Raw genomic sequence first — 144,179 nt, 5'->3', positions numbered from 1 at the left:
AAAGGTAGCAAAAAGTTTATTGAAAATAATACAAACAACAAGAGAATAAAATAGGGATATGACAGAGTACACCAGTGGTGGATGGCTCCACAGAAACCAGACAAGCAGTCAGACATATGTAATAGTAAAAACCAGAGGAAAGACACTCCCAGGCTCTAAGTAGTAGTGCATATACATAATTAATGAGAATATAAGGGAAGGCTGTACACCGCCCCTAAAGATGAAAGCCAACTAGAACCGTTGAGGTCTGAAGTAAATATGGGAATAATACCTGACTGAGTGCTGGAGTTCTGTGATGCCACCGTCCCCAACGCGCGTTTCGGCGCTATATGCCTTCTTCCGGGGGATGGCATCCAGACACTCACGAAATCCTTATATAGAGGGAACTACCCAATAGGATTAAAAACGACGCTGCTATGCACCGTATGCAGCGGCGCATGTAGTCGCCGGCGCGTCCGGAAATGGGCGCCTGCGAGGACGTCATCAGGATGTCCCGCCCGCCCGCAAGGCCCCGCCCACTGTGACGTGAGCGAAACCCAGCGAGCAGGGAGGAAGCCCCGAGAGAGACGCCGTCACAAGCGCCCAGCAACCAGGGGCAGGCGCTCATGCGCACAACGGTGGAAGAACCAGGACACAGACTGGATTAATATGGTAAAGTGCAGTGCAAAAATAATAGAATTAATAAATATATACAGGTGTTAAAATAATCATGCATAACGCACGATAATAGGGGGAAAGATCACTAACCCAACTGGTACAGTAAGGTGCAGTGCAAGAAAACGACCTGTTCTCGTCGGATCATGGTTCATCAATGGAGCGGGTCGTTTTTTTTTTGGACCCGCTACATTGATGACATTTTCATGATCTGGCGGGGTTCTTCATGTGAATTACAGAGTTTTGTTTCAGGTTTAAATTCTAATGCATTAAACATCCATTTGACTTATCAATTTGATTTTTTTTCGATCAATTTTTTAGATGTTACAGTCAAAAGAGGCATTGATGGTGTTTTGCTTGCCGATGCCTTCCGCAAGGACACTGCGGTTAACTCTGTTCTTCATGCCGCTTCTTCCCACCCCCCCCATGTGATCAATTCTGTTCCTGTAGGCCAATTCCTCCGGATAAAGAGGATTTGTACGAGTAAAGAGGACTTTGAGGTACGGGCTGTTGAAATGATGGATCGTTTTCGTGAAAGAGGGTACAGTAATAGGTGCCTCAAGAGAGCTTATAATAGAGCTCGAAACACCGATAGACACCATCTTCTCTATTCCTCTGGTATAAAAAAAGAAGACACACAGGTGAGATTGGTTACACAATACCACTCCCAATGGAAGAATATGTCTAATGTAATTTCTAAGTACTGGCCGATTCTCCTGGTGGACCCTGTCCTCAAACAATACCTTCCTTCTAAACCCTCCATTACGGCACGTAGATCTTATAATTTGGGAGATCACCTTGTAAGAAGTTATTTGGTGCCCCCCCCTCCACCTCCCATTTTTCCGGGTTTTTCTTCCCGGACTAACAATTGGGGGTGTAAACCGTGTGGTAGGTGCGTGGCGTGCCCTAACATTCTCTCAGCCCAGGATTTCTCTTCCTCAGATGGCCGCATTTTCACCATTACTCAGGAAATTACGTGTACGACTACAATGGTGATATACCATGCCTCTTGCCCGTGTGGGAAAATATATGTGGGCCTCACCACACGGGCTCTTAAAATTAGAACAAGAGAGCATGTTCGTGACATTCAGGCGGCTGCTGAGGAGGACAATATTGAAATATTAAAAACTATTCCACGCCACTTTAAGAAATTCCACTCTTGTGATGCTTCTGGCTTTAAGGTTAAAGGTATTGATCGTATAGTTCTTGGTCTACGGGGGGGTAATTTTGGTCGTTTGTTGTCACAAAAAGAATCCTTTTGGATTTGGAAGCTTCGTACTCTCCAGCCTCTTGGTTTGAACGAAGTTCTAAGCTTCGTTCCTTACCTGAAAAACCCTTGATTCCCTGTTGTATCCTGTTTTTAATGGCATCTTATCGTATGTTTTTAACATTTTTCCTTTTTACATTCTTTTAGTTGTTTGTGACTGCTTGCCCATATCCAGCTTTGGAGGTGAAAATATTCGACTTACTCATCATCTTCTTATGGACTTTCGTGGATTTTTTATAATAATAAATTAATGTGTTTCCACTTGTGTATTTAGTTTAGGTGCACGTATTGAGGTTTAATTATGTTATCTATATTATTGTTGTTCATTAACCTATTTATATTAATTATTTTTTAAAACACATAAATATAATGCTTATCGTTTTCTTGCACTGCACCTTACTGTACCAGTTGGGTTAGTGATCTTTCCCCCTATTATCGTGCGTTATGCATGATTATTTTAACACCTGTATATATTTATTAATTCTATTATTTTTGCACTGCACTTTACCATATTAATCCAGTCTGTGTCCTGGTTCTTCCACCGTTGTGCGCATGAGCGCCTGCCCCTGGTTGCTGGGCGCTTGTGACGGCGTCTCTCTCGGGGCTTCCTCCCTGCTCGCTGGGTTTCGCTCACGTCACAGTGGGCGGGGCCTTGCGGGCGGGCGGGACATCCTGATGACGTCCTCGCAGGCGCCCATTTCCGGACGCGCCGGCGACTACATGCGCCGCTGCATACGGTGCATAGCAGCGTCGTTTTTAATCCTATTGGGTAGTTCCCTCTATATAAGGATTTCGTGAGTGTCTGGATGCCATCCCCCGGAAGAAGGCATATAGCGCCGAAACGCGCGTTGGGGACGGTGGCATCACAGAACTCCAGCACTCAGTCAGGTATTATTCCCATATTTACTTCAGACCTCAACGGTTCTAGTTGGCTTTCATCTTTAGGGGCGGTGTACAGCCTTCCCTTATATTCTCATTAATTATGTATATGCACTACTACTTAGAGCCTGGGAGTGTCTTTCCTCTGGTTTTTACTATTACATATGTCTGACTGCTTGTCTGGTTTCTGTGGAGCCATCCACCACTGGTGTACTCTGTCATATCCCTATTTTATTCTCTTGTTGTTTGTATTATTTTCAATAAACTTTTTGCTACCTTTAGTATATTTCGTGGTGTTTAGTTTGTATATGATTTTCTATTATATCCTGGCACCGTCAGTGACTCTTTCTGCACTACCCTTTCATACTGTTTTGGGGTGCAGGCCTTGTATTTTTTGATTGATATTAATACTGTGTATTTCTCACAGATTTCATTTAGGTCTCATGGACTATAAATCTAGGGATACAGCCTGGCAATCACAAGTTGCGCAGGTGTTTGACAATGGTCCCAGTGGTGCAACCTCAGGTGAACAAGGGAATATTACGGCCTTACAAGTCCAAATTAAAAAACTCCTACACAAACGGACTAAAATCTGGTGGAATAGGGCGTTTTTAGAGAATTACATTAAGAAGGGGTTAATACCACGCGGTCTGCGTATCCAGGTATTCCCCTCTTTCCCAGTGTCTGATGACTCGTTTACTTCCAAATGGGAGGATGTCTGTTCCAAAGCATCGGTGCAATTTATGGAACTTCTGGTCGAATTTAACAAAAAATCTATTTTATTATTGGAAACGGAGATTGATGGCCTTTTTGTGGATTTTAAAAAAATGGCCACACAAGAATGTATTACGGCTTTTAATGCCTGCCTGGAGAAAAATTCAGTGGATTGGGAAACCCAGATTAGGACCACACAAGCAAAAAAACTTCTCCGTGATAGCACTGACTTCCAGCGCCTAACAGTATATAGGTGGAGAAAAACAGTACCTTATGGAAGGGGCGAAAGATCGACCTCAGTGTCATCTGTCTCCTCTTCTGGGGAGGCCTCGGATTCGTCCCAAAGGTCTATGCAGACCCGATTTGGGAATTCAGGGAAACGTAAATGGGAACAGAAACCTAATAGCAATAAACGTGGCCCTGAGCGCCCTAATGGGCAGAAGGACACTTTAAAGGTAATTAACCTATCTGAACATATTTTCAGTCCAGATGAGATAGGTTTACTTACTAAAGGTTTTACTTTTTCTCCTAGCATGCGGTTTGATCCCTTCATAGCCCTCAAAGACTTGCATATGTTTGCCAGGTCTCTTATTTTTAAAAAATGGCATCACAGTGAGGAAATTCAGCAGGCATTTCCATTACCAGAGGAACAAGTGGCTCTGAGGGTTTTGGAGGAACTCGCACAGGAACACGTTGGTCCGAACTTGGGTAGGTTGCCGACGTCTCTTCGTCCTAGGTCCACGAGGTTCCCGCCCTTGTCACTCTGTCCAAATGTTGAGATTTTTGTCAGGCTCGTATCTAATGAGTTTGAGAGGATTCCCTCGTTTATTTATTGTAATAACTTGACACGGACAGAGAAATTGGGCTTAGATCGACTCAAAAAGCTTGATGACGTAGTTTTTAAACCGGCGGACAAGGGCGGGAACGTTGTGGTGTGGCCTAAAAAGATGTATTTAGCAGAGGCGTTTCGCATGTTGAGGGATGCCTCATGCTATAAGAAATTAACTTTTAATCCTCTTATTTCTTATAAGGGAGAATTATCCAAAATCTTACAAAGGGCGACTGACGTTGGCACGATTACTACTCAAGTGCGGGATGTCTTATCGGTTAAAGACCCACGTATTGCTACCTTGTACCTTTTACCAAAGGTGCACAAAAATGCCCGCAATCCTCCAGGTAGGCCAATCATCTCTGGGGTGGGTGGGCTTACGGAGGGCATCGGCAGGTACATTGACTCGTTCCTCAAACCCCTGGTGGAGACCATTCCTTCGTATTTAAAAGACACTTCTGATTTTCTAAAGAAAATTGACTCCGTACACATTGATGAGGATATGCTCCTTGTCACTTGTGACGTTGAGTCATTATACACGAGTATTCGCCATCAGGATGGTTTGAGGGCGGTCAAGTATTATCTATCAATGACTAATTTTTCCTCTAATGATAATGAATTTTTGCTTGAGTTGTTATATTTTCTTTTAACCAAAAATTTTTTTCTGTTCAACGGGTCCTTCTACCTGCAGCTCCAGGGCACTGCGATGGGCGCGGCCTGTGCGCCGGCTTATGCAAATCTGTTCCTGGGGCTGTGGGAGAGGGACCTGTTCTCGTCGGATCATGGTTCATCAATGGAGCGGGTCGTTTTTTGGACCCGCTACATTGATGACATTTTCATGATCTGGCGGGGTTCTTCATGTGAATTACAGAGTTTTGTTTCAGGTTTAAATTCTAATGCATTAAACATCCATTTGACTTATCAATTTGATTTTTTTTCGATCAATTTTTTAGATGTTACAGTCAAAAGAGGCATTGATGGTGTTTTGCTTGCCGATGCCTTCCGCAAGGACACTGCGGTTAACTCTGTTCTTCATGCCGCTTCTTCCCACCCCCCCCATGTGATCAATTCTGTTCCTGTAGGCCAATTCCTCCGGATAAAGAGGATTTGTACGAGTAAAGAGGACTTTGAGGTACGGGCTGTTGAAATGATGGATCGTTTTCGTGAAAGAGGGTACAGTAATAGGTGCCTCAAGAGAGCTTATAATAGAGCTCGAAACACCGATAGACACCATCTTCTCTATTCCTCTGGTATAAAAAAAAAAAAAAAAAAAAAAAAAAAAAAAAAGAGGACACACAGGTGAGATTGGTTACACAATACCACTCCCAATGGAAGAATATGTCTAATGTAATTTCTAAGTACTGGCCGATTCTCCTGGTGGACCCTGTCCTCAAACAATACCTTCCTTCTAAACCCTCCATTACGGCACGTAGATCTTATAATTTGGGAGATCACCTTGTAAGAAGTTATTTGGTGCCCCCCCCTCCACCTCCCATTTTTCCGGGTTTTTCTTCCCGGACTAACAATTGGGGGTGTAAACCGTGTGGTAGGTGCGTGGCGTGCCCTAACATTCTCTCAGCCCAGGATTTCTCTTCCTCAGATGGCCGCATTTTCACCATTACTCAGGAAATTACGTGTACGACTACAATGGTGATATACCATGCCTCTTGCCCGTGTGGGAAAATATATGTGGGCCTCACCACACGGGCTCTTAAAATTAGAACAAGAGAGCATGTTCGTGACATTCAGGCGGCTGCTGAGGAGGACAATATTGAAATATTAAAAACTATTCCACGCCACTTTAAGAAATTCCACTCTTGTGATGCTTCTGGCTTTAAGGTTAAAGGTATTGATCGTATAGTTCTTGGTCTACGGGGGGGTAATTTTGGTCGTTTGTTGTCACAAAAAGAATCCTTTTGGATTTGGAAGCTTCGTACTCTCCAGCCTCTTGGTTTGAACGAAGTTCTAAGCTTCGTTCCTTACCTGAAAAACCCTTGATTCCCTGTTGTATCCTGTTTTTAATGGCATCTTATCGTATGTTTTTAACATTTTTCCTTTTTACATTCTTTTAGTTGTTTGTGACTGCTTGCCCATATCCAGCTTTGGAGGTGAAAATATTCGACTTACTCATCATCTTCTTATGGACTTTCGTGGATTTTTTATAATAATAAATTAATGTGTTTCCACTTGTGTATTTAGTTTAGGTGCACATATTGAGGTTTAATTATGTTATCTATATTATTGTTGTTCATTAACCTATTTATATTAATTATTTTTTAAAACACATAAATATAATGCTTATCGTTTTCTTGCACTGCACCTTACTGTACCAGTTGGGTTAGTGATCTTTCCCCCTATTATCGTGCGTTATGCATGATTATTTTAACACCTGTATATATTTATTAATTCTATTATTTTTGCACTGCACTTTACCATATTAATCCAGTCTGTGTCCTGGTTCTTCCACCGTTGTGCGCATGAGCGCCTGCCCCTGGTTGCTGGGCGCTTGTGACGGCGTCTCTCTCGGGGCTTCCTCCCTGCTCGCTGGGTTTCGCTCACGTCACAGTGGGCGGGGCCTTGCGGGCGGGCGGGACATCCTGATGACGTCCTCGCAGGCGCCCATTTCCGGACGCGCCGGCGACTACATGCGCCGCTGCATACGGTGCATAGCAGCGTCGTTTTTAATCCTATTGGGTAGTTCCCTCTATATAAGGATTTCGTGAGTGTCTGGATGCCATCCCCCGGAAGAAGGCATATAGCGCCGAAACGCGCGTTGGGGACGGTGGCATCACAGAACTCCAGCACTCAGTCAGGTATTATTCCCATATTTACTTCAGACCTCAACGGTTCTAGTTGGCTTTCATCTTTAGGGGCGGTGTACAGCCTTCCCTTATATTCTCATTAATTATGTATATGCACTACTACTTAGAGCCTGGGAGTGTCTTTCCTCTGGTTTTTACTATTACATATGTCTGACTGCTTGTCTGGTTTCTGTGGAGCCATCCACCACTGGTGTACTCTGTCATATCCCTATTTTATTCTCTTGTTGTTTGTATTATTTTCAATAAACTTTTAATTACTGTAACTAGGGAGGTGACAAAAAAAATTCTGGTGGTGTTTTTTTTTCTCTTTATCATACAGGTTTATTATTTTATATTTTCATAGGTCAGGTGTGGCAGTGCCAAACGTAATTTTTTAAAAAATTTTGTTGCTTTTAGCCACTTCATCTCCACGGGATTTTGTTTTTTTTTCCCCTCCCTGTTATGTCTTCTTACACGTTCTCACAGTGTGCAATCTGACATACAGCATAAACCTTCTGTGTCTGCCAAAATAAGCAGATTATTATCTGTAGTCTAACTTGTTTATTAGACTCTCCTCAGTGCAGCGGTCCCTCTGCAGACATCGGGGGACCCAGTCAGTGCGGCGCCGGTGCTCTGTGATGAGGGAAGGGGAAGCAGAGCGTGCCGCTTACTGCTCTGCACGCTACTCTGCGCTCGCGCCCAACTGACCTGTTTCCAGCGCTTTTCTCTTTTATCCCCCCACTGCTGCGCGCACTTTTCTCCTCTCACTCCCTGCCCTCCTGGGAGAGCAGGAAGGTCCGCCTGGTTAGCGCTTTCCCCAGGCAATGGGGGAAGGTCCGGCTTACTCAAGCTTCCTCCCGGTAACAGGGGATGCAGCCTCTTCAGTTCCAGACCCGGCATGCAGATACCTGCGGTCCGGTTATCCCCTTTACATTATGTCTTCTTACACATTCTCACAGTGTGCAATCTGACAAACAGCATAAACCTTCTGTGTCTGCCAAAATAAGCAGATCATTCTTTGTAGTCTAACTTGTTTATTAGATACAGTATAAAGAAGTTTGGTCAGAAATTATGGCATAAAATCAAAGCACACCAAATACACGAAATGATAGTAAAATGCCAAGCAAAAAATAGGGTTCAGCACAATATAAGATCAGAAAAAGAAAAAATGCACACAAGAACCAATCATAATAAAAAATATGAAATTTTTATTGACAAAATAGGACCAAAAAGACAGACTAACTTTTTTATTAGTCAACAGATGGATGTATAGAATCAGAATGTATGAATGTAGTTAAACTACAAGAATACAAATAACAGGTGTAAGTATTGAGCTTTGAAAGTCACATAACTATGACATTTACAATTAACAGCTAAAGCACACTGCAAGATGGAGCTTGTAACAATTACGTCTGATTTAATAACACTTCTGAATACACTATACCACAGAAAAGAGAGAGTTCCCTTCCCAGATATATGTTATTCAGGATGCCGGAGTTTTAGCAACATATTGCAGGAGAAAGTTTTACACAACTGTTCAGAAAAACTGCCTCTTACAAAATGACTGCTTCACCAGGACCTTCTTACCCAAAATGCACTGAATTCTCCCAAAATGCAATGACTGCTTTATAGAAAAACAACATGTAGTACAATGGAATGCCATCAGATACACTGTGTGCAGAATTATTAGGCAAGTTGTATTTTGATCACTGATCATTTGATACTTTTTATTCATGTTGTCCTTTTCCAAGCTGTTAAGACTTGAAAGCCAACTGCCAATTAAGTAAATCAGGTGATGTGCATCTCTGTAATGAGGGGGGGGGGGGGGGTGTTGTCTAATGACATCAATACCCTATATAAGGTGTGCTTAGTTATTAGGCAATTTCCTTTCCTTTGGCAAAATGGGTCAGAAGAGAGATTTGACGGGCTCTGAAAAGTCCAAAATTGTGAGATGTCTTGCAGAGGGATGCAGCAGTCTTGAAAGTGCCAAACTCTCGAAGCGTGATCACTGAACAATCAAGCGTTTCATGGCAAATAGCCAATAGGGTCGCAAGAAGCGTGTTGGGCAAAAAAAGGTGCAAAACAACTGCCCATGAATTGAGGAAAATCAAGCGTGAAGCTGCCAAGATGCCATTTGCCACCAGTTTTGCAATATTTCAGAGCTGCTACATTACTGGAGTAACAAAAAGCACAAGGTGTGCGATACTCAGGGACATGGCCAAGGTAAGGAAAGCTGAAAAACGACCACCTTTGAGCAAGAAACATACGATAAAATGTCAAGACTAGGCCAATAAATATCTTAAGAGTGACTTTTCAAAGGTTTTATGGACTGATGAAATGAGAGTGACTCTTGATGGGCCAGAGGCTGGATCAGTAAAGGGCAGAGAGCTCCACTCCGACTGAGATGCCAGCAAGGTGGAGGTGGGGTACTGGTTTGGGCTGGTATCATCAAAGATGAACTTGTGGGACCTTTTCCGGCTGAGGATGGAGTGAAGCTCAACTCCCAGACCTACTGCCAGTTTCTGGAAGACAAGTTCTTCAAGCAGTGGTACAGGAAAAAGTTGGTATCGTTCAAGAAAAACATGATTTTCATGCAGGACAATGCTCCATCACATGCCTCCAACTACTCCACAGCGTGGCTGGCCAGTAAAGGCCTCAAAGAAGAACAAATAACGACATGACCCCCTTGTTTACCTGATCTGAACCCCATAGAGAACCTCTGGTCCCTCATAAAATGTGAGATCTACAGGGAGGGAAAACAGTACACCTCTCGGAACAGTGTCTGGGAGGCTGTGGTGGCTGCTGCACGCAATGCTGATCGTAAACAGATCAAGCAACTGACAGAATCTATGGATGGAAGGCTGCTGAGTGTCATCATAAAGAAAGGTGGCTATATTTCATTCATTTTTTGGGGTTTTGTTTTTGCATGTCAGAAATGTTTATTTCTAAATTTTCTTCAGTTATATTGGTTTACCTGGTGAAAATAAGCAAGTGAGATGGGAATATATTTGTTACCATGTTACTGTTTGGATTCGGCACCCCGAATGCCGGGTGTTTTTGCGCTGTTATGTGCATAACATTCAGTGGGATGGGCGTTTGGTGAGTATAACTGAGTCTATTAAATAAAAAAGTAAAAGTGTGTTTTTTATTTCAAATAATGGACTTTATTATTGTTGTGTGTTTATTTATAATATAAGATTAGTAATCGATTGGTATCGAGCTTGATGTCACCGTACAATACAAAGATGGCATGAACTCTACAAATATAAACCCCACTTGCCACTGCCAAGGGCAAGTGGGAAGAGCTAGGCAAAGTACCAGAATTGGCACATCCAATAGATGTGCCTTTTCTGGGCAGCTGCAGGCTGCTATTTTTAGGATGGGGAAGACAATGTCCATGGCCCCTTATCAGTCTGAGAATACCAGCCCATAGCTGTCTGCTTTAGCTTGACAGGTTGTCAAAAATAGCGGAGACCAAAAGCAGTTTTTTTACATTTTTTTTAACTAATTTAAAAAAATGGCGTAGTGACCCCTTTATTCTTGATAACAAGCCTTCGTAATGCTGGCAGCTGAGGTTTGCAGCCCGTAGCTATCAGTTTTGCCTGGATTGTTATAAAAAATACATGGGAACCCACATCGGTATTTTTTTTCAATGATAGTTATTTTTTACTTATTTAGAGCGCAGGTGGCGGCTGATGAATACTCCCATCAGCTGCGCCTGCTCTCACTGTTATTAGCGGCACCAGGCGTAGGCTGATGGGAGTAGTAGTTCCATCAGATGACTCCAGTGACTGGAGGTGAACATTTTACCTCTGATTACAGCTGCGGGCTCACGCTGTCAGAACCGTGGCTCTCTGATCTGGCGGTAATGATTTAACTGCCGATCAGAGGCAGTGTTTGACGCTCTGTCATGCACATGACAGCCTGGCAAACACTGGATGTTTGAGTACCCCATTCAAGTGAGGGGGGTTCAGGTAGTGTTCTGGTATCTGAACCAAACTTTTTTAAACTGTTTGGCCGAATCTGCTGGACCCAAACATCCAGGCGTTCCCCCTCATCTCTAGTATTACAGCTTACTAAAGTGACCAGAGTAATTTTGCCTTGTGTTTTTCCCTAATGCGCAGAACACTTCCCTTCTTCTAAGAGCCATAACTTCTATATTTTTCCAGCCATATAGCCGTACAAAGGCTTATTTTTTGCGGGACGAGTTGAACTTTTGAATGACGACATTCATTCTGCCACATAGTGTACTGAAAGGGGGAAAAAACGCAGCTTTTCCAGTATACTATGTGGCAGTGGAGTGGAGAAATTGCAAAATTGCAATTCCACAATGTTTTTTGGGGGGTTTATTTACCATGTTCACTGCATAGTAAATCCTGGCAATATGAATCCCTAAGTCAGTATGAGTACGCAGATACCAAACGTGTATAGTTTTTTTTTTTTTATTTATGTGGTAAAAAAAAAATCAGAAATATGTAAAGAAAAAACAAAACAAAAACAAATTTGCTTTTGTCGCCATTTCCCGAGACCCTTAAACTTCTCATGTTTCAGGATCTGGGGATGCGTGAGGGCTTATTTTTTGCACTCTGAGCTGATGTTTTTACTGATACCATTTTGAGATACAGTAGATTTGACGTCTTGATTGCCTTTTATTGCATTTTATTGCAATGTTGCATAAACAAAAAAAAAACATAATTATGGTGTTTATTTTTTTTCATTATGCCTCTAATCAATCAATTTTTTTTAATTGTTTAAATTTTAATGGGGCAAAGGGGGGGGGGTGTGATTTGATCTTTTGTGCTTTTCTTAAAACTTCTTTATTTTTATTGTGTTTAATAGTCTCTTTAGGAGACTTGAAGCTTCATCCATCTGGACTATTAGAGGCACTTGATCAAGTTCGAAGAAAGATGTGGGCTCACTGTGTGACACGGCCTATGACCTAAATATACGTCATCGATCATAAAGGGGTTAATGAAGAAAGAGAGGGGTGATTTGAATTTTCATTTCTTTATATTTTTTTACAAAATGTTTCAGGTACTTGAACCTGCAATCATCTGATCTATAGTCTATACAGTGGGGGAAATAAGTATTTGATCCCTGGCTGATTTTGTAAGTTTTTCCACTGACAGACATTTGCAAAATGCAAATAAATTTATATAATTTATGCAATGTGATTTTCTGGATTTTATTTCTATATTCTATCTCTCAATGTTAAAATTAAACTACCCTTAAAATTATAGACTGTTCATGTCTTTGTCAGTGGGCAAACTTACAAAATCAGCAAGGGATCAAATACTTATTTCCCCCCACTGCATATTGTTATACTACAGTATTGAACTAAACTAAATCACGATCACCTATCAAGCTCAGCTTGTGGAACAGGAGAGCCATGAGGGGGGCAATCAGAGCCTTTAACACAGACACATATTAATCCTTAAAACCTTCATGACCTTGGGATTTTCCATTTTTCCGTGTTCGTTTTTCACTCCCCTCATTCCCAGAGCCATAACTTTTTATTTTTCCATCAATTTGGCCATGTGAGGGCTTATTTTTTGTGGGACAAGTTGTACTTTTGAACAACATCATTGGTTTTACCATGTCGTGTACTAGAAAACGGGAAAAAAAGTCCAAGTGCGGTGAAATTGCAAAAAAAGTGCAGTCCCACACTTGTTTTTTGTTTGGCTTTTTTGCTAGGTTCATTAAATGCTAAAACTGACCTGCCATTATGATTCTCCAGGTCAGTACGAGTTCATAGACGCCCAACATGACTAGGTTATTTTTTATCTAAGTGGTGAAAAAAAATTCCAAACTTTGCTAAAAAAAAAAATAAATAAAAAAAAATTGCGCCATTTTCCGATACTCGTAGCGTCTCCATTTTTCAAGATCTGGGGTCAGTTGAGGGCATATTTTTTGTGTGCCGAGCTGGCGTTTTTAATAATACTACCATTTAGGTGCAGATACGTTCTTTTGATCGCCCGTTATTGCATTTTAATGCAATGTCTCGGCGACCCAAAAATTTAATTCTGGCGTTTCGAATTTTTTTCTCGCTACGCTGTTTAGCGATCAGGTTAATGCTTTTTTTATTGATAGATTGGGCGATTCTGAACGCGGCGATACCAAATATGTGTAGGTTTGATTTTTTTTTTTTTTATTGATTTATTTTGATTGGGGCGAAAGGGGGGTGATTTAAACTTTTATATTTTTTTATTTTTTTCACATTTTTTTAACTTTTTTTTTTTTTTAAACTTTTGCCATGCATCAATAGCCTCCATGGGAGGCTAGAAGCTGGCACAACGCGATCGGCTCTGCTACATAGCAGTGATCATAAGATCGCTGTTATGCAGCAGAAATGCAGGTGTGCTATGAACGCCGACCACATGGTGGCGCTCACAGCTGCTGGCGATCAGTAACTATAGAGGTCTCAAGGATCTCTATGGTTACAATGCAGAAGCGTCGCTGACCCCCGATCATGTGACGGGGGTCAGCGATGCGCTCATTTCCGGCCACCCGGCCAGAAGCGCCGGTTAAATGCCGCTGTCTGTGTTTGACAGCGGCATTTAACTAGTTAATAGCGGCGGTTGAATCGCGATTTCACCCGCCGCTATTGCGGGCACATGTCAGCTGTTCAAAACAGCTGACATGTCCCGGCTTTGATGCGGGCTCACCGCCGGAGCCCTGCATCAAAGCGCGGTATCTGACCTCGGACGTACTATCCCTATCAGGAAGAGGTTAAATTGTCAGATGGCACTCTAACATATTAATAGAGCCATGCGGCATGTCATCTAATAAGTTATGGATTGCTACATAAGTACAGAATCAGAACCACAATCAGTACATGAATACATCAACACAACCATTATCACTACATGAAGAGCAACAAAGCTACCATCAGTACATGAATACAACATCATAATTACCATCTGTCATGAACCGGGGGTGTTTGGTTGCTCCCAGTTCTTTCTTCAGGGATTTATTTATATCCCACTTCTGGCTTGGAACTTGCAGCTCTCTGGTGCACCCTTACCAGAAAGACTGCCTGCTATGTACTGGCTATTGGACACGCTGCCGTGAGGGTGATATAATTATTCCCAGCCGCAGCCGAGCAATACACTTATAAACCCCGTTACGTTACACCCAACAACTCCATTATGATCTGATGCCACCAGCTCTTATTCCTATGACTAATAGCAGGTCAGGAGCCAACCCAATCAGTAGCTTAATTTACTTCAGAGGATGCTGGAGGTACGTTTTAGAGGAAGGAGGACGAGACTAGTAAATATTATAACCTTTACTCCAAAAAGATTAGGCAGTGTTTACAAAAGTATATAAAAAGATATTACCAAAATGAGACAATCATGTATGTACAAGAACAATCACAAAATAAAAGGGATTAAAGATGAAAGTAAACTTACATTTGTCTTATATCATGGCTGACAATGCGGCGTAGGAGAGGGGTGACATCAAAATGCATCAGAGTCTCTCTTTAGCTGGCTCCCTGGGCAAAAACCTAGTGCAAAATGAGCTCCCACTATCTTATACCCCCTGGCTGTGACATCACTGAGTGGGCCGAGTTATGAAAGCACTCCTCTTTTCTAAGCAACCAAAACTTCCTTAATTTCATAACTCGGTGGGGCAAGCTCGTGGCACAACGACATGACCACCAATGATCTTGGTTCAAGAGTAGCGTTCTGTTAAGTCTAAACATGACTTAGCTATGTATCTCGGGTAAGCAGTAATGCGTTTCTCAGTTTCTGCTGGTACGGGACATTAGAAAAACACTGTGCCCTACCCTGGCACATCCCAATTATGTAACTTTCACACCTATCTCCCTACCTGGGGTTAAACTATTCCCTCCTGAATAACTCTCATACACAACAGAACGCACATGGCTGGAAACAAAGAACTGGTTTCTGCTAAACCCGGCACTCTTGAGGGAGGGGGAATGGAGTCACACACTGGAGTTTCACGTTACAGCTGTATAGTCAGCAGGGAGAAGGAGCTGGGAGGAAGGGGGGTCAAAAGCCCACAGCGTGTGTCTGTACCCAGACCTAATGGATGAAGCAGAGCTCAGTGTGTGTGATAATAGAGAAACAAATACATCATATTCCTGACACCATAAGTACATGAATATAGCACCAGAGCTGCCATAAGTACGTGAATACAGCACCAGAACCATCATCAGTACATTAATACATAACCAAAACCACCATCAGTCCTGAATATACCAGAACTGCCATCAGTACATTAAAATATTACCAGAACCACCATGAATTTATAAATACAGAACAAATCTTGCAATATTATCAGGGAGGCATCTGATTTGTGGCAAATGACCCTAAACATACAATTAAATTAAATTAACTATTTTCATCATAAAGAAGAGCAAGGAATCCTGGAAGTGATGATATGGTCCTAATAAAGTCCTGCTCTCAACCTCAATGAGTCTGTGTGGGATTACATGAACAAAACAGAAGATGTGCAAGTCTAGATCCACATCCCGCAAAAAAAATGTGGTTAGTTCTCTAAAATGTGCTTAATAGGCTTAAAAAGGAATAGTCTTCTTTGCTGACATTGATAATTGGGTTTTCCCGGCTGCACCCTCCTGCTATAGACCTGTTATGTACTGCATTGCTCTAGACTGTTATATGGGCATTTAAATAAGAGACAGTGAAACAGGAGTTACTGACTTCTGAAAGACCAGAAAGATTTTAAGATGTATTAAATGTTTCATATACTAACTTCTGAGGTACAGTGGATACGGAAAGTATTCAGACCCCTTTTCACGGTGTTTCATTGCAGCCATTTGGTAAATTAAAAAAAGTTCATTTTTTTTTCTCATTAATGTACACTCTGCACCCCATCTTAACTGAAAAAAAAAACAGAAATGTAGTCATTTGTGCAAATTTATTAACAAAGAAAAACTGAAATATCACATGGACATAAGTATTCAGACCCTTTGCTCAGACACTCATATTTAAGTCACATGCTGTCCATTTCCCTGTGATCCTCTTTGAGATTGTTCTACTCCTTCATTGGAGTCCAGCTGTGTTTAACTGATAGGATTTGATTTGGAAAGGCACACACCTGTCTATATAAGACCTCACAGCTCACAGTGCATGTCAGACCAAATGAGAATCATGAGGTCAAAGGAACTGGCCAAGTAGCTCAGAGACAGAATTGTGGCAAGGCACAGATCTGGCCAAGGTTACAACAGAATTTCTGCAATACTCAAGGTTCCTAAGAGCACAGTGGCCTCCATAATCCTTAAATGGAATTAGTTTGGGACCACCAAACTTCCTAGACCTGGCCGTCCAGCCAAACTGCGCAATCGTGGGAGAAGAGCCTTGGTGAGAGAGATAAAGAAGAACCCCAAGATCACTGTTATAGAAACTTGATTCCAGCTCACCCAGTAGCTCTATGCTCATCCACCCTTGGGCTCAGACTCCGGCCCCGCCCTGGCCTCACATCAAGAAAACTAAAAAAAATTGGAGTCCGGCTCAACAGGATTGGATTTCCTTTTCTTTTTAAATAAAACTCTGACTCATGAGTAAGACTGCCTTGTGCAGTCGAAACGCGTCGACTTGGTCATGTCAACCATGTAAATTTTTCTTTTGTATGCACTATAATTTCTTTTGAAAAATAAAAAGAAAAGAAAATCCAGTCCTGTTGAGCCGGACTCCAACTTTTTTTCAAAGATCACTGTGGCTGAGCTCCAGAAATGCAGTAGGGAGATGGGAGAAAGTTCCACAAAGGCAACTATCACTGCAGCCCTTCACCAGTCGGGTCTTTATGGCAGAGTGGCCAGACGGAAGCCTCTCCGCAGTGCAAGACATATGAAAGCCCGCAAAGAGTTTGCTAAAAAACACATGAAGGACTCCCAGACTATGAGAAATAAGATTCTCTGGTCTGATAAGACAAAGATAGACCTTTTTATGTGTGGAGAAAACCAGGCACTGCTCATCTCCTGCCCAATACAATCCCAACAGTGAAACATGGTGGTGGCAGCATCATGCTATGGGGCTGTTTTTCAGCTGCAGGGACAGCATGACTGGTTGTCATTGAAGGAAACATGAATGTGTCCAAGTACAGAGATAACCTGGATGAAAACATCTTCCAGAGTGCTCTGGACCCCAGACTTGGCCGAAGGTTCACTTTCCAACAAGACAATGATGCTAAGCACACAGCTAAAACAATAAAGGAGTGGCTTCAAAACAACTCTGTTACCATTCTTGACTGGCCCAGCCAGAGCCCTGACCTAAACCCAATTGAGCATCTCTGGAGAGACCTGAAAATGGATGTCTACCAACGTTCACCATCCAACCTGAGTGATCTGGAGAGGATCTGCAAGTTAGTATGGCAGAGTATCCCCAAATCCAGGTGTGAAAAACTTGTTGCATCATTCCCAAGAAGACTCATGGCTGTACTAGCTCAAAAGGGTGCTTCTACCCAATACTGAGCAAGGGTCTGAATACTTATGACCATGTGATATTTCAGTTTTTCTTTTTTAATACATTTGCAAAAATTTCAACATTTCTTTCTTTTTTCAGTCAAGATGGGGTGCAGAGTGTACATTAATGAGAAAAAAATGAACTTTTTTGAATTTACCAAATGGCTGCAATGAAACAAAGAGTGAAAAATGTAAAGGGGCCTGAATACTTTACGTACCCACTGTAGGCAAATACAATGACATGACAAATGTGTTGCTTTCTGCTGATCAGTTAGCTTAGTCCATGTGGACGCTGTGGATTAGACACAATGGCTTTAAAAGAAGGATTAGTTCCTATGATTTATGACGGAGTCTAAAAACGCGTTAGAGATTTTATAAGCATACATATTGCAGATACCATGAATGTAAAAAGATGAAATAAACAAGCAGTTTTAAAGTCAAACGAACCTTGGTGATGGATATTTATTTTTCTTCAAATATGGGATTTGAAAATACTCCATGCAGAACATTGACACTGGTATTGATAAGCTGACAACTTTGCTTTTTTGTTTCCAAAAATAAAATGAGATGTACACGTTAATAAATACACGAACTTAAAATGTTTTTAAATATACATGTAATTGCTATTTTTCTGATGTCAATGGGAAAAATAAAAAGCATCGACAACACACACAGTGATATTTAATTTGCACTCTATGAAGAAAGATGAAATAAATATTTCCAACTAAACTAAATAGGTGGCGGGGTAACAGATCAAATAAAAAATTACTTTAACATTTCACACATTTATTTTTCCAGAATGCTTTTTCCCCTATTATTTTAGTGGGCACTACCTACTTTAAAACTCTTCTATTACTCAAGGAGTTTTGCTCCGTTTTGAACCTATGCGAATCATGAGGGGAAAACTAGGTTGGATCTAAGGCTGTACTCAGAATTCAAGGTGCACCAGATACTGTAAATAAATACATCATAAATTACTAATGATACATCACACATGGTCATGCCACTCTGACCAACACCTGCTCCTTCATTACTTTTAATGAGAAACATAGGTGTTTGGTAAGGCCTGGGTACCCATCAGTCCATCAATTTACATCAAACTGATCAGTAAGTGAAAAAAAATATGCTGTACTCCTGTAGTCATCCCGACAAAAGAGTGCAAGTTTCTCTGTAATAAATACCAATAGAAATAGTTATATGAAACTGCTGATGTGTAAGAAAATTAAAGGGAATCTGTCAGTAGGACCAACCTTCCTAAGTTGTTGATATGGGCATGTAGGTCATAGGAAGCTGAATAAAGTGATACCTTTAATATCTGTGATCTGATGTCTTATTCCAGAGAAATCCACATTTTTCTTATATGTACATGAGCTGCTCAGGACTATGGGCCGCACATTGATCTGCATGAGAATCTGCCTCAAAAGATTATTATAAATAAAACTGGACATTACCGGTGTGAGACATAGGAGAGCATATTGTCAGTAGTGTTGAGCATTCCGATACCGGAAGTATCGGGTATCGGCCGATATTTGCTGTATCGGAATTCCGATACCGAGATCCGATACTTTTGTGGTATCGGGTATCGGTATCGAAACAACATTAATGTGTAAAATAAAGAATTAAAATAAAAAATATTGCTATACTCACCTCTCCGACGCAGCCTGCACCTTACCGAGGGAACCGGCAGCGTTGTTTGCTTAAAATTCGCGCTTTAACTTCCTTACGCGAAGTCCCGGCTTGTGATTGGTCGCGCGCCGCCCATGTGGCCGGGACGCAACCAATCACAGCAAGCCGTGACGTAATTTCAGGTCCTTCAGGATTTTAAAATTACGTTCCGGCGTTGTGATTGGTTGCGTCGCGGTCACATGGGCGACGCGACCAATCACAAGCCGTGACGTCACGGGAGGCAGGAGACGCGCGCATTTTAAAATGTGACCGCGACGCAACCAATCACAACGCCGGAACGTAATTTTAAAATCCTGAAGGACCTGAAATTACGTCACGGCTTGCTGTGATTGGTTGCGTCCCGGCCACATGGGCGGCGCGCGACCAATCACAAGCCGGGACTTCGCGTAAGGAAGTTAAAGCGCGAATTTTAAGCAAACAACGCTGCCGGTTCCCTCGGTAAGGTGCAGGCTGCGTCGGAGAGGTGAGTATAGCAATATTTTTTATTTTAATTCTTTATTTTACACATTAATATGGTTCCCAGGGCCTGAAGGAGAGTTTCCTCTCCTTCAGACCCTGGGAACCATCAGGAATACCGTCTGATACATGAGTCCCATTGACTTGTATTGGTATCGGGTATCGGTATCGGATTAGATCCGATACTTTGCCGGTATCGGCCGATACTTTCCGATACCGATACTTTCAAGTATCGGACGGTATCGCTCAACACTAATTGTCAGTCATAACATGTCTCAGACTAGTAACACCAAATTTAACTGAAACTAAGCTTTGGAGGCAGATTCTCAGATAAATCTATGTCATAGATGGATCTAAACAGCTCATTTACATATAATAAAAACCTGGATTTCTCTGGAACAAGACATCACATCGCAGATATCAAGGTATCATTTTATTCAGCTGCCTATGATCTGTGTGTGCATATAGACGGCTTAGGAGGGTGGATCTTACTGTCAGATTCTCTTTAATACCTAGACATTTTGCTTCCTGATCCCCACAATCTCTAGGATCACATGATAACAGGAGATTGTGTGAGGGAATACACAAATTGCTACAAGCAAATGATTTGTGGGTGATTGTTTCTCTGTTGCAACATGGCTGCTATCTGCAATTATTGGCCTACAAAGTTCTGTTCCATGGCAATATGGAGATCGCTGTCACAAAACTGATATACCAATTTCCAAGTGATTTTGTAGCATGATTTTAATGACATTTCCTGAGTTTGCCTTGACATGAAGTGAGTGCCTTATAAACAAACATTCTGTCTGTAACTTCAGTCCGCCGGCATCCACACACCCTAGGAACCTTTACTTTTTTAGCCTAGTGCTCATTATCAGTGATTTCCCATCAGCAATGTATAACCGTATCTTAAAGAGTCTTTTTCAGCACAGAATGACTGCTCAAGCCAAGTCCAGAAGCTAGGTGCATCATGGCGGGGCCAATCATTTACATACACCTTCCCACCTGCTTGTTGTCCCTCTATCTCCACCACATCCCTCTTCTTTGACTGACAGCTCTTCCTTAGTAGTGCCAGAGAAGGGTGGAGATAAAAGGAAAACAAGTGGGTGAGAAGGTGCCCTGAAATGTTTGGCCCCGCCACGGAGCGCCTGTACTTGGTTTGAACAGTGATTCTGTGCTGCTAGAGTACCTTCAAGAGGTTTAGATGGGTATGCTGTATGCGAGATCCCAACAATTTCTAGGATAGAGTGTCTTGGTTACAAGCGCTGTTCCATGGATTTTAACTTGAAGATTTTGAAATGCTGATGGTGCTGACAAGCATGTCATTGCTGATCTATTCAATCCTAATGGGTATGCCATTATTATTGGCTTTAATCTGGACGCAAATGGGCACAACACTTAAAATATTTTAGCGACTGGTATAAAAATCTCTAATGTAAAATTCTGATATGACTGTATGGGTATGTACACACATTAAGTGTTTGGTGCAGAAAATTGTGCACCATTTCTGCATCTCTTAGCAGAAAAAAAGCTGTGTGAAATAGGCGCGTTTTTTACATTTATTTCTGGTGCAGATTTTTCCCCACTCATTAATGAGTGAAATCTGCAGCAAAAACACTGAAAGAATTGACATGTTACAGATACATAGCTTCAGCAAATCTGCAAGACACAAATAAACAATGTGGCGAGATGATATTAATCAGCCATGAAAAATGCGGTTTGTTCTCTTGTTTTATGATGTATCTTTATGTTGTATAATCTTCAATAAAACGCGCTAAAAAAATAAGCAATGTGTGCTTGAGATTTCAGGATTCTCACTCACTTTGCTGGCATCAGGAAACCCTTCAGGTTTTCTGACAAATCTGCAAGGTGTGTACAGGCCCTATGACTTGATCCAAGGGTTTGGAAGTACTGTAGTCACGCTTGGATTTTTACAACTGTATTTATTGAAGTATAAGCACAATATGGCAATACTCTTGCCTGTTACCCTTCACAGGGGCAATGAAACAAATTTACAAAATAACATGAATGAACGAAGGAATACGAATGACCATGTTTAATCTTAGATCAGAAAGATCATGATGTCTATAATTATACTTTTAATGTTTTTTCACGCACTAGAACATCCAGAGGATCCATATCTTCTCAAATTGGGCAACCTTATCCAAGCGTATTGCTAATAATTTTTCACATATCATGACTTTATTCACATGAGCTATCACTATATCCAACAAAAGGGGAAGGCTGTTTCCACCACTTAGCTACATGAGTACGAAAAACAAATTTAAAGGCGGTGTTTGTAAGTTCGGGAGGTTTATGCCCCAGTAACAGGCTAGAAGGACAAAGGTTGGTTGGACTGTATGTGACTGTCAAAATTAGTTGGGATATGTCTTTCCACAATCTCTGGTCTATAGGGCAGATCCACCATAGGAGGAGGTTAGTAACATAGTAAAACAGTTATTAAGGTTGAAGGAAGACTTTAAGTCCATCTAGTTCAACCCATAGCCTAACCTAACATGCCCTAACATGTTGATCCAGAGGAAGGCAAAAAAAAACCCATGTGGCAAACAGTAAGCTCCACATTGGGGAAAAAAGTGCCAATATCAATAGAGCCATGGCAACAAAGGTCTGATACCCTGTGCTAAGTCCTGCTGATCTGATCCTGGCAGGGACCATATATACACGGTGTAATATTTTTAGCAAAGTTTTATGTACGTAGCGTGGTGCCAGGATTCAGGTGACAGAGAGGTGCAAGATCAGCTTCCCAATAGAGAATGAAAGGACGTTTACCATCACCTCCTCTTGTAAACTATTCTTTATTCTATAGAAGCCAGATTAACTTCCAGGGGACGTTGGGGGGAATTTGCAAATAGATTCCATAGCGTCGAGTTCAATTTTATTGCACTGGCTAATAAAGGGAGGATAACAAGTGAAAAATCTGTAGTTTTCACCAACACTCCCCTGGAGGAGGTTGATAAATGTTATTAAAGTAGGAGATGGACATCAATGTACCATGCAATAAGTCATCTAGTGAGTACATACCAATAGATTGCCCACATGGATAATCTTAAATGTAATGCCAGATTTAGAAATAATGGAGTCAATAAAGATCGATTAGACAGCATATTGTATTTAAATCTCACCTGAGGCCATAAAAGAATTGCATGAAAAATACAGTGTGAGTTTTGATTCAATTGAGGAGGCAGAGGGTTCGAGGTTCAGGCCAAGTACTAGAGGACTAGAAAGAGGCATCCATACTGGGATGCTATTACCAGCTTGCATGGAGGCCAAGTCTAGCTGCCGAATTGTATTTAAAAGCATAGGGCACTGAAAGACGACCAACTCTTTTATGGAAATACATATTTCTTGCAATTCTAGGGCGTTTATTGGCCAATATAAATGAAAAGGTTTGTTTTTGCAGGGATAGTAATTTTAGGGACTGAAATTAAAAGGGTTCTGAACAAGTATATAATCCAGGAAAGCAGTACCATATCTTCACCAAATTAATTTTACTTATTCATGATAGAAAAGGGCATTCCCATTTAAGCAAGTCAGCTTTTAGTTGCTTAAAAATAGGATCACAGTTACATTTGTAAAAGTTTATTATTCAGTTAGTGAATTTAGTTTCTGCAGTCATATCCAAAAGTTTTGAGACAGAAAAAATTTTGGTTTGCATAAAGTTTGCTGCTTTGGTGTTTTTAGGTATTTTTTGCTATTTAAGATCCGGGTATTACATCAATATTACTCCTGAGACAAATTTAGCATTGGGTATTAATATGGGCATCTAAGAGCGTTCTATATTATTTTCCCCACAGTTTTGACATCTTTGACATTGTTCCTTGAGGTACTTTGGGGTTCTTTTCCCATACGGATATTCACTATTGGCATTGTCCACTGAGCCTATCAATTTTGCACGTAAGTGATTTCTACATAATCTGAAGCCCCATTTTTGATATTTACATAATATGAAGCCACAGGAGACTTTTTTTTTTACTTTTCAGTGAAGTCTATAGTCACTTCCGTTGCGCGAGTAGGTATCTGGTTGTGGAGTGTATTTGCGCTCCACATCTACTGCCTATGTAACTTTAGGTGTGCAGGCATTTGGAGAGCAGAGTGTATTCCACACGCCACTAGTGTTTCAAACCTCACCAGGGAATCGAAAATTACTAGATTTGACCTCTATAAATGGCGGCGCCTATATGTGAGGTGCTGCACACAGCATCCTTGTGGCCTTTTGTAAGAAATATTCTAATCCCCCATCGGTCCCCTGACAAACCCTGAGACTAACAGGGGAAACGCGTCGGGCTGAGGGAATAACACTGGTGAATCATCGTTGCTGATAAGTGTCATACTTTTGAATCTTTTCCACACTGATGGTTTTATCTGATATGTGTTCCCGATTGTGGGACATGACTGTTCTTTATAATTCCTGACTGCGGTACATGACTAGCTCCTTATATGTTTATATGTTGGTATTTGCAAAGGGAGTTTAGAATTATATGCAGTTGCGAGCAAAACATATGACTTTGACTTTTAAAATTGCGTATAAAATTGGGCTTATTGTGGCTTTCCAGCTATACCAGTGGCTGGAGAATTCTATTTTGTGACATTATGTAGCTATGGGCATTATCCAGCACCGAAAAGAAATAGATTCAGTGGAATACCGTAATAGGCCCATATATTGAATAGATTATATTTCGAGCAGAGATGTTGTATTTGCCTATTACTATAAATATACTGATATTGTCCCAAAAAAAATTTTTGTGGCTATACATCTATCTCGAATAGATGAGAATACTAAGCGAGCTTATTTTCTACCTTTTTCCAGTATTTTTGTATATATACACCTTTTTTGCCTTTGGTTTATCCCCTTTTTGTAGTATAGGGATTGGTAGGATGTCCAGGGACAACAATGTGCAGCGGGGGCGCCATATCGCACATACTAGGGTATCAACCTCTGCTGTCAGGTAGGGTGATGGACAGGGAAAGTTTATGGTATTTATCCTTCCAACAAATACAAGTGCTTCTCACTAAGTCAGAATATAATTAAAAAGTTAATTTATTTCAGTTCTTCAATACAAAAAGTGAAACTCATATTATATAGAGTTATTACCAACAGAATGATCTATTTCAAGTGTTTATTTCAGCTAATGTTGATGATTATTGGTGTATCTGAACCCTGGACAGCCCTGTCTATTTGTACTTTTAATATATTAATAAAATTTAAATGTAAACCAATTTGCTTTTTTGGCTTGAAATCATGTAACCTCAATAATGTCAACACGACAGCCTCAGTGGATTAGTAAGGAGAGAATTACTAGGTTTCTTATTTTATACCATTGTAATCTGTTTGTAAAATATTTCATGGGGATGGAAAACCTCTTTAATTCAGTTTGGAATGGTTGTTATAGTGTGCCTGGTGTTCGGTAAATATTCTGACTCACAAATTTATTGAAAAACAATATACACAGTATGTCAGTTAAATAAAGCAAGTCCTCACAATGTTTTATTGACTTTTATGGAGAATCCCGACGTCTTTTACTTACACAAAAAAAAGAAATACATATTTCATCTAGTCCAATTAAGTTTACCACTTTTGCGGTTTTTAATTATTAGCCTGGCATTGGCACATGCTGAGTTTTGGATTGTTAGATCCTCACCCTCAAATTGAACAGCAAACCCCTCACAAAATGTCTGACACTCTAGATGTCCTACATGTTCTCAGAGCTTTCTGTAAAGGGAGCTGAGCTGTTGTCCCATCTCGGAGATAAAAATCCAAATTATAATTGGTTAGTTAGAATTGTAGACAGCATGCCTCTGGTTCATGGGATTTTCAGGAGATTTCATCCATTCCTTTTTCAAAAGTTGCTTTAACTGAGAAAGCCTCATGTTTGGATTCTCCTGTTTCAGGCGTGGCAGGTTTAGTTCTTCATATGCTGTAAAGGCGGCTTTCATTCGACGTTCAGGATGGCGGTCAAGTTCCTTGCTGACACTGGGCAGGAAAAAGAAAATAATAAGTCATTGAATTTCAAAGAAAGGAATAACTTCCAAATGTGGGACAATCCATTTAAACAGGTTTTTCAAAATGTATTTTTACTTGCCAACAGAAATGCAGAAAATAAGCCAATAATGACAATCCTGAAGTCCAATGCCGCCTCTCAGACAATAGGACAGGAAAAGTGATACTGTGCAGTAAATATTCAGAATAAAGCCACGTTCAGACACTCAGTATTTGTTTTTCCAATAATCTTTATTGGTTTTACAACTTTTTGAGGAGGAAGGGTAAAAGGGTAAGGGAAAAAGGGTAAAGGGAAGAAAGGAAAGACCCCCATATAATGGGGAAAGGAAAAGAAAAAGACAGGTATACATATACACAGACATTTTCATAGGTTTACACAAAATAACTGTTGCTTAATATCAGCTCCTGAAATAAAAACTCAAACAGTACACGTATACAATTGCGTATGCTCAATATCAGCGTCTGAAAACAAAAGTCAGTAAACTTAAACAGTACATGTATACATTTGCACAACACCAAGATAGATGATGTTAAATATCGGTTTCTGAAAATAAAAATCAGTATATAGACCTGTCAAGTCTGGGAACACCTTAAGGTGACCCTAAGACTGGTTGGAGGGCAATGTCCGGTTCTTCATACTAAGATGACAAGTGGAATAAGGAACTTATCAAGGATGTACTTTTGATGTAGAGGAGGTGTCGGAGGAAATTGCAGAAGATGTCAATCCTGTTCTTTTCAGAAAGTTAATTACTTCCTCCGGAGATGAGAGAATTAACAGTTTTGAAGCGAATTTCACTGGGTGAAGAAAGATTTTTGTTTTTGCAGGGTATCTTTAGACAAGTCCTTGAAAAAAGATAGGTTATTGTACGGAGATGGAAGGTGTTTTGAGTCTCTTGTCAGCATAAGGAGATAGTTCTTAACCCCTGTAGGATAGAGGGACACAATGACGTCACAAGCAATGTTTGTAGGGAGAGAGAGTGGCCTTTGGATTCTGAAACCCTTTTGATCAGATTTTTTCCTTTGTTGTGGGGTAATAAGTGAGAGATCATTGAAGAAATAGATTTTTTTAATTGTGAAGGTTGGACCGACTCCGGTATTCCTCTAATTTTTATAATTATTTTTTATTTTGAAGTCTTCATAGTTAGCCAAGTAGTCTCTAAAAAAGATGATGTCTTTTTGTATTCTCTCCAGGGAGTCTGAGAGTACATGTGGATCATGAGCATGGATGAAAGGTGAAATCTGGTAGTTTTTTTCTAGAGAGTCCCTTATTTTTGGGTCTTGAAGAGGGGCGTCAGGGACCTTGGTAGAATTTAAATTAGAGTATTTAATTATGAAATGTAATGTATCTTTGAAAAGCTTCTTGATAAAGGACTCAGAGGCTTTTACTGTATTTGATTGTTGAAGAACGGGTATTTTAGGTTTATATCCAAGTAGATTATTACCCTTTTCCAAGATGTTTGCTGATGTTAAAAGAGCTCTGCAGACATTGATCATAAAGCTTTCAGATGGGTAGTCATCAGAAGCTGGTATGTTATCTATTAAAGAAACATTGGGGATATGGTCCTCAGGACCCACATCAAATTTCTCTTGACCTAAATTAATTTTATTTGCCTGAGGTAAGGATTTTTCTGTGAGCTCATGAGTCTCATAATCAGTAGAACTCCCTGAGAAGGAATTTTGGGATAAGGTTTCATCAGACTCCGTAAAATTAGTAAAGTCACTGTCTCTTTAATCAGACGTGTCTGTGATTTTAGTAAATTCTTCTGAGTGGACACTTTCCAGCCCCTCTGATGAATTAGAAGAATTATCTGTATCATAGTTTATATCCAGCTGTTCTTTTTGATCTATTGTGTCGCTATTGTTTTTAATGGCTGGGTCCATAAAAGAGGTCAAATTAAGAGATATTTTTTGGACTATTTCTTCAAAGCTTTTAAAACATAAAAGCCTGGTTTCTTTTAGTATGGAATTTTGTTGTGACCGTATTTTTTTTTAAAAAGGTTATTTTCTGGTCACAGCCATTCCAATTTGTTGATAAAAACCTTTTAACAGATGGGCTTCTGCAAAGTTGCCCCTTATTGTCAGGGTTTTCATGGGTTTCTCCTATGGTTTTTGGGGAGTCAGAAGAAGGTTTAAGTGTGGCCCATCTCGGGAATGTAGGAAGAGGTTGTATGGCGCTATATAATCGTAGTGGTGTTCTAATCACCATTCCACCACATCTTATTGGCAGGACTCCCTCTTCCCTAACTGCTGCCTCATCATCCTCTTCGCCTTCTGTGGCGTAGCTCCTGCACGACTGCCCCTTTTTATTGGGGTCATTATTAGCTTCGCCTGTCATTTGTAGGCAGCTATGTGGAGGTTTAGGGACAGCACAGGTCTCAAAAGCAAAGAGAGACTGTGCGGCGCTATATAGCAGTGGCGATGTTCTAATTGCTGCTTCACAGCACATCTGAACATCCTGCAGCAGCAGGACTCCCCCACCCCCTGCCGCTGTCACACCAGCCACCTTGCTCTCCGCTATGCAGCAAGCGGCCAGCGGAGGAATCACCTGGCCACCCGGGCCTCACCTCCCAGCTCCCGCCGGACCGAATCAGCCACATAGACCTGTCCTGCGATCCTTCCTCTTGCAGCATCGCGGGTCCCGGTCTTATCGCCTCTTAGTCAGCATGTGTTGGTGTCACGGTGAGTGCGGACCTCCTCAACGGTGGCAGAGCTGACATCACCTGGGATCCCGCCTCAGCTTCAGCCAGCAATGAATCAGCAAGGCCATTGTTCTTCTTCCGACCTGAGTCTGTGTTGTCTCGGGGAGCATGTGAGACCCTCCCCGACACCGGAGTAAAAGAGACCTTTTTCACAACAGTTTGTTTGGCATTTACCATGAAATTCTGAGCTCCAGCTCTCTCTGTTTCTTGTGTGGCATGGGCCTTGAGGAACTTTCTCCTCATATCTACCTGTGTGGCGGCCATCTTGTTTGTAGGTCTTGCTGCAGGCCGAGAAGCTGTAGTAGTAATATTCTTTGTAATGTCCATTGTCATCTTCATTTTGGTGGTTGTAGATAAGGACCAAAGGATTCTCAAGCCTATAGGTCTGAAAGTTCCACTTTTAATAAGCCAGAAGTAGCTCAACATAGGGGATTGTTCAGGTGCTATGTGAAGGCATGTCTGCTCCTGTCCCCTGCAAACTACGTCCCCCCCCCCCCCCACACTCAGTATTTGTAAGCCAAAACCAGGAGTGGAACAATCAGAGGAAAAGTATAATAGAAACATGTCACCACTTCTGTATTTATCACCCATTCCTGGTTTTGGCTTACACATACTGATGTATACTCAGGACAAAAGAAGTAGTACTGTGCAGTACATATATACAAGACAGGAGGAGTGGTACTGTGCAGTGTATACATACAGGACAAGAGGAGTGGCACTGTGCAGTGTGTAAATATACAGGACAGAAGGAGTGGTACTGTGCAGTGTATACATACAGGACAGGAAGAGTGGCACTGTGTAGTGTATATATACAGAACAGGAGAAGTGGTACTGTGCAGTGTATATATACAGGACAGGAGGAGTGGTGCTGTGCAGTGTATATATACAGGACAGGAGGAGTGGTACTGTGCAGTGTATATATACAGGACAGGAGGAGTGGTACTGTGCAGTGTATATATACAGGACAGGAGGAGTGGTACTGTGCAGTGTATATATACAGGACAGGAGGAGTGGTACTGTGCAGTGTATATATTGTTGTGAATTTGGATTCTGGGCTCCCCCGGTGGCCGCTTGTGGAATTGGACTTGTCATCCTCTTTCCTGTTTCACCTGGTTCCATCTGTAGTGGGTGTCGCTATTTAAGCTCATTTCTCTGGTGGTTTCTTGCCGGTCAACAATGTTATCTGATGCCTCTCAGTGCTTGTTCCTGCTTCTAGACTACTACTAGATAAGTTGGACTTTTGTCCATGTTTTGTTTTGCCTATTTGTTCCAGTTCACAGCTGAAGTTTTGTTACTGTGTCTGGAAAGCTCTCGTTGATCAGGGATTGCTACTCTGGCGTTATGAGTTAATGCCAGAGTTTAAGGTAATCTCTGGATGGTGTTTTGTTAGTGTTTTTCTGCTGACCATGAAAGTATACTATCTGTCTTCTGCTATCTAGTAAGCGGACCTCAAATTTGCTAAGACTATTTTCCTGCTGCGTTTGTTGTTTCATCTGAACTCACCGTCATTATATGTGGGGGGCTACTGTCTTCTTTGGAATATTTCTCTAGAGGTGAGCCAGGTCTTATATTTCCCTCTGCTAGCTATTTAGGTCTTAGGCCAGAGCTGGGCATCTAGCGATAAATAGGAAATGCTACCTGGCTATTTCTAGTTGCGCGGCAGGCTTAGTTCATGGTCAGTATAGTTCCATCTTCCGAGAGCTTGTCCCTCTATAGGCTTGCTATGATCTCTGCCTGCAGAGATCATGACAGTTTGACCGGCCCCTAAAGTGTTAAAGACCCAGGTTGAGAAAGGAGAGTTATAAGAAGTCTGCTGGAATTTTTTTTTTTTTTTTTTTTTCCTCCAGTCTGCCTTGCTGCAGTTTTTTTTTTCTCTCTCTCCTCCTAATCTCTGTATGGCTCTGTGTGCACCTGACAATAATGGATCTCCAGAGTGTAACTGCGGGTTTGAATAATCTCATCACGAAAGTACAAAATTTACAAGATTTTGTGGTACATGCTCCGGTATCTGAGCCGAGAATTCCTTTGCCGGAGTTCTTCACAGGGAATAGAGCTAGCTTCCAGAATTTCCGAAATAATTGTAAGCTTTATTTGTCCCTGAAGTCTCGTTCAGCTGGAGACCCTGCTCAGCAGGTTAGGATTGTGATTTCCTTGCTCAGGGGTGACCCTCAAGATTGGGCCTTCTCATTGCCAGCAGGGAATCCTGCGTTACGCGATGTGGATGCGTTTTTTCTGGCCTTGGGCTTGCTTCATGAGGAACCTCATTTGGAACTTCAGGCAGAAAAAACTTTGATGGCACTATCTCAGGGGCAAGACGAAGCTGAAGTTTTCTGCCAAAAATTCCGTAAATGGTCTGTGCTTACTCAGTGGAATGAGTGCGCCTTGGCGGCAACTTTCAGAGAAGGTCTCTCTGATGCCGTTAAGGATGTTATGGTGGGGTTCCCTGTGCCTGCAGGTCTGAATGAGTCCATGACAATGGCTATTCAGATTGATAGGCGTCTGCGGGAGCGCAAACCGGTGCACCATCTGGCGGTGTCTATGGAAAAGACGCCAGAAAGTATGCAGTGTGATAGAATTCTGTCCAGGAGCGAGCGACAGAATTTTAGACGGAAGAATGGATTGTGTTTCTATTGTGGGGATTCTACTCATGTTATATCAGCATGCTCTAGGCGTACAAAGAAGCTTGATAAGTCTGTTTCCATTGGCACCATTCAGTCTAAGTTTATTTTGTCTGTAACCCTGATTTGCTCTTTGTCATCCATTGCTACGGACGCCTATGTTGACTCTGGCGCCGCTCTGAGTCTTATGGATTGGTCCTTTGCCAATCGTTGTGGTTTTGATTTAGAGCCTTTGGAGACTCTTATTCCTCTGAAGGGGATTGACTCCACCCCATTGGCTAATAATAAACCACAATACTGGACACAAGTAACCATGCGTATCAATCCGGATCACCAGGAGATTATTCGTTTCCTGGTGCTGTATAATTTACATGACGATTTGGTACTGGGATTGCCATGGTTGCAGTCTCACAACCCAGTCTTGGACTGGAGAGCAATGTCTGTGTTGAGCTGGGGATGTAAGGGTATTCATGGGGACTTACCTTTGGTTTCTATTTCGTCGTCCATTCCCTCTGAAGTCCCTGAGTTCCTCTCTGATTATCAAGACGTCTTTGACGAACCCAAGCTTGGGTCGTTACCTCCGCACCGTGAGTGCGATTGTGCCATAGATTTGATACCGGGTTGTAAATATCCCAAGGGTCGTTTGTTTAATCTGTCTGTGCCGGAACATGCTGCTATGCGGGAATATATAAAGGAGTCTTTGGAAAAGGGACATATTCGTCCATCTTCTTCTCCCTTGGGAGCTGGGTTTTTCTTTGTCTCAAAAAAAGACGGCTCTTTGAGACCATGTATTGATTATCGGCTTCTGAATAAGATCACTGTTAAGTATCAATACCCATTGCCATTGCTTACTGATTTGTTTGCTCGTATAGAGGGTGCTAAGTGGTTCTCTAAAATTGATCTTCGTGGGGCGTATAATTTGGTGCGGATCAGGCAGGGGGATGAGTGGAAGACCGCATTTAATACGCCCGAGGGCCACTTTGAGTATTTGGTCATGCCTTTTGGTCTTTCTAATGCCCCTTCAGTTTTCCAGTCTTTTATGCATGATATTTTCCGCGATTTTCTGGATAAATTTATGATAATATATCTGGATGATATTCTGATTTTTTCTGATGACTGGGACTCTCATGTCCAGCAGGTCAGGAGAGTTTTTCAGGTTCTGCGGTCTAATTCTTTATGTGTGAAGGGGTCTAAGTGCGTTTTTGGGGTCCAGAAAATTTCCTTTTTGGGGTATATTTTTTCTCCCTCTTCCATTGAGATGGATCCCGTCAAGGTGCAAGCTATTTGTGACTGGACTCAGCCCTCCTCTCTTAAGGGTCTTCAGAGATTTTTGGGCTTTGCCAACTTTTACCGCCGATTTATTGCTGGTTTTTCGGATGTCGTTAAACCACTGACTGATTTGACCAGACAGGGCGCTGATGTTGCTAATTGGTCCCCTCATGCTGTAGAGGCCTTTCAGGAGCTTAAGCGCCGTTTTGCCTCTGCCCCTGTGTTGCTTCAGCCTGATGTGAATCTGCCTTTTCAGGTTGAGGTTGACGCTTCGGAGATCGGAGCTGGGGCAGTGTTGTCGCAGAAAGGTTCCGACTGCTCCGTCATTAGGCCTTGTGCCTTCTTTTCTCGCAAATTTTCGCCCGCAGAGCGGAATTATGATGTTGGGAATCGGGAGCTTTTGGCCATGAAGTGGGCGTTTGAGGAGTGGCGCCATTGGCTCGAGGGGGCTAGGCATCAGGTGGTGGTATTGACTGACCACAAAAATTTGATTTATCTTGAGACTGCCAGACGCCTGAATCCTAGACAGGCGCGCTGGTCTTTATTTTTTTCTCGCTTTAATTTTGTGGTGTCATACCTACCGGGTTCTAAGAATGTTAAGGCAGATGCCCTTTCTAGGAGTTTTGACCCGGACTCTCCTGGTAATTCTGAACCCACAGGTATCCTTAGGGAGGGAGTAATTTTGTCGGCCGTTTCTCCTGATCTGCGGCGGTCCTTGCAAGAGTTTCAGGCGGATAGACCGGATCGTTGTCCGCCTGATAGACTGTTTGTTCCGGATGATTGGACCAGCAGAGTCATCTCTGAGGTACATTCTTCTGCATTGGCAGGTCATCCCGGAATTTTTGGTACCAGGGATTTGGTGGCAAGATCCTTCTGGTGGCCTTCCCTGTCACGAGATGTGCGAGTCTTTGTGCAGTCATGTGACGTTTGTGCTCGGGCCAAGTCTTGTAGTTCTCGGGCTAGCGGACTGCTGTTGCCCTTGCCTATTCCTAAGAGGCCTTGGACACACATCTCGATGGATTTTATTTCAGATCTGCCTGTTTCCCAGAAGATGTCTGTCATCTGGGTGGTCTGTGACCGTTTCTCTAAAATGGTCCATTTGGTTCCTCTGCCCAAGTTGCCTTCTTCTTCTGAGTTGGTTCCTCTGTTTTTTCAGAATGTTGTCCGATTGCACGGTATTCCTGAGAATATTGTTTCTGACAGAGGTACCCAATTTGTGTCTAGATTTTGGCGGGCATTCTGTGCTAGGATGGGCATAGATTTGTCTTTTTCATCTGCTTTTCACCCTCAGACTAATGGCCAGACCGAGCGGACTAATCAGACCCTGGAGACATATCTGAGGTGTTTTGTCTCTGCTGACCAGGATGATTGGGTTGCTTTTTTGCCATTGGCAGAGTTCGCCCTCAATAATCGGGCCAGCTCTTCCACCTTGGTGTCCCCGTTTTTCTGTAATTCGGGGTTTCACCCTCGATTTTCCTCCGGTCAGGTGGAATCCTCGGATTGTCCTGGAGTGGATGCGGTGGTGGAGAGATTGCATCACATCTGGGGGCAGGTTATGGACAATTTGAAGTTGTCCCAGGAGAAGACTCAGCGTTTTGCCAACCGTCATCGTCGTGTTGGTTCTCGGCTTTGTGTTGGAGATTTGGTGTGGTTGTCTTCTCGTTTTGTCCCTATGAGGGTCTCTTCTCCTAAGTTTAAACCTCGGTTCATCGGCCCTTATAGAATATTGGAGATTCTTAATCCTGTTTCTTTCCGTTTGGACCTCCCTGCGTCCTTTTCCATTCATAACGTTTTTCATCGGTCGTTATTGCGCAGGTATGAGGTACCTGTGGTACCTTCAGTTGAGCCTCCTGCTCCGGTGTTGGTTGAGGGTGAGTTGGAGTACGTTGTGGAGAAAATTTTGGACTCTCGTGTTTCCAGACGGAGACTCCAGTATCTGGTCAACTGGAAGGGTTACGGCCAGGAGGATAATTCGTGGGTCAATGCATCTGATGTTCATGCTTCTGATCTTGTTCGTGCCTTCCATAGGGCTCATCCTGGTCGCCCTGGTGGATCTGGTGAGGGTTCGGTGCCCCCTCCTTGAGGGGGGGGTACTGTTGTGAATTTGGATTCTGGGCTCCCCCGGTGGCCGCTTGTGGAATTGGACTTGTCATCCTCTTTCCTGTTTCACCTGGTTCCATCTGTAGTGGGTGTCGCTATTTAAGCTCATTTCTCTGGTGGTTTCTTGCCGGTCAACAATGTTATCTGATGCCTCTCAGTGCTTGTTCCTGCTTCTAGACTACTACTAGATAAGTTGGACTTTTGTCCATGTTTTGTTTTGCCTATTTGTTCCAGTTCACAGCTGAAGTTTTGTTACTGTGTCTGGAAAGCTCTCGTTGATCAGGGATTGCTACTCTGGCGTTATGAGTTAATGCCAGAGTTTAAGGTAATCTCTGGATGGTGTTTTGTTAGTGTTTTTCTGCTGACCATGAAAGTATACTATCTGTCTTCTGCTATCTAGTAAGCGGACCTCAAATTTGCTAAGACTATTTTCCTGCTGCGTTTGTTGTTTCATCTGAACTCACCGTCATTATATGTGGGGGGCTACTGTCTTCTTTGGAATATTTCTCTAGAGGTGAGCCAGGTCTTATATTTCCCTCTGCTAGCTATTTAGGTCTTAGGCCAGAGCTGGGCATCTAGCGATAAATAGGAAATGCTACCTGGCTATTTCTAGTTGCGCGGCAGGCTTAGTTCATGGTCAGTATAGTTCCATCTTCCGAGAGCTTGTCCCTCTATAGGCTTGCTATGATCTCTGCCTGCAGAGATCATGACAATATATACAGGACAGGAGGAGTGGTACTGTGCAGTGTATATATACAGGACAGGAGGAGTGGTACTGTGCAGTGTATATATACAGGACAGAAGAAGTGGTACTGTCCAGTGGACACTACTGTTCAAAAGTTTAGGATCACTTAGAAATTTCCTTATGTTAGGACTATGTTATGTTAGAACACCACTAACCGCCCTAACTAGGGACAGGTAAGCGCACTGGTTACGCACGGTGCCGCACTGGCTAACGCTAATGATTGATGTTATAGATTGTGCCTGGTGCTGGATGGCACTAACTGGCGCTAGACAGCTCCAACATTCGCGAGCATTCATCAACACTAGGGATGCGAATGATTCGGAGCTTTCACCAGAACAGGCATACATCCACACACACACAATAATTGATTTATACTAGCGCATGGCAGTGCAAACCTTTTATAGCTGTAGCTCTCCAGGACCTTCCTAGTGGTCTAATAGGAGCCGCTACAGGACCTGAGCATGTGACCCCCGACCTCCAATGAGAGGTCGACCTGTGGGCATGCTCAGTAGAGGAAAAGCAGGACAGTCCTTGGAACGTCTGCTCGCCACTAGGGTTGAGCGAAACGGGTCGTGCATTTTCATAAGTCGCCGACTTTTGACAAAGTCGGCGTCTCATGAAACCCGACCCGATCCCTGTGCGTGGTCGGCCATGCGGTACGCGATCTTGGCGCTAAAGTCGCGTTTCGTATGACGCGTTTAGCGCCATTTTTTCAGCCAATGAATGAGCGTGGGCAGAGTGATGACATAGGTCTTAGGGGAGTGAACGCCTATCGTCATGTTATCGCTTGTGCGCAGTAGGGATTTGGAATGTGAAATTTTCTGTGCTGGGACGGAGGGGGAGGGGGGGGGGGGAGAGAGAGAGAGAGAGAGAGAAAAAAAAAAATATAAAATAAATTCCTTCATTGGGTTTCGTGTTTCGGCCGAAACCCGACTTTTCACGGTGGTCGGCCGATTTCACTCGACTCGACTTTTAAGACAGTCTGGTTTCACAAAACCCGACTCGACCCTAAAAAACTAAAGGTCGCTCAACCCTACTCGCCACTTATAAGTGCTGGCTACAAGGGCTGAGACTGGAAAGGCAGCAGTAACCAAGAGCACAGTATCAGCTTGAGCCACACACTGGGATCTCTGCTGAGCAGGTTCCACTGCGGCTGGAGGAGAATGGGAGTCCGCAGCGGACATGGTTCGAGATTCCCCCTGTGTTTCTTCTAATAACTTTCTGGGCAGCTGCTATTTTTAGGCTGGGGAATGGGGGGGGAGGAATATCCATGGCCCCTTACCAGCCTGAGAATACCAGCCCCCAGCTGTCTGCTTTAGCCATGCTGGTTGTCTTAATAGCCAGACTTGCTGAAGCACACAACTGAGGGTTGCAGCCCACAGCTGTGAATTTTGCCTGGCTGGTTATCAAAAATACAGGGGAACCCATGCCATTTTTTAAATTTATTTACAGAGCAAGCGCCGGCTAATGAATACTCCCGATCAGCCGCTCCTGATCTCTCTGTTGTTAGCGGCAGCAGGCCATAGTCCCATCAGTCGACACCAATGACTGGAGGTAAACATTATACCTTGCTTAACAGCGTGGGAACCACGGCTGTCTTATCAGCAGGGATAATTTTACTGCCGATCAGAAGCGGTGTTTGCCGCACTGGACAAGCACCCAATGTTCGTGGGGCCTAACCCGAACAGTAACACGGACTTCCCGGTGATGTCCGTGTCTGTGCTCAGTGTCCGTGCCTGAACAGTAGGTATTCGGTATGGATGCCGAACTTTACTGTTCGGGTTCGTCCATCTCTACTCAGAACAAACCAGAAATCCATTCACTGTCTCCCAATTTCCCAGTGTATCCAGTTTAAACTACTAACACTGACCTACAAAGCCATCCATAAACTTTCTCCTCTGGATATTTCAGAACTAATCTCCCAATATTTTCCCTCACGTAATCTCTGGTCCTCCCAAAACCTCCTTCTCTCCTCTCCACTTATTCGCTCCTCACCCAATCGCCTCCAAGACTTCTCCTGAATATCCCCATCCTCTGGAATTCTGTGCCGCAACACGTCCGATTATCCACCACATTTGGATCCTTCAGACAGAACCTGAAAACCCATCTCCTCAAAAAAAAGATTACAACCTGCAATGACCACGCTGCCACCTCAACACCATCAGAGCTACTGCAACCCTGACCTACTGACTCCTCCCCCATAATCCTGTAGAATGCAAGCCCGCAAGGGCAGGGTCCTCTTCCTTCTGTACCAGTCTGTCATTGTTAGTTTGCTTACTGTAAGTGATATTTGTATTTTGCTGCAACCCCTTCTCATGTACAGCACTATGGAATTGATGGTGCTATATAAACAAATAATAAGAATAATAAAAATGAAAGACTAAACTCATGTGTAGGGAAAATACTGTTTATTTAAACCAACACATGGGTTCAGTCCTGCACTGGTGGTTTGTCTGAGGAAAAAGTCTGTTATATTCTGAAATGTGTCGATACAGAATAGCAAATTTGATTTTAACCAAAAAAAATAAAAAACCAAGTGATCCCTCAAAGTGATAAGAGAGATTTAAGCAAAAGTAGGAATTTAAAACTTAGCATTTAATAAACCATTAAAGGGTACTAAGACACAATAAAACATACATAATTAGAGCCTAAAAATGATCTGCCAAACAAACTATCAGGTTCAGATAAGACACCAATTGTCTATAACTAACTACCGTATTTTTCCGACCATAAGACGCACTTTTTTTCCTCCAAATTTGGGAGGAAAGTGTGGGTGCGTCTTATGGTACGGATGTAATGTGGGGAGGGGGCAGCGGCTAGTGGGATCGCACTGTGATCCCACTTGCAGGAGACAGAAAAATGTCCCCGCTGCCTGGAATCCAGTGCTGGGGAAACCACATGGTCCCGATGATTAAAGTGCAGTGAATATTCATTAGCCGCTTCCCCGCCCACCTGTCAGCTGAGCAGTGAGCAGCACATGAATAGTCCCTCACTGAAACACACATGGTTTCCTCAGCGCTGGATTCCTGCAGCAGCTGGGGAGATCTGTGTGTCCGGTGGAGGAGGGGGCAGCAGCAGGGGCCAGAGGGGACAAGATCGCCGCACACCTGCCTGGCTGTGCTGGATGCTGAGTGCTGGGCATAAAGACCTGTGTGATGTCATGAAGTGGGCGGGCTGGAGCATCACATGACAGCACATGACTCCCTCTTCTGATGTCATCACTAGTGTTGAGCGATACCGTCCGATACTTGAAAGTATCGGTATCGGAAAGTATCGGCCGATACCGGCAAAGTATCGGATCCAATCCGATACCGATGCCCGATACCAATACAAGTCAATGGGACTCAAGTATCGGACGGTATCCCTGATGGTTCCCAGGGTCTGAAGGAGAGGAAACTCTCCTTCAGGCCCTGGGATCCATATTAATGTGTAAAAGAAAGAATTAAAATAAAAAATATTGCTATACTCACCTCTCCGAGGGAACCGGCAGCGTTCTTTGCTTAAAATTCGCGCGTTTACTTCCTTACGTGAAGTCCCGGCTTGTGATTGGTCGCGTGCCGCCCATGTGGCCGCGACGCGACCAATCACAGCAAGCCGTGACGCAATTTCATTTCCTTCAGGATTTTAAAATTACGTTCTGGCTTGTGATTGGTCGCGTCGCCCATGTGACCGCGACGCGACCAATCACAAGCCAGAACGTAATTTTAAAATCCTGAAGGACCTGAAATTACGTCACGGCTTGCTGTGATTGGTTGCGTCGCGGCCACATGGGCGACGCGACCAATCACAAGCCGTGACGTAATTTTAAAAATGCGCGCGTTTCCTGCCTCCTGTGACGTCACGGCTTGTGATTGGTCGCGTCGCCCATGTGACCGCGACGCGACCAATCACAAAGCCGGAACGTAATTTTAAAATACTGAATGCCTAGAAGGACCTGAAAATTACGTCACGGCTTGCTGTGATTGGTCGCGTCGCGGCCACATGGGCGGCACGCGACCAATCACAAGCCGTGACGTCACGGAAGGAAGGAAACGCGCGCATTTTAAGCAAAGAACGCTGCCGGTTCCCTCGGTGAGGTCCAGGCTGCGTCGGAGAGGTGAGTATAGCAATATTTTTTATTTTAATTCTTTCTTTTACACATTAATGTTGTTTCGATACCGATACCCGATACCACAAAAGTATCGGATCTCGGTATCGGAATTCCGATACAGCAAATATCGGCCGATACCCGATACTTGCGGTATCGGAATGCTCAACACTAGTCATCACAGGTGCTTCAGACTCCCCACTAGAATCTGCAAGCTTCCTCTTATGACCTGTGCTGTGGAGAGGCAACAAGAGGGAGGGCTCTGTGTGCAGTCATGGGATGCTCCAGCTTTTTACCTCACCACAGCGGCTGGCTGCCACAATTAAAAGGTTAGTCTTTACAACACACAATAAAACACTCTGCCACTCCTGTGGTGAACTATAACTCCCAGCATGCCATAGGCTCTGCAGGACAAGCTGGGAGTTATAGTTCTTCCAACGGGATCTTAAAGCAGCACTCCAGTGTTATTTTTCAGTTCTGGAGCGGTGCTTTAAATATAAGCCCTGTGTCTCCATTCTTATACTCACCCTCCAGCGTCTTCATAGAATACTTTACAGACACCACACTGGTCCCGCAGCACCATCTTCTACCAGCAGCTTCCAATATAATAACATACTATTATATATAATAACACCACAGATAATGGTATGTTATTCAATTTTACCACTTTTTTTTTTTTTGCTTCAAATATTTTTTTCACCTCTAAAACCTGGGTACGTCTTATAGTCCGGTGCATCTTATAGTCCGAAAAATACGGTATCTATGCCAGTACAACTGACATGTAGTGAATAAACCAAGTAGGGCGTTTATAGATCCATATTACATTAATACAATGAAATTATCTCACCCAATTCAGGTTAACGTTAGGATCTCTGGCAAAGGTTTTCAGACACTCATGTGGAGCTGTGGGCATCAAGACGCTGTACAGTCATCCATATCATGCTAAGAAAGTGCAAGTAAAAAATTAACCACCTCCTGATGTGTTTGATCCCAACTGGGACTCATCAGGGGATATGGCAGCCAGGATGGAGGACTCTGCCATATCAAGCAACAAAGAGCCTCATATGGGGAAGATGTCTTAAAAGGATCAATTTATATAGAGATTTAAATATCTTTGAAACGCATTGACAATAAACCGCATTCCTTTATTCTGGATACTGATTCTTTCTCCGGAGTGTCCATTGGTATTCGTGGCAGCACAGAAATTCAATCCCTTGCTATTGTATCGCAATTTTATGTTATAGCAGAGATGTACTTTTATTTCAGGTTCTGAAGTCGATATTTCAACAAGAATATGGAAACTTACTGCCTAAATACTGTAAAGGAACATTATTTCTACTACCAACCTGAGAGCAGCTATAGCTTCTTCTACAGAACGTGCTTCTATCTCTCCTTCCTCTACCACACGACGATTCACGTTTTCTTCCAGTGGCAGCTCTAGATGTGTCTTCGAGCTTTCAACAACAGCTAGGAAGACAATATCACATAGTTAAATGCATTGTTTGCATGATTAAGTGGTACACATGACCTGCCCTGCTTACCTTTCTCATCATCTTCTTTCTGCAGAGTTTCTTCTATCTGTGCTCGTGTCACTTTTGTCGGTGCAGGTTTTGCTTGTTTGCTCTTCAACTTGGAATCCTCTTCTTCTAGCAAGCGATGGCTTTCCTTCTTTCTCTCTAACAGCTCCAGGCGACGTTTTTCCTTTTCTTCCTAACAAAATGGATGACATACAGCATGAAGTTGTCTCAAAAACTACTGATGGTTAAGGCTACGTTCACATTTGCGCTTTTGGGCGCAGCGTCGTCGACGCATACCGACGCATGCGTCATGCGCCCCTATCTTTAACATGGGGGACGCATGGACATGCGCCGGTATGCGTTGTACTGCGTTTTACGACGCATGCGTCATAAAGACGCACAAGACAGGGCGCAGGGGACGCAACATGTTGCAGTTTTCCTGCGTCCTAATTTTTTTTTAAAACGCATGCATCGCACTTGCGTCGTAAATGCGCCAAAAAAAACCATTAGGGTCTATGGAAAACGCATAGGGCACAAGTGCCTGCGTCGTCCTGCGTTGTTCAACGCATGCGTTTTTTGATAAAAAAAAAAGTGAAGTGTCAATTTCATGTAACGTTGGACGCATGCGTCGCCGGAAAGGTCAGAGAGGCCCGACGCCTGCGCACTGCAGTACTTTGCTCTGCCCTCAACAGGGCAGACAAAGTACGCCTGCGCCGGAGCCGCGGCGTAAAGACCCGAAGAGGACGTCATGGAATGAAGATGGGAGGCGCCGGAGCGGACCGGAGACACCCATTTGACCAGACCGCACCGGGACCGCCCCTGGGTGAGTATAATCTAACGTCTTTTTCTCCTCTTTCAGGTAACATCGGGGGCTTATCTACAGCATTACAGAATGCTGTAGATAAGCCCCTGATGCCGGTGAGCTTACCTCACCAGCCATTTTGGGGGTGACAGGTTCCCTTTAAATTCCAGGCAAAATAAAAAGAACAATGGAGGCCCCAGATCAATAAGAATGGTATTTTGTACGCCAGTCTTTGTGAAGGCAGTGCTGGAGTAAGATGCACTAAATTCCACATACCGCTTAATAAATTTGGTGCATCTTAAAACTAATGTGCACCTCCCCAAAAAATTTGATCTTTTGCCAACACCGCCAGAGCTTGGGGTGGCACATACACAGTTCAATACACTGAGTCTTGCAATGTCATGACTAGATGTGCATACTACGCCACAGGCACTGACAGCACTGGTTAGAGATCTCAGTAGGGAAAGTATATCACTTAAAGAAGAGTGAACTATCAGCCAGACACAGAAGGCGGGCACTAAGGGGTGAACATAGGAAGTGAGGGCAGGAGAGCATCAAGTGCAATGCCCCACCCCGAAGCACTCCCAGCTCATTTGCATACAATTTGGATGCTGGATTTCTGAGAAACTGCTAAACGGATTTCTGCAATCAAGGTGGATTTATTCAGCAAGGAAGCCCCTGTACATGCGTGCCCCATTAGTTTGAGGTACCAAAATCCTCATATTCCCTTTAGTCAACCTTTTTCGAGTTCTTATAAGAGAAGTGGTTTTGGACTGTTATTACTAATGTTTATACTTAAAAACACCGTAGTATGGGAGATATTTACTAAGCTAAATGCACCCTGCTCCACATTTATTATGCGTTTTAAACACTTTTTGTGCACGAATGACAAGCAGCTGTGACCCTGTGGGAAATAGGGGTAGCTTCACACACAAGAGAGGTATGGCTTGGGATCTGACACTGTGTGACAAAACTTGGGCTTATATTTTAACAAAGTAAGCCAGCCAATGGTGGTGTAAACTTAAATAAAGTTAAAATTCTCAGTGTCATAAATTTGGCTTTTTCGTTTATTAAATTAGTGAATTATCTCCCCACAGTTCAAGTCATATATCATTGACCACCACAACATGGCACAATACATGGGACCTATATAAAATAAAAGAAAATTGTCATGTAGTTTTCCTTCATGAAAAAAGTTTACATGATCATATGATGTGTAAAACAAAATGTAATTTAACATATTAGGAGGTTATGTGCAGATGATCAGTCAATGCGGCGGGTTGGACGCTGTGTATTTGTGCAGCGTCAAACACTCAGCATCCAGATGTTATAGCATAGTGGATGGGATTTTAAGAAATCCTATGTCCAATATGCATCCAGAGACACCCTCGGAGTCAGACATGCGGTGCGTCTTTCCAGACCTCATGTCAATTTCTCTTGCGCAGACGCTAGTCGTACAATATATTGGACGCGGTGAATCCACACGGCTCAGTTAACACATGCGGATTCACCTGTGATCAATAGATAGCATAACTTTGGATGCAGCGAACATGCGCTGCGTCCAAAGTGCTACCTGTTCCGGATCGTCTGCCAATAACCTAAAAATGAGAGTGGAACCAGATGCATTATTCAAGGGAAATGTAAATAACCTTGAGTGATATACATTTATAGTAGCATTAACGATTGTTAGTAAAATGCAGAGGAGGAAAAGAAGTGCAGGCAAAGCAGTTTTAGCAAGGCCAGATGTTTATTCTCAGGGAATCATAAAGGCCAAGGACGATTCAAGGAGGAGATACAACTGGAAGCAAGTTGTGAGGTTTGCCATCAGAGAGATAAGATATTCAATGTAACAACTATTTCTAATTATTATACTATGAATAGGAAAAGCAGAAACACATACAGCAGCTAACATGACAGGATGAACACGGTAAATCGTCCCCATCACTTTTATTATCTATTTGTGTAGATTTCTTTACTTCCAAGTAGACCGGGAATATCTTACCATCTATTTTCATTTCATAATTTCAAGTTGTACAGTAGACAAGTAAAGTATACAGCTATTTTTAAGAACATGCCTGGAAATAAGCAAAATAATTTGACCCACCCAAGTGAGAAGCGTTTATGGAAAATGGCAACCTACAGTTGGATTTTCCCAAACCATGACAGCACCGTACGGAGAGAGAGTATGCACCTCCCAGGAACCCTACAGAATAAATAGTGGGTGCCTCTCCATGCACCTCAGTGTGGTTACAGAGCATAAGAGGGAGTCGCGCTGTTAGAAACACCAAAAAACATATTTGGAACTTAGTGCCATATATATACCCCTTTTATCCCATCTTTTTTCACAAAGTGAATAAGGGGAAGACCTTCCGCCACCAGATAAAATAAAGTGCTGTGCAGTGCTGTCATGGTTTGGGAAAATCCAATTACGGGTAAGTAATTATCTATTCCCTACACCCTGACAGCACTGTACAGAGGCTAAAATAGAAGAAATCCCTAGGGAGGAACCACTGCAGAAAGAACCTTTCTTCCAAAGGAAAGATCAGAGGTCTAACCTGTAGTGTTTAAAGATAGTAGCTCTCTCTGCCCAAGAGATAGCCATGGTAGCCATCTTATAGAATGAGCCTTAATATCCAGAGGAAGATTCTAACCTGATGTGAGTAAACTAAGGTTATGACTATTCTAAAGGTACCGTCACACTAAACGATATCGCTAGCGATCCGTGACGTTGCAGCGTCCTGGCTAGCGATATCGTTTAGTTTGACACGCAGCAGCGATCAGGATCCTGCTGTGATGTCGCTGGTCGCTGAATAAAGTTCAGAACTTTATTTGGTCGTCCGATCGCTGTGTATCGTTGTGTTTGACAGCAAAAGCAACGATACCAGCGATGTTTTACACTGGTAACCAGGGTAAACATCGGGTTACTAAGCGCAGGGCCGCGCTTAGTAACCCGATGTTTACCCTGGTTACCAGCGTAAAATGTAAAAAAAACAAACACTACATACTTACATGCGTCCCCCGGCGTCCGCTTCCCACACTGACTGAGCGCCGCAAAGTGAAAGTGAAACCACAGCACAGCGGTGACGTCACCGCTGTGCCCTGCTACTGCCGGCGCTCAGTCATTGCAGGAAGCGGACGCCGGGGGACGCATGTAAGTATGTACTGTTTGTTTTTTTTTACATTTTACTCTGGTAACCAGGGTAAACATCGGGTTACTAAGCGCAGCCCTGCGCTTAGCAACCCGATGTTTACCCTGGTTACCCAGGGACCTCGGCATCGTTGGTCGCTGGAGAGCGGTCTGTGTGACAGCTCTCCAGCGATCAAACAGCGACGCTGCAGCGATCGGCATCGTTGTCGCTATCGCTGCAGCATCGCTTAGTGTGACGGTACCTTTACCCACCTAGCTATGGTGGATTTAGTAGCCCCCTTACCTTTGTTGGGACCATGAAACAATACAAACATTGACAAGGACTTACCCCAGGGACACGTGTCAAGTTATTTAAGCAGGCACCTCAAGATATCAAAAGAAAATAAAAACTAACTCACCCTGAGAGTATAGATTCTCACAGAAAGACAGCAGAGATATTTCCTGCTATCTATGAAAACTGGAAATGGTTTTGTGATCACTCTGTCTTCCAGGAAGGTTGTGAAAGGTGCATTAATGGAGATAGCCTGTAATTCACCCACCCGACTAGCTTAGGTTAGGGCCTCCAAAAGAACTGTTTTCAGGGTGAGTACCCTAACAGTGGCAGATAAAACTGGCTCAAAGGGATCCCGCATAAGGGCATTTAATACTAGATTCAAGCCCTAATGAGCTACTCGAAGGCCCCTCGCTGATCTGAACGGAAAGGAAGCTTTGATAAATCTATGCACCCACAGGTGGCCAGCTATTTTTTGGTCAAATAGAGCTTCTAAAGGTACCTTCACACGAAATGACTTTACAACGAGAACGACAACGATCCGTGACGTTGCAGCGTCCTGGATAGCGATATCGTTGTGTTTGACACGCAGCAGCGATCTGGATCCCGCTGTGATATCGCTGGTCGTTGATTAAAGTTCAGAACTTTATTTGGTCGTCAGATCGGCGTGTATCGTCGTGTTTGAAAGCAAAAGCAACGATGCCAGCAATGTTAAACATGGAGCTAACGACCTGTGAGAACGATAAGTGCGTCACCGCTACGTCACCGGATCGCTCCTGCGTCGTTCTGGAGCTGCTGTGTTTGACATCTCTACAGCGATGTAAACAGCGACGCTGCAGCGATCGGATCGTTGTCGTTCTCGTTGTAAAGTCGTTTCGTGTGAAGGTACCTTAAGGCAGCGACATGAACTTTTAGTGTACTGGTTGAAAGGCCCTTCTCTAGACCCTTTTGAAATAACTAATACCTCTCTAAGGGGAACCTGCTGTTGCATTGCTAGACTACAGTACAGACCAAAAGTTTGGACACACCTTCTCATTTAAAGATTTTTCTGTATTTTCATGACTATGAAAATTGTAAATTCACACTGAAGTTATCAAAACTATGAATTAACACATGTGGAATTATATACTTAACAAAAAAGTGTGAAACAACTGAAATTATGTCTTATAGTCTAGGTTCTTCAAACTAGCCACCTTTTGCTTTGATGACTGCTTTACACACTTTTTGCATTCTCTTGATGAGCTTCAAGAGGTAGTCACCGGAAATGGTTTTCACTTCACAGGTGTGCCCTGACAGGTTGAATAAGTGGGATTTCTTGCCTTATAAATGGGGTTGGGACGATCAGTTGTGTTGAGCAGAAGTTTGGTGGATACACAGCTGATAGTCTTACTGAATAGACTGTTAGAATTTGCATTATGGCAAGAAAAAAGCAGCTAAGTAAAGAAAAACGAGTGGCCATCATTTACTTTATGAAATCAAGGTCAGTCAGTCTGAAAAATTGGGAAAAATTTGAAAGTGTCCCCAAGTGCAGTGGCAAAAACCATCAAGCGCTACAAAGAAACTGGCTCACATGAGGACCGCCCCAGGAAGGGAAGACCAAGAGTCACCTCTGCTTCTGAGGATAAGTTTATCCGAGTCACCAGCCTCAGAAATCGCAGGTTAACAGCAGCTCAGATTAGAGACCAGGTCAATGCCACACAGAGTTCTAGCAGAAGACACATCTTTACAACAACTGTTAAGAGGAGACTTTGTGCAGCAGGACTTCATGGTAAAATAGCTACTAGGAAACCACTGCTAAGGACAGGCAACAAGCAGAAGAGACTTGTTTGGGCTAAAGAACACAAGGAATGGACATTAGACCAGTGGAAATATGTGCCTTGGTCTGATGAGTCCAAATTTGAGATCTTTGGCTCCAACCACCGTGTCTTTGTGCGACGCAGAGAAGGTGAACGGATGGACTCTACATGCCTGGTTCCCACCGTGAAGCATGGAGGAGAAGGTGTGATGGTGCTTTGCTGGTGACACTGTCGGGGATTTATTCAAAATTGAAGGCATACTGAACCAGCATGGCTACCACAGCATCTTGCAGCGGCATGCTATTCCATCCAGTTTGCGTTTAGTTGGATCATCATTTATTTTTCAATAGGACAATGACCCCAAACACACCTCCAGGCTGTGTAAGGGCTATTTGACCAAGAAGGAGAGTGATGGGGTGCTACATCAGATGACCTGGCCTCCACAGTCACCAGACCTGAACCCAATCAAGATGGTTTGGGGTGAGCTGGACCACAGAGTGAAGGCAAAAGGGCCAACAAGTCCTAAGAATCTCTGGGAACGCCTTCAAGATTGTTGGAAGACCATTTCCGGTGACTACCTCTTGAAGCTCATCAAGAGAATGCCAAAAATGTGCAAAGCAGTAGAGTAGCAGCAATAAAAAGGACGCTACTTTGAAGAACCTAGAATATAAGACATAATTTCAGTTGTTTCACACTTTTTTTGTTAAGTATATAATTCCACATGTGTTAATTCATAGTTTTGATAACTTCAGTGTGAATTTACAATTTTCATAGTCATGAAAATACAGCAAAATCTTTAAATGAGGTGTCTCCTAACTTTTGATCTGTACTCTCTCTCTCTCTCTCTATAGATACATACGTACACACACACCACAGCAGTGATTCCAGTCACCATTTTCTATGCAGAACACTCGCCATCTTCTGACATTTGTGAGAACTATGAAGCATAAACAGCTCTTTATACTAGCAGGGCATGATCACTGTGCATGAAATTCTGGGAAAGGGTCCAGTTTTGAGACAGGCAGCAGCTCAGCTGATCATGGCTATTCCTAATCAGATGGTCACAGAAATTCTGCACTCTCCAGCAACATTTTTTTTTATCCTGGAACTTGATTTGTTTGTATGGCTTTATGCTTGCCATTTCCTTCAGTTCCATATACACTATTACAATAAAGGGTTCTTAATGCCAGTGGTTCATGACATCTACTAGTTGCTTATATAAAAAACTTAGTCAAAGTCATTCATATTTTTTTAAACTCCTGAATCAACATATTAAACTCTGGGGTGGGAAGTCTTAACCCCTTCTCGCCGCAGCCCATTTTCGTTTATGCATTTCTGTTTTTTGCTCCCCTTCTTCTCAGAGCCATAACTTTTTTATTTTTCCGTTAAAGGGAACCTGTCACCCCGTTTTTTGAAGATGAGCTAAAAATACCGTTAAATAGGGGCAGAGCTGGGCGTTACATTAGTGTCTTTGTGTGCCTTTATAACCTACCTAAGCTGCCGAAATACCTTTGTAAAGTCGCCGTTTTCTGCTGTCACTCACGCTGGTCTGGTCATATGGGTGTGGTGACAGCGCTGTTTCTCCCCCAGAAACCTGCTCATCATTACGTTGGTGGCGTAGTGGTGTGCGCATGTCCAAAGCGAAGATCCACTGCCCAGGAGATTCAAAACAGCGCGGTCTTCGCTATTCGCAGTTTACCGGTGCGCAGATGGAGCGCTCTGCTGCCCGGGGCTTCAGGAAAATGGCCGCGGGATTCCGCGCGTGCGCAGATGGAGATCGCGGCGGCCATTTTCCTGAAGCCCCGGGCAGCAGAGCGCTCCATCTGCGCACGCGCGGCCACAGGAAAGATGGCCGCGCCCACCGGTAAACGGCGAATAGCGAAGACCGCGCTGTTTTGAATCTCCTGGGCAGTGGATCTTCGCTTTGGACATGCGCACACCACTACACCACCAACGTAATGATGAGCAGGTTTCTGGGGGAGAAACAGCGCTGTGACCACGCCCATATGACCAGACCAGCGTGAGTGACAGCAGAAAACGGCGACTTTACAAAGGTATTTCGGCAGCTTAGGTAGGTTATAAAGGCACACAAAAGACACTAATGTAACGCCCAGCTCTGCCCCTATTTAACGGTATTTTTAGCTCATCTTCAAAAAACGGGGTGACAGGTTCCCTTTAATATGGCCACGTGAGGGCTTGTTTTTTGCAGGACAAGTTGTACTTTTGAACGACACCATTGGTTTCACTATATCGTGAACTTAAAAACGGGAAAAAAATTCCAAGTGCGGTGAAATTGCAAACTGACCTGCCATTATGATTCTCCAGGTCATTACGAGTTGATAGACACCAAACATGTCTAGGTTCTTTTTTTATCTAAGTGTTGAAAAAAAATTCCAAACTTTGCTAAAAAAAAAAAATAATTGCGCCAGTTTCCGAGAACCGTAGCGTCTCCACTTTTCGTGATCTCGGGTTGGGTAAGGGCTTAGTTTTTGCGTGCCGAGCTGACGTTTTTCTTTATACCATTTCGGTGCAGATACGATCATTTAATCGCCCGTTATTGCATTTTAATGCAATGTCTTTGCGACCAAAACAATGTAATTCTGGTGTTTTGACTTTCTCACTACGCCACTAAGTGATCAGGTTAACCTTTTTTTATTGATAGATCGGGCGATTCTAAACGCAGCGATACCAAATATGTGTATGTGTGATTTTTTTTATTGTTTTATTTTGAATGAGGTAAAAGGGAGGTGATTTAAACTTTTATATATATATATTTTTTTTTACATTTCTAGACTTTTTTTTTTTTTACTTTTGGCATGCTTCAATAGTCTTCATGGGAGACTAGAAGCTGCCAGAACCCCATCGGCTCTGCTACATATAAGCGATGATCAGATCGCCTCTATGTAGCAGAATACCTCACTTGCTATAAGAGCCGACCACTGGGCGGCACTCACAGCAAGCCGGAAGTGACAACCATAGAGGTCTCCAGGGGACCTCTGGTTGTCATGCCAACCCACCGGTGATCCGTGATCACGTGACGGGGTCACCGGTGGACAGATTTCTGGCCCAATGGCTGGAAGTGTGCGTTAAATGCCGCTGTCAGAGTTTGACAGTGGCATTTAACAGGTTAATAGTCGCGGGTAGATCGCGATTCCACCCGTGGCTGTTACGGGCACATGTGAGCTGTTCAAAACAGCTGACATGTCCTGGGAAAGATGTGGGCTCACCGTCGGAGCAGACATCAAAGGGAGAGTAGCGACATGCGCAGTACTAGAACAGCGCATGTCGCAAAGTTGTTAAAATAAGACAAAATGTATAGTTATGGATGGATGTTAAATTTGGTAAATTGTTAAAACACGTAACTTCTCAATAACTACTGGCTAATTCCATGCCGAGATGTTGAGGCAATCTTGAATCTCAAACTATGTCCCGTTTTGCACAAAGCTGTACCACTGGCATAAACTATGCCAAAATTCCGATGTTTAGCTTGGAAAATCTCCACACACGCATGCACACACACTCACTTTGTTTACTAGGCAGAAACTGAATGGCAGTTCCCTATAGCTCCAGTAGTGTCTCCAGCAAGTCACACTGCTCAGGGAATTTCACTGAACACTACAACACAAGTGCTAGTAAGACATATATTGCATAAGCCTCCTGATCAGAGACCTATTAAATGATTTGTTTAAAACTAAAACCAATAAAAATAATATCTGGATTTTGTAACTGCCTTTGTATGAAATAAATATACTAAAGGGGTATAACAATGTGATCTTACAATAATATGCACATATACACATATTTATTCGTATTCAATATAACCATTTTATAAATCTGCCCCGTTTTGCACATATAATCCATAAGGACCTTGAGGATTTCCCTCCAAGCCTCCAATCACCTTCAGTTGCCATTGGAACAGCCCATGTAGTCCAGGTTTTTCAAGGACAGGGCAGCATCTCAGCTGGCATCCTGCTAGTATAAATATGCGGTGTCTAAAACTGAGCTTCTAATGAGAGCGATGTCACAAAAGGGGACAGAACCTCCTATATTACAGTTGCAGAGCTCATACCAAACAGCAGCAGTGCTTATGAACTGGTATCTAAAAATAGTGTTGTTCTGCTGGATGGCCTGTATATACAGGCAGGGCTGTGGAGTTGTGAGTCGGAGTCCATTTTGGTGCTGTTATAAAATTAATCAACTCCTAAAATATATTATAAATTATGTACAGTAGTTCATGCAGTTTGTGCTGAAAAAATTTTCCATAATAATTTGGGAAAGGTATTAACCCCTTCACCCCCAAGGGTGGTTTGCACGTTAATGACCGGGCCAATTTTTACAATTCTGACCACTGTCCCTTTATGAGGTTATAACTCTGGAACGCTTCAACGGATCTTGGCGATTCTGACATTGTTTTCTCGTGACATATTGTACTTCATGATAGTGGTAAAATTTCTTTGATATTACCTGCGTTTATTTGCAGAAAAAATGGAAATTTGGCGAAAATTTTGAAAATTTTGCAATTTTCCAACTTTGAATTTTTATGCCCTTAAATCACAGAGATATGTCATGCAAAATACTTAATAAGTAACATTTCCCACATGCCTACTTTACATCAGCACAATTTTGGAACCAAAATTTTTTTTTGTTAGGGAGTTATAAGGGTTAAAAGTTGACCAGCAATTTCTCATTTTTACAACACCATTTTTTTTTAGGGACCACATCTCATTTGAAGTCATTTTGAGGGGTCTATATGATAGAAAATACCCAAGTGTGACACCATTCTAAAAACTGCACCCCTCAAGGTGCTCAAAACCATATTTAAGAAGTTTATTAACCCTTCTGGTGCTTCACAGGAATTTTTGGAATGTTTAAATAAAAATGAACATTTAACTTTTTTTCACAAAAAATTTACTTCAGCTCCAATTTGTTTTATTTTACCAAGGGTAACAGGAGAAAATGGACCCCAAAATTTGTTGTACAATTTGTCCTGAGTACGCCGATACCCCATATGTGGGGGTAAACCACTGTTTGGGCGCATGACAGAGCTCGGAAGCGAAGGAGCGCCATTTGACTTTTCAATGCAAAATTGACTGGAATTGAGATGGGACGCCATGTTGCGTTTGGGGAGCCCCTGATGTGCCTAAACATTGAAACCCCCCACAAGTGATACCATTTTGGAAAGTAGACCCCATAAGGAACTTATCTAGAGGTGTGGTGAGCACTTTGACCCACCAAGTACTTCACAGAAGTTTATAATGCAGAACCGTAAAAATAAAAAATCATATTTTTCACAAAAATTATTTTTCGCCCCCAATTTTTTATTTTCCCAAGGGTAAGAGAAGAAATTGGACCCCAAAAGTTGTTGTACAATTTGTCCTGAGTACGCTGATACCCCATATGTGGCGATAAACCACTGTTTGGGCGCATGGGAGAGCTCGGAAGGGAAGTAGCACCGTTTGACTTTTCAATGCAAAATTGACTGGAATTGAGATGGGACGCCATGTTGCGTTTGGGGAGCCCCTGATGTGCCTAAACATTGAAACCCCCCACAAGTGACACCATTTTGGAAAGTAGACCCCCTAAGGAACTTATCTAGAGGTGTGGTGAGCACTTTGACCCACCAAGTACTTCACAGAAGTTTATAATGCAGAACCGTAAAAATAAAAAATCATATTTTTTCACAAAAATTATTTTTCGCCCCCAATTTTTTATTTTCCCAAGGGTAAGAGAAGAAATTGGACCCCAACAGTTGTTGCACAATTTGTCCTGAGTACGCTGATACCCCATATGTGGTGATAAACCACTGTTTGGGCGCATGGGAGAGCTCGGAAGGGAAGTAGCACCGTTTGACTTTTCAATGCAAAATTGACAGGAATTGAGATGTGACGCCATGTTGCGTTTGGAGAGCCACTGATGTGCCTAAACATTGAAACCCCCCACAAGTGACACCATTTTGGAAAGTAGACCCCCTAAGGAACTTATCTAGATGTGTTTTGAGCGCTTTGACCCACCAAGGGCTTCACAGAAGTTAATAATGCAGAGCCGTAAAAATAAAACAAAAATTTTTTCCCACAAAAATTATTTTTCAGCCCCCAGTTTTGTATTTTCCCGAGGGTAACAGGAGAAATTGGACCCCAAAAGTTGTTGTCCAATTTGTCCTGAGTGCGCTGATACCCCATATGTGGGGGGAAACCACCGTTTGGACGCATGGAAGGGCTCGGAAGTGAAGGAGCGCCATTTGGAATGCAGACTTAGATGGAATGGTCTGCAGGCGTCACATTGCGTTTGCAGAGCCCCTAATGTACCTAAACAGTAGAAACCCCCCACAAGTGACACCATGTTGGAAAGTAGACCCCCTAAGGAACTTATCTAGATGTGTGGTGAGCGCTTTGACCCACCAAGGGCTTCACAGAAGTTTATAATGCAGAGCCGTAAAAATAAAACAAAAATTTTTTCCCACAAAAATTATTTTTCAGCCCCCAGTTTTGTATTTTCCCGAGGGTAACAGGAGAAATTGGACCCTAAAAGTTGTTGTCCAATTTGTCCTGAGTGCGCTGATACCCCATATGTGGGGGGAACCACCGTTTGGATGCATGGGAGGGCTCGGAAGGGAAGGAGCGCCATTTGGAATGCAGACTTAGATGGAATGGTCTGCAGGCGTCACATTGCGTTTGCAGAGCCCCTAATGTACCTAAACAGTAGAAGCCCCGCACAAGTGACCCCATTTTGGAAACTAGACCCCCCAAGGAACTTATCTAGATGTGTTGTAAGAACTTTGAACCCCCAAGTGTTTCACTACAGTTTATAACGCAGAGCCGTGAAAATAAAAAATCCTTTTTTTTCCCACAAAAATTATTTTTTAGCCCCCAGTTTTGTATTTTCCTAGGGGTAACAGGAGAAATTGGACCCCAAAGGTTGTTGTTCTATTTGTCCTGAGTACGCTGATACCCCATATGTTGGGGTAAACCCCTGTTTGGGCACACGGGAGAGCTCGGAAGGGAAGGAGCACTGTTTTACTTTTTCAACGCAGAATTGGCTGGAATTGAGATCGGACGCCATGTCGCGTTTGGAGAGCCCCTGATGTGCCGAAACAGTGGAAACCCCCCAATTATAACTGAAACCCTAATCCAAACACACCCCTAACCCTTATCCCAACAGTAACCCTAACCACACCCCTAACCCTGACACACCCCTAACCCTAATCCCAACCCTATTCCCAACCGTAAATGTAATCTAAACCCTAACCCTAACTTTAGCCCCAACCCTAACCCTAACTTTAGCCCCAACCCTAACTGTAGCCTTAACCCTAGCCCCAACCCTAGCCCTAACCCTAGCCCTAATGGGAAAATGGAAATAAATACTTTTTTTTTATTTTTCCCTAACTAAGGGGGTGATGAAGGGGGGTTTGATTTACTTTTATAGCGGGTTTTTTAGCGGATTTTTATGATTGGCAGCCGTCACACACTGAAAGACGCTTTTTATTGCAAAAAATATTTTTTGCGTTACCACATTTTGAGAGCTATAAATTTTCCATATTTTGGTCCACAGAGTCATGTGAGGTCTTGTTTTTTGCGGGACGAGTTGACGTTTTTATTGGTCACATTTTTGGGCACGTCACATTTTTTGATCGCTTTTTATTCCGATTTTTGTGAGGCAGAATGACCAAAAACCAGCTATTCATGAATTTCTTTTGGGGGAGGCGTTTATACCGTTCCGCGTTTGGTAAAATTGATAAAGCAGTTTTATTCTTCGGGTCAGTACGATTACAGCGATATCTCATTTATATTATTTTTTTTATGTTTTGGCGCTTTTATACGATAAAAACTATTTTATGGAAAAAATAATTATTTTTGCATCGCTTTATTCTCAGGACTATAACTTTTTTATTTTTCTGCTGATGATGCTGTATGGTGGCTCGTTATTTGCGGGACAAGATGACGCTTTCAGCGGTACCATGGTTATTTATATCTGTCTTTTTGATCGCGTGTTATTCCACTTTTTGTTCGGCGGTATGATAATAAAGCGTTGTTTTTTGCCTCGTTTTTTTTTTTTTTTTCTTACGGTGTTTACTGAAGGGGTTAACGAGTGGGCCAGTTTTATAGGTCGGGTCGTTACGGACGCGGCGATACTAAATATGTGTACTTTTATTGTTTTGTTTTTTTTATATTTAGGTAAAGAAATGTATTTATGGGAATAATATTTTTATTTTTTTTCATTATTTTGGAATATTTTTTTTTATTTTTTTTTACACATTTGGAATTTTTTTTTTTTACTTTTTTACTTTGCCCCAGGGGGGGACAATACAGATCGGTGATCTGCCAGTTTGCATAGCACTCTGACAGATCACCGATCTGATTGAAGTGCAGGCTGCTTCACAGTGCCTGCTCTGAGCAGGCTTCTGTGAAGCCACCTCCCTCCCTGCAGGACCCGGATCCGCGGCCATCTTGGATCCGGGTCTGGAGCAGGCAGGGAGGGAGGTAAGACCCTCGCAGCAACGCGATCACATCGCGTTGCTGCGGGGGGCTCAGGGAAGCCCGCAGGGAGCCCTCTCCCTGCGCGATGCTTCCCTGCATCGCCGGCACATCGCGATCATGTTTGATCGCGGTGTGCCGGGGGTTAATGTGCCGGGGGCGGTCCGTGACCGCTCCTGGCACATAGTGCCGGATGTCAGCTGCGATATGCAGCCGACACCCGGCCGCGATCGGCCGCGCTCCCCCCGTGAGCGCGGCCGATCGGCTATGACGTACTATCCCGTCAAGGGTCAGATAGGCCCAGGTCACCTCGACGGGATAGTACGTCAAAGGTCACAGAGGGGTTAAATGTCCTATAAATGTCTGTTCTGTTTCTGATGTAATGATTTTGGCTTTTGGTTGAGATTAATCTGTGCTGCACTTTATGTACATGCTCAGTAGTAAAATTCCTCCTCTACAGATCAGAGCAAGACACTGATAATGAATGCCCACAGCCCTGCACTCATCTCAAGATCTTCCTTCCAGTGAGAACAGGAAAACAGGATTAAGGCAAGTACTTCTTGAAGCATATCTAAACTTTAAATAAACTGTGCATAAATCAATAGTCCAGAGTATGTTTTCTCTGTATGCTTTATATTTTTGTTTGCTTTTCCGCTGAGCTCATGTTTGTTGAGATTAGTAGCTCTGATGCTCTTCATTCATTCATTCATTCATTCATTCATTCATGCTAGCAGTTTCAGTTTCTTTGTGGGGTATGATTCAGCACACACTTGCTCCTTTCCTTCTCCCCGTTCCTAGAATGTGAAGCATCATGATGTGAAACATTTACTGAGCTGTACCTTGGGAATCAGCTGAGATTGAAAGTTCTGAGTAAAGCCATCTAATCACACATATTACAAACTTTTTATCTGTCATCATCTGTACTATTGGTTTATGCAAAGTTTGCTTTATTTCAATCCCAAATTATACAGGATTCCCTATTCTTTTAGGAATTACAAGTTACATTATTTTTTCTATAGGACAAAATTATTTTGAGAGCGAATTTATGATTACAAAATGCCTAAGAAGCTTCCTATGAAGTCAGCCGTATTTGAGCATTTCTCATTAACTCAATATAAAAAAATATTGTGTGTCAGTGTATGACAGATTAAAACAAATGATGTGAGCTCAAATCAGTACATATTCAGGTAGTTATAAAAATGTTCCTACAAGAACTCCCAATCTAAAAAGGCATTTACAACGCTTACACTCAGCGTTCAAAGCTGTGACTGTGAAAGATCAGTGACACCAAGAAACCAGAGCACAGCATTTCTCGCCATGCAAAGGAGAAGGAAAGCGTCTCAAACATCAGTTACAAGATATTTGTAAGTGACAAAGTTACTGTAACAATGACAGCAGATATGTTTAAAAGACAGTTCATCGAGCTTGTTGTGAAGACAGTGTACCATTATCATTATTTGAACGACCAGCTTTGACATCTCTTAATGGAGAAATGGCCCACAAACTTGGTTTGTAAGGAAAGAGAAAGTATTAGAAAATTTGTGATTGAAGAAGCCCTTAACCAAAGGATTCTTAAAAAGACTCAAGAGATGCTTTACATATTTCTTAAAATGGATGCTTGCACACGTCACAAAGTGAACTATTTGGCCATCATTGTTCGATTTGTTTGTGACAACAAGAAAATTGTTATCAAGACACTGGCAGTAAAAGATACTAAAGCTCATCACACCAGTCAGTTTCTCCAGACCTTAGTGGAAAAAGTTTTGCAAGATTATGAACTCAAAAAAGAACACATCCTTGTTATTGTAACTGACAATGCTTCAGACACGATAAGTACAATTAAACGGATGAGTGAGAATAATGAAGGTGAACAGAAGCTAGAAAAAAACTTCAGATTCAGTATGTTTGAGATGGAAGGCCACAGTTCTATAACTAAGGAACAAACAGATATTACTACAGAAGAACAGAAAAATGATACTTTACAATTAGATGATCTTGTTGAAGCTGCTTCAAGCTTTCTCACATGCGCTGTGTTGTGCAAATGCTGCAGCTAGCAATAAGAGATAGTCTGCAAGAGGGACATACTTTAACTCTGATTGTCAAAGTGAGGAAATTGGTAATTGCTGTCAAAACTCCTAAAATGGATTCTATCTTGAAGAGACGTGCTGGAATAGGGGCAAATGTGGCTCAAGCCAATTGGTGAGACAGCATCTATTGAATGATCGAGTGATTGCTTGAGCTGAAACGCTTTCTTGTAGACATGGTCAATCCTGAGGTAACACTAAATGAAGGTCCATGAATACAGGTGACTGAATTGAAGGAATTGCTTCATCACCCATAAACAGTGACTAAAAAATTACAAACGGAGTATTTAACTCAGGGCATTTTCATAAAGAAGTGGAAGAACTTGCTGTTTTGCTTGTCCATAGAGGATGTTTAATTGCAGATGGCATTGCTGCTTCAATGAAACAGAGAGAGACCCTGCTATTAGAAAATAAATTTTTTCTGGCATCTGTTTATGTGGACCCGAGTCATCATATATTGCTGGATGATCAACAGCTTACTAAAGGAAAAGAAGCTCTGACTGAAGTAGCAGTTAGGATGAGTGGGCTACATTTCTGCCAAGAACAAGAGAACTTGGGTCTTGTCGGTGCTACTGAAGGGAAGTAGATTCCACTCCTAAATCACACACATATTGGCCATATTTCAGCAAAATTTTTCACTTGCTCTCAAAGAAGTAGAAGAGTTCAACCTTTCATCAAAACTGACTGTGCACGAGGCAATTCCTTTACACTCTGAAATTGTTAGAAATATTGCCGGTGTGGTTACCGCTTTGCCACCAACCCAAGTTAGTGTAGAGAGGTTGTTCTCTAACCTTAAAATAATTAGATCAGATTTGAGGTAATCTATGAAGGAGGATCTGATGGCGGTGATACTATTTATCAGAACAAATTCATAGACTGCACAAATGTTATTCAGTACGTTTTTGTTAAAAACTGTTTTTACCCTTACTGCATAGTGTATTTACAATATTTACAATTTATTAAAGTTTTTTGTGTTCTAAAGTTGTATTCCAATAAATATATTTTATGTTGTATCTAAATAGCTTGATTATTGTATCACTAGATGGTGGCCCGATTCGAACGCATCGGGTATTCTAGAATATGTATGTCCACGTAGTATATTGCCCAGCCACGTAGTATATTGCCCAGTTACATTGTATATTGCCCAGTGACGTAGTATACAGCACAGAGCCACATAGTATATTGCCCAGTGACATAGTATATTGCCCAGTGACATAGTATATTGCTCAGCCACGTAGTATATTGCCCAGCCACGTAGTATATTGCCCAGCCACGCAGTATATTGCCCAGCCACGTAGTATATTGCCCAGCCACGTAGTATATTGCCCAGCCACGTAGTATATTGCCCAGCCACGTAGTATATTGCCCAGCCACGTAGTATATTGCCCAGCCACGTAGTATATTGCCCAGCCACGTAGTATATTGCCCAGCCACGTAGTATATTGCCCAGCCACGTAGTATATTGCCCAGCCACGTAGTATATTGCCCAGCCACGTAGTATATTGCCCAGCCACGTAGTATATTGCCCAGTGACGTAGTATATTGCCCAGTGACGTAGTATACTGCCCAGTGACGTAGTATACAGCACAGAGCCACGTAGTATATTGCCCAGTGACGTAGTATACAGCACAGAGCCACGTAGTATATTGCACAGCCCATGTAGTATATTGCCCAGCCACATATGACACAGGTTAAAAAAATAAAAAATAAACATATACTCACCTTCCGCAGGCGCGTTGTAGCTCTGTCGCCTGTGTGGGGTGCAGACGGCAGCTTCCGGTCCCAGGGTGTGATGACGTCGCGGTCACGTGACCATGTCGCGGTCACATGACCGTGACGTCACGGCAGGTCCTTTCCGCGCAGGACTTGTGATGACGTCGCGGTCCCATGACCATGACGTCATGGCAGGTCCTTCTGCCAGACCATCCTTGCCACCAATAGACCCAATAGACCCGTAGAAGCGCAGGACTAGCGCGAAACGGCCGTAGTCGTTCTCCCCTGCTCACACGAGCTTTCTTTCCCCCGGCCATAACCCTTTTCTGGATGTATCGTTTGTAATAAAGGAATCAATTTTTTACTGAAGACCGGTGAGTGCTCTCGTCATTTTTTCTTTTGCAAGTTTTATATGGATTAAGGACTTTATTTCTGGCAAGGAGCACCCGAGGGTGACGCAGTACGTTGCAGCATAGAGGTCTTCTGTTACCTCCGCAAAGAGCTTCGGCTGAAATCGGATTGCGGGTCAGTGCCGCCTGTCTTTTTTGTTCAATATATTGAACTACCTTCCTGGTCAAGTGCCTATGTTCATTTGGGCCTATTTGGAACAAAACCTCTATTATTATCAGCATCTGAGTAGGTACATATAATCATTCCATTTGTTGCACAAGCACTTTTTCATGATTTAAGTATGTCTTAGGCTGTATATAATATACCTTTTTCTCATTTTCCTATGTATTTATACCAGATGTAATTAAATTTTTTTCTATAGATTGGACCACAGGGATATTTACATATTTTTATATTGTTAAATAAATTGAATTTTGCGTTCATATTACGCACATCAGTAAACTTTCCTTGCGTTATTTTTATGTTTTTTCTTTTCCTGACTCCCCCCCAAACTTTAAGTGTATGATGGAGGAGGACAGAGGAGGATGGGGGAGGATGGAGGAGCCCAGCCATGCATACAAGGATGGGAGGGAGGGAGGCGAGCCATGCATACAAGATGGGACAGGGGAGCCATGTATACCAGGATGGGAGGGGGGGAGCCGAACCATGCATACAAGATGGGATAGGGGAGCCAAGCATACAAGGATGGTAGGAAGGGGGAGAGCTGAGCCATGCATACAAGATGAGACCACACACACCGGGATAGGAATGAGGGGACAATACATACCCGGCTTATACTCCAGTCAATAAGCTTACCCAGTTTTCCGTAGCTAAATTAGGTGGCTTTGCTTATACTCGAGTCAGCGAGTCAGCTTATACTCGGGAATATACGGTATATATACAGCTCTGGCAAAAATTAAGAGACCACTGTAAAAATTTCAGTTTGTCTGATTTTTCTCTTTATAGGTATATTTTGGAGTAAAATGTAAATTGTTCTTTTATGCGATAAACTACTGACAACATGTCTCCAAATTTCCAAGCAATACATTTTGCATTTATTTTCTGAAGATGAGAAAGTGTCAAAATAACAAAAAATGCATTACTTGCAGACATCAAATAATGCAAGAAAAAAAACAAGTTCATAATCATTTAGAAACAAGTTATTTATGTTAGTTATGTTTTAACTCAGGAAGAGTTCAGAAATCAATATTTTGTGGAATAACCATGATTTTTTTCACAGCTTTCACGCGTCTTGGCGTGCTTTCCACCAGTCTTTCACTTTGCTTTTGGGTGACCTTATGCCACTCCTGGTACAAAAATGTAATCAGTTCTTCTTTGTTTGATGGCTTGTAACTATCCATCTTCTTCCTCTTGATTACATTCCAGAGGTTTTCAATGTGGATCAGGTCTGGAGATTGGGCTGCTCATGACAGGGATTTAATGTGGTGATCCTTCATCCACACCTTGATTGATCTAGCTCTGTGGCATGGCGCATTGTCCTGCTGGAAAAACCAGTCCTCAGAGATGGGGAACATTGCCTGAGCAGAAGGATTCAACAGTTTTTTCAGGGTAACCTTGTATGCGGCTTGATTCATACGTATTGATTTCTGAACTCTTCCCGAGTTAAAACATTAGTATTGTTGTTTCTAAATGATTATGAACTTCTTTTTTTTTTTATGCATTATTTGATGCCCAGGAGCGTGATGGAGAACACAATTATGATAACATAGGATGAGTCCACACAAAGCAAGAAGGAGGACGGCAATCGCAAGAAGAGAGGAGGCGCCTGATCAAAACCGCACCGTAGGCGAGTAGAATAAAAAGGTATTTTTTTGTATTATGCACAGTGCATTAGGGAAATACATACACCATTCTAAAATGCATATATGAGGGCTTACTCTTGCTGGTCCTACTTTATATGGGAAAACCTAGTGATAGGTTGCCTTTAGTGTGTTTGTGCAGCATACAATTGTATAATGTGGACACAGTATCATTTACCACCTGACGGATGGGCTTTATTCTGGCCACATAATCCTAGAAGCAGAAGGCAAGAAATGAGCTTAATGACCATGATGTCAAACAGAAGTGACATGGGAATAAGGAAAAAAGTGTGGAGGATTGTACTATGTATATTTTAAATTGAAGATCTTATTTTGAGGATTACAAAAATGAAAAAGACAGATGAGACCATCTTTTTCATAAACTCTAAACATCAAGAAATCCATACAGGTTATTTACTACCTGTAAAGCATGCTGTGCTTGGAAGACCAAAAGTGATTTAACTTCCCTCTGTATCCTGGTGTCACATTGCTATGCACACTTAATGATGTGTCCTTTGAATTATTAATGCCAGTTCTATAGCTGATCAAGTGTTTAATAAACGCTCCACTCCTAAAGAAGACAAAGGAAGCGATGACATGACTAATCTGGTAAGCAATGTTCAATACTGGAAAAAATCTGCCCAAGCAGAAGAGAACATATCATGCAAAAAATGGCAAATGGCAGGAGCAAGTGTCTTGACAAACATGATACCAAGAGTTTGCCACAAACACCAGTCATTACGGCAGAAAAACACATCCTTTACTCGTCCAGACTCCAGAGTTGTCGGAAGTGCTTTTTCATGCTAAGTCATGTGAACGTTCTGATTTGTCTTTTAGGAGCTCGGCTGGAGTTCATCCTCCAGCCATTTTATTAATTGCCATGTATAATGAGATAGTGGAAAGAAGAGACCCCAGTGAGTGCACAATTTCCATGTCTCAAGTATCACCTGGAGTGAAACATTACAATGAGAGCAGGTTAAAGTTTTCCCTCTTAACCATCCTGCAGAGGGCATCAATAATAGTAACTTACATCTGATTAATAAATGTATTTTATCATCTGTATAATTTACTAGTCCACAGCCAGTGAGCAAATCTAAAAAAAACAAAAAGCAATGGAAGTTCTGTACAGGAAACACCTCAAGCAATATGCAGTTAAGATTACGAAAACTTGTCATTTCATTGCCGTCTGTTATACCTAGATAGCCATATGAACTGTTGGAGTCAGAGCCATACATTTAGTGCCAGGGGTGTGACGTCTAAAACTAAGAGCAGATCTTTGCAGTCAGCTAGACTTTTTCAGAGTATAAGACGCACTTTCTTCCTCCAAAAATGTGGAGGAAAATGGGTTGGGGAGGCGGCATTGGCGAAGCTGCGGGTCACAGGAGGCTGGAGCTGGCGGCTGCAGCTAACTCCTGTGCCCGCTGCTAAAGAGAAATGAATATTCACTGCATTTCAAGCCAATGGGTGTGGACTGTAATGAATATTAATTGGCCCCCAACCCCGGTCCTGGTATGCATGGCCCCATCCTTATAATTGTCCCCCACCTTCATCCTGGTATGCATGACCCCATCTGAAAACATAAAAAAAAAAGAAAAAAAAATTCCACTTACCTTCCCGGTTTCAATGCAAGCAGCTGCTTTATGCTTGTAAGCAGCACATGGCAGGGATGTCATGTGCTGCTTCCAAGCCGAAGGGCAGCTGCCGCAATACTCACTGCTCCCCAAGCCGGGACTGTGCGCACAGAGAGGAGCGAGTATTCATTGCTCTTCAGTAGTGAGCAGAAGGTCATCAGCCGCCTCCATGCTGATGCCGGCGGTCATTTGTGCCGCTACTTAAGAGAAATGAATATTCACCACTCTCCACATACAGAGAGGTGAATATTCCTTTCTCTTAAGTAGCGGCACACGTGACCGCCGGCAGCTGCAGGAAGGCTCTGGCTGACATTGTGCTCGCTACTGAAGAGCAATGAATACTCACTGCTATCTGCACGCACATAGTCCCGATATGGGGAGCAGTGAGTATTCCAGAAGCTGTCCTCTGCTTGTGAGCAGCGCATGACCTCCCTACCATGCGCTGCTTACAACCATAAAGCAGCTGCTGGTACCGGAACAAGATGCTGCGAGGGAATACCGGGAAGGTAAGTGCAATGCGTTTTTTTTTTTTTTATGTTTTCTGATGGGGTTATGCATACCAGGAAGAAGGTAGAGGGCAATTATAAGGACGGGGCCATGCATACCAGGACCAGGATGGGGGCCAATCATACCAGAATAGGGATGAGGCCATGCATACTGAGGCGAGATAGGGGCCCTGCATACTGGGATAGGGATGGGGCCATGCATACTAGGATAGGGATGAGGGCATTCATTCCTGTCAGGATAGGGATGAAAGGGCCTGCGCATCAGGATAGGGATGAGGGGGCCATGCAAAACAGGATAGGGTTGAGGGGGCTTTGCGCATCAGGATGGTGATTTGGGGACCATATATACCATGATAGGGGATATTAAGTACAGAACTGACCACTTTTTTTAATTCGATTTTTTTCCCTAATTTCCTCCTCTAAAACCTGGGTGCGTCTTATGGTCATTTGCGTCTTATAGTCCAAAAAATACGGTAAATCCTAGACAACTATTGCAATATTTACCCATCCATTATAAGGATATGTGTACACAATGGCTTTGATTAATCAAAGGGATTACAATAGAATTAAGCGTAAATCACTTTTGAAAGGTCGCAAAATTTGCATGCAATGCAGGGTTGGGCAAAAATTTCGCAACTTCTGTCATTTTCACACCGGAGTTTCCACCAGCTTTGCCAAAATGGAAGAAACTGGGGTTGGACAGGAGTGAGATGACTCGTCATGGATTAGACAGCTGTGGCATGCCAGAAATCTTAAATCACTGCCTAACTGGAGACAGATTTGTAGCGAGGCCCACATCATTTTAAGTCTTGTCTAATTCTTTAAGAGTTGTGTGCAATCCACATCGCCCCCTTATCAAAACCGGCGTGAAAAAGCTGGGGCTTGATGAATTGGGGCCAATATCTTTCAAGGTGGATTCTGCCCGGAGACCACATGAAAAACCAATTAACAGAACGCATATAAGCAAAGCAAGGTAAAAACAACTTGTTCTGCATACAGTCCGGAAAGCAACTACAAGAAGTGACCTTACCATTCTTCTCTTGGCTTCTGCTTGGAAGATACTCACTATTCAGACACACAATTTCAAAAAAAAAGCAAAGATGTTCCGAAAGACATCAGAAAGGATGTCGAAGAGGACTGCTCAACACCACAAAAAATATAAAATATAGAAAAGAGGGTCATACATGTACAAAACCAGAGAAAAAGAGACCCTAAAAAAATAACCTTTGTTAATAAATTTAAAAGAACAAAAACTCCTCACAAAAAATAATATATATACATATATATATATATATATATATATATATATATATATATATATATATATATATATATATATATATATATATACACACACATATACATACAGGGGTTGGACAAAATAATGTAAACACCTGGAAACATCAACAAAAGTTAGTTTAATATGGTGTATGTCACGATATGGTATGAAATATCATATAAGTTTAGTTCTCTTGCTGGCCTGCTGTGGGCTAAGCCCCACTTCTTGGAGTGATTCTGCGGCAGCTTGTGGCTGCAAATACCTGACTTTCAGCTCACAAGCCCTCATCCCCCCGCACCAAGGTATTTACGATCGGCATTTCCTGTAGTGGAAAGTGCCCAGCTTTAACTGGATTAGAAACTTCTAGAATCTTGAAAGTCTTTTGTTCTGTTTTTGGAAGATATTAGGCAAATCGTTTAAGTTAAGACCACGAAAACCTATATTTGTAATCTCCATCGAAGGATCTACCCATCACTCTAAACATGAGCTTTTAACTCCATCAGGTGAAGAAGTAGGGATTTCTCAGTAAATATGTATCCCAGATAGGACATATTTGATCTCATTAGAATGCTCACGTTAATCCGAGATGAATGCTGGGTTTGATATGACTATGACATGTTCTGGAGCGAAGTTATGGGCATCAGATATATTTAATGCACAGTGAGTAACACTGACGAGGTAGGAGGGGTTGGAAAAGCCAGCCCTTTCTGTGAGGTCACAGACTGTAGGTTTTAAGTTGCTGGCAGACTTTCAGGAGGCAGATTTGAGTTTTTACCTGAAGAGCCCAGAGTGCACGCCCTGATGCACTGGGATAGATGGAAAGTTCCCCTAAGCCTGTTGCCTGCAATGCTTTGAACAACTGTAAGTGTTATTTCTCATGTTATTCCCTGTTTTTTTTTATAATTACCTTGTACATATTTGCAATTGTCTCTTTTGTAACATCTTTGTAAAATATTTTGATAAAGCACTGCCTACATTTTGTGGGGTATATTATTTCATGCCAGTTCTTTCTCCATGCTCTAAAAACATACCCCAAGTCTCTGAAGGGAATTACGCTACTGTTTTGGGTTAGCTTCGGACCCGTGTAATCGAAGCTGGTGGCGGCACTAACCGTGTGCAGGCCTTTGGGTGTTGTAGCGATTGCGGCTTGATAATTATTGTTCCTGCCTGAGCGGGAGTAGTTTATCGCGTCGCTGCAGCGAGCCCAATAGCCAGTACATAGCAGGCAGCCTTTCTGGCGACTAATTACCCTAGGTGCAGTACCTAACCTGACCTGATAGAAAGGGGGGTGCCAGAGAGCTGCAAGGTTTAAGTGGAACTGTAAGCGGGATACACAAAAATCCCTGAGGTTCGTGGGATATTGAAGAGCAGTGGGATACCTAAAATAAGCCCCTGCTGTAAACTAAGAGGTCCCTAGCCTTGTGTGTGTTTTTTCATCACATTGTGGCAGTGGAGGGATAACTAGGATAAGCCCCCCCTGCACATGTGATAGCCGTCTGTTGGTCTAAAGTCACCCCAATCCGTGACATATTGGTGACAGTGGTCAGGAATCCCTGTGGATTTCGTGACCAATTGGTGGCAGCGGCTAAGGGATCGTGACAACTGGTGACAGTCACGGTGTGAGTCGTGACAGTGTAGGTCCACCTTTTGCGGTGATTACAGCCTCAATTCTCCGAGGTATGGATTTCATACAAGGTGTGAATTGTTTCCAAAGGAATTTTAGCCCATTCTGCAGTTAAAACACCCTCCAGTTCTTTGAGCGATGATGGCGGTGGAAATCAACGTCTAACTTGAATCTCTAAAATCGACCATAAATGCTCAATAATGTTGAGGTCTGGGGATTGTGGGGGCCAGATGAGATGCTCAACTTCATTAGAATGTTCCTCGTGCCATGCTTTAACGATTCTAGCTGTATGAATTGGTGCATTATCATCCTGAAAGATGGCGTTCCCCTCCGGGAACAGTGCTTGAACCATTGGATGCACTTGGTCACCCAAAATGCCTAAATAATCTCGGCTGTTAATTCTTCCATGAAGGGGTATCATTGGCCCAGCGGATCTCCATGAAATAGCACCCCAGATCATTACAGAACGTCCACATGTGTTACGGTTGGGAGTAGGCAGTCTGGATGGAATACTTCTTTCGGCTGTCTCTAAACGTACACTCGGCCGGAGGTCGGAAATAGGGTAAATGATAATTCGTCTGAGAATATCACGTTTCCACTGCTCGAGGGACCAATTCTGGAGGTTTCTACACCACTCTAAATGCTTGAAAACATTTGTCATTGAGAGCAGAGGTTTTCTAATTGCAGCTCTTCCGTGGAATCCAGATTTGTGCAGCTCCCGACGAACAGTTTTCGTGGAAACTGGGTTCTGTAGGTGTTCATTGAGCTCAGCAGTGATTTTTGGAGCCGTGGTCTTGCGATCCTCTCTCACAATTCTCTTTAGAGTCCGACGGTCTCTCTCAGTCGACTTCGACTTTCGGCCGGACCTATGCTTTTCTGCGGACGTTTTTCCTTCTCTTTCAAACGCAGTCATTACTTTGGAGACAGTACCTCTTGACACGCCTGTATCTGACAACTCAGTGTGGCAGGCGCGATGACATCATTATAACGCACCTGCTGCAGAGATGTGCAGATCATCTGAAGACACTGAAGAGACCGGAGCAGCAGGGGAAGGGGCAGAGGTGAGTAGTTTTTTTGATGTGCGGCCACTATATTGTATGGAGCACTGCATGGTGCCCATTATACTGTATGGAGCACTGTGTGGCCATTATACAGTGTGGTGCCCATTATACCACATGGAGCACTGTGTGGTGCCCATTATACTGTATGGAGCACTGTGTGGCCATTATACTGTATGGAGCACTATGCGGAGCCATTATACTATATGGAGCACTGTGTGGTGCTCATTATACTGTACGGAGCACTGTGTGATGCCCATTATAATTTATGGAGAACAGTGTGATGCCCACTATACTGTATGGAGCACTATGTGGGGCCATTATACTGTGTGAAGCACTAGGTAGGCCATTATACTGTATGGAGAGACAATGTAGGGCCCTGTTATAGTGTATGGAGGACTACATGGAGGCCACTATACAGTATCAGAGCACTTTTTGTGGCCATTATATTGTATGGAGGGCTGAATGGGACCACTATACTGTATGGAGGACTGAATGGGGATTACAGATGGAAAATCATACTGTGATGGGGTCGCCATACACTGCGTGTCGAGGGTACTGTGGAGGAATCATACGATGTTTGGGGGCAGTTTTTCTTGCATTATACTTTATTATTTTTATTATTCAAGGTTTTTTATCCTTTGTTATAGCATATTTAAATCAGGCCATTGGGACATATGCTTTTTACTGCTCTTACATAACATATTATTCCAATACTTTATTCTAAGATCTATTAATTAAAATGTACTTTGTTCATGGGACAGCCCCTTTAAGCGTGTTTCTATACGAAAATATTCATTGTTATATTTGATAAGGAAATACTTCAATTGTAGACATTTTTTCTTATAAATATCAAGGTTAGTCTGCGACTTTGTCCAAGCTTTTAATTTTGGCCCCCTGAGTATTTGAGTTTGACATCCTTGCATTAAAGGCTTGTACATCACGTACAGAAGCTGAAAAAATGCTAACTTGTTTAAAAATGGTGGGGGATAAAATATTTAGCTATAGGCAATGTCCTTTCTTTAAGGGTCTTACACATCTGCAACATCTAAAAACTACAAGGCAATGGGGAAATCCTGAAAGCTTTCTCCATGCAGAAAATTAAACTATATGGATTAAAACTGAACACCCCAAGGGGGGTTAGAGATAAAACATCTCTTAAATTATGTCCCCTTGAATGGCCAGAGTATATGCTTATTCATTAGCCTCTAGTCCAGAAAGTCTTAGAACACAAGTCTGACAAAACAATATACCAATTTGTCTGCTATAATGGTGCCCTGCAGCAGATGACAGTGTCCCAGTTAAACCTTCAATTTTTTGAGCTGTGAAATGTCCTAAATTCTATTAACTCTTGAGTGCTAGGAAGAAAGCTATGGAGTAATCAATCCTGGTTCCACAATTCAGCTTCGTAAGCCAGCAACAGCACAACTTGAAGCCGACAATGTATCCTGTGACTCTTACCTCAATCAGAGGTCTGTTTTTTACATGCGTGATCTACGGATGGAACACGTACCCATTATAGATAGAGATGGGCAAACCCGAACAGTAAAGCTCATTCACCAGTGGTTCTCAGCCAGGACAGTTGCATCCTGGCACCGTCCAGGTTGAAAACTGTTTATCCTCCAGACATGGATTACGGCGTGGGACAGAAAGATGGACAGGTGAGGGATATTGTTTTTTTTTTCAAATAAAGGACTTTATTCTGGCTGTATCTTTATTTACCATATAAATATAGATTAGTAATGGATAGGTGTCTTATAGACGCCTCTCCATCACTAATCTGTGGGCTTGATGTCACCAGACAATACAAAGGTGACATCAACCCCACTTGCCACCGCTACAGGGCAAGTGGGAAGAGCCAGGCAAAGTGCCAGAACTGGCGCTTCTAATAGATTTGCCTTGTCGGGGCGGCTGCGGGCTGCTAATTTTAGGCTAATTAAGAAAAAAAATCTAAGTGAGGACGCCTCTATTCTTCATAACCAACCCTGCTGAAGCTGACAGCTGAGGGTTGCAGCCCCCATTTGTGAGTTTTGAATGGCTGGTTATCAAAAATACAGGGGAATCAAAGCCAGTTTTTTTAAATTAATTTATTTATTTACAGAGCAGGCGCCGGCTGATGAATACTCCCATTAGCCACTCCTGCTTCCGCTATTATGAGCGGCAGGAGGCATAGACTGATGGGAGCAGTAGTCCCTTCAGCTGTCACCAGTGACAGGAGGTAAATGTTATACCTCTGATCAAAGCTGCGGGCTCATGTTGTCTTTTGACAGCATGGGAACCGCAGCTGTCCGACCGGCGGTGATGATTTTACTGCCGTTCAGAAGCGGTATTTGCCGCGTTGTCGTGCACATGACAGCGTGGCAAACACTCTATGTTCTGGCCCCCCATTCAAATGAATGGGGTCCGAGTTTGGATACTGTTCTGGTACCCAAACTTTTTGTAACTGTTAGGCCGAACCCGGACATCCAGGGGTCTGCTCATCTCTAATTACAGGATAGAACACACATTAGTATAAGTGTAATATATAGGTGCATATTCACACTGTGGCCATTAACAGACAAATATAACCTAGAATAAAATCAATGCATAGAAACCCTACTGTAAGTAAATAGTAATACATGTTAAAAATGTTACCCAAGTACCCTATGTTTTTTTTAAGTGTTACTATTTACTTATTGTTTTTATTCTAGGTTACAGTTGTCTGTTAATGGCCACAGAGTACATGTGTACCTACGTATTATACTTGTACTAACAGGTGCGCTGGCCATGTCTTTGGTTTTGCTTCAATTTCTTGTACTCAGCACATTTTGCCGTGTGACTGCCCCTTAGGCTGTGCACTTTATATATCCAGATTTCCATATGCAGACCAGGTCCAACTCTGTCTCCGTCTATTTTGGGGCCTACTGGCATATAGCATGGTGAATTAGTAGAGTACCGTATTTTCTGGTGTATAAGACGACTGGGCATATAAGACGACCCCCAACTTTTCCATATAAAATATGGAGTTTGGGATATACTCGCCGTATAAGACGGGGGTCATCTTATATGCCCAGTCATCTTATACGGCGTGTGCGGTGCGGATGGTTCCCAGGGTCTGGAGGAGAGGAGACTCTCCTTCAGGCCCTGGGATCCATATTCATGTAAAAAAAAAAAATATGGGGTATACTTACCCCCCAACGGCCTGCGGCTCTCGGCGGTGCAAGCGGCGGCCTCCGTTCCTAAGAATGCATTGAGCGAAGGACCTTCGATGACATCGCAGTAGCGTGACCGGTCGCGTGACCGTGACGTCATTGAAGGTTCTTCGCTCAATGCATCCTTAGGAATGGAGGCCACCGCTTGCACCGCTGAGAGCCGCGGGCCGTTGGAGGGTAAGTATATCCCATGTTTTTTATTTTTATTCTTTTTTTTACATGAATATGGATCCCAGGGACTGAAGGAGAGTCTCCTCTCCTCCAGATCCTGGGAACCATACAGGACCGCTCCCTGCACACACTGTACCCGGCGTACAAGACGACCCCCGACTTTTGAGATGATTTTCAGGGGTTAAAAAGTCGTCTTATACGCCAGAAAATACGGTAGGTACCTTCCTAACTGAGCACAACTTGTTGCTGTGAAATGGTTGGTTTTTATGTTTTTTTTGAAAATAAATAAATAAATAAAGTAATCTAAGTACCTTATATTTTTCCCATGTGTTACTATTTACTTACTATAGAGTTTCTATGCATTCTAGATTATATACGGATCCATTATAGTCTATGGGGATGTTCAGACATCTGTTCTTTTTTTTGTGGACTAAGGGGCCGAATCATTAAGACCGGTATAACAAATGTTGGTCTTAATGTAGGAATTCACTGGAGAAAGATGCACCAAATTCATTAGGTGATGCATGTCGCTTAATGACTTAGGAGCATCTGCTACCCGGCGTGCACCCCAGTCAGAAATGTGCTCCATTCAGGGAATGGAATACATTTCTGATGTTACACCTCTAATATGGCATAACTTTACAACAATTTTAGATGAGCATAGCCACACCCCACCCATACTGGTGTAGCTGGCCGAGACTGGCATGTAAACACCAAACATCGCAATATTTTTGCACAATTTTAGAATTGTGAATAAACATTGCTACCTAGGTGTTTCACGCAACAATTCAGGCATAAACACCTTACTGAATCAGGCGCCAAGGGTCTGCAAATGATGGAGCCATGTCTGATTTCAATCCATGTCATGGATAAAACACACCTATGGCTCCATTATTTACTATTTAATAGGTATAAAAGGTAAGAAGAGACGCATATGAGATGCAACACTCTCCATTTCATCTATTTTTGGTCTGAGTGTTTATTTTTACAAACAAACCAAAAATGAGTGAAAATATGATCAAGCACAGTGATAGAATGGTAGTTTCTTTTTTTAATGTATGAGAGAAAAAAATGGAAGTTTGAGTCAGGTCTTCGATTCAGAAGTGTTTTTCAAATCCAATTATCAGTATAACTACGCAGATACCAAACATGTATATGTATTTTTTTTATTTACCGTAAGTGAAAAAAAATTGGAAATTTGAAAGAAAAAAATATTTTACTCCTGTCGCCATTTTCCCACACCAGTAGCATTTTCATTTTTCGGGACATGGAGCTGGGAGTTGGCTTATTTTTGAACCCTGAGTTGATGTTTTTATTGATACCCTTTTGGGGTAGATACAATGTTTTGATCGCCTCTTATTGCAATGTTGCGGCGGACAAAAAAACAAGACTCTGGATCAATTAATCTGGCCACCACTGTGTGTGCGCCGCCCTCTGCCTGAACAGTCAGTGCAGAGGACGGGGAACGCAGCGGCAGCTGGCGGCGGTGGAACGGGGAGCATGTGAATATAGCAAGTACCAGGGGCCTGAGCGACGAGAGGCGAGTATGTCTTTTTTTTTTTTTTTTTATCGCAGCAACAGCAAATGGGGCAAATGTCTAAATGGAGCATCTTATGGGGCCATAAGCAACGTTTGTGGAGCAATACATGGGGCAAATGTCTGTATGGAGCATCTTATGGGCCCATAAGCCACGTTTGTGGAGCATTATATGGGGCAAGTATCTTTATGGAGCATCTTATGGGGCCATAATCCGCATTTGTGCAGCATTATATGGGGCATATTTTAATATAGAGCATCTTATGGGGCCCATCATAAACTTTATAGAGCATTATATGGGGCTCCTGATTCGATATGGATATTCAAAAACACTTAACCTACTGATGTCTCAATTAATTTTACTTTTATTGGTATCTATTTGTATTTTTGACATTTACCGGTAGCTGCTGCATTTCCCACCCTAGGCTTATACTCAAGTTATTAAGTTTTCCCATTTTTTTGTGGCAAAATTAGGGGTCTCGGCTTATACTCGGGTCGGCTTATACTCGAGTATATACGGTAAGTCTACCATAAAAGAGAAGACTTCATGAGAGCAAATGCAGAGGGTTCACCACAAGATGCAAACCATTAATGAGCCTTAAAAATAGAAAAGCCAGATTAGAACAGCTGAAGAAGCCAGCCCAGTTCTGGTAAAGCATTAAACTAAGATAGAGATGAAGAAGAAGAAAAGATGACGACAGTATTGAGAAGGCTTGGAACGTCTCATGATAGACACCACATGTCCTGCAATACATGGTGGAGGTAGAATGACGGCATGGGTATGCATGGCTTCCAATTGCACCGGCTCACTAGAGTTTATTGATAACATGACTGAAGACAGAAGCAGCCGGATTAATTCTAAAGTGTACAGGGCTATACTTTCTACTCAGATTCAACCAAATGCAGCAAGGTTAATTGGACAGCACTTCACAGAATAGTTGGGCAATGAACCAAAACATACTGCGAAAGCAACCCAGGAGTTTTTTAAGATACAGAAGTGGAATGGCCAAATTAATCTCCAGATCTCAACTAGAGTTGAGTGAATATGTTTGGAATTGGTCGCCGAATCTGAATTCGCCATATTAGTGGCATATTGTTACCCTATTCTTGCAGAATTTATGCTTAATGGTCGGTTCCAAACATTCGGTCATTTCTACTCCTATTGACTCCAATGACATTCGACTGTGTTCAGCAGATATTGCAAAAACAATATTCGCCACCGATCATAACCGGAACCGAATTTTGAAACATTTGCGCAACTCTAATCTCAACCCCATCGAGCTGCATTTCAAATGCGTAAGGCAGAAAGAAGCAACCGGACAGCTGCAGTAAAGGCCTGGCAAAGCATCACAAAGGAGAAACCCAGCGTTTGGTGATGGCCATGGCTTCCAGACTGCAGGCAGTCATTGGCTGCAAAGGAGTCTCTACAAAGTATTAAAATGAACATTTTATTTATGGTAACAATATTTGTCCAATTACTTTTGAGCTTCAGAAATTAGGAGGCTTTGTAGAAAAATGGTTGCAATTCCTATACGTTTAGCAGTATAATTTGTTCAACCACTTTAACCCCTTCATGACCTTGCAATTTTCTGTTTTTTTGTGCTTTTGTTTTTCCTCCCCTTATTCCAAGAGTCATAACTTGTTTTATTTTTCCGCCCCCATAGCCATATGAGGACTTGTTTTGTTTTTTTGGGGATGAGTTGTACTTTTCAATGACCTCATTCATTTTATCATGCAATGCACTGGAAAGCAGGAAAACGATTCCAAGTGTTTTGAAATTGCAAATAAAAGTGCAATCCCACAATTTTTTTTTTACTATGTTAAAACTATCCTGGCAAAACGATTCTCCAGATCAGTATAAGTACGCAGATACCAAACATGTATATGTATTTTTTTTTATTTACGTGAAAAAAATTGGAAATTTGAAAGAAAAAAATATTTTACTCCTGTCGCCATTTTCCCACACCAGTAGCGTTCTCATTTTTCGGGACATGGAGATGGGAGTTGGCTTATTTTTATTGATACCCTTTTGGGGTAGATACAATGTTTTGATCGCCTCTTATTGCAATGTTGCAGGGGACAAAAAAACAAGACTCTGGATCAATTAATCTGGACCGATCAGATTAATTTTGTATTTTGATAGACCGGACATTTGTGAACGCAACGATACCAAATGTGTGGGTTTGTTTTTAACGTGGCAAACGGGGGTGATTTGAACTTGTCGTTTTTTTAAGATTTAAAAAAAAAAAAAATTTCCTCACCCTTTACTAACTTCAATAGTCCCCCCTAGGAGACTTGAAGCTGTGACCATCTGATCGCCTGAGCTACACATTTAGCACTGCTAATGTATAGCAGAAATCACGATCTCCTATGAACGCCAGCCACATGCCGTTTACAGTAGGATCCAATGACAGGCACGGGGGGGCTGTCGTGATAGTTTATCAGTGCCCCGTGATCACGTCACAGGGGTGCTGATGGGCGGAACGGGCTTCTGGCCAGTACGTGATAAATCCCTCTGTCTGTGATTAACACAGGGATTTAATTAACAGCCACAGTCATCATGTGCAGGGAAAGAAGTGGGCTCCGCCTGCGAGCCCACATCAAAGGCAGGGGACACGACCTTCGACATACATATAGATCAATGGTTGTGAAGAGGGTAATTAAACCTGAAAGTCTACACTTAAATTGCATCTCAGTTGTATCATTTTTAATAAAAAATACTGTAGTGGATGCAAGGCCCAAATCACGAAGATTCGGTCACTGTCCATAATATTTCTAGACCTAACTATATACGATCAATGCCGCCTCAGAAATTGCCAACATTTCCTTTCCTTGGTCTTCAGATATTCAAGATCACCAGGGTCAGAATAAATGCAAAAAGGAAAGTCAACAGGGCCGTGCTCCTAGATCAAGAAGAATAACCGGTTGATAAAATTCTTTTTTTTTATTTAATCATAGCCTTTCGGGTGTGTAGCCCTTCAGATTAAAGGGAACCTGTCAGCAGGATTGTGCAGAGTAACCTACAGACAGTGTCAGGTCGGCGCCGTTATACTGAAGAAGTAGCAGCTTTCGGATCACTGATAGCTGCTACTGCGCAGGAACGGCCGTCTGTCTGTCACAGAATCCCGCGTCGCTGATTAGTCGGCCGCAACCAATCAGCGACGGGCACAGTCCGGCCGCGAATTCGCCCCTTCCTACTCTCTGTCAGTGCCCCCTCCATACTCCCATCCAGTCAGCGCTCACAAAGGGTTAATAGCTGCTTTACACCGCGTTATGCCGCAGTGTAACGCAGTCCGTTAACGCTGCTATTAAATCTGTGTGAGCAACTTTTTACTATTGATGCAGCCTATACAGCATCAATAGTAACAAGATCTAATGTTAAAAATTAGAAAAAAAAAATAAATAAATAAAAATCATGATATACTCACGTTCCGACACCTTTCCCGCTTATCGCGACGCTCCGGGCCATGCATTGCGGTCTCGCGAGATGATGACGTAGCGGTCTCGCAAGACCGCTAAGTCATCTGGGTAATTTCGCAATGCATCGCTGGGAATGGAAGCTGGCGGCCGCATCGCGCGCAAAGGGACAGCTTAGCTGGACGCCGGATGGTGAGTATATAACTATTTTCTATTCTTTTTTTTTTATAACAGGCATATGGTGCCCATAGTGCTATATAGTACTTGGGCTGTGTTATATACTGCGAGGCTGCTATATACTACGTGGGCAGTGTTATATACTGTGTGGCCTGTGTTATATACTGCGTGGGCAGTGTTATATACTACGTGGGCTGTGTTATATACTACGTGGGCAGTGCTATATACTACGTGGGCTGTGTTATATACTACGTGGCAGTGTTATATACTACGTGGGCAGTGTTATATACACCATGTTCCAAATTATTATGCAAATTATATTTTTCTAGGATTTTCCTAAATGGTTGGTGCAAATGACAAATGACAATCGGTCTAATAAAAGTCATCACCCATTAGAGTATACATCAAATGCTATTGAAGAAACCACCCAATGATAACAGTATAATCTCCAAAATGAACAAAAACTCAAAATGCACTGTTCCAAATTATTAGGTACAGTAGAATTTCTAAACATTTGATATGTTTTAAAGAACTGAAAATGCTCATTTGTGGAATTTGCAGCATTAGGAAGTCACATTCACTGAACAAAAAAGCTATTTAACTCCAAAACATCCTAACAGGCCAAGTTACATGTTAACATAAGAACCCTTCTTTGATATCACCTTCACAATTCTTGCTTCCATTGAACTTGTGAGTTCTTCTATACCCCCGGAAGAAGGCACGTAGCCGAAACGCGGCGTTGGGGTGGGTGGCATCGCAGTCCCACAGGTAAAACTCTCCTTACTTTGACTTATGTGCATCTTCATACGTCCTTTGTGGACATAGTCACTCCTTATTGGTGCCTTACATTATTGGTACTTGCCCTAGCATATTTATATATCTGCATGTTTGCCCTACTTGGGTGCATATGAATAAGGTTTTTTGTGATGCTCATTTACTAATATATTGTGGTTTGCCTGTCGGTTTCCGTGGTGCCACCTTCATGGTGTGTTCCCTGTCATCTGTCCTGTGGTTTTCTGTTTTGTTATGTTATATATTGTCTTGGATATAATAAAGTTTGTTACTTCCTTTTAATATTTGGTTCTCATGGTGCCTTTTGTTTCTTTCTTGGTTTACAGTGTTATATACTACGTGGGCAGTGTTATATACTACGTGCGCAGCGTTATATACTACGTGTGCAGCGCTATATACTACGTGTGCAGTGCTATATACTACGTGGGCAGTGTTATATACTACGTAAGCAGTGTTATATACTACGTAAGCAGTGTTATATACTACGTGGGCAGTGTTATATACTACGTCGGCAGTGCTATATACTACGTGGGCAGTGCTATATACTACGTGGGCAGTGCTATATACTACGTGGCTGTCTGTTACATGGCCTCACAGGGCTGTGGAGTCGGAGTCGTGGAGTTAGTTTTGGTTGGAGTCGTGGAGTCGGTAGAAATGTACCGACTCCAGCTTTAAAAAAAATGTATTAATATTTCATAATTGAACTTTCATATGAATTTTATAAATGTTACTCAAATACATTTGTTCTATCAAACTATGAACAACAGTGATAAGCAGTTCTGCTGGAGATAGAGACATTTCTTACTTTTGTGTGTCACTGTTCTCCACTGCCCTTATCTAATCTTATACTTGGTTAAAGGTACCTTCACACTAAACGATATCGCTAGCGATCCGTGACGTTGCAGCGTCCTGGATAGCGATATCGTTTAGTTTGACACGCAGCAGTGATCAGGATCCTGCTGTGATATCGCTGGTCGTTGAACAAAGTTCAGAACTTTATTTGGTCGTCAGACCGGTGTGTATCGTCGTGTTTGACACCAAAAGCAACGATACCAGCGATGTTTTACACTGGTAACCAGGGTAAACATCGGGTTACTAAGCGCAGGGCCGCGCTTAGTAACCTGATGTTTACCCTGGTTACCAGCGTAAAATGTAAAAAAACAAACACTACATACTCACCTTCGCGTCCCCCGGCGTCCGCTTCCCACACTGGCTGAGCGTCGTAAAGTGAAAGTGAAAGTACAGCACAGCGGTGACGTCTGCTGTTAGGGCCGGCGCTCAGTCAATGCAGGAAGTGGACGCCGGGGGACGCGAATGTAAGTATGTACTGTTTGTTTTTTTTACATTTTACGCTGGTAACCAGGGTAAACATCGGGTTACTAAGCGCGGCCCTGCGCTTAGTAACCCGATGTTTACCCTGGTTACCCGGGGACCTCGGCATCGTTGGTCGCTGGAGAGCTGTCTGTGTGACAGCTCTCCAGCGATCAAACAGCGACGCTGCAGCGATCGGCATCGTTGTCGCTATCGCTGCGGCGTCGCTTAATGTGAAGGTACCTTAACCTCATGCTGCCCCAACCCCCCTACTTACAATGTATGAAACTGAAAGTGAAAATGTGTTGCAAATTCTTAGTAGTAAAGCTCCTCCTCTAGACTAGATGTTTACTAGGTGTGTGTCTTCCAAGCATCTCACATCTGCTACTCAGAAGAGGAAGACTGTAAGTAGTATTATCCTTTCAACAAACTTTGCATCAGTTAACTGTGAGTACATGAGGAATAACAGTATTACTGACCACTATATCAGTTGTACGATCTGGCAATAATTTTGTACAATTGTTTTTAGGAAAAACAATTGTCATTTGGATTGTGAATGCAGAATTAAAAACCTGAGAATGTCAAAGAAGCGTCACATTAAATCAGCTGTATTTGAACATTTCACCATCACTCAAGATAGAAAACATTATGTCTGTCAGTGTACGACAAATGATCCAGACGAAAACAAATGCTGTGAAGCCAAGACCAGTGCATATTCAGGCAAAGATAAAAATGCTCCTACCAGAGCTTCTAATCTAAAGAGACATTTACAGTGCTTTCATCCAGACGTACTGAAAGCAGTGGATGAGAAAGACTGCATCCAAACCAATGAACCAGTGCCCAGCTCTTCCAGCCAAACAAAGGAGTAGAGAACTTTGCAGCCATCAGTTGCAAGATATTTTGTCAGTGACAAAATTACAGTGACAATGACAGTAGATACATTTAAAAAACAGATCATAGAGCTTGTTGTAAAGGATAGTGTGCCTATTTCATTATTTTCACGACCAGCTTTTATGTGTCTGAATGGGGAAATGGCCCGCAAGCTTGGTGTTTCTCTGGAGAGAGAGAGAGAGTATTAGAAAATTAGTAATCGAAGAAGCTTTTAAACAAAAGGAAGAACTTAAAAAAACTCTCAAGGGACGCTTTCTGTTTCTTAAAATGGATGCCTGCACACGTCACAGAGTAAACTATTTTGCCATCAATGTCCGATTTGTTTGTGACAAAAATGAAATAGTTGCCAAGACATTGGCAGTAAAAGACACCAAAGCTCATCACACCAGTGAGTTTCTCCAGGTCTTGGTGGAAAAGGTTCTGCAAGACTATGAGCTTAAAAAAGAGCAAGTTCTTTCTGTCGTAACTGACAATGCTTCAAATATGCTAAGTACTATTAAGCTAATGAATGAGAGTAATGATGGTGACCAGCAGCTAGAAGAACATTCTGGGTCCACAGACACAGAAATGTTTGAAATAGAGGAACACAGTATTGTAACTGAGGAGCAAACTGAAGTTGCTTCAGATGAACAGCAACATGATAGTTTAGATGATCTTGTTGAAACTGTGTCAATACGTTCTTTCATTCATCACATGCGCTGTGTTGTGCATACGCTACAGCTGGCTATAAGAGACAGTCTGCAAGAAGGACATGCTGCTGCACTGATTGGCAAGGTGAGAAAATTGGCTACTGTTGCCAGAACCCCTAAAGTTGACGCAATTTTGAAGAGACGTGCTGGAAAAGGGGCAATTATTGATCAAGCCACACGAGGGGGCAGTACTTACTTAATGATTCAGCGCTTGGTTGAACTGAAAACCTTTCTTGTAGACATGGCTAACCCTCAACTGACACTAAATGAAAGTCAATGGAATCAGGTGACTGAGCTGGAAAAATTGCTAGAGCACCCATTTAGTGTGACTAAAAAATTACAAGCAGAGGACTTAACTCCAGGTATTTTCTTAAAGGAGTGGAAGAACCTGTTTCGCCTGTCCCAAAGAGGAGGGTTAATTGCAAGTGGCATTGCTACATCAATGAAACGGAGAGAGGAGCTACTATTACAAAATAACATTCTTTTGGCAGCTGTTTATGTAGACCCAATGCATCTGATTCTTCTAGATGATCAACAGCTAACTAAAGGAAAAGAAGCTCTGTTTGAAATAGCAGTAAGGATGAAAGGGTTGCAGAACAGTCAGGAGGAACAAGAAGAATTTGGTCGTCCTGCCACATCTTCACCCTCATCAACTGATGAAGAATTTAATTTCTAAAAATATTCTGATCACTAGGACCGTGCAAAGCGTTCCCGCATAGAAGAAGAGTCATCCCCATCAAAGAACACAGCCAGTACATTTCAGCAGAATTTTTCATGTGCACTAAAAGAAATTGAGAAATTTGACCGTTCATCAAAAATAACAGTGCAACAAGCGATTCCTCTGTATCCTGACATTGTCAGAGATGTTGCCCGAGTGGTTACTGCTTTGCCACCAATCCAAGTTAGTGTAGAGAGGTTGTTCTCTGCTCTCAAAATAATTAGATCAGATTTGAGGGCATCCATGAAGGAGGATCTGACAGAGGCAATACTTTTTCTGAAGACAAATTTATCGATTTCTTCTTATTAACTGCATAACAGTGTTTATTGCATTTTTACTTACAGGAGTTTAGAAAAGTTTATAAAAGTTATTTGCTATATTCTAATTGTATTCTAATAAATATAGTTTTTGCTCTAAGTGGTCTGATTACTTATATGATGGTGAGAAACTGAATAAGCACGATGTTAATATTTTACAACAGTAAATCTATTGTTACGAATTGGCCATTTATGAAGGAGTCGGAGCCGGTATCGGAACCTGATAAAATCCAGGAGTCGGAGTCGCAACTGTGGCTTACCGACTCCACAGCCCTGCTCTGCTATATGCTATGTGGCTGATATATATATATATATATATATATATATACACACACATATATATATGCACATATATACATATTCTAGAATACCCGATGCGTTAGAATCGGGCCACCATCTAGTATTCTAGTATGTATGCATGCATGCGTGCGTGCGTGCGTGCGTGCGTATATATATATATATATATATATATATATATATATATATATATATATATATATATATATATATATATACACTAGCTGTTCCCAGCCAGCTAGTGGCTGCTAGTGATTAAACTAAAGTAAATAATGACAACATTCAATAGCACTTACGCAGGTGGTAAATTAACTTAAAATGAAGTTACTAACAATAATAATAATTAAAAATCAGAATAATACTAATACATTTTATTAACAGTGTAAAAATCAAAAGCAAACTGGATTTGTGTGGTAATGTGTGGGGACAGAGCATTGTGTGGTAATGTGTGGGGACGCAGCCTCATGTGGTAATGTGTGAGGACAGAGCCTCGTGTGGTAATGTGTGGGGACGGAGCCTCGTGTGGTAATGTGGAGGGACAGAGCCTCGTATGGTAATGCGTGGGGACAGAGCCTCGTGTGGTAATGTGTGGGGACAGAGCCTCGTGTGGTAATGTGTGGGGGCAGAGCCTCGTGTGGTAATGTGTGGGGACGCAGCCTCGTGTGGTAATGTGTGAGGACGGAGCTTCGTGTGGTAATGTGTGGGGACGGAGCCTCGTGTGGTAATGTGTGGGGACAGAGCCTCGTGTGGTAATGTGTGAGGACAGAGCCTCGTATGGTAATGTGTGGGGACAGAGCCTCGTGTGGTAATGTGTGAGGACGGAGCCTCGTGTGGTAATGTGTGAGGATGGAGCCTCGTGTGGTAATGTGTGAGGACGGAGCCTCGTGTGGTAATGTGTGAGGACGGAGCCTCGTATGGTAATGTGTGGGGACGGAGCCTCGTGTGGTAATGTGTGAGGACGGAGCCTCGTGTGGTAATGTGTGAGGACGGAGCCTCGTGTGGTAATGCGTGGGTACAGAGTCTCGTGTGGTAATGTGGGGGGAAGGAGCCTTGCGTGGTAATGTGTGGGGACGGAGCCTCGTGTGGTAATATGGTGGGGGGCGGGATTATGTGTGGTAATGTGGTGGGGGGGCGGGATTGTGTGTGGTAATGTGGTGGGGGGCGGGATTGTGTGTGGCAATGTGGTGGGGGGCGGGATTGTGTGTGGCAATGTGGTGGGGGGCGGGATTATGTGTGGTAATGTGGGGGGGGCGGGATTATGTGTGGTAATGTGGTGGGGGGGCGGGATTGTGTGTGGTAATGTGGTGAGGGCAGGATTGTGTGTGGTAATGGGGTGGGGGCGGGATTATGTGTGGTGACGTGTGGGGGCAGAGCTACTGTGCAGGGGGCGGGATTAGCGAGTAATCACGATGCTATATATATATATATATATATATATATATATATATATATATATATATATATATATATATATATATATATGTATGTGTATATATATATATATATGTATATATATATATACACACACACATATACACACATATACACACACACACACACACACCACACATATATATATATATACACTCACCGGCCACTTTATTAGGTACACCATGCTAGTAACGGGTTGGACCCCCTTTTGCCTTCAGAACTGCCTCAATTCTTCGTGGCATAGATTCAACAAGGTGCTGGAAGCATTCCTCAGAGATTTTGGTCCATATTGACATGATGGCATCACACAGTTGCCGCAGATTTGTCGGCTGCACATCCCAAAGATGCTCCATACAAGGCAGGATGGATCCATGCTTTCATGTTGTTTACGCCAAATTCTGACCCTACCATCCGAATGTCGCAGCAGAAATCGAGACTCATCAGACCAAGCAACGTTTTTCCAATCTTCTACTGTCCAATTTCGATGAGCTTGTACAAATTGTAGCCTCAGTTTCCTGTTCTTAGCTGAAAGGAGTGGTACCCGGTGTGGTCTTCTGCTGCTGTAGCCCATCTGCCTCAAAGTTCGACGCACTGTGCGTTCAGAGATGCTCTTAGGCCTACCTTGGTTGTAACGGGTGGCGATTTGAGTCACTGTTGCCTTTCTATCAGCTCGAACCAGTCTGCCCATTCTCCTCTGACCTCTGGCATCAACAAGGCATTTCCGCCCACAGAACTGCCGCTCACTGGATTTTTTTTCTTTTTCGGACCATTCTCTGTAAACCCTAGAGATGGTTGTGCGTGAAAATCCCAGTAGATCAGCAGTTTCTGAAATACTCAGACCAGCCCTTCTGGCACCAACAACCATGCCACGTTCAAAGGCACTCAAATCACCTTTCTTCCCCATACTGATGCTCGGTTTTAACTGCAGGAGATTGTCTTGACCATGTCTACATGCCTAAATGCACTGAGTTGCCGCCATGTGATTGGCTGATTAGAAATTAAGTGTTAACAAGAAGTTGGACAGGTGTACCTAATAAAGTGGCCGGTGAGTGTATATACACAGTGCCTACAAGTAGTATTCAACCCCCTGCAGATTTAGCAGGTTTACACATTTGGAATTAACTTGGCATTGTGACATTTGGACTGTAGATCAGTCTGAAAGTGTGAAATGCACTGCAGCAAAAAAGAATGTTATTTCTCTGTTTATTTTTTTTTTAAATTGGGAAAAGTTTTTTCAGAGGGTCATTTATTATTCAACCCCTCAACCCACCAGAATTCTGTTTGGTTCCCCTAAAGTATTAAGTAGTTCAGGCACAAAGAACAATGAGCTTCACATGTTTGGATTAATTATCTCTTTTTCCAGCCTTTTCTGACTATTTAAGACCCTCCCCAAACTTGTGAACAGCACTCAAACATGGTCAACATGGGAAAGACAAAGGAGCATTCCAAGGCCATCAGAGACAAGATCGTGGAGGGTCACAAGGCTGGCAAGGGGTACAAAACCCTTTTCAAGGAGTTGGGCCTACCTGTCTCCACTGTTGGGAGCATCATCCGGAAGTGGAAAGCTTATGGAACTACTGTTAGCCTTCCATGGCCTGGACAGCCTTTGAAAGTTTCCTCCCGTGCCGAGGCCAGGCTTGTCCGAAGAGTCAAGGCTAACCCAAGGACAACAAGGAAGGAGCTCCAGGAAGATCTCATGGCAGTGGGGACATTGGTTTCAGTCAATACCATAAGTAACGTACTCCACCGCAATGGTCTCCGTTCCAGACGAGCCCGTAAGGTACCTTTACTTTCAAAGCGTCATGTCAAGGCTCGTCTACAGTTTGCTCATGATCACTTGGAGGACTCTGAGACTGACTGGTTCAAGGTTCTCTGGTCTGATGAGACCAAGATCGAGATCTTTGGTGCCAACCACACACGTGACGTTTGGAGACTGGATGGCACTGCATACGACCCCAAGAATACCATCCCTACAGTCAAGCATGGTGGTGGCAGCATCATGCTGTGGGGCTGTTTCTCAGCCAAGGGGCCTGGCCATCTGGTCCGCATCCATGGGAAGATGGATAGCACGGCCTACCTGGAGATTTTGGCCAAGAACCTCCGCTCCTCCATCAAGGATCTTAAGATGGGTCGTCATTTCATCTTCCAACAAGACAACGATCCAAAGCACACAGCCAAGAAAACCAAGGCCTGGTTCAAGAGGCAAAAAATCAAGGTGTTGCAGTGGCCTAGTCAGTCTCCTGACCTTAACCCAATTGAAAACTTGTGGAAGGAGCTCAAGATTAAAGTCCACATGAGGCAACCAAGGAACCTAGATAACTTGGAAAAGATCTGCATGGAGGAGTGGGCCAAGATAACTCCAGAGACCTGTGCCGGCCTGATCAGGTCTTATAAAAGACGATCATTAGCTGTAATTGCAAACAAAGGTTATTCCACAAAATATTAAACCTAGGGGTTGAATAATAATTGACCCACACTTTTATGTTTAAAATTTATAAAAATTTAACTGAGCAACAAAACTTTTTGGTTTGTAAGATTTATGCATCTGTTAATAAATCCTGCTCTTGTTTGAAGTTTGAAGGCTCTAACTTATTTGCATCTTATTAAACCTGCTAAATCTGCAGGGGGTTGAATACTACTTTTAGGCACTGTATATATATACACATATACATACACACACACACACACACATACACACACACACTGTGTGCGGAATTATTAGGCAAGTTGTATTTTGATCACATGATAATTTTTATACATGTTGTCCTACTCCAAGCTGTACAGGCTTGAGAGACAACTACCAATTAAGTAAATCAGGTGATGTGCATCTCTGTAATGAGGAGGGGTGTTGCCTAATGACATCAAAACCCTATATAAGGTGTGTTTAATTATTAGGCAACTTCCTTTCCTTTGGCAAAATGGCTCAGAAGAGAGATTTGACAGACTCTGAAAAGTCCAAAATTGTGAGATGTCTTGCAGAGGGATGCAGCAGTCTTGAAATTGCCAAACTTTTGAGGCGTGATCACCGAACAATCAAGCGTTTCATGGCAAATAGCCAACAGAGTCGCAAGAAGCGTGTTGGGCAAAAATGGCACAAAATAACTGCCCACGAATTGAGGAAAATCAAGCGTGAAGCTGCCAAGATGCCATTTGCCACCAGTTTTGCCATATTTCAGAGCTTACTGGAGTAACAAAAAGCTCAAAGTGTGCGATACTCAGGGACATGGTCAAGGTAAGGAAGGCTGAAAAACGACCACCTTTGAACAAGAAACATAAGATAAAACGTCAAGACTGGGCCAAGAAATATCTTAAGACTGACTTTTCAAAGGTTTTATGGACTGATGAAATGAGAGTGACTCTTGATGGGCCAGATAGATGGGCCAGGGGCTGGATCAGTAAAGGACAGAGAGCTCCACTCCGACTCAGACGCCAGCAAGGTGGAGGTGGGGTACTGGTATGGGCTGGTATCATCAAAGATGAACTTGTGGGACCTTTTCCGGTTGAGGATGGAGTGAAGCTGAAGTCCCAGACCTACTGCCAGTTTCTGGAAGACAACTTCTTCAAGCAGTGGTACAGGAAGAAGTCGACATCGTTTAAGAAAAACATGATTTTCATGTAGGACAATGCTCCATCACATGCCTCCAACTACTCCACAGCGTGGCTGGCCAGTAAAGGTCTCAAAGAAGAAAAAATAATGACATGGCCCCCTTGTTCACCTGATCTGAACCCCATAGAGAACCTCTGGTCCCTCATAAAATGTGAGATCTACAGGGAGGGAAAACAGTCCACCTCTCGGAACAGTCTGGGAGGCTGTGGTGGCTGCTGCACGCAATGTTGATTGTAAACAGATCAAGCAACTGACAGAATCTATGGATGGAAGGCTGTTGAGTGTCATCATAAAGAAAGGTGGCTATATTGGTCACTCATTTTTGGGGGTTTTGTTTTTGCATGTCAGAAATGTTTATTTCTAAATTTTATGCAGTTATATTGGTTTACCTGGTGAAAAATAAACAAGTGAGATAGGAATATATTTGGCTTTTATCAAGTTGCCTAATAATTCTGCACAGTAATCGTTACCTGCACAAACAGATATCCTCCTAAGATAGCCAAATCTAAAAAAAAACCACTCCAACTTCCAAAAATATTAAGCTTTGATATTTATGAGTCCTTTGGGTGGATTGAGAGCATAGTTGTTGATCAATAATAAAAATAGTCCTCTAAAATACAACTTGCCTAATAATTCTGCACACAATGTACAGTATATTTATCTACACACACCTATATATATATATATATATATATATATATATATATATATATATATATATATATATATACACACACACACACACACACAGTACAGACCAAAAGTTTGGACTAACCCTCTAATTTAAAGATTTTTCTGTATTTTCATAAATAATGAAAATAAATTGTACATTCACACTGAAGGCATCAAAATTATGAATTAACACATGTGGTATTATATACTTAACAAAAAGTGTGAAACAACTGAAATTATGTCTTATATTCTAGTTTCTTCAAAGTAGCCACCTTTTGCTTTGATGACTGCTTTGCATACTCTTGGCATTCTCTTGATGAGCTTCAAGAGGTAGTCACCGGAAAAGGTTTTCACTTCACAGGTGTGCCCTGTCAGGTTTAATAAGTGGGATTTCTTGCCTTATAAATGGGGTTGGGACCATCAGTTGTGTTGTGCAGAAGTCTGGTGGATACACAGCTGATAGTCCTACTGAATAGACTGTTAGAATTTGTATTATGACAAGAAAAAAGCAGCTAAGTAAAGAAAAACGAGTGGCCATCATTACTTTAAGAAATGAAGGTCAGTCAGTCCGAAAAATTGGGCAAACTTTGAAAGTGTCCCCAAGTGCAGTGGCAAAAACAATCAAGCGCTACAAAGAAACTGGCTCACATGAGGACCGCCCCAGGAAAGGAAGACCAAGAGTCACCTCTGCTTCTGAGGATAAGTTTATCCGAGTCACCAGCCTCAGAAATCACAGGTTAACAGCAGCTCAGATTAGAGACCAGGTCAATGCCACACAGAGTTCTAGCAGAGAACACATCTCTACAACAACTGTTAGGCTGGAGTCACACTACAGCGAGATACGGCAGAGTCTCGCAGGTGAAAACCAAGCCCTGGCGCCGTCACTCCGGAGCGGAGTGTGCGGCTCCATGTATTGCTGTGCGGCTGCACGCTCCGCTCCGGAGTGACGGCGCCAGAGCTGGGCTTTCACCTGCGAGACTCGGTCGTATCTCGCATATGTGTGATCCCGGCCTTAAAGGAAACCTGTCACCCCGTTTTTTTCAGTATGAGATAAAAATATCATTAAATAGGGCCTGAGCTGTGCTGGACAATAGTGTATTTTGTGTACCCCGATTCCCCACATGCTGCCGAAATACCTTACCAAAGTCGCCGTTTTCGCCTGTCAATCAAGGTGGTCTGGTGAAATGGGCGTGGTGAAATTGCTTCTTCTCCCCCAGATCTTGCTTATCTTTCCGTTGGTGGCGTAGTGGTTTGCGCATGCCCAACAGCGGAATGCACTTCGCAGCTGAAGAAAAAGAGCGCGATCTGCGCTAGTCACCGCTTTATCGCTGACGGCGGCTATCTTCCTGAGGCCGCGCGTGCGCAGATGGAGCGTTCTGCTGTCCGGGGCTTCAGGAAAATGGCCGCGGGATGCCGCGCGTGAGCAGATGGAGATCGCGGCGGCCATTTTCCTGAAGCCGATATGCGAATTTTGCATTTAGTGGGACCATCATTTATTTTTCAACAGGACAATGACCCCAAACACACCTCCAGGGTGTGTAAGGGCTATTTGACCAAGAAGGAGAGTGATGGGGTGCTACGCCAGATGACCTGGCCTCCACAGTCACCAGACCTGAACCCAATCGAGATGGTTGGGGTGAGCTGGACCGCAGAGTGAAGACAAAAGGGCCAACAAGTGCTAAACATCTCTGGGAACTCCTTCAAGATTGTTGGAAGATCATTCCCCGTGACTACCTCTTGAAGCTCATCAAGAGAATGCCAAGAGTGTGCAAATCAGTCATCAAAGCAAAAGGTGGCTACTTTGAAGAACCTAGAATATAAGACATAATTTCAGTTGTTTCACACTTTTTGTTAAGTATATAATTCCACACGTGTTAATTCATAGTTTTGATGCCTTCAGCGGGAATGTACAATATTCATAGTCAAGAAAATACAGCAAAATCTTTAAATGAGAAGGTGTGTCCAAACTTTTGGTCTGTACTGTCTGTGTGTGTGTATATATATATATATATATATATATATATATATATATATATATATATATATATATATATATATATATATATACACATATATATATATATATATATATATATATATATATATATATATATATATATATATATATATATATAGCATTCATTATGTAAACTGGGGGCAGATCACTAAGATCAGTGACCTGTCAGAAGACATACTGATGAATACCTAATCAGACCACCGCATGAAGGCCCCCCACACAGGCCGCCCTCGAAGCCCGAGCATATCATTAACAGAAAATAAAGATTAAACAACAACCACAAGATGGATTTCATCAACCAAGGTATCATTGTAATCAGTATAACGGCACCGACCTGACACTGTCCGCAGGTTACTGTACATAATCCTGCTGACAGGTTCACTTTAACTAATAATTTCAATTGATCAGTTGGCCTGAAAAAGGGATACATACTCCAAAATGCTTTTATGCATGAGTAAATAAAAAAAATAATTTTATCCTCTTCATCCAGTGTCTACGACCCTGTTCATGGTATTTAGTATTGAGTGTTCGATTGCTTGGTAGGAGACTACTAGGTCAGGCACAGAGCAGTGCTCGCTCATTAACCCTAAATTAATTCCATGCCTGATAGCAATGAGATGATTGGGTGGACAGACCAAGCACCTGGTTCACCTGTTATTCCTGGGGAATCTGCTTTCCATGTGATCATTTTCCAAGCAGCGACACTGCAGCAGAACTAAGCCATCACTTGGCATCCTCTCAGAAAAGTAGGTGTCTTTGTATTTCATCACTGGCAACAGTCTTCAAGGGCAAAAGCTGCGCTATGCACAGAATTTTTGTGTTGTCAGTGTAACTGCATGCATGGCATACGGTTATGGATTATAAACTATGAAATGTTAACATGCAGTACTCTCTAGTGGACAACTACCGCACTACAAGTCTGTCTTGTACTTCTCTTTATCATGCTAACCACATTTTATTCCAAGAGATGGTCACAAACTACATTCTATGCAAAGAAATTGTAGTAATAGCCCCCTGTGTGCTCCTTTATCTATATAATCGTCTAAGGGGTTCTTCCGTCTGCTTGTCTGTTTGTCTGTCTGTAACGGAAATCCTGCGTCGCTGATCAGCGACAGGCACAGTGCGGCCGCAAATTCGCCCCTTCCTACTCTGTCAGTGCCCCCTTCCTACTCCCCTCCAGTCAGCACTCACACATGGTTAATGGCTGCGCGACACCACAGTGTAACGCAGTAAGTTAACGCTGCTATTAACCCTGTGTGACCAGCTTTTTGCTATTGGTGCTGCCTATGCAGCATCAATAGTAAAAAGATCTAATGTTAAAAATAATAAAAAAAATAAAAAATCATGATATACCGTATATACTCGAGTATAAGCCGAGATTTTCAGCCCACTTTTTTGGGCTGAAAGTCCCCCTCTCGGCTTATACTCGAGTCATACCTAGAGGTCGGCAGGGAAGGGGGAGCTGTCTAAAAATACTCACCTAGTCCAGGCGCGGTCCCTGCAGGTCCCTGGCTTCCCCGGCACCGGCAGCAGCAGCTTCAACTTCTTCCTGTACTGAGCAGTCACATGGTACCGCTTATTACAGTAAATGAATATGCGGCTCCACCTCCCATAGGGGTGGAGCCGCATATTCATTACTGTATTGAGCGGTAACAGTGACCGCTCAGTACAGTTAGAAGCTGCGGCGTCGGGGAAGCAGGGACTGCACCGCGCCAGGACCAGGTGAGTATATGGGGAGGGGAGCGCAGAGCTGCGCGATAGTCACCTTGTCTCGTTCCAGGCGCCGATCTGTCGTCAGCAGTGACGCTCAGGTCAGAGGGCACGGTGACGTAGTTAGTGTGCGCCCTCTGCTGAACGTCGGTGCTTAACATGGAGTGGTGCCGGAACGAGGTGTGGGTGACTATTGAAAGTGCCGGGGGCCTGACCGACGGAGAGGTGAGTATGTGATTTTTTTTTTTTTTATTGCAGCAAATGGGGCAAATATCTGTATGGGGCATCTATGGGGCCATAATGTTTGTGCAGCACTATATGGGGGCCATAATGTTTGTGCAGCACTATATGGGGGCCATAATGTTTGTGCAGCACTATATGGGGGCCATAATGTTTGTGCAGCACTATATGGGGGCCATAATGTTTGTGCAGCACTATATGGGGGCCATAATGTTTGTGCAGCACTATATGGGGGCCATAATGTTTGTGCAGCACTATATGGGGGCCATAATGTTTGTTCAGCACTATATGGGGGCCATAATGTTTGTGCAGCACTATATGGGGGCCATAATGTTTGTGCAGCACTATATGGGGGCCATAATGTTTGTGCAGCACTATATGGGGGCCATAACGTTTGTGCAGCACTATATGGGGGCCATAACGTTTGTGCAGCACTATATGGGGGCCATAATGTTTGTGCAGCACTATATGGGGCAAGTGTCTGTATTGGGCCATAATTAACGTTTGTAGGGCACTACAGTATATGGGGCAAGTGTCAGTATGGAGCATCTTATAGGGCCATAATCAAGGTTTGTGCAGCACTATATGGGGCAAATATCTTTATAGAGCATCTTATGGGGCCATAATCAGCATTTGTGCAGCATTATATTGGGCAAATGTGTCTATTGAGCACCTTATGGGGCCTTTATTAACCTTTATGCAGGATTATATGGGGTATATTTTAATATGGAGCATCTTATGGGGCCATCATAAACTGCATGGAGCATTATATGGGGCTCCTGATTCAATATGGATATTCAAAAACACTTAACCTACTGATGTCTCAATTAATTTTACTTTTATTGGTATCTATTTTTACTTTTGACATTTACCGGTAGCTGCTGCATTTTCCTCCCTAGGCTTATACTCGAGTCATTAAGTTTTCCGTTTTTTTGTGGCAAAAATAGGGGGGTCGGCTTATACTCGGGTCGGCTTATACTCGAGTATATACGGTACTCACCTTCCGGCGCCTTTCCCGCTTATCGCGACGCTCCGAGCCATGCATTGCGGTCTCGCGAGATGATGACGTAGCGGACTCGCGAGACCGCTACGTCATCATCTCACGAGACCGCAATGCATTCTTGGGACCGGAGCGTTGCGAGGAGCATCGCTAAACGCCTGGGCTGGATCCGGGGCCGCCAGAAGGTGAGTATATAACTATTTTTTATTTTAATTCTTTTTTTTAACAGGGATATGGTGTCCACATTGCCATATACTGCATGGGCTGTTATATACTACGTGGGCTGTGCTATATACTATGTGGGCTATGCTATATACTACGTGGGCTATGCTATATACTACGTGGGCTGTGCTATATACTACATGGGCTGTGCTATATACTACGTGGGCTGTGCTATATACTGCATGGTCTGTGCTATATGCTACGTGGGCTGTATGCTAATTGGCTGTAGTATATTTCTCTGCTGTATGTGTGCATCATGAATTGTGGTATGTGTTAAAGAGGGGGGCCCACTGAGACTCTTTCTCCCTGGGCCCTTAAAAACCTGGAGCCGGCCCTGGCTTCACTGATTGGTCACGCCCGGCCGGCCACGAACAATCAGCGACAGGCGCAGTCCGGCCGAGAATTGGCGCGGAACTTGAACCACGCTTCGCTAATTGGTCGCGCTCGGCCGGACGAATCCTGTGTATTAATTGCATTATTCTGAAAACTTCATAAATAAACTACATACATATTCTAGTATACCCGATGCGTTAGAATCGGGCCACCATATAGTGTATATATATATAAGTGTCTAATATCTATATCTGTGCTATATACTACGTGGCTGTGCAATATACTATGTCGCTGTGCTATATACTACATGGCTGTGTTATATACTACGTGGGCTGTGTTATATACTGTGTGACCTGTTATATACTACGCAGCTGTGCAATATATCACGTGGCTGGGCAATATACTACGTGGCAGTGTTCTATACTACGTGGGCTGTGTTCTATACTACGTGGGCTGTGTTCTATACTACGTGGGCTGTGTTCTATACTACGTGGGCTGTGTTCTATACTACGTGGGCTGTGTTCTATACTACGTGGGCTGTGTTCTATACTACGTGGGCTGTGTTCTATACTACGTGGGCTGTGTTCTATACTACGTGGGCTGTGTTCTATACTACGTGGGCTGTGTTCTATACTACGTGGGCTGTGTTCTATACTACGTGGGCTGTGTTCTATACTACGTGGGCTGTGTTCTATACTACGTGGGCTGTGTTCTATACTACGTGGGCTGTGTTCTATACTACGTGGGCTGTGTTCTATACTACGTGGTCTGTGTTATATACTACGTGGGCTGTGTTATATACTACGTGGGCTGTGCTATATACTGCATGGTCTGTGCTATATGCTACGTGGGCTGTATGCTAATTGGCTGTAGTATATTTCTCTGCTGTATCTGTGCATCATGAATTGTGGTATGTGTTAAAGAGGGGGGCCCACTGAGACTCTTTCTCCCTGGGCCCTTAAGAACCTGGAGCTGGCCCTGGCTTCACTGATTGTTCACGGCCGGCCGGGCGTGACCAATCAGCAACAGGCACAGTCCGGCCGAGAATTGGCGCGGAACTTGAACCACGCTTCGCTAATTGGTCGCGCTCGGCCGGCCGAATCCTGTGTATTAATTGCTTTATTCTGAAAACTTCATAAATAAACTACATACATATTCTAGTATACCCGATGCGTTAGAATCTGTCTAAGGTCCACTTCTGTCTGTGTTTGTCTGTAAAGGAAATCCCGCGTCGCTGATTGGTCGCGGCTGGCCGGCCTCAACCAATCAGCGACGCGGGATTTCCGGGAAGGAAGGAGGAGCGGGAGAGTGTACCGACCAGGAGGGAACGTGGAGGCTTCTGGACAGTGTGTGTACCGGCTCTGGCGAGCGAGGGAGGCGGGGAGGAAGCCGGGGACCGAAAGAGGGCAAAGAGTGGAGGGCAGAGGGGGCTGCGAGAACCCCCACTCACAGCGCGACGTACATACATACATATTCTAGAATACCCGATGCGTTAGAATCGGGCCACCATCTAGTAAAGTAATAATAGTCACGTTGCCTCCTAATAAAGTAGTAATGCTCAAAGTGCTCTCTCATGAAGTGAACATACCACAAGTGGCCCTTATAAAGTAATAATATCCCTTCAGTGCCCCCTTACATACTACTAATCTGCCAAGTGTAACTTATGTAACATTATCCGGAGTGCCCCTTGTAAAGTAATATTGCCCTATGTGAACAATAAAGCAGTTGACAATGGCACTCGCCTCGGGAACAGCTGCGAGCCACACAATAGGTACCCACGCGCTACAAATGGCTCACAAGTGACTGATTGGAGGCCCATGGTGTTCAGCATTTTCCCTTTGTCATGTCGGACGCTGTTCAGACCAGGTCGTTCGACAGACAGCGGTAATTCCGCTTTTGACCACTATGCGCTCATTGGCGTCGGCTAGATTTTATCTAGCTGGTCCGGGGTTAATTTAGGCTACGTTCACATTTGCGTTGTGCGCCGCAGCGTCGGCGCCGCAGCGCACAACGCAAACAAAAACGCGGCAAAACGCATGCACAACGCTGCGTTTTGCGCCGCATGCGTCCTTTTTTTCATTGATTTCGGACGCAGCAAAAATGCAACTTGCTGCGTCCTCTGCGCCCCGACGCGGGCGCCGCAGGGACGCATGCGGCGCCAAACGCAAGTGCACCGCATATACATGCGCCCCCATGTTAAATATAGGGGCGCATGATGCATGCGGCGCCCGACGCTGCAGCGAGGACCGCAAATGTGAACGTAGCCTTACCTGGTGCTCGGATTGGAAGCTGGGCCATGCCCACTGCCTTTAAATAGTTCTCCTGAACATTGGGCGTCGCCGATTATAGCTTCTGTTTTGTGCATGGTTATCTCGGTCTGCAGTGGTGAGCTAGTAGTTGGGAGTATCGTTGCTGGTGGTGTATTTCCCTTTGTCTTATTTGCTCCTTCCTATATTTGTATTTGTTTTGCCCTTTGCATTTATAGTGTATTCCTGAGTTACTGCGGCGTGGTGCTTATTTTTCCGTTATCCTTGTCTGTGCTAACTGTGGGTATTGGAGTGTGGACTCTTCACTGGGTGGTGGGTTGTGGTTTAAGCCTAGGGTTGAAACAGGAGACAGGGTGAGGGTGGAGGCCCAGACATGCACACTATCAGTGTAAACTCTGGGAGAGGGTCAGTCAGGGTTTCCCTAGTCTGAGGGAAATCGCAGGGGCCCGGGTTATTAGCTCTTTCCTGCCTAGGTCTCCCGTGACATTATAATCGGCCAACATTATTTCCATGCATCCTATGATTTCCATAAGCCACCAGTTGGAGGCGCTGTCCCTACAGGTCACTGAGTTAAGGGGGGCAGTGCAGCAACAGGGACTAGCAGTGTCTAATGTGCAAGCCGGAGTTACAGGTAAAGTTGCTGAGCTTAAGTTTCCTTTGCCTGAAAAATTTGCTGGGGAACGCAGTAAATTTGTTTCTTTTCGTGAAGCTTGCAAACTGTATTTCCGTATGCGCCCGATCTCCTCCGGTAATGAGGCTCAGCGTGTGGGCCTGGTGTTGTCATTACTAAATGGGGATCCCCAAGCATGGGCGTTTTCTTTGTCGTCTGATTCTGCAACATTTAACTCTGTTAAAAAGTATTTATGTGATTAAATACTTTTAAATACTATTATCTATTTGCACTTTTGCACGTTTACACTTTCTTTAGTTGCACTTATGGTTATGGCCAGGGTCATTTCTGGCCATATATCTCTAGTATATTTTTGCAATAATTTTTGCACTCTCCTGTTCGTGTTTTTGGTTCACTTTGTCCGGTTACCTTTTATTCTTGGTACGGTCATTTATTGTTTTGGCCAAGTTATATTTGGTCATACCACCATGCACTTGGGTCATATTGACCTTTATCATTTTTTTATATTTTTATCGGTCATTGTCTTGACCTATCAGTTAGTCTCTTTATTGAGACACTGTTTTTATTGTGTACTAGTCACACTATTTTATCACCTACCTAAGTTTGCACTTGTCACTTTATTAGGTTTTGTCCTTTCACTGTATTCACTGGCACAGTGCCCTTATTCTTACCGCGCACATTCCCCCTGTGCACTAAACTAATGTGGTATTTTATAACATGTTATTCTACAAAAGTGTGGATGCTATACTATTTACACATTCTAGTTCTTGTATTTCTTTGTTAAGTTTAGTAACATCATCTTGTTGTATATATTATAGGGGTTCTCTTTGAGGTGATTGTTGCCGGTGCGCATGCGCACTACTACCTTGGGGAGGCGGCTGGCTTCGATGTTCGTCACCGGCGGTGGGCGGTCTGTTGGGCTGGGCTTCCGTCCATGTACGACCGCATGGTGGGTTGCCTAAGTCCGGCGCGTCACCGACCACTGCGAGCACGCCTGTTCATCCTATCCTCCTGATGAGTATTGGTGTCATGTGCGCAGGGACACAATTGTACTTACGGTGATCGCAGAGACTACAAGTCCCGGCATTCTCACCGATACCATGTGATTGTTTTTGCGGGTGTTACCGCCACATCATTGGTCTCCCTTAGTTTAAAAGGGGTTTTCTGGAACATGATGCCACTCCCCCTGACGAAGGCACGTTGCCGAAACGCGCGTAGGGGTCGTGGCACCATCTTCTGAGTGTAAGTACGTACTACACATCATTTTCCTTATAGTGTACTAACGGTCTATCATGTTGCTATCAAGTCTGGTCACAAAATTTTGTGCATCTGTGCCTGGCGCACACCATAGTGGTTCAGTGTAACGGTAACATTATTTTTGTACTGATCGTGTGCCTGGATCTCTGTATGTATATTTATTTGTATCTAGTGCCATCTGACAGTGTTGACAACATGACCAATCAATTCTTTTATACTCTGTTATAGTACTCACTCAGCAGTGGTGCCATATATTTTCTTTGGCTCATCATTTTGATACACCTGTGGCTACCAATTTTAAAATATTGTCTGCCTTTTAGGGATTATATCCCTTGTATATAATTTCTTTTCGTTTTCTAATAAAGATTATTATTGTTCTATATACGCAATTTTTCATCTGATAACATTTAACTCTGTGGAGTTTTTTTTTCTGCTCTAGGACACATTTACGACGATCCGGACAGAACGGCTCTAGCAGAATCTAAGATACGCACTATTTACCAGGGGGAGCGTGTTGCAGAGAATTACTGTTCTGAATTTCGCCACTGGGCAACCAACACACAGTGGAATGAGCTCGCGCTGCGGAGTCACTTTATTCATGGAGTTTCTAATAGGGTTAAAATAGCCCTCCTGATGTACGAGACTCCTGCTTCACTAGATTCCGCTATGAGTCTTGTTGTCCGCATTGATCGCCGTTTGCGTCAGGGGGATCATGAGACGCCGCCTGTGGGTGAAGGTGTAGGTTCACGTGAGGTTGCTGCAGATGAGCCCACGGAACCTATGCAAATCGCAGGGGTATCACATGTTAAGAATCGAGCCCCTGTACTCAGGAAGCAGGGAGCCTGTTTTTACTGCGGTAAAACTGGTCATTTTATTAATATCTGTCCTCTGCTGTCAAAGAAAAACGCAACGGCGGAAAAACTTCTAAGCTCAGAGGGTGTGGAGGAGTCCAATCTGAGCTTATGTATATCCTCCATTATGGTTTCTTAATGCATGCTCCCTGCCAAAGTTGTTGTCGCTGGCAGAGAGCTGCCAATCACTATTTTTGTGGATAGTGGTTCTGCCACAAATCTCATTGATGAGGAGTTTGAGTGCACTGCTGGTTTTAGGATCGAAAAACTGACTCATCCGCGTGGTCACCATCAATTCTGCTCCTCTCCCACAGGGGGAGATTACTGAGTTTGTGGCTGAGGTTAAACTCCACATTGGGGTTCTTCATTTCGAGCAGGTTACATGTAAGGTGCTCAAGTCATCCGGCACAATTGGTTCTGGGTTTTCCATGGTTGTCTACACACAACCCGGTTATTGACTGGAAAACTCAGGACATAATTCAGTGGAGTGATTTCTGTCAGGAGAATTGCTTGGCCACGTGTGTTTCTGCTGTGACTCCAAGCGTTCCTGAGTCACTTCTGGATTTTGTGGATGTGTTCTCTGAGAAGGGTTGTTCAGAGTTGCCACCACATCGCTCCTATGACTGTTCTATCAGGTTTAAACCAGGGGCCAAGTTGCCTAAAGCAAGGATGTTTAACATCTCCGGTCCGGAGAGACAAGCGCTAAAGGATTACATTGCTGAAAGTTTGAGCAAAGGGCACATCAGGCCTTCGTCCTCACCAGTGGCAGCAGGGTTCTTCTTCGTTAAGAAGAAAGATGGTGGACTACGGCCGTGTCTGGATTTCAGGGAGTTAAACCAGATTACGGTTCGTGATCCATACCCTATGCCATTGATACCGGATTTGTTCAACCAGGTGGCAGGTGCTAAGTGGTTTACCAAGCTTGACCTCAGGGGGGCGTACAACCTCATAAGAGTCCGTCAAGGTGATGAGTGGAAGACGGCTTTTAATACCCCTGAGGGTCATTTTGAAAATTTTGTGATGCCATTTGGGTTGACAAACGCACCTGCAGTGTTTCAACATTTCATAAATGATGTGTTCTCGCATGTTTTGGGGAAATTCGTTATTGTGTACCTAGATGACATCCACATATATTCTTGCGACCGTGATACTCATTTAGATCATGTCAGGCAGGTGTTACAGCTTCTCAGAGAGAATAAGCTATATGCAAAACTGGAGAAATGTGTATTTTCGGTACAGGAGTTGCCTTTCTTGGGCTATATTGTCTGCTTCTGGTTTTAAAATGGACGCCGCTAATGTGCAAGCGGTGTTGCATTGGGAACAGGCTGATAACCTAAAAGCACTTCAGCGGTTCCTTGGGTTTTCTAACTACTATAGGAAGTTTATCAAGGATTTTTCTATCATTGCTAAACCGCTAACTGACATGACTAAAAAGGGTACCAATTTCTCCGTTTGGCCTGAGGCTGCTGTGAGCGCATTTGAGTCTCTTAAAAACAAGTTTGTTTCGGCTCCCATTCTGGTGCAGCCAGATGTATCGAAACCTTTTGTTGTAGAAGTCGATGCGTCTGAGGTTGGTGTGGGGGCGGTGTTGTCACAAGGATCATCCTTGAGCGGTTTGCGTCCATGCGCCTATTTTTCCAAGAAACTGTCGCCCGCCGAACGTAACTACGATATCGGCAACAGAGTTCTTGGCAATCAAGTTGGCCTTTGAGGAATGGCGACACTTCTTGGAGGGGTCGGTTCATCAGGTTACTGTTATTACCGACCATAAGAATTTGCTTTATTTGGAGTCTGCCAAGCGTCTGTCTCCCAGGCAGGCTCGCTGGGCATTGTTTTTCACGCGGTTCAACTTTGTTGTCACTTACAGACCTGGTTCTAAAAACACTAAGGCGGATGCTTTGTCCAGGTGTTTTCCGGGGGGAGAGCCTCGGGAAGATCCAGTACCCATCCTCCAAAAGGGTGTTGTGGTTTCGGCTCTCAGGAGCCCAGGAGGAGGTACCATCTGAGCTTCCAGTCAACAAAACGTTTGTACCGCTTCATCTCCGCTTAAAGGTTTTGGCGGAGCATCATGATGCTGTCCTGGCTGGCCATCCAGGGGTTAGGGGTACCTTGGAGTTGGTGTCACGTCGGTTTTGGTGGCCCAAGATCTGACAGGACGTGGTCTCATACGTGTCAGCTTGCACCACGTACGCTAGGACTAAGACGCCCCGCTCCCGTCCTGTTGGCACACTACTTCCTCTCGAGGTACCTAGTAAACCATGGACGGAAATCTCCATGGATTTTATCACTAACTTGCCCTCCTCAGCTGGGAACACGGTCATCTTGGTGATTGTTGATCGGTTCTCAAAAATGTCGCACTTTGTGCCTTTGATTTCGTTGCCTAACGCTAAGACTCTGGCTCAGGTATTTGTGCAGGAAGTGGTCAGACTTCATGGGGTTCCGTCTGACATCGTTTCTGATAGGGGGTCTCAGTTTGTGGCAAAATTTTGGAAAGCATTTGGTTCACGGCTGGGGATCAAGTTGTCTCATTCTTCGGCGTTTCATCCTCAGTCAAATGGTCAGACCGAGCGTATGAACCAAAATTTGGAACAGTACTTACGCTGCTTTGTTTCAGATAACCAGGAGGAGTGGTCGAAGTTTCTTCCTTTGGCTGAGTTTGCCATCAATAATCACCGCCAGGAGTCGTCTGGGGAGTCTCCGTTTTTTTGTGTTTACGGGCTTCATCCTCAATTTTGTACTTTGAGTAAGGGGGGCTCTTCCGGCGTCCCGGAGGAAGACCAGTTAGGAGCACAACTGTCATCAGTCTGGAGGAGAGATAAACAGCGCCTGTTGAGTGTGGGTGCTAGGTACAAACGTGTGGCTGACAGTAGGCGTGTGCCAGGTCCGGACCTGAGTGTGGATGACTGGGTGTGGTTATCCACAAAAAACATAAGACTCAAAATACCATCCCTTAAATTGGGTCCACGGTTTATTGGTCCATTTAGGGTCACCGCCATCATTAACCCAGTAGCGTACCGGTTGGAGCTTCCTACGGTGTATAAGATACACAACGTGTTCCACAGGTCTCTTTTAAAGAAGGTGGTGGGTTCTGTGGACGCGGCGCCTATGCCACCTCCAGTCTTGGTGGATGGTAATTTGGAATTTGAAGTCTCCAAGGTGGTTGACTCTCGTGTAGTGCGCCGCACTTTACAGTACTTGGTACACTGGCGTGGTTATGGGCCTGAGGAGAGGTCCTGGGTACCAGCCTCGGACGTTCATGCGGATCGGCTGGTTAGGTTTTTTCACCGCCGCCATCCGGACAAGCCGGGTCCTATAAGCCGTGAGGGTCCTGGGGTCCCTCGTAGAAGGCGGGGTACTGTCATGTCGGACATACCACAAGTGGCCCTTATAAAGTAATAATATCCCTTCAGTGCCCCCTTACATACTACTAATCTGCCAAGTGTAACTTATGTAACATTATCCGGAGTGCCAGTTTGTAAAGTAATATTGCCCTATGTGAACAATAAAGCAGTTGACAATGGCACTCGCCTCGGGAACAGCTGCGAGCCACACAATAGGTACCCACGCGCTACAAATGGCTCACAAGTGACTGATTGGAGGCCCATGGTGTTCAGCATTTTCCCTTTGTCATGTCGGACGCTGTTCAGACCAGGTCGTTCGACAGACAGCGGTAATTCCGCTTTTGACCACTATGCGCTCATTGGCGTCGGCTAGATTTTATCTAGCTGGTCCGGGGTTAATTTACCTGGTGCTCGGATTGGAAGCTGGGCCATGCCCACTGCCTTTAAATAGTTCTCCTGAACATTGAGCGTCGCCGATTATAGCTTCTGTTTTGTGCATGGTTATCTCGGTCTGGAGTGGTGAGCTAGTAGTTGGAGTATCGTTGCTGGCGGTGTATTTCCCTTTGTCTTATTTGCTCCTTCCTATATTTGTATTTGTTTTGCCCTTTGCATTTATAGTGTATTCCTGAGTGACTGCGGCTTGGTGCTTATTTTTCCGTTATCCTTGTCTGTGCTAACTGTGGGTATTGGAGTGTGGACTCTTCACTGGGTGGTGGGTTGTGGTTTCAGCCTAGGGTTGAAACAGGAGATAGGGCGAGGGTGGAGGCCCAGACATGCACACCATCAGTGTAAATGCTGGGAGAGGGTCAGTCAGGGTTTCCCTAGTCTGAGGGAAATCGCAGGGGCCCGGGTTATTAGCTCTTTCCTGCCTAGGTCTCCCGTGACACCCTTTGACCAAAGGGAAAATGTAGCCTGAAATTTTAAGGTCTTTGAATTCAGGGTCTGCTACAAGAATGGGACTGCAAACTTCTTTTGGGGGGAATGAAACGCGTATGACACAAGTAAGTTTTAAAAGGTCAGTGGAGATCTCGTTCCAAAATGGCCGCTGTAGATGCATAAGGAGCGCTGCAGCATGTCAGAACCAAGCCTTCTCTTGCCTTTCCATTGGTTTGGAATCAGTTCAGCAAGCACCAAACAACAGTCCATTGTCCATCCGGGGAGCGAGAAAGGCAGGTAAGGCATAGTTCAGACTCTATAGAGACTATTTTGGATATGAAGAAAAAGGGACTCCGATCTATGATGTTGTGCATAGGGACTACCTGGCTCTCATGGCCTTTGGGTTATCACACAAATTATAGTTATCAGGGACCTAGAACATCGCAATCTATAGAAGGAAGAGTTTGGAGAATTATACTGAGCAGGGTTTCCTCCTTATAGCCAGACAACTGCCGATGCCATGAAATTACAATCGGTACAGTCAAATTAATTATATGATTTTAATTAACTTTATTAGTTTGGGACAAACCAGTCTTTTCGCCATTTGTACTAAAAGTGGAGATCTTTGCAATATTTGTGTGTGGAAACCAGATATTTTTCCATTAGGGCATACTAAGAGTTCAGCATATACCGGTTCTCATCAGGTGACTTGTTGCCACTGTCCGTTCTCCCCACTCCGCAGCAGAGACCAGTGACAAGTTACAGCATTCAGGAGGACCACACATTTAGCCGGAGTTATAAACACCCACATGCATCAAGTACATGGAAATAAATCACGGCACAGCAGCTGATTGTAAGTTTTTTGTCCCTATGACTAGGATTGGCCCATCACTGCCTTAGACAGGTGTTTTTATGAGTAATTTGCAGTGGCAGCTATTCAATTTCACAGTAATAACTACTCTCATAAAAATATATGACTGGGTGTCACACATCCATTCCGGTTACTAAAACCAATAAATTATAGGTCCTGTTGCAATGAAAGTATAATTGCACCCAATGCAATTTTTAGAACACGTTTCAAGTTCACATCCACAGAGCTGTATCAGAGCACAGGGAAGTAAGTAAAGAGGTGAGTAATATTGGGGTGTAGTCATTCCACTACACCCAGATCTAGTTTTATTCATGGATGGAGACAGCTTTTACTTTAGCTGTGAATGCAGGTCTGTTACATATCTTACAGGAAAACTAAAGAAAATAAACGTGCAATGACAAAACAGGAATGAACTGGGTACGTGGAAGCCGACAGGAGGGCAGGAAGGGAGCAAATGACACACCCTAAAGTGACAGCCACTTGATGTGTATCTATTCCATCAGGAAAAGAATAATGTAAAGTATTCCATTTAATGATGAAAGACTTTGTAGCCAAAATTCAAATTTGCATTCTTGCATCAATGACTTTCCAACAAGGCATTACATGGCAGTATTACATAGAAACCACATGTGTATTTTCGTAGGAGACCCTCCTCTATGTTTATTATCTGTGATGGCTAGGCAATGAGTATATTTAACTCTTAAATGCATGGGGATATGAATAAATGTCCTTGGCAGGGGTCTGCAAGTATTATGGAAACACAGGGGAAGAGCTCCCTCCACGTGTGGTAGATGCCATCCACACCTGCACAGGCGACATCTGTGCAACAGACGCGACCAGAGCAGTGGCTGGGTAGCAATGGGTTACATCCTGACAGGGCCTATATTCTGTAATATTTAAGGTAAAATGTACACCTTTTTTAAAAAAAAAGATAAAAAATATATATAGAGAGAGAAAAATCCAAATCACCTACCTTTACCCCCATGAAAAATATAAAAAATTTTGCTATTGACATATCCGTAAAAGTCTGATCTATTAGAATATAAAATTAATCAACCTGTATGTTTAACACTGCATTGAGAAAGATTTAAACCCTAGGTTTGTAGGTTATTTGTTTCACCTCATCTCTTTTGAGTGATCAAAATATCAGATGTATCCCATATTGGTATCAATAAAACCTCCAGCTCACCATGGAAAAACATGCAATCACTCAGCTCCACCAATGGAAAAATAAAAATGTTATATTGGCTATGCAAACAAAAAAAAAATCAATCTGACTGGTTTGGCAGGAAACTGTTAAACTGTTATTGTAGCACATCATAAGCCCAGAAGTAAGCTGGAAGGATTGTACATTGTGGCTTTTCTTACCTTTCTTCTTGATGAACAGTGCACTTCTATAGGATGCGCCATATTTATTAAGATGCATATGCTTCCTATTTAATTTGGCGCTTCTTTCAGCTGCCGTGCGCCACCACAAAAAAACGTGCTCCAGTCACGGGCTCAGAAGCAGAGCTTGCTCCACACGGGGACACATGGATGAAGTCAGCTATGAGATATACCATCTGCCTTTAACAGCCTAACGATCGCTGCTGTTAACCACTTAAATCCCACTTTAATTGCTGACATTTAACGCCACACATTGGTTTGGGCAGTCATTTGCTTCCCTGGGACGCAATCTCACTGATCTGATGGGGTGCTATGACAGCCGAGGGTCGGCTAAACGCCACTGTGCCTGTCATGTGATCTCTTATGTGACGTCCAGCCTGCAGTATTGCTGCATATGATACAAGTGAGGCCACTTAAATAAAATAAAAAAAATGTTTTTTTAAAAAGTAAGAAAATAAAATAAGATCTAAAATGGGTTCACAACTAACAAACAAATGTAAAGTAAAAAAAAAACAACATTTGGTATCAATGCGTCCAGAAAAGTCCAATTTATCTTATTATAGTATTAATGAACCTGATCTGTAAAAACTGTAAAGAGAAAAAAAAAATGAAATGCCAATTAACTTGACAATTTTTGGTTGCCGCAAGGACACAAAAAATGCAATAAGAAGTAATCAAGGCATAATTTCTACTCCGAAAACAGTGCCAATAAAAACATCAGGCTACAGTGCATAAAAGAAAACATGCTTTCATATAGTTCAACTGACCAAAAAATAAAAATGTTCCCAATTTTGGAAAATAGCAGCTTGTGCTAAAGTCTTTTTTGGGTTATACAAATTTCTAATTTTTTTTTCACAACTTAAAAAAAACATGCATGTTTGGTATCATCATAACCATACTGGCCTGAAGAGTCACAGTTCCAGGTCATTTTTACTGCAGAATGAACACTGAAAAAAGAAAGCCTTAAAAACAATCGTGGAATTGTGTTTCACTTCACTTGGAGTTTTTTGCCCATTTTTCAGTGCACCGTATGATAAAATGGATGGTGCTATTGAAAAGTACAACTGGTCCTACAAAAGATGAGCCTTCATTCGGCTTTGTCAGAGGGAAAAAAGGCTCCTGGAAGAGGGGGATGAAATATACAAGATGACTGGTAAATGAAACAGTTCTATCAAAAATAAAAAAAACAATGCTCCATAATTTAGTGAAAAAAGCTTTGGTCCTTTAAGAATGAGACTGATGCTGGGCTGTTATCGTTCTTGAAGCCGGATTGGTTTACTTTGCTATGCCTACATAGGAATCAGCCATTTATTCCACTAGGCTTCTATTGCTCATGACGACAATAGAGACCTAATAGAACCATTACAGCTCAAAAGGGCAGCATTAAGGGACTCACAGAAGGGAAGTAATAGGGTGCAGTAGCCCGCTCATACAAACCTTTCAACTAATTGCTGACTACTATAGATGAATGACGAGAGGAGAAACCTAATTATCTGCTTTGCCCTTATTAGCACTCACCTTCCTTTGCTCTTTCCGCTGGACATGTTTGTCGTCATCCTGCCAGTATGCATCCTCCAGTGCCTGCTGACGCTTTGCATCGGCTACAGCCTTTGCCTCAGCCTTTCTGGCACGGGCAGCAGCAGACTTGGTATTTTCACTCTGGAACTTTTTGGGCATCCCTTAGCTGCAATAAAGTTATTCCAGTGATTAATATGAGTAGCTACAGGGAGCATATGGGCATGAGCGCTGACTTTGCTAGTAATAATGTTAATCATTCAATAATTCAATCTATGGGGTCTAATTCCAGAGGCTATGGAGATATACATAGGAACCTGAAGACCTACCTCTTCTGACAAGCCTACAACCTGCAGTAACCCTCATTCCACTATACTGCTGCACGACCAGCTCTATCCTCACCTACTGTATCCTCACCCATCCCTTGTAGATTGTGAGCCCTCGCGGGCAGGGTCCTCTCTCCTCCTGTACAGTTGTGACTTGTGTTGTTAAAGATTATTGGACTAGTTTTTATTATATATACCCCTCCTCACATGTAAAGCGCCATGGAATAAATGGTGCTATAATAATACATATTTTTCAGGCTAGGTTTACAGAGTTAACCATTTCCATGTATCCACATAATACAGAATATGCATGCATGTACAGCTTGGTTCACATCTGTAGTGGTTTGCAGAAGGCCAAGCTCAGATGGCCACGATTCATATATGGACCGTGAAGCTGGACTGACCATGGGTCTCTCTCCACTCTCCCACCCTAAGGCTATGTGCACACATTGTGGATTCGTGTGCGGATTTTTCCACACTGTTTTTGCAAAATCCGCAGGTAAAAAGCAAATTCCCTGCGGATTTACCGCGCATTTATCACGGTTTTTGTGCGGATTCCACCTGTGGATTCCTATTGAGGAGCAGGTGTAAACTGCTGCGGAATCCGCACAAAAAATTGACATGCTGCGGAAAAAACACAGCTGCGTTTGGCCGGCCTCACACTAGCGAGTTTTACGGACGTATGAGCGCATAAACTACATCCGTAAAATACGCATAACACACGGCCCAATGAATCTCTATGGCCCAGCTCCTATCTGCCGTATATTACGCATCCGTAATATACGGTCTTGTACGGCCGTAGAAAATCGCAGCATGCTGCGTTTGTCACCGTATTGCGCAAAAAAATCGCCAATGAAAGTCTATGGGGGCGAGAAAAATACGGATTCCACACGGACCAGCAGTGTGACTTGCAAGAAATACGCAGCGGTGTTAGTGAAAAGCCGGTAATTCAATTGCCGGCTTTTCATTTCTCCTTCACAAACCCGACAGGATATGAGACATGGTTTACATACAGTAAACTATCTCATATCACTTTTTTTTTTTTTTTTTGCATATTCCACACTACTAACGTTAGTAGTGTGTATGTGCAAAATTTGGGAGCTGTAGCTTGTAAAATAAAGGGTTAAATCGCGGAAAAAATTGGCGTGGGCTCCCGCGCAATTTTCTCCGCCAGAGTGGTAAAGCCAGTGACTGAGGGCAGATATTAATAGCCTAGAGAGGGTCCATGGTTATTGGCCCCCCTGGCTACAAACATCTGCCCCCAGCCACCCCAGAAAAGGCACATCTGGAAGAGGCGCCTATTCTGGCACTTGGCCACTCTCTTCCCACTCCCGTGTAGCGGTGGGATATGGGGTAATGAAGGGTTAATGTCACCTTGCTATTGTAAGGTGACATTAAGCCAGATTAATAATGGAGAGGCGTCAATTATGACACCTATCCATTATTAATACAATAGTACGAAATGGTTAATAAAACACACAAATTATTACAAAGTATTTTAATGAAATAAAGACACAGGTTGTTGTAATATTTTATTAGAGTCTTAATCCACCTCAAGACCCTCGTTCTGTAACAAAGTTAAAAAAACAAACAACAATATTCCATACCTTCCGTCGTTATGTCCCACGATGTAAATCCATCTGAAGGGGTTAAATCATTTTACAGCCAGGAGCTGTGCTAATGCACTCGCTCGTGCCTGTGAACCCCGGGTACTGAATGGAAAGCTGGGTGATCTGTAGTTACCTTGAGTTGTGGTGATGCACCCTCTGCTGGATGTCCTCATGAACTGGAGCCTTGGAAAAGTTCCCACGCTCGAGTTCATATGAGGACATCCAGCAGAGGGCGCATCACCGCAACTCAAGGTAACTACAGATCACCCAGCTTTCCTTTCAGTACCCGGGGTTTACAGGCACGAGCGAGTGCATTAGCACAGCTCCTGGCTGTAAAATGATTTAACCCCTTCAGATGGATTTACATCGTGGGACATAACAACGGAAGGTATGGAATATTGTAGTTTGTTTTTTTAACTTTGTTACAGAACGATGGTCTTCAGGTGGATTAAGAGTCTAATAAAATATTACAACACCCTGTGTCTTTATTTCATTAAAATACTTTGTAATCATGTGTGTGTGTTTTATTAACCATTTAGTACTATTGGATTAATAATGGATAGGTGTCATAATTGACGCCTCTCCATTATTAATATGGCTTAATGTCACCTTACAATAGCAAGGTGACATTAACCCTTCATTACCCCATATCCCACAGCTACACGGGAGTGGGAAGAGAGTGGCCAAGTGCCAGAATAGGCACATCTTCCAGATGTGCCTTTTCTGGGGTGGCTGGGGGCAGATGTTTGTAGCCAGGGGGGGCCAATAACTATGGACCCTCTCTAGGCTATTAATATCTGCCCTCAGTCACTGGCTTTACCATTCTGGCGGAAAAAATTGCGCGGGAGCCCACGCCAATTTTTCCGCCATTTAACCCTTTATTTTACAAGCTACAGCGCCCAAATTTTGCACATACACACTACTAGCATTAGTAGTGTGGAATATGCCAAAAAAAGGGATATGAGATGGTTTACTGTATGTAAACCATGTCTCATATCATGTCGGGTTTAGGAAGGAGAAATGAAAAGCCGGCAATTGAATTACCGGCTTTTCACATATATCACACTGAATTAAATATAAATACAGAACATATATATATATGTGTCTCAATGATATATATATATATATATATATATATATATATATATATATATATATATATATATATATATATATACTGTATATATGTTTTAACGAACATTTGAGCACATAAATCCATTAGATGTCGGTTTTGCAAGCCTGTGAGAAAATATCGCAGTACGGATGCCATACGGATTACATACGGAGGATGCCATGCGCAAAATACGCTGACACACCCTGCCTACGGATGACATACGGATCACTATTTTGGGGACTTTTCTGCGTATTACGGCCGTAAAAAACGGACCGTATTTACATACGCTGAGTGTGAGGCCGGCCTTTCCGCGTGTTTTTTCTGCAGCATGTGCACTGCGGATTTTGTTTTCCATACGTTTACATGGTACTGTACAACGCATGGAAAACAGCTGCAGATCCGCAGCAAAATCCGCAATGTGTGCACATAGCCTAATACATGCATATGAAGTCTTATGGGTTAGGAGACCTGCACATGGATCACAGAATCCTGCTCTCTGCGCGCGGCTCACAGAATCCTGCTCTCTGCGCGCGGCTCACAGAATCCTGCCCTCTGCGCGCGGCTCACAGAATCCTGCCCTCTGCGAGGATCACAGAATACTGCTCTCTGCGCGCCGACCACAGAATACTGCTCTCTGCGCGCCGACCACAGAATACTGTCCTCTGCGCGCCGACCACAGAATACTGCCCTCTGCGCGCCGACCACAGAATACTGCCCTCTGCGCGCCGACCACAGAATACTGCCCTCTGCGCGCGGATCACAGAATACTGCTCTCTGCGCGCGGATCACAGAATACTGCCCTCTGCGCGCGGGTCACAGAATACTGCCCTCTGCGCGCGGGACCACAGAATACTGCCCTCTGCGCGCGGGACCACAGAATACTGCCCTCTGCGCGCGGACCACAGAATACTGCCCTCTGCGCGCGGACCACAGAATACTGCTCACTGCTCGCGGATCACGGAATACTGCCCTCTGCGCGCGGATCACGGAATACTGCCCTCTGCGCGCGGATCACGGAATACTGCCCTCTGCGCGCGGATCACGGAATACTGCCCTCTGCGCGCGGATCACGGAATACTGCCCTCTGCGCGCGGATCACGGAATACTGCCCTCTGCGCGCGGATCACGGAATACTGCCCTCTGCGCGCGGATCACGGAATACTGCCCTCTGCGCGCGGATCACAGAATACTGCCCTCTGCGCGCGGATCACAGAATACTGCCCTCTGCGCGCGGATCACAGAATACTGCCCTCTGCGCGCGGATCACAGAATACTGCCCTCTGCGCGCGGATCACAGAATACTGCCCTCTGCGCGCGGATCACAGAATACTGCCCTCTGCGCGCGGATCACAGAATACTGCCCTCTGCGCGCGGATCACAGAATACTGCCCTCTGCGCGCGGATCACAGAATACTGCCCTCTGCGCGCGGATCACAGAATACTGCCCTCTGCGCGCGGATCACAGAATACTGCCCTCTGCGCGCGGATCACAGAATACTGCCCTCTGCGCGCGGATCACAGAATACTGCCCTCTGCGCGCGGATCACAGAATACTGCCCTCTGCGCGCGGATCACAGAATACTGCCCTCTGCGCGCGGATCACAGAATACTGCCCTCTGCGCGCGGATCACAGAATACTGCCCTCTGCGCGCGGATCACAGAATACTGCCCTCTGCGCGCGGATCACAGAATACTGCCCTCTGCGCGCGGATCACAGAATACTGCCCTCTGCGCGCGGATCACAGAATACTGCCCTCTGCGCGCGGATCACAGAATACTGCCCTCTGCGCGCGGATCACAGAATACTGCCCTCTGCGCGCGGATCACAGAATACTGCCCTCTGCGCGCGGATCACAGAATACTGCCCTCTGCGCGCGGATCACAGAATACTGCCCTCTGCGCGCGGATCACAGAATACTGCCCTCTGCGCGCGGATCACAGAATACTGCCCTCTGCGCGCGGATCACAGAATACTGCCCTCTGCGCGCGGATCACAGAATACTGCCCTCTGCGCGCGGATCACAGAATACTGCCCTCTGCGCGCGGATCACAGAATACTGCCCTCTGCGCGCGGATCACAGAATACTGCCCTCTGCGCGCGGATCACAGAATACTGCCCTCTGCGCGCGGATCACAGAATACTGCCCTCTGCGCGCGGATCACAGAATACTGCCCTCTGCGCGCGGATCACAGAATACTGCCCTCTGCGCGCGGATCACAGAATACTGCCCTCTGCGCGCGGATCACAGAATACTGCCCTCTGCGCGCGGATCACAGAATACTGCCCTCTGCGCGCGGATCACAGAATACTGCCCTCTGCGCGCGGATCACAGAATACTGCCCTCTGCGCGCGGATCACAGAATACTGCCCTCTGCGCGCGGATCACAGAATACTGCCCTCTGCGCGCGGATCACAGAATACTGCCCTCTGCGCGCGGATCACAGAATACTGCCCTCTGCGCGCGGATCACAGAATACTGCCCTCTGCGCGCGGATCACAGAATACTGCCCTCTGCGCGCGGATCACAGAATACTGCCCTCTGCGCGCGGATCACAGAATACTGCCCTCTGCGCGCGGATCACAGAATACTGCCCTCTGCGCGCGGATCACAGAATACTGCCCTCTGCGCGCGGATCACAGAATACTGCCCTCTGCGCGCGGATCACAGAATACTGCCCTCTGCGCGCGGATCACAGAATACTGCCCTCTGCGCGCGGATCACAGAATACTGCCCTCTGCGCGCGGATCACAGAATACTGCCCTCTGCGCGCGGATCACAGAATACTGCCCTCTGCGCGCGGATCACAGAATACTGCCCTCTGCGCGCGGATCACAGAATACTGCCCTCTGCGCGCGGATCACAGAATACTGCCCTCTGCGCGCGGATCACAGAATACTGCCCTCTGATTCTGGCCTGCTGCAAACCACAAGATGCGAACAGAGCCGAAACAAGCAATCGGCATCGTGGCCCCTGGGCACCCATTATGGGGCAGAAATCACACTGTGCACACAGAGCATTCAGGCACTTGGGGCCACACACGGTGACTTCTTATCTATAGCTTGCCATAGGACTACAGTATGCTACAGACACCGCACATCCAGCCTTCTGCACCTCTGGCCCCTGTGCATCCTGCACACACTGTGCGCTGCCATCACATTCCTGTGACACACTGTGCCTGGTATCTGCAGCATGGGGAGATGAACACCCCAAGTCGCCGCACAAGAGGCAGCAGCCGTAACCCCCTAAGCTCACACTACACGTCCTACCCCGCAGCATGCCACCATTATTACTCCGCTCCAAGCTAGCTTCACAGTCACCCATTCCCTGCAAGCCAGTTACACACCCGGGACTCCAACTTCCGCCCGCACCTCAGGTCTCGATGTGACGTCACTGCTCCGCGACCAAGCGTACGCTACTTCCGGTGTTCCTAGAGTGCCGCGCGCCGCATTGATGTGAGAGGCCCGTCACGTGGGATGGATGGCTAGTTCCCTAACTTCCCTGGTCCGGACCGAGGCAGGCACAGTAGTCACTGGCACAGACATTTGTGGAGCTCCTTGTAGCCGGCCTCATTCTAGTAGTGCCCTCCTGACGGCGGCCTGAGCTAGGCAGTTATCACAAGTGGCAGCTTTCTTCCAGGGCATCCTGTGAGGGTTGCGTCTAGTTTGGAGTTGATTTTTTGGGGTCCTCATTTTATCAACTCCACTCTAGACGGCTCACTACTGAAGTGACTAGATCGGAGTGGATAGTTTGTGGTCCTCCTTCCAACAACTCCACTGTACACGGTTCACTGGTGAGGTGACTAGATCGGAGTGGATTTTTTTATGATCTCTCTGCAGCTTCTCCATTCTAGACAGTTCAGTTTCTACAGTGACGTTCCTCAAAAAATCAACTCCAATGTTCAGAATGGAGCTGATTCCAGGAGCCTCATAGACTGCAATGTAGTGGAATTGGAATGTATACACACATTATATCTAATATATAAAGCTGAATGTGTGTATGTATGTATGTATGTATGTCCGGGATTGGCATCTGCACCGTCGCAGCTACAGCCACAAAATTTTGCACAGTCACACGTCTGGACCCTGAGAGCGTCATAGGCTATGTTGTGAGGCGAAATTTTAACCCCGTGCGTTCCAATTCACCAAACAATTTTGCCCTTATCTACATAATGGGGAAAAAATGAAAGGAAAAGTGTTGGAGGCAAATTAACAGCTGCCAGATGTGAACAATGGGGACTTAAAGAATGACAGCGATGGCGCCAAAGAGTATATACTGTACAGTTGCTAAGGTGGGGCCCCAACATGGGATAATCACCACACCACCACGGGGATATGAACACACACACAAAATCGCCACACACTACCACGTGCTTGAACACATATACCACCCTCAGCACACATTTCACCACACATACACCAACCTCGCCACATGAAAGTCGAAACACAAAAGTCACCACTCAAGACTCGCAACGCGCAAAACTCGCTACATGCAAAACTCGCCATATGCAAAACTAGGCTCACGCAAAACTCGCCACGTGCAAAACTCGCCACATGCAAAACTAGGCTCACACAAAACTCACCACACGTGCAAAACTCACCTCATGGAAAACTTGCCACACGTAAAACTTGCACACGCGGAAAAATTGCCACATGCACAAAAGTTGCAACACATGCAAAAGTTGCCTCACACAAAACTTGCACATACTCAAAACGCACCACACATAAAACTCGCCACGCGCAAAACTCGCCATGCGCAAAACTTGCTGCACACAACTTGCTACACTAACCTGTCACATGAAACTCGACACACAAAAAGTTGCTACACTCATGTCGCCACACAAAACTCATCTCACAAAAGTCGCTACATGCATGTCGCCACACGCAACTCAACACACCCAACTTGACACATGAAACTCGCCCTAAAACACACACAAGTCTGGTATTATCCTTCAAAAATTAAAATCTGATTAATAAGCAGACAAACTACAAGAGCAACAAATGTACCATATAGGAAATACGGCAGCTGTCAGTCACATGATCTGTCTATTATGTGTATGTGTGAGCTAATATATACTGCCAGGGGGAGGGCTTCCTGTTGGCTGGGGATTTATCAGGCTGCCAATTTAGCTTACAAATACTGAGGTAAAAATACTGAGCAAATAACGTGTGAACGCGGTCTAATACAGGAGGAGATGACATACAGAAATATACTATATACAGGAGGAGATGACACACATGTATATACTATATACAAGGGAGATGACACAGGTATATACTATATACAGGAGGAGATGACATACAGATATATACTATACAGGAGGAGATGACACAGGTATATACTATATACAGGAGATGACATACAGGTATATACTATATACAGGAGGAGATGAGACACACTTATATACTATATACAGGGGAGATGACGCACAGGTATATACTATATACAGGGGAGATGACACACAGGTATATACTATATACAGGAGGAGATGACACACATATATACTATATACAGGGGAGATGACACACAGGTATATACTATATTCAGGAGGAGATGACACACTGGTATATACTATATACAGGGGAGATGACACAGGTATATACTATATACAGGAGGAGATGACACAGGTATATACAGGAGGAGATGACACACAGGTATATACAGGGGAGATGACACACATATATACAGGGGAGATGACAGGTATATCCTATATACAGGGGAGATGACACACGGGTATATCCTATATACAAGGGAGATGACACACAGGTATATACTATATACAGGGGAGATGACACACAGGTATATACTATATACGGGGAGATGACACACAGGTATATACTATATACAGGAGGAGATGACATACAGGTACGTACTATATATAGGAGAAGATGACATACAGGTACATACTATATACAGGGGAGATGACATACATGTATATACTATATACAGGAGATGACATACAGGTATATACTATATATAGGAGGAGATGACATACAGGTATACACTATATACAGGAGGAGATGACACATAGGTATATACAATATACAGGAGGAGCTGCTATACAGCAGGTAAATACCATATACAGGAGATGACATACAGGTGTATACTATATATAAGGGAGATGACAAATATGTATATACTGAGGGGAAAATGAGAGGTGTGAGGTGAAAATGGGGTGTGAGGTGAAAATGAAAAGGTGTGAGTGCAAAATGAGAGGAGTGAGGGAAAATAGTGGAGTGATCGGAAAATGACATGTGAGGTCAAAATGACAAGAGTTAGGGGGGGAATGAGAGGAGTGAGGGGGAAAATAAGGAGTGAGGGGGAGAATGAGAGGTGTAAGGGAGAAAATGAGAGATGTGAGGGGGAAAATGAGAGGCGTGATGGGAAAATAAGAGAAGTGAGGTGCTATAACTAACCACAGATATTTACTATGCCCAGGCAACGCCGGGCTCTTCAGCTAGTGTATATATATATATATATATATATATATATATATATATATATATATATATATATATACACTCACCGGCCACTTTATTAGGTACACCATGCTAGTAACGGGTTGGACCCCCTTTTGCCTTCAGAACTGCCTCAATTCTTCGTGGCATAGATTCAACAAGGTGCTGGAAGCATTCCTCAGAGATTTTGGTCCATATTGACATGATGGCATCACACAGTTGCCGCAGATTTGTCGGCTGCACATCCCAAAGATGCTCCATACAAGGCAGGATGGATCCATGCTTTCATGTTGTTTACGCCAAATTCTGACCCTACCATCCGAATGTCGCAGCAGAAATCGAGACTCATCAGACCAAGCAACGTTTTTCCAATCTTCTACTGTCCAATTTCGATGAGCTTGTACAAATTGTAGCCTCAGTTTCCTGTTCTTAGCTGAAAGGAGTGGTACCCGGTGTGGTCTTCTGCTGCTGTAGCCCATCTGTCTCAAAGTTCGACGCACTGTGCGTTCAGAGATGCTCTTAGGCCTACCTTGGTTGTAACGGGTGGCGATTTGAGTCACTGTTGCCTTTCTATCAGCTCGAACCAGTCTGCCCATTCTCCTCTGACCTCTGGCATCAACAAGGCATTTCCGCCCACAGAACTGCCGCTCACTGGATTTTTTTTCTTTTTCGGACCATTCTCTGTAAACCCTAGAGATGGTTGTGCGTGAAAATCCCAGTAGATCAGCAGTTTCTGAAATACTCAGACCAGCCCTTCTGGCACCAACAACCATGCCACGTTCAAAGGCATTCAAATCACCTTTCTTCCCCATACTAATGCTCGGTTTGAACTGCAGGAGATTGTCTTGACCATGTCTACATGCCTAAATGCACTGAGTTGCCGCCATGTGATTGGCTGATTAGAAATTAAGTGTTAACAAGAAGTTGGACAGGTGTACCTAATAAAGTGGCCGGTGAGTGTATATATATATATATATATATATATATATATATATATATATATACATATATACAGTCATGGCCAAAAGTATTCACACCCCTGCAATTCTGTCAGATAATACTCAGTTTCTTCCTGAAAATGATTGAAAATACAAATTCTTTGGTATTATTATCTTCATTTAATTTGTCTTAAATGAAAAACACAAAAGAGAATGAAGCAAAAAGTAAAACATTGATCATTTCACACAAAACTCCAAAAATGGGCCAGACAAAAGTATTGGCACCCTCAGCCTAATACTTGGTTTCACAACCTTTAGCCAAAATAACTGCGACCAACTGCTTCCGGTAACCATCAATGAGTTTCTTACAATGCTCTGCTGGAATTTTACACCATTCTTCTTTGGCAAACTGCTCCAGGTCCCTGATATTTGAAGGGTGCCTTCTCCAAACTGCCACTTTTAGATCTCTCCACAGGTGTTCTATGGGATTCAGATCTGAACTCATTGCTGGCCACCTTAGAAGTCTCCAGTGCTTTCTCTCAAACTATTTTCTAGTGCTTTTTGAAGTGTGTTTTGGGTCATTGTCCTGCTGGAAGACCCATGACCTCTGAGGGAGAAACAACTTTCTCACACTGGGCCCTACATTATGCTGCAAAATTTGTTGGTAGTTTTCAGACTTCATAATGCCATGCACACAGTCAAGCAGTCCAGTGACAGAGGCAGCAAAACAACCCCAAAACATCAGGGAACCTCCACCATGTTTGACTGTAGGGACCGTGTTCTTTTCTTTGAATGCCTCTTTTTTTCTCCTATAAACTCAATGTTGATGCCTTTGCCCAAAAAGCTCTACTTTTGTCTCATCTGACCAGAGAACATTCTTCCAAAACGTTTTAGGCTCTTTCAGGTAAGTTGTGGCAAACTCCAGCCTGGCTTTTTTATGTCTCGGGGTAAGAAGTGGGGTCTTCCTGGGTCTCCTACCATACAGTCCCTTTTCATTCAGATGCCGACGGATAGTACGGGTTGACACTGTTGTACTCTCGGACTGTAGGGCAACTTGAACTTGTTTGGATGTTAGTTGAGGTTCTTTATCCAACATCCGCACAATCTTGCGTTGAAATCTCTTGTCAATTTTTCTTTTCCGTCAACATCTAGGGAGGTTAGCCACAGTGCCATGGGTTTTAAACTTCTTGATGACACTGCGCACGGTAGACACAGGAACATTCAGGTCTTTGGAGATGGACTTGTAACCTTGAGATTGCTCATGCTTCCTCACAATTTGGCTTCTCAAGTCCTCAGACAGTTCTTTGGTCTTCTTTCTTTTCTCCATGCTCAATGTGGTACACACAATGACACAGGACAGAGGTTGAGTCAACTTTAATCCATGTCAACTGGCTGCAAGTGTGATTTAGTTATTGCCAACACCTGTTAGGTGCCAAAGATAAGTTACAGGTGTTAATTACACAAATTAGAGAAGCATCACATGATTTTCCGAACAGTGCCAATACTTTTGTCCACCCCCTTTTTTATGTTTGGTGTGGAATTATATCCAATTTGGCTTTAGGACAATTCTTTTGTGTTTTTTCATTTAAGACAAATTAAATGAAGATAATAATACCAAAGAATTTGTGTTTGCAATCATTTTCAGGAAGAAACTGTGTATTATCTGACAGAATTGCAGGGGTGTGAATACTTTTGGCCATGACTGTATATACACTCACCGGCCACTTTATTAGGTACACCTGTCCAACTTCTTGTTAACACTTAATTTCTAATCAGCCAATCACATGGCGGCAACTCAGTGCATTTAGGCATGTAGACATGGTCAAGACAATCTCCTGCAGTTCAAACCGAGCATCAGTATGGGGAAGAAAGGTGATTTGAGTGCCTTTGAATGTGGCATGGTTGTTGGTGCCAGAAGGGCTGGTCTGAGTATTTCAGAAACTGCTGATCTACTGGGATTTTCACGCACAACCATCTCTAGGGTTTACAGAGAATGGTCCGAAAAAGAAAAAAAATCCAGTGAGCGGCAGTTCTGTGGGCGGAAATGCCTTGTTGATGCCAGAGGTCAGAGGAGAATGGGCAGACTGGTTCGAGCTGATAGAAAGGCAACAGTGACTCAAATCGCCACCCGTTACAACCAAGGTAGGCCTAAGAGCATCTCTGAACGCACAGTGCGTCGAACTTTGAGGCAGATGGGCTACAGCAGCAGAAGACCACACCGGGTACCACTCCTTTCAGCTAAGAACAGGAAACTGAGGCTACAATTTGTACAAGCTCATCGAAATTGGACAGTAGAAGATTGGAAAAACGTTGCTTGGTCTGATGAGTCTCGATTTCTGCTGCGACATTCGGATGGTAGGGTCAGAATTTGGCGTAAACAACATGAAAGCATGGATCCATCCTGCCTTGTATGGAGCATCTTTGGGATGTGCAGCCGACAAATCTGCGGCAACTGTGTGATGCCATCATGTCAATATGGACCAAAATCTCTGAGGAATGCTTCCAGCACCTTGTTGAATCTATGCCACGAAGAATTGAGGCAGTTCTGAAGGCAAAAGGGGGTCCAACCCGTTACTAGCATGGTGTACCTAATAAAGTGGCCGGTGAGTGTGTATATATATATATATATATATATATATATATATATATATATATATATATATATATTATCAGCTTTAGAATTGTAACAATTTAATGTTTTTATTTCTTAGATACCTGCTCAAACTGTTACATTTATTATGTATTTCCAAAGGGCAATTTTTTTTCATGATTAGTCAAACTTACATTTTATTATCGCTTTTTGTAATATAAATAATTACACATAGCGCTGATTGTTCATTTTTGCCTGAATTTTACTTTTACTGTATTTCCACCAGTCCTGGCCGCAGCACCGACATTGGAAGAGGGGGCGGAGCCTCACGGGGGAAAACGTAACAGAGCGCATCAACAGAGTCCTCATAATTTACAACATTGGATCGGAGTGGATTTTTTGAGGACCTCATTTTAGCAACTCCATTCTAGCTGATTCTTTAGTGAACCATCTAGATCAGAGTGGATTTTTTTGAGGACCTCTCTGTAGCCTACAGTCGTGACAGTTTGGTGCTGAGGTGACTGGAATCGAGTTTTTCAAAGACTGAACGGAGCTTCGCATGGAAAAACATAACAGCGAAGCAACAGAGTCCTTGTAATTTATAACATTGGATCGGAGTGGATTTTTTGAGGACCTCATTTTAGCAACTCCATTCTAGCTGATTCACCATTGAGCCGTCTAGATCGGAGTGGATTATTTGAGGACCTCATTTTAGCAACTCCATTCTAGCTGATTCATTAGTGATTTTTTGAGGATCTCCCTGTAGCCTCCAATCTTTACAGTTTGGTGCTGAGGTGAATGGAATCGAATTTCAACTTGGAAACACCATGAATAAGTGTATTAATAGTGTCCCGTTGTTTCCGTGGCACACGTGTTGTGCTGTGCCAAATTTTCCATTTTTTTGTACTTTTAATCATGGTTTGAAGAGGTTTTCCATGACTATGGCTAGTTTCACATTAGCGTTCGAATCTGCAGCGTTTAATCCACATCCGCAAGTGCAGGAAAAAACGCATAGAAACACGTACAAACGCTGCGTTTTATAGACGCATGCGGTTAATAAAACGCCGCGTTTTCACGCTTTTCCATGCGTTTTTTCATGCGTTTGCGTTTTTTTGTGCGCTTGGTGAAAAATTTTACAGGAGAAAAATCTAGATAACCAGACACCGTCAATGTGACTACAGAGGGCGTGTATTATGGGATATCTATATATAGACCCTAGGACCGCTGAAATCTTAACAGTGTGCTACTGTGTCCTGTGTCATGATGGATCTTCGCATGGAGAGCTTTTATTTCAACCTGGATTTAAGCATCAAGCTGTTTCTTGCCGCCTGTGCATTTGCTTGGGAGCGAGACAGAAATCGCGGGAGAAGGAGATGGCGTAGGCGTTTTTGGAGACACCACATTATCGAACTACATGAGAGCCGTGGAGCCTATCACACGCTATATGGTGAGCTTAATGCCAACCCGGACAAATTCCCGGAATATGCAAGGATGTCGCAAGACTCGTTCTGGGATTTGCTTGCTCGTGTCCAAGGAGCCATCCGGAGACAGGACACCCAGCTCCGTAGAGCGATTCCACCAGAGGAACGTCTCCTGGTTACATTAAGGTACGTAACAATTCTAAACAAATGCCAGTGCTAATTTTGGGTGTTTTGACATGTATTCTTGGTATTTTCCTTTATATGTTTAGCATAACAACACCATAAATAGAATTGATTGTAATTTTTTTTTTTATTTATTTTCTTCCAAATTTCTGGCAACCGGAGAGAGTTTAGCATCTCTCCACTTCCAATACCGGCTTGGAATTTCCACCTTGTCTGGAATAGTTGTGGACACCTGCCGGGCTTTGTGGAATGTTCTCCGGGATGAGTTTATACCCCTACACACCGTGGACATGTGGATAGAAATTGCTGAAAAATTCTGGAGTGTGTGTGATTTCCCCAACAGTTTGGGAGCAGTGGATGGAAAGCACATCCGCATTATCAAACCAGCCAGAACAGGATTTGAGTACTTCAACTATAAAAAAAATATTTTTCTGTTGTGCTCATGGCAATAGCCGATGCGGACTGTTGCTTCATCGCTGTGAACATTGGTGCTTTTGGCCGTGGCAACGATTCCCAGACTTTTAAGAACTCGGATATGGGCCGCCGTGTGTATGGCAAAAATTTTAATTTTCCACGGCCACGACCTCTTCCCAACACTCAAGGTCCACCGATGCCATTTGTTATGGTTGGGGATGAGGCCTTTCAGATGTGCGAAAACCTACTGAAGCCATATTCCAGTCGGGACTTGAACCACACTAAAAGGATCTTTAACTACAGACTGACCAGGGCCCGAAGAACTGTAAAGTGTACGTTTGGCATTCTAGTCTCAAAATGGCGCATTCTTGCAACAGCCATTAATCTAAAAATGGAGACAGTCGATGAGGTGGTCAAAGCCTGTGTGGTTCTCCACAATTACATAATGGCTAAGGAGCCCATTGCCAAATTACCAGCATCACCCGCTTCGGTCAACTGCTGAAGTTGGCCACATGCGGCAACAATTTGCTGCCTTTTTTGATTCTGATATTGGACGTGTGGCATGGCAGGACAATATAGCGTAAAATGTCCTGTTGGGTTCGGGTCTGTACCAGTTATGTTTGAAATGTTACTAATATTTGTTGTTAATAAACTTTATATTTTTGGTATCTTGACCGTGTCTCCTATGTATTTTCTCTACAAACCAATGCTGCCGTCAAACTAGCAGTATTTGGTAAGTATTTTACATCAGTATTTGTAAGCCAAAACCAGGAGTGGGTGATAAATGCAGAAGTGGTGAATATGTTTCTATTATACTTTTCCTCTAATTGTTCCACTCCTGGTTTTGGCTTACAAATACTGGAGAAAAATCCTGACCAAATACTGCTAGTGTGACGGCAGCCTTAGGTTGTTAGTGGTAAGGTTGTTGATGTCATTGCGTCCTGATTCTGTTCTACAGTATCTACTGGACGCAGACTGAAGAGACGATGGCTGTTTAACCCCTTTCTGACATCTGACGTACTATCCCGTTGAGGTTGGGTGGGCCCGTATGACCACTGACGGGATAGTACGTCATATGTGATCGGCCGCGCTCACGGGGGGAGCGCGGCCAATCGCGACCGGGTGTCAGCTGACTATTGCAGCTGACATCCGGCACTATGTGCCAGGTGCGGTCACGGACCGCCCCCGGAACATTAACCCCCGACACACTGCAATCAAACATGATTGCAGTGTTCTGGCGGTATAGGGAAGCATCACGCAGGGAGGGGGCTCCCTGCGGGCTTCCCTGAGACCCCCGGAGCAACGCAATGTGATCGCGTTGCTCCGAGGGTCTGTTACCTCCTCCTCCCTCCAGCAGGCCCGGATCCAAAATGGCCACGGCATCCGGGTCCTGCAGGGAGGTGGCTTCACAGCGCCTGCTCACAGCAGGCGCTGGGAAGCCTGGAGCTGTGCACGTCAGATCGCCGATCTGACACAGTGCACAGCAAAGTGTCAGATCAGTGATCTTACACTATAACATGATGCCCCCCCTGGGGCAATGTTATAGTGTAAAAAAAAATATTTACATGTGTAAAAAAAATTACAAAAAAATATATATATTGTTCCTATAAATACATTTCTTTAAATTAAAAAAATAAAAATAAAAGTACACATATTTAGTATCGCCGCATCCGTAACGACCCGACCTATAAAACTGTCCCACTAGTTAACGCCTTCAGTGAACACCGTAAAAAAAAAAACGAGGCAAAAAACAACGCTTTATTATCATACCGCCAAACAAAAAGTGGAATAACACGCGATCAAAAAGACGGATATAAATAACCATGATTCCGCTGAAAACGTCATCTTGTCCCGCAAAAAACGAGCCGCGTCATCAAAGAAAAGATAAAAAGTTATAGTCCTCAGAATAAAGCGATGCAAAAATAATTATTTTTTCTATAAAATAGTTTTTATCGTATAAAAGCGCCAAAACATAAAAAAATGATATAAATGAGGTATCGCTGTAATCGTACTGACCCGAAGAATAAAACTGCTTTATCCATTTTACCAAACGCGGAACGGTATAAACGCCTCCCCCAAAATAAATTCATGAATAGCTGGTTTTTGGTCATTCTGCCTCACAAAAATCAGAATGAAAAGCAATCAAAAAATGTCACGTGCCCGAAAATGTTATCAATAAAAACGTCAACTCGTCCCGCAAAAAACAAGACCTCACATGACTCTGTGGACCAAAATATGGAAAGATTATAGCTCTCAAAATGTGGTAACGCAAAAAATATTTTTTGCAATAAAAAGCGTCTTTCAGTGTGTGACGGCTGCCAGTCATAAAAGTCCGCTAAAAAAACCGCTATAAAAGTAAATCAAACCCCCCTTCATCACCCACTTAGTTAGCGAAAAATTAAAAAATTAAAAAAAGTATTTATTTCCATTTTCCCATTAGGGTTAGGGCAAGGGCCAGGGTTAGGGTTGGGGCTAGGGTTAAGGCTACAGTTAGGGTTGGGTCTAAAGTGAGGGTTAGGGTTGGGGCTAAAGTTAGGGTTAGGGTTTGGATTACATTTATGGTTGGGAATAGGGTTGGGATTAGGGTTAGGGGTGTGTCAGGGTTAAGGCTGTGGTTAGGGTTACCGTTGAGATTAGGGTTAGGGATGTGTTTGGATTAGGGTTTCAGTTATAATTGGGGGGTTTCCACTGTTTAGGCACATCAGGGGCTCTCCAAACGCGACATGGCGTCCAATCTCAATACCAGCCAATTCTGCGTTGAAAAAGTAAAACAGTGCTCCTTCCCTTCCGAGCTCTCCCGTGCGCCCAAACGGGTTTACCCCAACATATTTGGGGTCCAATTTCTCCTGTTACCCTTGGGAAAATACAAAACTGTGGGCTAAAAAATAATTTTTGTAGGAAAAAAAAGATTGTTTTATTTTCACGGCTCTGCGTTATAAACTGTAGTGGAGCACTTGGGGGTTCAAAGTTCTCACAACACATCTAGATAAGTTCCTTGGGGGGTCTAGTTTCCAATATGGGGTCACTTGTTAGGGGTTTCTACTGTTTAGGTACATTAGGGGCTCTGCAAACGCAATGTGACGCCTGCAGACCAATCCATCTAAGTCTGCATTCCAAATGACGCTCCTTCCCTTCCGAACTCTGCCATGCGCTCAAACGGTGGTCCCCCCCCACATATGGGGGATCAGCGTACTCAGGACAAATTGGACAACAACTTTTGGGGTCTAATTTCAACTGTTACCCTTGGGAAAATACAAAGCTGGGGGCTAAAAAATAATTTTTGTGGAAAAAAAAAAAGATTTTTTATTTTCATGGCTCTGCGTTATAAAGTGTAGTGAAACACTTGGGGCTTCAAAGCTCTCACAACACATCTAGATGAGTTCCGTAGGGGTTCTACTTTCCAAAATGGTGTCACTTGTTGGGGGTTTCAATGTTTAGGCACATCAGTGGCTCTCCAAACGCAACACGGCGTCCCATCTCAATTCCTGTCAATTTTGCATTGAAAAGTCAAACGGCGCTCCTTCCCTTCCGAGCTCTCCCATGCACCCAAACAGTGGTTTACCCCCACATATGGGGTATCAGCGTACTCAGGACAAATTGTACAACAACTTTTGGCGTCCAACTTCTTCTCTTACCCTTGGGAAAAGAAAAAATTGAGGGCAAAAAGATCATTTTTGTGAAAAAATATGTTTTTTTATTTTTACGTCTCTGCATTATAAACTTCTGTGAATCACTTAATAAGTCAAAGTGCTCACCACACATCTAGATAAGTTCATTAGGGGGGTCTACTTTCCAAAATGGTGTCACTTGGGGGGTTTCAATGTTGAGGCACATCAGGGGCTCTCCAAACGCAACATGGCGTCCCATCTCAATTCCAGTCAATTTTGCATTGAAAAGTCAAATGGCGCTCCTTCGCTTCCGAGCTCTGCCATGCGCCCAAACAGAGGTTTACCCCCAAATATGGGGTATCGGCGTACTCAGGACAAATTGTACAACAACTTTTGGGGTCCATTTTCTCCTGTTACCCTTGGTAAAATAAAACAAATTGGAGCTGAAGTAAATTTTGTGTGAAAAAAGTTAAATGTTAATTTTTATTTAAACATTCCAAAAATTCCTGTGAAACACCTGAAGGGTTAAAGGGAACCTGTCACCCCGTTTTTTTTCAGTATGAGATAAAAATACCGTTAAATAGGGCCTGAGCTGTGCGTTACAATAGTGTATTTTGTGTACCCTGATTCCCCACCTATGCTGCCGAAATACCTTACCAAAGTTGCCGTTTTCGCCTGTCAATCAAGGTGGTCTGGTCAAATGGGCGTGGTGTTTCTTCCCCCAGATCTTGCTTATCTTTCCGTTGGTGGCTTAGTGGTTTACGCATGCCCAACTGCCGAATCCACTGCGCAGGTGAAGAAAAAGAGCGCGATCTGCGCTATTCCCCTGGTTATCGGTGGGGGCGGCCATCTTCCTGAGGCCGCGCGTGCGCAGATGTAGTGCTCTGCTGCCCGGGGCTTCAGGAAAATGGCCACGGGATGCCGCTCGTGCGCAGATGGAGATCGCGGAGGCCATTTTTCTGAAGCCGAGATGCAAAAAAATGTTGGTTCCAAAATTGTGCTGATGTAAAGTAGACATGTGGGAAATGTTACTTATTAAGTGTTTTGTGTGACATAATCTCTGTGATTTAATTGCATAAAAATTCAAAGTTGGAAAATTGCGAAATTTTCAAAATTTTCGCCAAATTTCCGTTTTTTTCACAAATAAACGCAGGTAATATCAAAGAAATTTTACCACTATCATGAAGTACAATATGTCACGAGAAAACAATGTCAGAATCACCGGGATCCGTTGAAGCGTTCCAGAGTTATAACCTCATAAAGGGACAGTGGTCAGAATTGTAAAAATTGGCCTGGTCATTAACGTGCAAACCACCCTTGGGGGTAAAGGGGTTAATACAAAACAGATCTATAGTCAAGTCAGGTGTCAGAAATAATGAATTCATGATGCACATATAACAGCCTTTATGAATTCACTATTTCTGACACATGTCCAGGTGAGCATAGATATGCCTTGTATTATTATTATTATTATTCATTTATATAGCACCATTAACCCCTTAACGACCGCCGATACGCCTTTTAACGGCGGCAGTTAAGGGTACTTAAACCACAGGGCCGTTAATTAACGGCGCTGTGGAAAAAGTGAATAGCGCCCCCAGAGTCGGATTTTCTCTAGGATCTTGGTTACCGGGGGTAGCCGAGACCCCAGAGAACATGATTCGGGGTTTTTTATCAACCCCAGGGTTGCGATCGTCGGTAATTAACTGTTTACCGGCGGTCGCAAAAAAAACCCGCGATTTCTCATTTAATTTCTCTGTCCTCCGATGTGATCGCACATCAGAGGACAGAGAAATGGGGTCCCCGATCACCCCCCTATACTCACCTGTCTCCCCCGGTGCTCCTCGTGGCTCCCGATGGGCGCCGCCATCTTCCGGCCAAAAAATGGCAGGCGCATGCGCAGTGCGCTCGCCGGCCAGCACCTGGAAGATCTTTGGGGTCTCGGCTGCCGGGGGTAGCCGAGACCCCAAAGAACATGATCGGGGTAGGTTTTTGCCGACCCCTGCTTTGCGATCGCCGGTAATAAACTGTTTATCGGCGACAGCAAAAAAAAAAGCGATGTGTAATTCTCTGTACTCTGATGTGATCGCACATCAGAGGACAGAGAAATAGGGGGATTCGGGGACCCTGTTATACTTACCGGTGTCCCTGGGTCCTCCTGTGTCCCCTCTTGGCCGCCGGCTTCTTCCTCCAGTAAGAAAATGGCGGGTGCATGCGCAGTGCGCCCGCCATGATCTGCCGGCCGGCAGCTAGAGGAGTTGGGGCTAAATTTAGGGTTAGGGTTGGGGCTAAATTTAGAGTTAAGGCTAAAGTTAGGGTTAGGGTTGGGGCTAAATTTATGGTTAGGGTTGGGGCTAAATTTAGGGTTAGGGTTGGGGCTAAATTTAGGGTTAGGGTTGGGGCTAAAGTTAGGGTTGGGGCTAAAGCTAGGGTTAGGGTTTGGGCTAAAGTTAGGGCAAGGGTTGGGGCTAAAGTTAGGACTAGGGTTGCGGCTAAAGTTAGGGCTAGAGTTGGGATTAGGGTTGGCATTAGGGTTAGGTTTGGGATTAGGGTTAAGGTTAGGTTTGGGATTAGGGTTAGGGGTGTATTGGGATTAGGGTTAGGTTTGAGGTTAGGGTTGAGATTAGGATTCTGATGTAGGGTTCTGATTAGGGTTATGGTTGTTTTGGGGTTAGGGTTGTGATTATCATTAGGGTTGTGATTAGGATTATGGATCGGGTTGGGATTAGGGTTAGGGGTGTGTTGGGGTTAGGGTTGGAGTTAGAATTGGGGGGTTTCCACTGTTTAGGTACATCAGGGGGTCTCTAAATGCCACAGCCAATTTTGCGCTCAAAAAGTCAAATGGTGCTCCCTCCCTTCTGAGCTCTGCCGTGCGCCCAAACAGTGGTTTACCCCCACATATGGGGCATCAGCGTACTCGGGATAAATTGGACAACAACTTTTGGGGCCAAATTCTCCTGTTACCCTTGTGAAAATAAAAACTTGGGGGCTAAAAAATCTTTTGTGGAAAAAAAATATTTTTTATTTTCACGACTCTGCATTATAAACTTCTGTGAAGCACTTGGACATTCAAAGTTCTCACCACACATTTAGATAAGTTCCTTGGGGGGGGTCTAGTTTCCAAAATGGGGTTACTTGCTGGGGGTTTCTACTGTTTAGGTACATCAGGGGCTCTGCAAACGCAACATAGCGCCCGCAGACCATTCTATCAAAGTCTGCATTCCAAAACGGCTCTCCTTCCCTTCCGAGCTCTCCCATGCGCCCAAACAGTGGTCCCCCCCACACATGGGGTATCAGTGTACTCAGGACAAATTGGACAACAACTTTTGGGGTCCAATTTCTCTTGTTACCCTTGTGAAAATAAAAATTTGGGGGCTAAAAAATATTTTTTGTGGAAATTTTTATTTTTTTTATTTTCACGACTCTGCATTATAAACTTCTGGGAAGCACTTGGGCATTCAAAGTTCTCACCACACATCTAGATAAGTTCCTTGGGAGGCCTAGTTTCCAAAATGGGGTCACTTGTGGGGGGTTTCTACGGTTTAGGTACATCAGGGGCTCTGCAAACGCAACATAACTCACGCAGACCATTCTATCAAAGTCTGCATTCCAAAACAGCGCTCCTTCCCTTCCGAGCTCTGCCATGCGCCCAAACAGTGGTTTACCCCCACATATGGGGTATCAGCCTACTCAGCATAAATTGCACAATAAATTTTGGGGTCCAATTTCTCCTGTTACCCTTGTGAAAGTAAAAATTTGGGGGTGAAAAGATCATTTTTGTGGAAAAAATATTATTTTTTTTGTTTTCATGGCTCTACATTACAAACTTCTGTGAAGCAGTTGGGGGTTCATAGTGCTCACCACACATCTAGATAAGCTCTTTGGGGGGTCTAGTTTCCAAAATGGGGTCACTTGTGGGGGGTTTATACTGTTTAGGTACATCACGAGCTCTGCAAATGCAACATGACGCCCGCAGACCATCCCATCAAAGTCTGCATTCCAAGCGGCGCTCCTTCCCTTCCGAGCCCCGATGGGTGCCCAAACAGTGCCCCCCCACATATGGGGTATCAGCGTACTCAGGACAAACTGGTCAACAGATTTTGGGGTCCAATGTCTCCTGTTACCCTTGAGAAAATAAAAAATTGCAGGCTAAAAAAATCATTTTTGAGGGGAAAAAAAAAGGATTTTTTATTTTCACGGCTCTACGTTATAAATTTCTGTGAAGCACTTGGGGGTTTAAAGTGCTCACCACACATCTAGATAAGTTCCTTAAGGGGTCTAGTTTCCAAAATGGGGTCACTTGTGGGGGGTTTCTACTGTATTGGCACATCAGGGGCTCTCCAAATGCGACATGGTATCCGATCTCAATTCCAGCCAATTCTACATTGAAAAAGTAAAACGGCACTCCTCTTCCAAGCTCTGCGATGCGCCCAAACAGTGGTTTACCCCCACATATGGGGTATCGACGTACTCAGGAGAAATTGCACAACAACGTTTGTGGTCTAATTTCTCCTGTTACCCTTGTGAAAATAAGAATTTGTGGGCGAAAAGATCATTTTTGTGTAAACAAATGCGATTTTTTATTTTCACGACTCTACTTTATAAACTTCTGTGAAGCACTTGGGGGATCAAAGTGCTCACCACACATCTAGTTAAATTCCTTAAGGGGTCTAGTTTCCAAAATGGTGTCACTTGTGGAGCGTTTCCACTGTTTTGCCACATCAGGGGCTCTCTAAACGTGATATGGCATCCGATCTCAATTCCAGCCAATTCTACATTGAAAAAGTCAAATGGCGCTCCTTCTCTTCCAAGCTCTGTGGTGCGCCCAAACAGTGGTTGACCCCCACATATTGGGTATCAGCGTACTCAGGACAAATTGCACAACAAAATTTATGATTAAATTTCTGTTTTTACACTTGTGAAAATAAAAAAAAAATGGTTCTGAAGTAAAATGTTTGCAAAAAAAGTTAAATGTTCATTTTTTCCTTCCACATTGTTTCAGTTCCTGTGACGTACGTAAAGGGTTAATAATCTTCTTCTTCTTGAATGTGGTTTTGAGCATCTTGAGGGGTGCAGTTTTTAGAATGGTGTCACACTTGGTTATTTTCTATCATATAGACCTCTCAAAATGACTTCAAATGTGATGTGGTTCCTAAAAAAAAAGGGTGTTGTAAAAATGAGAAATTGCTGGTCAACTTTTAACCCTTATAACTCTCTAACAAAAAAAATTTTGTTTCCAAAATTGTGCTGATGTAAAGTAGACATGTGGGAAATGCTATTTATTAACTATTTTTTGTGACATATCTCTCTGATTTAAGGGCATAAAAATACAAAGTTTAAAAATTGCAAAATTTAAAAAATTTTCGCCATATTTCTGTTTTTTTTTTATAAATAATCACAAGTAACATCGAAGAAATGTTACCACTAATATGAAGTACAATATGTCACGAAAAAACAGTCCCAGAATCAGCAGGATCCGTTGAAGCGTTCCAGAGTTATAACCTCATAAAGTGACAGTGGTCAGAAATGTAAAAATTGGCTCGGTCATTAAGTACCAAATTGGCTCTGTCACTAAGGGGTTAATTACCAAGGTGCTGTACATGATAAAGGGCTTGTATGACCGCCATCGTCTCTTCACTTTGTGTGAAATAGATTAAGTACACATAAGAGAAAATGGTGGTTATACAAGGCAGTTCTCTACTCACCAGGTCAGGTGTCCTAACTAATTAGTTTTTGGACACCTGACCTGTTGAGTATAGTTCTGCATTGTATTGTCGCCATTTTCTCTTCAGTCTGCAACACTAGTCACAGACTAAGCAGAAGGAAGAGATTATGGATAAAATACAAGTATACATTTTTTGGCCCACCACATATCTCTATACTAAAGACACACAAAACTGCAGTGTTGTACTTGCTAACTACTTGAGCTATGAAGTGGGCCAAAAACAAAGTGTGCGGCGCAGTTTTTTTTTTGGCGCACGGTGTGTGTTGCCGGCGGCGAAATACACAATTAAACCTTTTTGGGGGCAAAAAACATTTTTATTTTTTTAACAAATAAAAAAAAAAATTAACTGCGCCTGCTTGGGGTAGAGTGATGGAAATGGGGGGTATGTAGCTGTGAAGCTTGACTGACTGTGGAACACGCTGGGGTGGCAGGAGAAGGGGCAATTAAATTACTGGGGTCTGGCAGATCGGGGATGGGGCTCGACGCATGAGAGGGCTGAGACACACTGGAAGGGTGAGACAAACCTCACATTACAGACACATTGGGAGGTGAGGGGGGAGGAAATGAAATAGTCCGCTGTTTTTTTTTCCCTTTTTGGGATCGGCGCTGCGGTCTGGGGAGCCTCGGCGGGCTCATTTCTTTTGGCCTGGTCATAGTGGCCGAACTGTCAGTCTCTTTGTCCCGCTGCTGCTGCATGGTTGCGGTTGGAGGTTGGAAGGCCATGCCAGGGTCCTGCTGCTGCATTGTGGTGGCGGAGCGGAAGGACATGCCAGGGTCCTGCTGCTGCATCGTGGTGTCAGTGGAGGTCCAAGCAGGAGCAGCAGTTGTCATGGTGGTGGCGGTGGGCTGTCCTACAGCACGCGGCATGGTGGTGGTGCTGTAGTGATGTCCGGCAGTGCTAGGAATGGAGGTGGCTGTGCAGTGGTATGCAGCAGAGGTCGGCATTGAGGTCAATCTTGACAGTGTAGGCACAGGTGGATATGCCGCCACTGTCTGCTGAAAATACTGACTCTGCTGCATAGCCTGCACGTAAGCAGCATTGCAGGCATGCAAGACGCTAAGCTGGAGATCAGGAGTAAGGTGTTCCGACATGCCCTGTTCAATTTGGTTAAAAAAATTATGTGCCGGCCTCTGGAGGTCGGCTTTTACTTGGTCAAGGCTTTTGGTGACCTCCTGGATACGTGTATTCATATGGCTAATGGCAGTATCCAGTCGGTCACCCAAAGCCTTGAGTCCATCGTGAAAAACCGAGCTCAAGTGTAAAAACTCAGGCATGAGTGACCTGTCCGATGCCCGCTGCCGGGAGGAGCCCCCAAAAAAGGGGCAGAGGCCTCGGAAAGGGGAACACCTGATGGACCAGCTTTCTGGTCTCCAGTTAGTGTGGCAGGCCCACTTGCTGCAGGATGGCTGGGACGGGTCCGTGGCTGTCTGATGAAGGACCGCTCCTGAACCTGGCTCAACGGTGCTGCTCCATGTGCTGTGAACAAAGGAAAAAAAAAATAATACCAAAAACTAAAAAAACTCCAACTCCTGTTGAACAGAAACATACAGATTATGGCAATACAACACAACCTAATACACAGTAAAAATACTTACGTTCTCTGGGCAAAGACCGGTCTTAAAAATGCCAGAATGCGATGGTATTTATACTTTCAGATCCTTGCTCCAGAACCACTGGGAACACGGCTCTCTTGACGCAGGTCCTTGTTGAAGCGGTCCTTCATCGAACGCCAACGTGTTTTGACTTTGAGCACTGTTGAAAAAACAAAACATAATGGTTAGACAATGGACTTTTGGCCATGCTCACACAACTGTGTGTGATGAGAGAAACTCCTGAGAGTTTGTGTCATCACACACAGTTGTGTGAGCACGGCCAAGGTCTCTGCTGCTTCACACTGCATTGCAATACTTACAAAATGCACTTCGGACCCGAGTCGGGGCGTTGTCCCAGCCATCCCACATCGCTTTGGCCACCTCATTCCATAGCCGCCGGATCGTCACGTTGTCCGAGTGCTGTGGAACCCGGGTGTCCCACATCGGGACTCGCTCATGGACCAGGGAGATGAGGATATCGTTGTCAATGAGGTCCTCATCCCGTTCTGGAACCTAAAACATAAATGAAGACATTAAATGTTGTATACATTAACATAAGGAAAAGAAAGAAGACAGGCTGAAAAATGGCATGAGGAAAGTCAAGATAATAAAGGAGTCCAGAAGAAAAATGTAAAGAAAGAGGAAAGTAAAGAAAGGAAGATTCAAGAATACTAAAGTGAGGAAACAGTAAACAGCCAGGTATACTTACACGCTGCCGCCTTGCCACCCGACCGTAACCCCGCTGCTCCTGCTCACCCTCTGCTGCAGTGGAAGAAGTGCTCTAAAAAAAGGGAAAAAATTGTCACATGAAGATGTGACAGTGAATACTTACCAATCTGAGGAGTTGAGTACTCACTTCACTGACATGTTCGGCTTGAGAAGGCCCAGGACGTTGCTCCTCATCAGAAGAAGATGACATTCTGATGCAGAAAGAAAGAAAGAAATGGCAGAAATTAGGACATGTAGAGACAGAAAATAGAAAATAAAGGCATTGGCTTTGATATACTCACATTGTTCAGTGTCTTGTTTCCTCCAAGGTTCTTGCCTGCGTCTGCTCTGCTTCTCTGCTGAGTTGTGACCTGCAAATGTCCACTCCCTCCCTTTATCACCTTGTATGTGGGGGGTGGCTAATCAGTGTCTAGACGTGTTTTACTCTGGTGCAACGCATGCGTTCACGAACGCAAGCAAACGCATGTGCTTGCGGCCGCATGCGTTCACATAGACAGCAATGCGTTTTTTTGCCGCGTTTCTACTGCTAACAACCGCATACGTTTCTAGGCGGCAAATTCACGCCTCTAAAATTACTACATGTAGCGGTTACCGCGCCAAACCGCAGACAACGAAACGACGCGGCAAAATGCAATCAAACGCAGACACATGCGTCCCTAATGTTAAAGATAGGAATACACAACGCATGCGCATAATTGCGGAAGAAACGCTGCGGACACAACCGCAAATGTGAAACCGGCCTATGACAAATAAAATTTATAAACCCCGGGACCTGCCGCTGTCATGGCCTCTATGTCTGTGGTTAGAGGACATAATGTGTCTGCTGCAGCCAATCAGTGGCCACTGACTGGCTGCAGCTTTCGCATTACTTCAGAACAGTTTCTACCGAATGAGAAGGTTGCAGTTGATACGTGGCCTCCGAAAGACCGCAGTGATGCCAAAGGTGGTGGCCTCTGCTGTATATTTTCACATTCGTTGTGGGGTCTGCTAAAGGGGGTGATATCTACTATTTGTCAGTTAAAGGGAATCTCCCACCAGGTTTTTGCTTCCTTATCTGAGAGCAGCATGTTGTAGAGGCTGAGGCCTTGATTCTAGTGATGTATCACTTTATTGGGTGCTGCAGTTAACCCCTTTACCCCCAAGGGTGGTTTGCACATTAATGACCGGGCCAATTTTTAAAATTCTGACCACTGTCCCTTTATGAGGTTATAACTCTGGAACGCTTCAATGGATCCCGGTGATTCTGACATTTTTTTCTCGTGACATATTGTACTTCATGATAGTGGTAAAATTTCCTTGATATTACCTGCGTTTATTTGTGAAAAAATGGTAATTTGGCGAAAAGTTTGAAAATTTCGCAATTTTCCAACTTTCATGCCTTTAAATCACAGAGATATGTCACACAAAATGCTTAATAAGTAACATTTCCCACATGTCTATTTTACATCAGCACAATTTTGGAACCAAAATGTTAGGGAGTTATAATGGTTAAAAGTTGACCAGCGATTTCTCATTTTTACAACAAAATTTGCAAAACCATTTTTTTGGGGACCATCTCACATTTGAAGTCACTTTGAGGGGTCTATATGACAGAAAATACCAAAAAGTGACCCCATTCTAAATACTGCACCCCTCAAGCTGCTCACAACCACATTCAAGAAGTTTATTAACTCTTCAGGTGCTTCACAGGAATTTTTGGAATGTTTAAAAAAAAAATGAACATTTACATAGTTACATAGTTATTAATGTTGAAGGAAGACTGTAAGTCCATCTAGTTCAACCCATAGCCTAACCTAACATGCCCTAACATGTTGATCCAGAGGAAGGCAAAAAAAACCCATGTGGCAAAGAGTAACTCCACCATGGGGAAAAAAATTCCTTCCCGACTCCACATACGGCAATCAGACTAGTTCCCTGGATCAATGCCTTATCAATGAATCTAGTGTATATACCCTGTAACATTATACTTTTCCAGAAAGGTATCCAGTCCCCTCTTAAATTTAATTAATGAATCACTCATTACAACATCATACGGCAGAGAGTTCCATAGTCTCACTGCTCTTACAGTAAAGAATCCGCGTCTGTTATTATGCTTAAACCTTCTTTCCTCCAGACGTAGAGGATGCCCCCTTGTCCCTGTCTCAGGTCTATGATTAAAAAGATCATCAGAAAGGTCTTTGTCCTCATATATTTATACATTAAAATAAGATCACCCCTTAGTCTTTGTTTTTCCAAACTAAATAGCTCCAAGTGTAATAACCTATCTTGGTATTGCAGACCCCCCAGTCCTCTAATAACCTTGGTCGCTCTTCTCTGCACCCGCTCCAGTTCAGCTATGTCTTTCTTATACACCGGAGACCAGAACTGTGCACAGTATTCTAAGTGTGGTCGAACTAGTGACTTGTATAGAGGTAAAATTATGTTCTCCTCATGAGCATCTATGCCTCTTTTAATACATCCCATTATTTTATTTGCCTTTGTAGCAGCTGCCTGACACTGGCCACGGAATATGAGTTTGTCATCCACCCATACACCCAGGTCTTTTTCATTGACGGTTTTGCCCAGAGTTTTAGAATTAAGCACATAGTTATACATCTTATTACTTCTACCCAAGTGCATGACCTTACATTTATCCCCATTAAAGCTCATTTGCCATTTATCAGCCCAAGCTTCTAGTTTACATAAATCATCCTGTAATATAAAATTGTCCTCCCCTGTATTGATTACCCTGCAGAGTTTAGTGTCATCTGCAAATATTGAAATTCTACTCTGAATGCCCCCTACAAGGTCATTAATAAATATGTTAAAAAGAAGAGGGCCCAATACTGACCCCTGTGGTACCCCACTGCTAACCGCAACCCAGTCCGAGTGTGCTCCATTAATAACCACCCTTTGTTTCCTATCCCTGAGCCAGCTCTCAACCCACTTACACATATTTTCCCCTATCCCCATTATTCTCATTTTATGTATCAACCTTTTGTGTGGCACCGTATCAAAAGCTTTGGAAAAGTCCATATACACTACGTCCACTGGGTTCCCTTGGTCCAGTCCGGACCACCAAAAAATTACTTCAGATACAATTTGATTTTATTTTACCAAGGGTAAAAGGAGAAATTGGACCCCAAATTTGTCCTGAGTACGCTGATACCCAATATGTGGGGGTAAACCACTGTTTGGGCGCATGGCAGAGCTCGGAAGGGAAGGAGCGCCGTTTGACTTTTTCAACGCAGAATTGGCTAGAATTGAGATCAGACGCCATGTGCCTAAACAGTGGAAAGCCCCCCACAAGTGACCCCATTTTGGAAACTAGATCCCTAAGGAAGATGTGTGGTGTGCACTTTGAACCCTCAATTGTTTTACTAAAGTTTATAGAGTAGAGCCGTGAAAATAAAAAAATCATTTTTTTTCCACAGAAATGATCTTTTAACAGAAGAAATTGGACCGCAAAAGTTGCCCAGTTTGTCCTGAGTACGTTGATACCCCATATGTGAGGGTAAACCACTGTTTGGGCGCACGGTAGAGCTCGAAAGGGAAGAAGCGCCGTTTTACTTTTTCAGCGCAGAATTTTTTTCAACGCAGAATTGGATGGAATTGAGATCGAACGTCATGCTGCGTTGGTACTGAGGACTAAGAACCTAGTGTTTGAAACGCGATCAGTCATGACTGCTGTGTGATCTTTTCTCCGTTTTTTTGGCAGCCTTTGCTATTTTAAATTATGGAATAAAGATACAATATTTTTATATTCACGTCCTGGAGCTGGAAATCTTGCTTTGTTTGGTGTCATGTTGCGTTTGCAGAGCCCCAGATGTGCCTAAACAGAGGAAACCCCCAATCTAATTCCAACCCTAGCCCCAACCCTAACCACACCTTTAACCCTGACACACCCCTAACCCTTTTATAAATGTAATCCAAACCCTAACCCCAACTTTAGCCCCAACCCTAAATTTAGCCCCAACACTAACCCTAATGGGAAAATAGAAATAAATACATTTTTTTAATTTTACTATTTTTCCCTAAGTCGGTGATAAAGGGGGGTTTGATTTACTATTTGTAGCGGGTTTTTATGATTGGCAGCTGTCACACACTAAAAGATGCTTTTTATTTAAAAAAATAGTTTTTGCATCACTACATTATGAGAGCTATAATTTTTCCATATTTTGGTCCACAGACTCATATGAGGTCTTGTTTTTTGCAGGACGAGTTGATGTTTTTATTGATAACATTTTCGGGCACGTGACATTTTTTTATTGCTTTTTATTCCGATTTTTGTTAGGCGGGATGAACAGAAACCAGCAATTCATGAATTTCTTTTTGGGGGGGCGTTTATACCGTTCCGCTTGTGGTAAAAAAAACAGCGTGGGCACCCCTCTATTCTTGATAACCAACCTTGCTGAAGATGCCAGCTGGGGGTTGCAGCCCCCAGCTGTGAGTTTTGCCTGGCTGGCTATAGAAAATACAGGGGAACCCACGCCATTTTTTTTTTATTAATAGCGCAGGAGGCGGCTGATGAATACCCCCAGTAATAGTTCCATCAGCCGCCACCTGCTCTTTTATCGCTTAAATGTAACTCTCATCATTCTCCTCTGCTCACGCTGATCGCCAGCAGAGCAGGGGAGAATGATGAGAGCCGTGTTCAGCACCAGGGAGCAGAGCTTACTGTATCGCTTCTTCCCCGACGCCGTTGCGTGTCACATGGGTGACGTGTTTTATGTGCATGCACGTGTGCTGGATGTTTTGTGGCCCGTGCTGCTGACATTGAAAAACGAACATGTAAGCGTGTTTTGCCCACGGACACACGGTCCATTGAAACACACTAACGTGCACAGACCCATTCATTGAATAGGCAAATAGCGCTCCATTCCTCCTGAGTTTCTCCATATGGCTAAGTAGTACTGTTACAGCCACATATGGGGTATTGCCATATTCAGTAGAAATTGTGGGACAAATTTTGATGCCATTTTTACCCACTTGTGTGAAAATGTAAAATCTTTGGCTAAAACAAAATTTTGGTGGTAAAAATGTAGTTATTTTTTCTTCACTGCCCAATGGTATAAAATTCTGTGAAACACCCTTGGTGTCAATATAATCACTGCACCCCTACATGAATTCATTAAGAGGTGTAGTTCTTAAAATGGGGTCACTTAGGGTATGTGCACATGTTGCATATTTGCCTGTGGAATTTTCTGTGCAGATTCTTCCTCTCTTGGCAGAAAATGCAGGTGCAGATTTGATGCGTTTTGGATTAGTTTTTTTATGCAGATTTGTATCCGTTTTTGAATGCTAAATAAAGATCTATTATTTATTGAACAAAAAAAATTGTGATGTCATTTCTTGTCCACCCTCTTCATTTACATACTCCATTGAAAAATAATGTTTACACACACAAAGATAGATAATAGATAGATAATGTGATAGATAGATACATACATAGATGATAGATAGATGATAGATACATAGATAGATCTATAGATAGATCTATCTATAGGTACAGTATATACACTGCTCCAAAAAAATTATATATATATAAGTGTATATATGTATATATATATATATATATATATATATATATATATATATATATATATATATATATATATACACGCAAGCATACACTGCTCAAAAAAAATAATGGGAACACTTAAACAACAGAATATAACTCCCAAGTAAATTAAACTTCTGTGAAATCAAACTGTTCACTTAGTCAAACAGTGTTGCTTCCTATCAGTTTCACATGCTGTTGTGCAAATGGAATAGACAACAGATGGAAATTATTGACAATTATCAAGACACACTCAATAAAGGAGTGGTTCTGCAGGTGGGGGACCACAGACCACATTTCAGTACCAATGCTTTCTGGCTGATGTTTTGGTCACTTTTAAATGTTGGTTGTGCTTTCACACTCGAGGTAGCATGAGACAAATTCTACAACACACACAAGTGGCTCAGGTAGTGCAGGTCATCCAGGATGGCACATCAATGTGAGCTGTGGCAAGGTTTGCTGTGTCTGTCAGCGTAGTGGCCAGAGGCTGGTGGCGCTACCAAGAGACAGGCCAGTACACCAGGAGGCGTGGATGGGGCCATAGGAGGGCAACAACCCAGCAGCAGGACGCTACCTCAGCCTTTGTCCAAGGAGGAACAAGAGGAGCACTGCCAGACCTGCAAAATGACCTCCAGCAGGCCACAAATGTGCATGTTTCTGCACAAACGGTTAGAAACCGACTCCATGAGGATGGTCTGAGTGCCCGACGTCCACAGATGGGGGTTGTGCTCACAGCCCAACACCTTGGCAATCGCCACAGAACACCAGGATTGGTAAATTCACCACTGGCGCCCTGTGGTCTTCACAGATGAAAGCAGGTTCACACTGAGCACATGTGACAGACGTGACAGAGACTGGATACTCCATGGAGAGCGACCTGCTGCCTGCAACATCCTTCAGCATGACCGGTTTGGCAGTGGGTCAGTAATGGTGTGGGCTGGCATTTCTTTGGAGGGCGGCACAGCCCTCCATGTGCTCGCCAGAGGTAGCCTGACTGCCATTAGGTACCGAGATGAGATCCACAGACCCCTTGTGAGACCATATGCTGGTGCGGTTGGCCCTGGGTTCCTCCTAATGCAGGACAATGCTAGACCTCATGTAGCTGGAGTGTATCAGCAGTTCCTGCAAGATGAAGGCATTGAAGCCATGGACTGGCCCGCCCATTCCCCAGATTTGAATCTGATTGAACACATCTGGGACATCATGTCTCGCACCATCCACCATCGTCACGTTGCACCACAGACTGTCCAGGAGTTGGCGGATGCTTTAGTCCAGGTCTGGGAGGAGATCCCTCAGGAGACCATCCGCCGCCTCATCAGGAGCATGCCCAGGCATTGTAGGGTGATCATACAGGCACATGGAGGCCACACACACTACTGAGCATCATTTCCTTGTCTTGAGGCATTTCCATTGAAGTTGGATCAGCCTGTAACTTCATTTTCCACTTTGATTTTGAGCATCATTCCAACTCCAGACCTCCGTGGGGTATTGTGATTTACGTTGATCATGTTTAGGTTTTATTGTTCTCATCACATTCCACTATATAATGAATAAACATTTACAACTGAAATATTTCATTCAGTGATATCAGGGATGTGGAATTTTAGTGTTCCCTTTATTTTTTTGAGCAGTGTATATATCTATAGATTATCTATAGATCTATCTATAGATCTATCAATCTATCTATTATCTATCATCTATTTATCTATAGATCTATCTATAGATACATCTATCCATCTATCTATAGATAAATCTGACATATGTATAGATAGATAGCTATGTCTATAGATAGAGAGATAATACCAAGCCCCATGTTTAGTAATAAACATAAAATGGTGCATAAAGAGTTAAATAAAGACACACACACACACACACTAAATCTGCATTGGCCGGGGTCACACTTGCGAGAAACTCGCACGAGTCTCGCACCTCAATACCTGGCACTCGGACCGGAGCGTTGAGCTGCATAGAAATATAGAAATACATGCCGGCGGCAGTGCCGGGTATTGAGGTGCGAGACTCGTGCGAGTTTCTCGCAAGTGTGACCCCAGCCTTAAACTCAATATCTGTTTTAAAAAAAATGAAAAAAAAAATTGTGTGGGCTCCCGCGCAATTTTCAAGTCCAGGGTGGGAAAGCCAGCGACTGGGGGCAGATGTTTATACCCATGGATCTTCCAGGGTATGAATATCAGCCTTCAGCTGTCTGCATGCATAGCCTTTACTGGCTATTAAAATAGGGGGGTCCCCCTATAATTAATAGCCAGAAATGATACGCATTCATAGCCTAGAGAGGGACCATGGTTCTTGCCACCCCCTTCCCGGCTACAAACACCAGCACACAGCCTCCCCAGAAATGGCGCATCTCTAAGATGCGCTAATTCCGGCACTTAGCCTCTGTCTTCCTACTGACCTGTAGCGGTGGCATATGGGTTAATAAGGGGTTAATGTCACCTTTGTATTGTAAGGTGACACCAAGCCCCGTTAGTAATGGAGAGGCATCAATAAGACACCTATCCATTACTAATCTTATAGTAGTGAAAGAATTAAAAAAAAGACACAGCCAGAAAAAAGTATTTTAATATTATTAATTTCACCATATTTACAACTACCATCTATCACCTGCAAAAAATAATAAACCAACCGTATACTCCCTGATGCAGTCCAATTAATAAGGAGTGTCCCATGATGATCTCCCCTATAGAACAATGACATCGGGTGATGTCACTGCTCTATAGGGCCTTCTGTGACACACTGACAGGAGACAATGGCCCCTGCAGTGCATCACTGAAGAGGTTACCTGAGTTTATTCTCTCGCTTTACGGCAATGCTGCTTGGAAATTTTCTCACACAGCGTTGCCGGCGAGAGAATGAACTTAAGTGACCTCTCTCCCGGCAGCGGCGGAGGGATATACTGTACATTGCTGAGGATTACCTCCGTTCTCAGTTGAACGCAAGGCCCCTGTAGAGAACGGACATAGCCCGATGTCACTGTTCTACATGGAAGATCGTCGTGAGACACCCGTTATTAACTGGACTACGGCAGAAAGGTAAGTATAGGTTGGTTTATTATATTATTTATATTACAGGAGAATCGAGGGCTTCGGGGACTAGGTGTTTGGTGAGTATATACTCTGTTATGAGTTGTATGTTATGTGTATGTACTGTATGCTATATGTTGTATGTTCTGTATGTTTTATTTTTTTTTTTTACTACTGAACACAGCCGTCTGATGAGACTACTTTCCCATCTTCGGCAATGTTGTCATTGTGACCATTCATTGCCGGACAATTTGCTGCTTACACAGACACGCACACACACAGGGACACACGCACACACACAGAGACACATACAGGGACACACAGACCAGCACACATGGACAAAGGCACACACATACACGCAAACACCATTCACACACACATACATGCACATAGCTCCGCCCACACACTTCCCTCCTCCCGATCTGCAGCATTTCATCCGCAGCAAAGCTGCAGATCTTTTTTACATCTGCAGTTTTGCTGCAGATTGCCCTGACACAATGGAAGTCAGTGGGTGCAGAAACGCTGCAGATCCGCCAAAAGCATGGGCATGCTGCGGGAAAAAAAAAGCTGCGATTCCGCACGTTCTTTTCTACAGCATGTGCATAACAAATGTCAATTTCACATAGACTAACATTGGCTGTGCACTACACTGTGGATTTGATGCAAATCCGTGCTGCCAAAAACGCAGCGGAAACGCATCAAAATCCGCAACGTGTGCACATAGCCTTATGGGGGGTTCTGCTGTTCTGGCACCTCGTGGGCTCTCCCAGTGGGTCATGGCACCTGCAAACCATAACAGTAAAATCTGGCGCTCCTTGCCTTCTGAGCTTTGCACTGTGCCTGAAAAAATATTTCCCGATTACATGTAGGGTATTGGCACACTCAGGAAAAAATGGATCTCATATTGTTGTAAAAAAAATTATTATTTTTTCACCGCTCAGTGGTATAAAATTCTGTGAGGCACATGTGGTGTTAATATGATCACCGCACCCCTAGATGAATTCATTGGGGAGTGTAGTTTGTAAAATGAGTTCACATATAGGGGGTTTCTGTTGTTCTGGCTCCTCGGGCTCTGCCAATGTGACATGGCACCCTCAAACCATTCCAGCAAAATCTGAACTCCAATATGGCGTCTCTTCCCTTCTGAGCTTTGCACTGTGCCTCAAAAGTAGTATTCCCCCACATATTGGGTATCGGTGTACTCAGGAGAAATTGCACAACAACTTTTAGGGTCCAATTTTTCCTGTTACTCTTGGTAAAACAAAAAATTGGGGGCGAAAAATAATTTTTGTGGAAAAAATATTTTTTATTTTTATGGCTCTATGCTATAAACTTCTGTGAAGCACTTGGGGGTTCAAAGTGCTCACCACACATCTAGATAAGTTCCTTAGGTGGTTTAGTTTTCAAAATGGGGTCACTTGTGGGGGGTTTCCACTGTTTAGGCACAGCACCAGGGGCTCTCCAAACGCGACATGATATCTGATCTTAATTCCAGCCAATTTTGCGTTGTAAAAGTAAAACGGTGCTCCGTCCCTTCCAAGCTCTGCCATGTGCCCAAACAGAGGTTTACACCCACATATCGGGTATCAGCATTCTCAGGACAAATTGCACAGCAACTTTTGGGGTCCAATATCTCCTGTTACCCTTGGGAAAATAAAAAATAGGGGACAAAATTTTTTGTGGAAAAAATATGATTTTTTTATTTCACGACTCTACGTTATAAACTTCTGTGAAGCACTTGGGTGTTCAAAGTACTCACCACAAATGTAGAAATGTTCCTTCGCGGGGTTTAGTTTCCAAAATGGTGTCACTTGTGGGGGGTTTCAATGTTTAGGCACATCAGGGGCTCTTCAAACGCGACAAGGCATCCGATCTCAATTCCAGCCAATTTTGAGTTGAAAAAGTCAAACGGCGCTGCTTCCCTTCCGAGCTCTGCCATGCACCCAAACAGTGGTTTACCCCCACATATGGGGTACCAGCGTACTCAGGCAAAATTGCACAACAACTTTTGCAGTCCAATTTCTCCTTTGACCCTTGGTAAAATAAAAAATATTGGATCTGAATTAAATTTTTTGTGAAAAAAAGTTAAATGTTTATTTTTTTAAAACATTCCAAAATTTCCTGTGAAGCACCTGAAGGGTTAATAACCTTCTTAAATGTGGTTTTGAGCACCTTGAGGGGTGCAGCTTTTAGAATGGTGTCACTTTTGGGTATTTTCTATCATATAGACCCCTCAAAGTGACTTCAAATGTGATGTGGTCTCTAAAAAAAATTGTGTTATAAAAATGAGAAATCGCTGTTCAATTTTAACCCTTATAACTTCCTAACAGAAAAAAAATTGTTCTAAATGTATTCTGTTAGACATTAAGTAGACATGTGGGAAATGTTACTTATTAAGTATTTTGTGTGACATATCTATTGCGAAATTTTCACAATTTTTGCCAAATTTCCATTTTTTTCACAAACGCAAGTCATATCAAAGAAATGTTACCACTATCATGAAGTACAATATGTCTCGGAAAAAACTCAGAATCACCCGGATCCAACGAAGTGTCCAAGAGTTATTACTTCTTAAAGGGACAGTGGTCAGAATTGTAAAAATTGGCCCGGTCATTAAGTGCAAACCACCCTTGGGGCTAAAGGGGTTAATCGCCAACAGCTCCCTATTGCCCACATCAAAATTTCTCTCATCCGAAGACCATTTCTTAGAAAGGAAAGCGCATTTTGGCGTTTTGACTTACTCATTATGCCATTTAGCGATCAGGTTAATCCTTTTTTTATTGATAGATCAGGTGATTTTGAATGCGGCAATACCAAATATGTGTATGTTTGATTTTATTTTTATTGTTTATTTTTTTTTTTACTTTTGGCATGCTTCAATATTCTCCATAGGAGACTAGAAGCTGCCATAACCCGATCGGCTCCGCTACATAGAGGCGATGTTCAGATCGCATCTATATAGCAGAATTGCTCACTTGCTATGAGAGCCAACCACTGGGTGGCGCTCACAGCAAGCTGGCACTGACAACCTTAGAGGTCTCCCGGAGACCTCAGGTTGTCATGCCAACACACTGCGATCACGTGATAGAGTGTCACCAGTGTGAATAATGCCGCTGTCAGAGTTTGATAGCGGCATTTAACTGGTTAATAGCTGTGGGTGGTTCGCAATTCCACCCGCGGCTATTGCGGGCACATGTCAGCTGTTCAAAACAGCTGACATGTCCCCGGAAAGATGTGGGTTCACCGCCGGAGTCCACATCAAAGGGAGGTAGTCCGACATCGGCGTAAATGTACGCCCGATGTCGGTAAGGGGTTAATGAGAAATTAAGTTTCCTCCTGTTCCTTTAAGAAATGTAAAAATTAATAATTACCAGGAATGTCTAAGGCTCCTGCTATTTCTCTCTTTCTGTTTCATAAATTGTGTGTTTTTGTCTATTTCTAGTCTATACATGATTAAAGATTCATCTATTTTTGGCTATTCATGAATTAATTGTGGGATATGGGACTTCCTTTCCACTAGCATCATGCAAGAATTACCATGGTGCTTATATGTACAATAATGTGCGTTTGTCTTTAATGTTGTTTCTCTTAGTATGTGATTTAAATGAGTCTAGATCACAATGAAATATAACTGTATTCAGTGGGATACAATGTATTTACTGTACGTATATGTACACATTTTTGCTCTCATCCACTTTAGTTATATATCTAATGAAATTATTTATATTATTTCCACTCACCTCACATGAAAAGGTGGACTTTATGGGACTTCTTAACGAT

General features: G+C 43.4%; 1 protein-coding gene across 3 annotated transcripts; it reads right to left on the bottom strand.

The window, feature by feature from the left end:
* Positions 1–25,206: 25,206 nt before the first annotated feature.
* CCDC124 (coiled-coil domain containing 124) lies at positions 25,207–111,681 on the bottom strand. Of its 3 annotated transcripts, none has more exons than XM_077253353.1 (5): positions 111,535–111,681; positions 105,118–105,283; positions 40,812–40,980; positions 40,617–40,737; positions 25,207–25,725 (listed from the first exon to the last, which is right to left on the bottom strand). In XM_077253353.1, exons 2-5 carry the CDS (start codon positions 105,274–105,276, stop codon positions 25,524–25,526), a joined length of 651 nt encoding a protein of 216 aa, XP_077109468.1. In that variant the 5' UTR covers positions 105,277–105,283; positions 111,535–111,681; the 3' UTR covers positions 25,207–25,523. The 3 variants fall into 3 exon arrangements, with proteins under 3 accessions (XP_077109468.1, XP_077109450.1, XP_077109461.1); XM_077253335.1 differs by having other exon boundaries at positions 111,510–111,661; XM_077253346.1 differs by lacking the exon at positions 111,535–111,681 and adding an exon at positions 111,433–111,519.
* Between the last annotated feature and the right edge of the window lie 32,498 nt (positions 111,682–144,179).

The sequence above is a fragment of the Ranitomeya variabilis genome, chromosome 1 (genome assembly GCF_051348905.1).
Source record: "Ranitomeya variabilis isolate aRanVar5 chromosome 1, aRanVar5.hap1, whole genome shotgun sequence".
NCBI lineage: Eukaryota > Metazoa > Chordata > Amphibia > Anura > Dendrobatidae > Ranitomeya > Ranitomeya variabilis.
The sequence above is the reverse complement of the archived record's forward strand: the minus strand, read 5'-3'. Positions and strand labels throughout refer to the sequence as shown.

What these genes read in the sequence shown, in the direction of transcription:
- CCDC124 (XM_077253353.1), bottom strand. Translation starts at nt 105,276, where the DNA reads ATGCCCAAAAAGTTCCAGAGTGAAAATACCAAGTCTGCTGCTGCCCGT. An exon ending in AGCGGAAAGAGCAAAGGAAG is followed by an intron (nt 40,981 to 105,117) that starts GTGAGTGCTAAT and finishes CCATTTTGTTAG; the next exon opens with GAAGAAAAGGAAAAACGTCG. An exon ending in GAAGCTATAGCTGCTCTCAG is followed by an intron (nt 25,726 to 40,616) that starts GTTGGTAGTAGA and finishes TTTCCTGCCCAG; the next exon opens with TGTCAGCAAGGAACTTGACC.